General features: G+C 34.0%; 1 long non-coding RNA gene across 1 annotated transcript; it reads right to left on the reverse strand.

Moving 5' to 3' along the window:
* Positions 1-43,155: 43,155 nt before the first annotated feature.
* On the reverse strand, positions 43,156-116,219 carry LOC122223680. Its single transcript, XR_006204390.1, has 4 exons — positions 116,165-116,219; positions 92,360-92,525; positions 77,048-77,168; positions 43,156-43,266 (listed from the first exon to the last, which is right to left on the reverse strand). It is a non-coding gene; the product is annotated as an uncharacterized LOC122223680 (long non-coding RNA).
* Between the last annotated feature and the right edge of the window lie 27,960 nt (positions 116,220-144,179).

A 144,179-nucleotide genomic window follows, 5' to 3' on the forward strand; every position in this document is an offset into this window, starting at 1 on the left:
TATGACTTCATTCATATGAATACTTTAAGATACAAAACATGAACATAAGGGAAGGGAAACAAAAATAATATAAAAACAGGGAGGGAGACAAAACAGAAGAGACTCATAAATACGGAGAAGAAACAGAGGGTTACTGGAGGGGTTGTGGGAGGGGGGATGGGCTAAATGGGTAAGGGGCACTAAGGAATCTACTCCTGATATCATTGTTGCACTATATGCTAACAAATTTGGATGTAAATTCCAAAAAAAAATAATAATAAAATAAATAAAAAGTAAAATTAAAATAAATAAATAAAATAAAAATATATATATGCTACTTTACAATATCTATGTGTTGCATTAACTGCATTATCTTAAAATATTATATATATATATATATACACAATGTAAGAAATGATTTATATTTCAATATGTATAAATATATGTATATATATTTCCAGTTTAAATGGCATGTGTATTTTAAATTTTGTTTTGGGTACTGTGTTGCATGACAGAAATGGATATTATATGCACCAATTTTTATTATTATTCAGTTATTGAAAATTTTGCTTTGTTTCATCAGAAGAAATTTGCAATTGTCACAGTTCAAGTTACCATTCCTGATTTCCTCTATGGTTCCACATCTTACTCCCAAAGGGTCTACTTCTGATTGTATGTGCTGACATATTCAGACATACTTAATGTGAATATGTCGAGATTCACTTCATATCTTTCATGTATGTCTATAGCCCCTAAATACATGGTTTGACTTGAAAAATGAAAAACCTTAGCAGGGAAAATTTAAATTTTTTTTTTTAATTTTTTACATTTATTTATTTTTGAGAAACAGTGAGACGAAGCGTGAGCGGGGGAGCAGCAGAGAGAGAAGGAGACACAGAATCCAAAGCAGGCTCCATGCTCTTGACCAAGCCATCAGCACAGAGCCTGATGGCGGGGCTCAAACACACAAACTGTGAGATCATGACCTGAGCCAAAGTCGGATACTCAACCGACTGAGCCACCCAGGCGCCCCTAACTTAAGCAGGGATATTATTCGAAATTATCAAAGACCAGGGAACCTGAGTGGCTCAGTGGCTAAGTGTCTGACTTCTGCTCAGGTCATGATCTTACGGTTTATGAGGTCGAGCCCCGTATCAGGTTCTGTGCTGACAGCTCAGAGCCTGGAGCCTGCTTCACATTCTATCTCCCTCTCTCTGCCCCTCTCCTGCTCATGTTTTCTCTCTCTCTCTCTTTCTAAGAATAAATAAATATTTAAAAATTTTAAATTATCAAATACTATTTTCGTGCAATTTTATTATTATTACAAAAATGTAGTTAGTGAACATTTTAATCTATAGAAGCAGGGAAAACTAGAATTGTCAATAGATTCTTTAAGCAATACTAAGACTCAGACACATAATATTCAATGATTCTAAAGAAATCTCATGATAAAATATTATCACAGAAGCTATTAAAATACTTCAATTTCATCATATGTAACTCTATTACTTATGTCATACAATATATGAATTCATACAATACTCAAATTCTTTGAAATTATTTTTCATGGTATAGTATTACAAAGATATCAGAAAACAACTAAATTTTTTGTTTGATATATTTAAAAAAATTAACCAAAAATTTACTATTACTGATAATGGCTAGAAAATAGTCTCAGTAGAAATAATTTCTTACATTGTTTGGATATGACTCTTTTCATAGGCATGCCATTACTTATTTTTTATTTTAATTCCCTGGGCATATTGGAATGCTACTTTAGTTGTATATGTCACATGTACTGTATTTGATTTTTTAAAAATCTTCTTTAAATTCACCTTTTGCATAAATACATTTTTTAACAGATTTTCATGGGTTTTTATAGCTTTTTATAAAATTTTATTTTGCAAGGATGTTCATACAACTGAGAAAAATTTACCTAGTTCATTAAATTGCTTTTCTTCTTAAATAAAGTGTGTCTCTTTCCTATAATAGCAGTGGAACAGCCAACAAATAATATTGTAATTCAGATATGATGCCAAGAGATGAGAAGGATTTCCCTGGGGCCCTGTAGTGGTGGGAAACCTGACGTTTTGATTACCCTTGAGCTGTGCCATTGTTGAGCATTAGATCTTGTGTGGCAGAGGCACCCATATGTCCTCTCATATAGACACTTAAGTTAATTTTTTGCCCTGACCAGTGATAATATGTGGAATCCTCTAAAGCAGAGACTGAGACAGGGAAGTTTAAGAACAATGCCATGGATAATTTGCTTTCTCCATACCCACTCGAAATAGCCTCTAGAGTGGCTCTGATCATTTACTGGCTTGCATCTAGGCATTTTCCTCAGACTAGTCCTTGGGCTTGAATTTGGATGATCCTGTCAGTTTAGCCCATCATCACAGGTATATTACCATTATCACCAACTTCTCTGTGTGAAATAGGTTTGCTACCCTGATCATATATGCTGCCAGGCTGTCTCCTACAATGAAAACTATCCTATTTAACTCTTGTTACTCACATCTCTTTGCTAACAAAAACGGCAGCTAAAATCAGCCATACTTTCTTTTTAAACAATTTATTTAAGGGGTGCTAAATCAAAACTGTGACATAATTTTTAGTAACATGAGACATAATGTTTAGTAAACTATGAGAGTAAAACTTCTTTGATAAAAGAGCTGTTAGACCTTTTAAGAAAGGGGTAATAACAACTGTTTAAAAATATAACCCATGGTATATAGGACTCTGCCTATTGAAGGACTAAACTAATATTCAATTCATTACCCAGATACTTCTATGCCTCATTTCTCATTTTTCATTATGAAGGAAAATCAAAATATGCTCATTTAAATAGAGTTAGAATTATCTCACTTTGTAAAAAAAAAAAAAAAAAAAAAAAAAAAGAGAAGACACATCTTTAAACACAGATCCAACTTAATAAAACCCAAACAATGAAATAAAATGAGCTGAAGACTTTTGAGGACCGAACTTTCATTGCCAAGTATATAAAATGAACTTAGGCCTTTAAAAAAAATGCTGTCATTAAGGAAAATGGTTTTCTGTGGTTGCAGTGGAAGGAAGTTTCCCATCTGTATCTGGAATTAATAGCATCTGGAAGAAGAAACTGAATAAAAATGATTTTGCTTCTTGGCAATATGGACACAGATGTATTAGACACTTTGAGACACAAACCACCCAGGAGTAAAGTACATTAAATGAAACAATGGTGAGTTAGAAAACTATTGTGACCTACAGAAAGAAGATGGAAAGTTGTAATGCTTTATACGAAGCCAGATACCTCAGCAAATACTGCCGAGTGCTGCACAGAACAAATTTAAGAATGTTCTGAGCTAGCTTACATGCTAGTGACCTTAAGGAATTCCTTCAGAATAGACTGGTTTACAGACTTGATGATATTTGCAAGAAATAAATGAATGTAGAGAAGTATATAGGGACCCTGAAAATGCCAAGAAAGATGAAAATCTTTTAAGCTCTTTGACAAGTGCACGAATGTAGGAATTTAAAAAAAAATAATGAAAAAACAACAACAAAAAAAGAGGATAGATTCATGGAGTCTTATGAAGGAAATCTTTAAAATTCAGTTTATCTAAACTCATTAAACAAGGTTCTAGAGAAATGTGGCAACAATTTTTTCTGAAAAAAATAAATTTAAAAATGTCTGATAATAAAATTGACTCTAAGATATCTATAAATCTCATTAAACATAACCCATTTTTCCCTGTACTTTTTGGTAATAATTTTGAAGCTAAAATAATGTGATTTTAGGTAATTTTTTAATTTATTGTGTCTTTGATGCTGTTGTTAAAATGTTAATTGCCTCAGCTAAGTCAATTTTTTTTACCTAGAATAATTGCAAGAAAAGCTGAATTTAAGTAATTAACCTTGACAGTTAGACATTACATGTAATTTGGTACCAATGGATTTGATATATCAAATTCTCTATTCAGAGCAGGTGAGGAGAATATGCTTTAGCTGATAATATATATATTTTTTAGTGAATAGATGCAAACACCTGCAACAGAAGCACCATAAAATAATTTTTAGTGAATAGAGAAATGGAGTTTAGAACAATAGAAGTATAATAATTTTCAGGACCTTTACTCTTTACAAATATTTTTAACCTTATACTTAATCCACATATCATACTATGTAAGGAATATCACTATTTTTTCTGCCTTATAATTAAGAATGTTGATATGAAAAAAAATATAACAAATATACACCTATAATGGCAAAGTATCTTCTAATGCATTAATTTAGTGACCTCAGTCAAAAATTGCAAGTAATGTCACCAAGATGGCAGGATATGAAATCCTGTGATGATAACCCCCAAACCAGCACAGCAACAATTTGGTAGCCATCCATGGACAAATATAGCTTTGTGGAAGCTTTGGAATCCAGGTAGAAAGCTGCAAAATTCTGGTGGAGCCAAGACCTAGGAGGACTTGTTTTGAGAAGGTAGGCCTATGCCCTGGTGGCAAGTTCGCTAACCATGGTCTCAGCTACAGACCTATAAATAGCCCCATCCTCATGTAGATTTTGCTTGCTGGTACTCGTAATAGGTATTCTAATCACTTTGTATTTTAAATCATATAACCATTCAAGTTTTAGAAAGTGAGTAGATTTGTTACTCTCATTTTATAGATAAAGGAAACTGAAGCCAAAGTGAAAAAATATCTTGCCAATTTTCATATGATAAATACTCATAGGGGTTTGAACCTTGGCAATTTGGCTCAGAGCCTGTATTCTCAAACAAAACAAAACAAGACAAACAAAACATATTTTAATGTTTCTTTTCTGCATTAAGAGAATAAGCTACATTCCATTAATAAAATGTGATTTTTCTTGCATTTTTAAAGAGTGTTTCATTAATATCAAATTAGTGTCAAATGTAACTTTTCTAGGCATGTTTATGAAAAACAGTATGACATTTTTATTGTAATAATATGCATTGGATATTGCCCCCACAGCCTGCAAGCTGATGTTACTATCTTAGAAATAAAATTCATACAATGATTTGGTATTTTGCTTTATACAAATTGTATTTACCAGCATTAAGGTAAGAATGATGGAGTTTCCACTGAAGAATTTAAAACTACTTCAATTTAAGGCAAAAGCATTTATGGTAGAAAACAAACTAGAGGTAACTTCTTATTTCAGTACAAGATTGATTTCTATGATCAGAATATAAGGGCATAATATGTAATTGTATTATTGGTACTGGCTTCAGGCCTAGTTTAGAAATGTTGTTTTTGTAAGTTATTAAATCACCACTATATTGGTATTTCCATTATCTTCATAAAATTTTGCCTTAAGAAGTTATCTGTTGTTTCTTTCATTTGCTAAAGTAAAAAAAGTGTAGACAAAAACATGAGAAATTAATACTTTCAAGTTTTTGCTAGGAAAAAAGACAAAATGTAGCACCTACTGCAATTTTGTTAGTGGTCCAGTTATTTTTATTTATATTAAATTCAATTGTTAATGAAGTACATGTGGAAGAAATAGAACAAGACAGTATTTACTTACCTTCTTATTAATATTCTAAGTGTCCTTACAGAGGTAAAGAACACTTATTCTTTTCACATAACTAGACAGCCACAGGTTTTTTTAATTCCCAGGTTCAAAGAGTATGTGACTATTTCCAGATACAAAAATTGTTAAAAATTCATCCACTTAACTAATCTCTGAAACATTTTACTTTGTTAGACATGGTCCCAAGCAATGACCCTTAAGGGCTCATATGCACTATTATTATTTCCTCAGGTTAAAAAAAGACTTGGAAAATTTCCAAAGTAGAATCACAAAGTTTTAAAATTTGCAAAGACCTTTGAAACAACAAATCCAATCACTTCATCTTATTGAAGATCAATTGTGTATATAACCTGAGTGCAAGGGTGTCCAAAAAACGGGGGGGCCATGTCACTGGCACATGTGCCTTGAGCTTGATTGCTCTATCTGTGAATGTTACCTGCACTATGATGGTGATATCACACTTGGATATATCAGTCACTATAAGTGATATGGCTAATAATTAATGCATTAGAAGTTATTTTTTACATAAGTGAATGGGCTACTTGCAATTTTTTATACATAAACGTACATATTCTTTTCATTTTGTAAATGAAGTGGGTAGTTCAGATACCATTTAAAGTATTTTTCAGCTCCATGGGCACCTGGCTGGCTCAGTTGGTTGAATGTCCAACTTCTGCTCAGGTCATGATCCCAAGGTTCATGGGGTTTGGGCCCCACATTGGGCTTGCTGCTGTCAGTGCAGAGCCCGCTTTGGAACCTCTGTCCTCCCCCTCTCTCTGTCCCTTCCCTGCTTGTGCGCATGCTGTCTCTCTTTCTCTCTCTCAAGAATAAACACTAAAAATAAAGTGTTTTTCAGCTCCATAATTGTAAGTACAGTATATGTGTACTTCTTTCCTAATAATTTGCAAGTAGTCTAGTTACCTACATGTGGAATGTTCATATATATATATATATATATATATATATATATATATATATATATAAAACCTTATATACTGTATCCTCTATCTCAAGTACAGTCATATTTATATTTATATAGCCAATAATACAGGCTTTCCATTCACACAAATTAGACTTCACTGTTTCTTTGAGCATCTGTTTTGTTTTTTCTAAGTTTATTTATTTATTTTGAGAAAGAGAAACAGCACGAGCGAGCAGGGGAAGGGCAAAGAGAGAGGGAGAGAGAGAGAGAATCCCAAGCAGGCTTTGCCCTGTCAGCACAGAGCCTGATGTGGGGCTGGAACTCATGAACTGTAAAATCATGACCTGAGCCAAAACTAAGAATCAGATGCTTAACTGACTGAGCCACCCAAGTGCCCCTTGAGTACCTGTTTTACTTTAAATGATTAATCTTATATTTCCCAGTTTCTTCATCTATAAAATCCTTACAATGCAGATTATGCTACAGGGTTGTTGCAAGATTACCTACATTTTATTTATTAATTCATCAAGTACTTAGTGCCTCATTCTCTATGGTAGGCACATTACTGAGTATTGGGAATATAGTAATGAGGTAGACAGACAATAATCGCATGCACTCCAGTGCATGTGAAACTAATTTACAAACTGTAAAGAATAAATATTGCTATTATCAAGCTAATTTACTTTAGGATTATGCGAAATTGATCATATGGATAGCTGGGTTGTTATGTTTTGTTTTGTTTTGTTTTTTAAAGGCAAGACTCTTTTGCTACCTAGGAACTTGAAAAAAGGCCTTTAAGACTTATTGCCTACATTGTTATACATTCTCCAACAGGGGCAATGCTTATGACAGCATTCTTTGTCATCTGAAGTTGCCTACTGGCTTTTGTTTTTAGTTTATAGACTGTAGCTCTAGATGAAATGCTAAATAGACTCAATTTATTTCAGTGTGTTAGTTGCTCTTTGTACCTTATAGTAAAATATCACGAGAAAAAATCTGCTCAAGCAGAGCTGAAATATCTATAAGCTGAAATAAAAGGGATATTGAGAATCCATAAATTTTCAATGACAACTGTTTCTGGACTCATCAAAATAGTAAATATGACTGATAACAACTTTGAGACAAGGGCTTGATGAGATTTAGCCAAGACTAAATGGGTAATTAGGTGCCCACCCAAGACTATTGTTCTGTGTGGCTTAAGGTAGCCCACCAACAAAAAAGTGCCAATGATAGAACAAATAAAACAAATTAAAAAATAATGAAAACTTAAATACAGCTCAGAATGATGAGTATAGTTATAGGCCAAAGGAATTGGCTAGAAGCAAACACAAATTGGCCAGAAGCAAATACTAAATATTGTAAAGGGGTTTGTTTTCAAAGTAACCATGATTTGAAGACTAAGCTGTTTTTGAATGTACCAGGTTTAATAGCATAAGGCACTAAACTTCCATAATAGGAGATAAAATAAAAAACTTATAGTCTCATGGGAAGCTAATACCAACATTCATTTCAAACATGGCCATGGAGAACTGTTGAATTGTCTCCAGTTGAAGACAATTCAACAATGCTCCATGGATTGCTCCTCTTTTTGCAAAGTCTAGGCCTCAGGGGAAAGGATGTTTGAAAGCAAATAGACTTAAAAGGGAGAGGTTAAAAAAAAGAGAGGCAGCATATCCTTACAGGGAGAAGTAGTGATGTACCTCCCTGTAGACATTTTCAGCATAGTAAAGATTAAAGCACTCCTCTTCCCCTCCCAAAGATATACTTTATACTCTAGGGTAATGAGTAAGATCTCTCCTTCCAGGTAATGATGGGTGAATGTATTAGCAGCTCCTTAAGGGCCCAGTGCCTCTTATTTTTTTTTTAATGTTTATTTACTTTTGAGAGAGAGAGACCATAAGTGGAGGAGGGCAGAGAAAGAGAGAGAGGGAGACACAGAATCCTGAGCAGGCTCCAGGCTCCGATCTGCCAGCACAGAGCCTGATGTGGGGCTTGAACTCATGAACCACGAGATATGACCTGAGCTGACTGGACGCTCAACCAACTGAGCCACCCAGATGCCCCCAAAACAGCTCAGTGTCTCTTAAAAATTGATGTTTCTTTCCTGTATTGCTATGCATGCAGTTAACATCAGGCCCTCATTGTATTGTCCTGTTAGGTTTGGGCCACGAAGAACTGATACAAACTGCTATAACTGATTTTTGACTGACTGATCAAGGGTCTTGTGATATTCTATCAGAATGCCGTGTAAGGCTAACTAACCTAGCAAGTGGGATAAAATCTCAGACCCTCCATTCTTTCTGACATAACAAGGATAATGGACAAGTAGCTTCTTCTCAGAGGGAAGACTCAAGGTGTAAACAATGACTCTTTTCCATAGTATTGTAGGACGGTCTTCACAATGCCTGACAAGGAGAATGGCAAACTTGTTACAAACCATACTATTATTTATTTCCCTTTTTTTTTTTTTTGAACATAATTTTTATTGCAATTAGTGAAAATGTGCTTCATTATTATCCCTTGAATGTGATGAGTATGTATTATTTATTTTTCCTGGACCATGTATATCTTGGGCTGGCATCATTAACAAATAGACTTTGACCTGCATGTAGTTATTGGGTTGTATTTTGGGTTTTCCTCCTTGCATGGGATTTGAGGGCAGCCTATATGTTCAAAGAAATCTTCAAATGGATACAGAGATGAGAATTCTATATTGTAGTTATCAGTATTAGTTCATTTAAAAAATTATTCTCGTCAGTAAACACTATATAATACCTAGCATCCCTTACATTAAGTGGAAAACATGTAACTATATTCTACCAGAAAATATGAGCAGAAATTTTATGTATAAATTTCCAAGCCAAGACTTTTAAGATGCATGTGTGCCCCTACCACTATTCCATACACAGGTCCTACAAATAGGTGCAGATTAGCATGTAGTCCTAAGAGATGATAGAACTTCAAGGTGAAATGAGCTTAAGTATTTGGTTCATGACATAAAATGGAAGTTTCCTGTCCTATTTTGGACTATTGTGTACATAGAAAATAACATTCTATTATGTTTACGATTCCATCCATTTAAAGACAGTTTGTCATAGTAGCTAAGAGTTAGGAATGTTGCAACCTGACAACACAACAGATCAGTCTAATGAGTCTTCTCCCTTAAACTGTTTCATTGTAAGTGCTCTGTATCAACTCTCTAGGTGGTTTCATACAAAAATCCTCTTTTTGATTCTCAGAAAAGCCATTAATAGTAAAAACCGATATTATTTTACCAAAACCTACATTGGGAGAGATAGGACCATATATTATACACTCTAAATTGTTTTATTACAAGAATCTGTATATAATTTTTTGTGTTGTCAAATAATTCATTGTTGAATATAGAAATGGCTTTATGAATAAGTAATATATAAGAAGACAGGTTTACAGTTCTACATTTTCATCCTCCTTTCCCCATACACTTATTTTATATTTACTAAAATTTTCATTGAAGTACAATTCAGACTGAGAGAGGCACAAAATTTAGTTATTATAGATCAACGAATTTTTACAAAATGCAGCCATTTAAAGAGATTTATAAGTAATGCCAACATCCTTCAATTTATTTGTACCAATTTATCCTCCATATAGCAACAGATGAAAGTCTCAGTGGCTTTATATTCTTGCTAATTCTTGATATTTTCTTCCATTTTTGTCATTCTGGTGAAGTACCATAGCATTGAATTGTAGTTCTGATTTTTTAAATTTAAATCCAAGTTAGTCAACATATAGCGTAATAATGGTTTCAGGAGTAGAATTCAGTGATTTGCCACTTACATACAACACCCAGTGCTCATCCCAACAAGTGCCCTCCTTAATACTCATCACCCATTAGCCCATTCCCCCTACTCAATACCATTTTGTTGACTCTCAGTTTGTTTTCTGTAGTCTGAATATAATGTTTAAGAACACCTTGAATAACTGATATTTTCCCCTTTGTATAAGTTAGATCCATTTTTAAAACTTGTTTTGTATATTGTAATGAAGAGCATAGTTTTGTTCATTTTGATAAAAGTATAGATTTCTCTACCCAAGACAGCAGTTTCTCCTCAGAAGTGCACATATTTGAGAAATAAATATATGGAGTATTGAAGCAGAAAGTTATTCACCATGTGAACAGAGGAACTCTATCAACTCAGGTGATCAATATCACAGACATAATTGGTTTATATACAATATTAACTCCAGGAATTGATTGTGAAACATAATTATGTTATGTCTTACTTTCTAGGCAAAGCACAAGTGTACCAGAATCTTCTGAGCTAAATCATCTAAGATGTATGTTGTTGTCTTGCTTATTAAAATTTTCACCCCACATGGTCTTTAGTATGTCTTTCATGTTGGACTAGAGACACTAAAATGTAAGATGTAGTTACCCTGATATCACTGAGAATACAGTTCTTTCATATTTAGTACTTTGAGTGAAAAAACATAATGCTTCCAATGGACTTCATTCACAACATAATGACACAGGAGCTGTATTAATGAGTTTTCCCTATAATTATTTAATAAATCAAAAGTACAAAATCTTTTCTTCTTTGTCAAGACATGGATGGTGATGAAAGCAAAAGAAATACGTATATAGAATTTCAGGAAAGTTAGGCAATTCAAAGTTTAGAGAACACATACCCAAAGTTTTGACCATCACTAATCTCAAATAAGGTGTCAGAGCTGTGGAAGACCAACATTAACCACTCATATTTTCAAATAGAAAAGTATCCAGTCTATGGGTAGAGAGAAAAGGAAATTTCTTTCATGTGAGAAGTCATATATCAATGTCTCCTGGTCAGAAAGAAGAAATTGTGCAACATTTCTTAGAGTCTGATATTTTCTTTTGATTCATTCCAGTCACTCTCATGTTAGAAAAGTGAGTGACTCATAGTTAGACTCCATCAAATACAACAGAAATAATTTCTCACTGTCACCAATAAAGTTCAAGTCAATTAACACCATAAATTTGCATCTAATGAGTTAGATAATACAAAAAAAAAGTACAGTGATAATTTTGCATAAAAGCAAGCTATTTTTGTTATCTGAACTTAGAATATGTAACAATATCCTATTTAATGCATTGGAAAGAAAAAATAAGTATTAAACTATAATGTGATTCAATAATTTAGGAAACCAATATTATATTGATTGTGGTCTGAAATGATTATTTTATTTCATTTTTGATGGTTGGAAAGTCTACACTTATCAAGGGAATGGTCATTGTGATTCCTTTACAACAAAAAAGTCATAGTTGATAGAAGTATCTAGTCCATATCAATTGTTTAATGTAGATTATCAACATTCAGTAGACTATGGAGATTTATAATGGAAGAATAATTTATTGATTCTGAGTTTTTGCAGAAGTTTAAATATAAAGGAAGAGAAAGGTAAGCTATATATTTGTAAAATAATATTTTTAAAAATTTAAAGAAACAGATCAAAAGGTGCATAAATATACTTTGGTAGTTGATTGAAAAGTATTAATCTATTTTTTACAAGGCACTGCAATCTAGTAAGGGTGAAAATATATATAATCTCAAAAGGTAAAAAACAAAATGTAATATTCAGTTTTTATTGCAAAAGTAATGCATAGCAAATAGGCACAAAGAGTGGTTTACTCTAGCAAAATATTCACCTGCAGTTCTTCTGAGTTCTTTTAACTCTTTTGGACTCTCCAGAGTGAGTTTGGCTGAGCTAGTTGGCTCTGGCTCCTGGCTACAAGTCACAACCAAGTCAGTTTCACATATCTTTTCATTTGAGTACTTGGATTGAAGGATCAGTCACTGTTGAGACGTACTGTCTCCGGGCAGAGGGAAGGTGCTCAAAAAGGTGAAATGGAAACCTGTAATACCTTTGGAATTCTTAGTTCAGAACTGGTCCATTGTTACATAGGTCTAGCTTTTACTGGTCAAAGCATGACATATGAGTAATCCCAAAATTAGAGATGAAGGATGTACGATATACTTCCTTTGAGTTATGGGAGAATATATGACATTGGGCAGAGCCATAACATCCTACCTTAGGGAAGAAACAAAGAATAGGAACAATAATACCTTGTGTTACATAAAAGAAGAGGTGGGTTTCTTTTAATGTTTATTATTTATTTTTGAGAGACGGAGTGTGTGTGAGCAGGGGAGGGGCAGAGAGAGAGAGACATGGAATCTGAAGCAGGCTCTAGGCTGTCAGCTGTCAGCACAGAATCCAACGTGGAAGCCACAAGATCATGACCTGAGCTGAAGTCATATGCTCAACAGACTGAGCCACCCAGGCGCCCAAGTTCTTTTTTTTCTTTTTCAAATCCCAACAGTGCCTTGGGGCACCACATGATAAGTTGTTAAATGAATTCACTGATCATTCTGTATTTTAATCAGCCTTCTTTCTCAATCATTGTCCCCAACCTACCATGTAACTATGATCTTTTGAATGGAAGAAATTATATACTACTAAAATTTTGGGTCCCCAGTTTGGATGCCCAGAACTACAACAGAAATCCAATAAAGATGGTAAATGAATAGACTATTTCAACTGTCTTCTGTATGGAATTTTAATCTTCAGACATGTCACCTTTCAATCTATCCTATATTTTATTCCCAGAGTGATTTCACTAAAAATGTATATCTGATTGTCAGGCATTTATTTAAAATTCCCTTCTCCATTTCCTTTAAGACAAAATATATACTTGATAACTTCCAAAACAAAGCCAAGTTAAGACTTCTTATTTCCCACAACCATTCAGTGATCCCTCCTTTACCAAAGTGGTGTTCTAGTCCATATGATTTCTACTCATTTGGTACCAAGCTACATAGAGTGATTTGACAGATAATGTAATTATATATTTATATATATATATTTTTATTTTATACATGTTAGATAATAATTCTTTAAATATGTTGATATCCTCCGCTATATTTCAGACTTAACCCTACAGTTGGCTGTATGTTACTCTGGCCGGATAAAACAAGATATATTGCTCCTTGTTTCTCAAAGGATTACTGAAATTAAACCTCAGGCATTTCATCTTCTTATTTATCTGTCAGTATTAACCTTGAATTTCTACCTTACCTTCCTTGTTGTAACGTATAAATCTTCCTTGTCTCCTTCTGTATCACTCTTTTTATTTTTACTTGCTTTTCTTAACAGAAATCAGGCTTTACTCTGAGAATACCATTTCCCCTACAGAGTGCTCAACCATTGCCTATTTTTGCTATTGTTGTGTTGTGTTGTGTTGTCTTTTAATAACCCATGTGCTCTATATGCAGGAGACAGAGTTTGTGTTATTTTTACTCTCCATCAGAAATTCCAGACTATTAGTACTTCAACTTTGTTCAGAACAAAAAGAAAAAAGTGCAGATTCTTTAGAAATTGAGTTGTTGAGCTATACCAATCCTCCTTCTCTTTAAGACTATCATCTATGGACATTCCAGTTAGTCTCCATCACTCCTCAAAGACTTTGGTACCTGGTATATATATTCTCTTTACCCCAAGCCCTTCTATAGATTGACATTATTGTCCATATGAACACTATTTCCAGTTCTAGAGCTCCTCAGTTCTTAAAATTCCTGATACTCAATGAGCTCTTTATGTCTTCACTTAAGCCACTCACTCCCATGTTTACACCTTGAGTCTATTCTTGATATGAATCTAATCAATATTGAAAAATCATTAATCCAATAATCTTACTTGATGGCCAGTGTCTCTTTTCCTTATGGTGTGTTCAACTACTTCCATCATTTTTAGTTGATCAGGAATTCCAGTTACTTGAACTTGCTGCTGTCTACAAATTCGTGAGATACCCCCTTCATTTCTTTTCTTATTCATTATTGATTTCACGATGTCTTTTATTCAAGAATATGTTTGCTATATATACATCTCTCTTCTCTGCATTTTTGTCATGCATATATTGCAAAATTTTACCCTCTTTGAACCTAATAATCTTCTTTTTCCAAGATTGACCCTGAACATCCAATTGCTGCATAAATTTTCATACAACAGGGCAATTTTTTTTCCATTACAAATTTTTTACCACCAATTTTAACTGGGGTTTCCAACACTGTTCTGCAATCCTACTACAATACTGGTCTACTCACAACCCTATTCGATTCCCTACAAATATCTAAATTTCAATTCCTTCCCACTCACTTTAAAAAAGATGACTCTGGAAAAGATAAAATTTTGGGGGCCTCAGTATTTTTCACGTATACATTCTTAAATGGTAGCTGGTGTTATTAGTTATATTATGATTATTAGTGTCGTCCATTCACCTTCTCTCCTCCTTCCCGTGTTACAGTGAAATCCATGCTCCTTTTACGGATAATTCACATCTACTTTGGATACCATCTCATCTGCTTTTTTATTACAATACCTATTATCTATTATTACCTTTGATTTCCCATGTCTCTCTCACAATTGCTTCATTCAAGATGAATTTTAAGTCAACTCAAGTATATCCCATTAAAAACAGAAAAAGAAAAAGAAAAAGAAGAAAATCAGGATCTTACTTGGCCCTTACACCTCTTAGATTTAGTTTTCTTTCTTACACTTCACAAAGTTCCCCCAAAGCTTATTTATATGTTATACTTCACTGTTTTCTTTTTCTTTTTCTTTTTTAATCTCCCACTACAACACCAACCTGTCTTCCAGACCCTATTTCTCTTGATGGAATTTTTACCAAAATCACATATATTTCCTTGTCATTAAATCGATTTTTTTATTTGGGGGGAGGTGTCCCTAGATTATTGCTGTGTACTTCCTCCTTTCTTCAAACACTCTCTTTAGATTTTATTTAAAAAACTCTCCAGATTTTACTCTAACCTTTCATCTCTACAGTCCACAATAAAATATATTTTATCAAATCTCACAATTTCAATTTGTTACAAGTAAGACTTACTCCTAAGAAATTCCATTCATATATATGACTTCTATTATTAAAAAAAATTGGTTTCCAAAAAAAATGTATTTCTGATAAGAATTGCCTTTTAGCCCCAGAAACATATATCACATTACCTAACCAAAATTAATTCTGAGTATTTCAAAGGTCCTCTTACACAACAAAGGCAAAACTGAACTTATAATCTTTATCCACACACCTAATCCATTATCACGAATTTTCTTTACAAATGGCAGCATAACCCATCAGGTTAAGTAAGCTGGAAACCTAGGAATCATCTATGACATCTGCCTCTCCCTTATTCCAGATATCCAACCACTGCAAAAGTCTATTGATTGAACCTATTAAAAATCTCACAAGCTTGATCACTTTTCATAGTCGCTCCTAACCCAAGTTATCATCATTTCTTCTCTAGTCTAACAACATTCATGCTTACTTCTTCAATTTTCTTTATTCTATCCAGAGCAATCTTTTATGTGAACAAATAAGAACAAATCACTCCAATACATAAAACAGTTCAATGGCTTTTCATTGTTCTTAGAGTGAAGACAACGCATTTCAATGATGCTTAAAACCTCTGTATAATTCGAAAGATATATGTGCCCCTATGTTTATTACAGCATTATTTATAATAGCCAATATACAGAAGCCCCTCAAGTGTACATCAATAACTGAATGGATAAAAGAGATGTGATATATATACAATGGAATGTTACTCAACCATTAAAAGGAATGAGAACGTGCCATTTGTAACAACATGAATGACCTAGAGAATATTATGCTAAGTGAAATAAGTCAGAGAATGATAAATACCATATGAATTCACTTATATATGGAATCTAAAAAAGAAAAGAAAACAAATGAACAAACAAACAAAAAACCAGACTCTTAAATACAGAGAACAAACGGATAGTTGCTAGAGGGCAGGTGGGTGGGGGGATAGGCAAACAGATAAAAGGAATGAAGAGGTACAAACTTTCAGTTATAAAAGATGAAATGGAGATGAAATGTACAGGGAATATAGTCAGTTATATTGTAATAACAATGTATAGTGAAGGATGGTGACTACACTTGTGGTGAGCACTGAATAACACACAGAATTGCTGAAAAATAGGTTGTACACTTGAAACCAATATAACATTGTATGCTAATTATATTTCAATTTCTTTAATGTGGAAAAAAAAATGTAAACACTCTGCAAGTTTTGACACCCATCTAACTCTCCATACTCATCTGCACTATGCTTTCCCTAACTGCAGATACAGTGGGCTTCTTTTAGACCCTGACATTCACCATGACTACTTTCAATGTATGATTTTGCATGTTATTCCTTCTGCCTGATTATGCTTTCCTCCTTTCCCTCAGTTTCCTGATTCCTCTGGTTTCTATGGAATCATCACTTTGGAGGAGGCTCCTCACACATGTTTTACTAATAAAGTGATCTATTAACTTTTATCTTTCTTTTTCTTTTCTTCCATGGTATGTTTTTTTTAAAAATGTTTATTCTTGAGAGAGAGAGAGAGAGAGAGGCAGAGCACGAGTGGGGGAGGGGCAGAGTGAAAGGCAGACAAAGAATCCTAAGCAGGCTCCAGGCTCTGAGCTGCCAGCACAGAGCCTGATGGGGGCTCGAACTCCCGAGCCATGAGATCATCACCCGAGCCTAAGTCGGACACTTAACCAAATGAACCGCCCAGGCACCCCTTCCTTTATAGCATATTAATTTATGTGCTAATGATATATATGGCAGGGTCATGTCTAGGTTTTTGTGTTTTTTTTTTTGTAATTTAAAAAAAATTCCTTATTCCGTATCAGTGGTTGTCAGAGTGCCTGGCCAACACAATAAGTGTTTTATAAATAGTAGTTGGATGACTAAATGAAAAACTAGCCCAATGACTTGTTGAAGGATGTTTTTATTGAGACACTGAAATAGACTTATCTTGGTCCTAGGTTGGGGTTCAATAAATATCAGCCTGAAATGTGTAAAAACAATTTTGGGCCTTTTTTTTTTACATACATGGCCAAAGAAGTCCATTTATGCACATGGACTATGGCCATCAGTTGGAACAGTGATTTCAAAGTTCTAAAATACCTAAGAATAAACCTAACCAAAGATGTAAAAGAACTATATGTTGAAAACTATAGAAAGCTTATGGAGGAAGTTGAAGAAGATATAAAGAAATGGAAAAACATTCCATGCTCATGGATTGGAAGAATAAATATTGTTAAAATGTCAATACTACCCAAAGCTATCTACACATTCAATGCAATGCCAATCAAAAGTGCACCAGCATTCTTCTCAAAGCTAGAACAAGCAATCTTAAAATTTGCATGGAACCACAAAAGAACCCAAATAGCCAAAGTAATATTGAAGAAGAAGACCAAAGTGGGAGGCCGCATAATCCCAGAATTTAGCCTCTACTACAAAGCTGTAATCATCAAGACAGCATGGTATTGGCAAAAAAAAAAAAAAAAAACCAGACACATAGACCAATGGAATAGAATAGAGACTCCAGAATTGGACCCTCAAAAGTATGGCCAACTCATCTTTGACAAAGCAGGAAAGAATATACAATGGAAAAAAGACAGTCTCTTTAACAAATGGTGCTGGCAGAACTGGACAGCCACATGCAGAAGAATGAAACTAGACCACTTTCTTACACCATTCACAAAATAAAAAAAACTCAAAATGGATAAAGGACCTGAATGTGAGATAGGAAACCATCAAAACCCTAGAGGAGAAAGCAGGAAAAAAACCTCTCTGACCTCAGCCACAACAATTTCCCCAAAGGCAAGGGAATTCAAAGCAAAAATGAACTATTGGGACCTCATGAAGATAAAAAGCTTCTGCACTGCAAAGGAAACAATCAACAAAACTAAAAGGCAACCAATGGAATGGGAAAAGGTATTTGCAAATGACATATCAGACGAAGGGCTAGTATCCAAAATCTTTAAAGAACTCACCAAACTCCACACCTGAAAAACAAATAATCCAGTGAAGAAATGGGCAGAAAACATGAATAGACACTTCTCTAAAGAAGACATCCAGATGGCCAACAGGCACATGAAAAGATGCTCAACGTCACTTCTCATCAGGGAAATGCAAATCAAAACCACGCTGAGATACCACCTCACACCAGTCAGAGTGGCTAATATGAACAAATCAGGAGACTTAGATGTTGGAGAGGATGTGGAGAAACGGGAACCCTCTTGCACTGTTGCTGGGAATGCAAATTGGTGCAGCCACTCTGGGAAACAGTGTGGAGGTTCCTCAAAAAATTAAAAATAGATCTACCTAGTGACCCAGCAATAGCACTGCTAGGAATTTACCCAAGGGATACAGGAGTGCATAGGAGCACTTGTACCCCAATGTTTATAGCAGCACTTTCAACAATAGCCAAATTGTGGAAAGAGCCTAAATGTCCATCAATTGATGAATGGATAAAGAAATTGTGGTTTATATACAAAATGGAATACTACTTGGCAATCAGACTGAAATATGGCTTTTTGTAGCAACGTGGATGGAACTGAAGAGTGTTATGCTAAGTGAAATAAGTCATACAGAGAAAGACAGATACCATATATTTTCACTCTTATGTGGATCCTGAGAAACTTAACAGAAGACCATGGGGGAGGGGAATAAAAAAAAAGTTAGAGAGGGAGGGAGGCAAACTATAAGAGACTCTTAAAAACTGAGAACAAACTGAGGGTTGATGGGGGGTGGGAGGGCGGGGAGAGTGGGTGATGGGTATTGAGGAGGGCACCTGTTGGGATGACCACTGGGTATTGTATGGAAACCAATTTGACAATAAATTTCATATTAAAAAAAAGGAACTTCTATTCTTTGTAAAAAAAAAAAAAAGTGATCTGCCAGATTTCCAAATTTCATATTTCTGGAAATAGATCTTTAACAAACTTGAATCAATGGTAAGCATGGAATTTATGACTGTTTTCTAACTATATAATGCGCTATTTTCTTTTTCCTGATGTAGTTTTTCTCTCAAACCCTCAGTCCAGTTATGACTAACTTTGTTTCTTCTCTTCATTTCTACTTTTCTCTACAGCACTACCTTTTTTTACTCATTAGTTATATTTCTTACCAAACCACATTAAAGATAGTTTTTAATGGAATTACCTATTTCCTGTCCAGAAATTATCCTAAGGGTATTTATATCTATTTTCGAAGACAATCTACCTTTGAAATTGGATCGATAGAAAAACCTGATAATTATTTTTGAGTTAATGTACATGTGACTTCATTGACTTTGTGACACTGAAGAATTTGCTAGTAGGAGAGAACTATGATTGTGTAACAGGGAAAACCTAGGGCATGCTTCTGTTAGCTACAGTTGCTGCTTAAGGACACTGAATGTTAGTAAATGATTCCTCACTGTAGAGAAAACAAAAAATAAAGTGGGATCTGCAAAGAAATATGTTTTCATATATTTTTTTTCTTTTTTAAGTTTTTATTTAAATTCCAGTTAGTTAACATATAGTATAAATATTAGTTTCAGTAGTCCAATTTTATGCTTCATCTGTTCTAGTGGTCATGTCTGATAAAATTATGGGGAAAAGAAATATTTATCTTTTATTTATGTTTTAAAGAAAATTATGTCAATTAGGATGCACATTTATTTTTAGTTGTGTTCTTTATGAATATGTTCTATGTTCATATGTTCTAATGAAATTAACATTTCAGCAGCAAACTTCACTGACAATACATGAGCATTTAACTGAGGTTGAATAAATAAGAAGGGGGAATATAGATGGTATAAAGTTGACTTTATGTACTCAATCTTTTTATTTAGTTTAGAAATAAATTTTCATATACAAGAAGTTTTTAGCAATTTTTCAAAACCCCATTGTTTATGAGCCAATATAACAGGAAAAAAAAGATCATTTTTCAACATTTTCTTACAATATTCAGTCTCATTGGCATTTTAGGAGTTCCTTGAAAACCCTAAGATTTTCCCATTGCAGGTTGGATTCCTTAGCCAAGGTGTAGCTACATTCCATTCTCTGTGCCAGAAAGACATGTAGAGATGTCTTAGCAATTAGTGCCTGGAATTGGTTTACAGATCTATTTAAAAATGCCCAATTAGTGTGAAGCTCAAAACTCCTCTCTGATGGTTGTATCAAGGTTCTCCTTCATTGCCAATAGACATTTTGAGGAAGCCTCTATACCTGAGTTATTTTGGGCATGTATCTTATGCTTGCAGTAGCAGCCTTGGACAAAGATAAAATTGTGTGTGGTACAATGGAGAGTTAAAAAGAAGTAGGATCTTTGATTATCTTATTAATCTTCTAAGTCAAACCCTGATTCTGGGTTTTCTAGTTATAGAGCCAACAGGTTCCTTACAGTTTAATTCAGGTGTAGTTAAATATTCTGTTTCATAAAACCATCTTCTATTGTTATGAAAAAGTATTGTTATAGTGGTTAGTACCAGAAGGAGGCAGCAATACCATGACTCCGTAGTGGATCATTTAGGACTTCTCAATCTTCTGGGCCACCATGTTTCTAAGAACTGGTTGGATGCAACTAGCTATGTTAACCACCTAACTAGACTTATTTTCCCTGTATCTAAAACACAGAAAGTGTTACTATCTTATTAGATTCTTAGGAGGATTAGAAATAATGCATGTGACACACTTGCACAATGCCTGGCAGGTAGCAAACCACAATAATGTGTAGCTACTGGCTATCATAATTACAAAATGCTATTTTGTAGCCAGATTCAATGTTGGTTAAGAAATTTTATGAGTGACAAAAAGCATTTAGTTAATTATTCTTTTTCTCCATTATTTTCTAGTATCTACTTCATTTATCCCTTTGTTGTATCTAAAGATGTTTTGTCTCAAGTCAACCAACTTTGATAGAATAAGTAAGTGCACAGAAGTCCAAATACTGAAAATATACTCTTAAAATTGGTATTCTGCAACCACATAATTACAAGTGTCAATCTCGATTTCTCCAGTGTTAGGTGTAAGCTCACTGACAATGACCCCTACTGGTGAGGAATTAACTCCCTCTCATCTAGGTGTCTGAATTTCTTGATAGCATTTGCTAATGTGAAAGTCACTACTACAGAAGTTATAGCAAAAGCAACAACAAAAAGCAAACAGACTCTTCAGAGAACAAAATCTCAGCAGGTTCAAGTTTTTAAATAATCTACCTGCTGGCAGATCCAATAAACCTACTGATTATTGGCTACTCTTTCCAAATCCTGCTGTGTCTTACTTACTCAACTGAAGAGGCTGCTTATTCTGAGTGATTGCTAATAGTACATGGCAAAGAAATATATCTTGTGGCTTATTATTGTCATCAGTAAAAAGATACGAACAGTGACCACTAAACTCCAAACAGAATGAAGGATTAGAATATACTGGCAAATGTAGTTTCACTGTATAATGCTTTGAAAGAAGTCTAAAGTATGTAATTAAATGTTGAATCAATTCAAATGGTTACTGTGCAATAGAGGTTTTTCTCTATTATTAATATTTCAATTTAAAACATTATTTGCAAAATGACCTTTTAAAAATCTGTTTTGAAAGAAATCAGTGAAACTGATATAGACTGCATTATTGGTAGACAGACTGTTAACAGGTATTTATTTGGTGCTAACATCTTGTATATTCTTGTTAACAAAATATTTAAAGTGCCGAAACAGAGGTGGAGACGGATACATCTTATATGGACTGATGCTGTGATGGGGCATTCAGGTACTTTTTTTTTCTATCAGTAAAATAGAACCCCAAAATATATATTTATTTCTGTGACTTCTTATGCACTGTGCTGAAAGGTGGTATTGTGTTTCTGCATTTGTCTTTCTTGTTCTAAGAAGACCATCTTTCTACATTTCCTGTAAAAGTATTCAAAGTCTATGCCTTAATAGTGGTTTTATTTTTAAAAAGTTCATTTTTGGTTCCATGAAACTCAATCTTTAAACATTAAAAAGAGCACTGACAGTAAAATTCTGAAAGGTGATGTTGACACGCCCTCTAAAGCATAGGGTATGATTCAAAGTCATGCCACAATCACTTCAATTTCTCTTGCTCTCTGCATCACACAGCACAAGGTGGCATTCTCAGGTTGACTTGGATAAGTGGTTATGAATTTTACTAGTTTCCCAAAAGTCTCCTAGATTCACAGGACCAGTAGGATCACTTACATGACTTCTCCAGTTTCCCTGAGAGATAGTCAGTAGCATGAGAAGATCATAGGGAATATGTTGGGAATAACTGGCAATAATGCCCCAAAGGACCCAGGATCCAATTTTAGATGTGGTATAGTGTCCATCCTTAGAGTTAAAAAGTCCAGGTATGATTACAGCTCCAGTCTTTATATCAGTCCACATTTTAATCTCTTTAATCTTTAATCTCAGTCTCCAAGCTCAGGGTAGTGTTGTAGTGATAAAATAATACAAGTAAAGTTCTTTTTTTAATACTGTACAGTACAGTAAGTTGATGCTATGCTTACTATCAGCATCATTATTTAAATTACTGTTATTAGTTTTCCTGGCAAAATCTCCAACATAACAAAAGAATCATTTCATAAATTTTCCCCTTTATCTACTACCACAGTGTAGAATATACTAGTCGGTCTAAGGACTTATGAGCATGATTTCTCAGAAATATCTCAATAATTGGCCTTTGTTCTGGTTCTAAAAATTGAGATAGGGGATATATTTTCCTTGAGGTATATAAGAAGTAGGAGGAAGAACACTGGATTAGGAGATTCAGGTCAGGGCACCTGGGTGGCTCAGTCGGTTGAGCATCTGACTTTGGCTCAGGTCATGATCTGGCAGTTCGTGGGTTCCAGCCCCACGTCAGGCTCTGTGCTGACAGCTCAGAGCCTAGAGTTTACTTCAGATTCTGTATCTCCCTCTCTCTGCCCTTTCCCCATTCATGCTCTGTCTCTCTCTGTCTCTCCAAGATGAATAAACGTTAAAAAAAATTAAAAAACAAAAGAAGTAGATTCAGGTCTGTGTCTCTTATGAGGTATATCTGGTCCAGGTGATATAGTCTATAGCATGTCTCTAGCCAAGGCACAAAGCTAGACAGTAGAACCTTATATGTAAACCTGGGCTTGGAAGAAAAAGTTAATCATCCAGGTTGTCTTATGTGAGCCATCCTCATTCAAACTTATAATAGACAACTGTGCACTTCATGGCAAGGCTCTTGGGAATTTTAGAGGCCATGATGTATACACTTCCATTGGGCAAAGTTACTGTGTTGAGTACCCTGACTTCTTCAGATAAGAAACTATGATTAACTTATATGTGTCTATGCTTGGTTTTTGCAAAAATTTGTGTCTATTATTGATATATATCAAGACAGAGGTGCAATTACACACCATGTTTATTGATCATTTATCAATAACTGCTGAACACTGATTAACAAAAAGAAAAAAAAAAAAGCATGTTCCTGCTTTATAAGAGCACTAGGAATGGTCAGCATAATGCATTGTAAAATATCCTTTAATGCTATTGGATATCTCTGGTAGTTGAAAATTCCTTAAAATTGAAAATTCCTTGAAAATTGTACCAGAAGGCCAAACTAAAGTCATAAATCACTTAATGTTAATTAACTAATTACATTATTTCCTTTATCTCTAGATAAGGGACCCATATAGACCACAGACTGTCACTCCTAGAAGACAATAATATCGGCAGAAACTAAAGAGAATGGTAATAGGGATGAGAGGGAACCAAAGGTCAACTTTAGAAAATTTTGAGAATTTCAACAACAGTCTTACTTTTGCTATTACATAGTGACATCACACACTTGGTGATTTTTGATAGCTTTACACATGTATTCTTCTATCTCAAGAGTATACACTGGATTATGTTATATGCAAAATTTAATATTTATCTTTTTTCGGATGGAGGAAGAGGTGGATGTTATAAAGAGCTGAGAATGTTTCCTATAGTGCCTGCTACAAAATAAGATTCATAAAATTTCTTAAAGTAATGATAGTAATAATAGTGTAGACTGCATAATAACCATCATGTGCCAGGTACTATCCTAAGCAATGTATACACATTAACAAATTTATGAGTTGATTACTTCACAGCAACCTTATGAAATAGTTCATAATATTATGTCCATTTCACAAAGAGGTAACTGACACACAGAAGTTAAGTAAATTACCCAAAACCATGGGCCAATTGGATTTTAGAGCCATGATTCAATCCCAGGCAGTGGGGAACCAGAATTCAGGCTCTTAAGCAAAATTCTACTCTGTCTGGAAAGCAAGATGAAACAAACCAAAAACTCTAAATTATTAATTGCGTGAGGTTTACTAAATGCCTATAGATATTTTTCCATTTAGTTTTTAACTTATCATTTTCCATTTTCAACTTTCACCACATGAAAACTTGGTATAATTAAGAGAAAGGTTGAAGACTGACCTGGGGCTATTATGCTACAGTACTAGGTTTGCCTCACAAGCTGCTGATTCCTGATGTCCAGTATTGACTCTCAACTAATTAGCTCAGATTCCAAAATGTTGCCTGGTCTTCCACCTGAGAGCTTCTATGGTTTTTGTTGCATTTCTTACATTTTGCTAACGTTTATCTGTTGTACTCCCTTACTTACTGCCTCACTTCCAGTGTCTACTTTTTAATCACATACAGCCACTGCACACGATTCTGGATTTTATAAATTGTTGGCAAATAAGGCCAGGCAAAAATAGGCTTCTTGTCTCTCAAATGTCCCACAAATCAGAATCTCACACATCTGATATTTTCAAGTGCCTATAAAGGCTGAGTGATATAGCTTAATGTTTGTAGAAACCTCCATTTTCAGAGACTGTACTGATCCCGTACATTTTTTTTCTTTCTCTTTATCACTTGCTTTTATAATGTTTAGTTCATATTCTTTTTATTTCATACAAAGATTATAGAATACTAATTATATATCATAAAATTGTACTGGGAAACTCACTTTCTTTATTCCAACACTTACTAATCCCCATGTAGGAACTTCATCATAGAAGATACTACAAATATACTTCTTTTTCTGGTTTTATTGTAAACCATATAAACAAAGTACAGTATTTAATATTTATTTAAGCTTAACTATGGCCCCAGCTAGCCTCATATCCTCTGTTATGGAGACAATGATAGTGTGCCTGGTTTTAAATAATTCAGCCAGTACTGTTGTCCATCTGTTCCCTTTCCAACTACTCCTGTGTTTCCTGAAGCTGTGTTTCGTCCTGCCAGAGTTACTCCCAGCCAGGGTCAGTCTGAGCCAGGCTCAGGTTTTTCTGCTCCATTGGACTTACTCTAAACTAGTTAGAGGGCTTTAAGTAAATCTGATTCCCTTCTGTCCATCACAACATCTAATGCCCTTTGGAAAATAGCCTTAGTCTTCTGCATACCCACATAGTTCTGAGTCTCAGCTACAACATTTACCCCTGACTGTGAGCTGCCTATCTGCCTAACTGACCATTGTGCCCCTCTGGTGTCTATTTGCCCCTCTGGTACTATCTTACAAATTACTATAATTGCATATCCTCAGGGTCTCGAATATATTTCGGTAAAGTTTTCTTAACTTGTATTTGTTTAGCATGGTTGCATTGATTTAGCATTGTCTTTTCTATGTCACATAGGAAATGTGAAGGATCTTCACATTGGGATCTTTCTTTTTCTGCTCACGTTAGTTGGTGTGAGAGCCCTCAATGTCTGTGAAGATCAGGCTGTCAGAGTCTGTTGGGCAATGGAGAACTGATGAGAAATGAAAGATACGTCTGAGATTTTTTTTTTTTTTTAGTAGGCTAAAAGCAATTAGCTAAGGTAATTTTTATGGCTGAGTTACGCTGTCAAGGAGCTGGGAGAGCAAATAGTTCAGAAATAAGTACTGAGACTTCCATCCTCATATTCCTACTTCAGAAACAGAAAACAGATCCTAAACACTAGACAAAACCCTATGTAACATAACCGCTTCATCTAATTCCAAATGATTTTTCTCCAAGATGGAAGTTGCTTCTAGTACTTCTTATATCACAATTTGATTAATAGCCATTTCCCTTATTAACACAATTTTTTTAAAAATATGGACTTTGTATCATCTTTCTATATAGTTTCTTATAATATAAACGATCTTTATATACTATGGAAACTTGATTTAATTTATATGGTGTTTCCCACCTTAATCATTCAGATTGACTTTTCTTTATATACTATAATCAGATACAACAAGATTATATTAAGCAAATAAATTATTTGGTAACAACAGGTAAGTCAATAAATAGCTATTATAATATGATTACAGTGACTATTCTTGTTGAATATTCTGGTTTGGATTTCTAATTTCTAATTATTGTTATTTTAAGTCACAACAATCAAACTGTATACACAATATAAATTGAGTGCTAAATTTAAAATAACAAAAAGAAATTCTTCTGGTTTACTATGACTAAATAACACACATAGTTATGTCTTCTCTTTCAAGAATAATTATTATAATAGTGTAAATAAAGGAATAAAAAACAATGCTCACAAGAATAGGACAATGAGAGACAATCATAGAAGAAAAGTTGACTGGAAAGTTATAAAAAAAATAATAATTGACATAATAAACCACAGGAAAACTAACTTTACATTTGCAGGATTGGGGCACCTGGGTGGCTCAGTTGGTTGGGCGTCCGACTCTTGATTTCAGCTCAGGCCATGATCTTATGTTTCATGAGTTCAAGCCCTCTGCTGGGCTCTGTGCTGACAGAGCAAAGCCTGCTGGGGATTCTCCTCTCTCCCTCTCTCTCTGTCCCTCCCCTGCTCGCTCTCTCTCTCTCTCAAAATGGATAAATAAACTTAACAAAAATAAACTAGCAGGATAGAATGCTAGAAAAGCTCAGGAATTGAAGGCACCAGGTACATTTGAATACAGTAACGTGTAGTCCTGGAGCTAAAATCAGAAGTGTAGGTCAAATCCTATGGAAGGACCAGTAAGACACAGATCTAAACTGCTTTGTAGAGCTACGTGCTTGCCTGTACCTATCTATCCCCAACTCTGACAAAAGAATGTGTTTATATTTTGGCTATATTTGCTTTGCTGAGCCCAGAGATAAAATACTGCCTTGAAACATCAGCATTTTTTAAGTTAGTCACATGCTCAAAAGAAAATATTCACTGAATTTGGGAGGGCCTCCAATGCACAGATCAATTTATTGTTTTATCATCTCTTTGCAGAGCATGCCAATTCACATTCATCCTCTTCCAATCAACTGTCTCTCCATGTTAGTGATCAGCCAACCAGGATGAAAAAAAGAAGGAATCCAGGAGGAATATTTCCATTAAAAAAATAAATAAATAAACACATATGTTAGATTGACTATACCAAATATAGTAATAGGACTTCTTATTAACAATAGGAACAGAAAAAAAAAGAAAAACAAAATATGGTAATTGTTCTCCCCAATAATACCAAAGTATATACCAAAAGTCACCCCCCAAATTACATGATTATAGGACATTATAGGGATGAAATATAACCAAAATTTACATGTAACGATAATGTAAACTATAATATTAACAAGAAACTGTGATTAAACTGTATTGAGAAAATGAAGTGAGGAAAATATTTTTTTTGTTTGGTGTAGCATAGATTTAAAACACCTTTTATAGTAGGAGATTGATGGATAACATCTATCACTGAAGCAACAATATAGCGTAAATAAGCACTTAGAAATAGGATTGCAGATATCAAAGAAACATCTAAAATTATTGAAAATATTTTTTAAAAAAGAAAATGTCTCCACGTTTCATTATTAACTACTTAATTCTACTTAACTTGTTTTATTTTATTTTTTTTAAAGTTTATTTATTTATTTTTGTGAGATAGAGAGAGAGCGAGTGCAAACTGGGGAGGGGCAGAGAAGGAGGGAGACATAGAATCTGAAGCAGGCTCCAGGCTCTGAGCTGTCACCACAGAGCCCGACACAGGGCTCAAACCCACAAACTGAGATCGTGACCTGAGTCAAAGTCAGCCGCTTAACCAACTAAGCCACCCAGGAACCCCTTAATTTGTTTTATACATATATACACATATATGTGTATACATACAAATGTATGTGTGTATAGGTTATACATATGTGTGTGTATACACACACACACACATACATATATGGAAACAACTTATACAGAGTTATCAACATATAGCCTTCCCTCCTCATCCAACCCTTTTTTCCATTTCCTCAGCCTCATCTTTTCAGGTAGCCTACTAATAATGAAAGATGATTCAACAGATTGGAATAATTACTTCAACATTTTGTTAGTGTTAATGTTGATTCATGTTTTGGTATTTTTCAAACACATTTTCATAAGAATTGAAAAGATAACTGTCAGAGAGGTGACATCTACATTCTGAGGTCAATCTAAATTCAACTTCTGGTTCCATTATTTACTAGATTATTTCCTCAGGAAAATTATATAACTTCTTATGCCTTACTTTCTCCATATGTAAACTAGGATAAAATAGCACATATTATAAAAAATCATGACAACAAAATTAATGACTATAAAATAGTGTAGTTCCTGGCACAAGGCAAACACTCCACAAGTAGTTGTTACTATTGTGCCAACCAAAAAAGATATTTTAAAAAGTATAACAATATGCTAGTTATTCAAATTTGCTCTTTAGTCCTTTTCTAATGGCAGTCTGCTATGTGTTTTATTAAAGCAGAAATATTTATGGAATTTAGATTAAATCATTTTAAATTTGAACTCTAAAATAGCGTTATTTCTTAGTATACCATCTAATGGGTCACAGAGCTGTTAGATAATTTTTTTTCATTAAATTGGATGGTTTGAAGGAATTTTGATATGTTTAATTTGTTTTGAAAAGAGACCCTACAAAAATCTGTGCCCTGTTCTATTTCTGTTCTTTTTCTGGTCTATCTTGTTTTTGTTTTTTTAGTTGCATGCTTCTGTATTCAAATTGTGGATTTTACCTAAGATACATTCTTTCAGGTAGTGTACAATAATGCAGTATTGAAATGTCACTTTCTGGTATAGCTTCTTTTTTTATCAGTATTTTTTCATCTATCTGTTATCTATCTATCTATCTATCTATCTATCTATCATCTATCCATCCATCCATCCAACTAGCTTAGTCAGCATTCATTAAGTGAAATAGATATTTGATAGAGCTATCATAGGAATCAGACCTTATACAACTGTGAAACTGGTGGAGGAATGTGTGCATGGATGTTGTCTGTGTTATTTATTTATCCAAATTTGCTATAGGTCGGCCAGTCCAGCAATGGGGACAGAAGGCTGACATGGGCAAAACCACGAATAAACTAGAATCCATGAAGACAACTGGAATCTCCATGAGAGTAAACCACAATTTAAATCTGTCTCTCACCACTCCCAACTTCTGATGGGGAAGCTAGTGCTCTTCACCACGGAGTTGCAGATGCATTTGGCCAAACACTCAGAAAAGCTGAAGGAATGAAATTTGGCAAGATCTGGAGAAGTTGCAGCCCTGGTGCTGCTCCACACTAATAGAGTTTGCTAGAAGGCCAAAAACAATGTGCGTGAACTGCGATAGTGCCTGGTGCCCTGAACCAACTCTCAGAGGATAAAAATATGGCTGTTGTTTCGCTTACATTTTCCAAATCTCACACAAATACATTTTTATTGTGAACTATATAGGGAAAGAATACTGGAAAATATAGTTCCAGCTTAGCTAAACGGCCACAGTACAAAGTCACACACTGTATCTTGTCAGCTTAGCATCCATTCTCATCTCTCTTAAATAGAATAAATTCCAAATAAAGACAATAACAAATTCAGTCTTCTGTCTCAGGATACGTATACCTCTTGCACAATTAACAACATGCTAATTTTCTCATCAAAAGAGGAGACAAGTCTTTTCGTTCATCTTTTGTTAATGTTCATTCTTCTTTTAACTGTGTCAAACTCCTGCTTTCATATTTTATAATTTACTTACTGAAATTTGAGGCCCCAAACAGCAACCTATTATGTTAAAAGGTAGGGGCATGGGAGACAGGAAGGAAAAAAAATAGTTAATAGATACCTACACAGAACTTTATAAGCTAAAGGGAAAATACTCAAACTTTTACAGTCCTCAATTTGCAAATGATAACATGATTGTGACTGGTATTTGTATCACCTTTCTCACACTATCATTTCACATTCCCTTTGCTTTCAAAAAGTGTCTCAGTTGCCAGAGTTCCACATCTTTTGGAGATGGTCAAAATCTTTATACCTGAAAAGTTCTCTGGGGGCAGTTCCCACTGTCATTCTTGTCCTACAGTGAGTAGCTACGAAAGAACTCATTACGGATGCTAGCGCTCCCCTTATAAATTTATTTCTCATATAACTGCTTTACAATATCCACTAAAATCTCCCAGGAAACATAGTTGAGGGATAAGTAAGCATATATTACATGATAAATTCACTCAACCATTCCAGTATCTGTAAAACTTTGGACACTTACTTCTACAAAATAACAAATATTTTTTGGCGGGGGTGAGGGTGGATTTCAACTTCAATTAGTACAGGTCACAGGTATATCTGGTGTTTAGTCACCCAACTAAGCAAAGGTTCAAAGTCATGGCTAGCCACTCAAAATAATATAGCGAATCCATAATCCTCACAGGGTGAGCCATGTTAAAATTTTTTCTTGATCCAATATTGCATGGTTCCAATCTTGTCTCCCATTCTTTGAATGCATTCTCACACAGGTTCTGCAGGTTTCTATATTAATTAACAAAATTATGCATTATTTCCATGAGTATCAATACCTCCTCATAGCTCACACTTTGGGCTTTGTTTTGTTTGATTTGAGTATAGTTGACACACAGTATTACATTAGTTTCAGGTGTACAACATAATGATTCGACAAGTTTATACATTATGCTGTGTTCACTACAACTGTAGTCACCATCTATCCCCATACATTGCTATTATAATATCATTGACTATATTTCTTATGGTCTGCCTTTTATTCTCATGATTACTCATTCCATAACTGAGAACCTGTATCTTCCTCTCCCCTTCACTCATTTTATTCATTTTCCCACTCCTCTCCCCTCTGGCAACCATCAGTTTGTTTTCTGTATTTATAGGTCCGATTCTGCTTTTTGTTTGTTTATTTGTTATGTTTTTTAGATTCCACTTATGAGTGAAAATCATATGGTATTTGTCTTTCTCATTATGACTTACTTCACTTAGCATAGTACCCTCTAGGTCCACTCATTTTGACATAAAATGACATCATCTCATCATTTTTATGGCTGTGTAATATTCCTATGTGTGGTGTGTGTGTGTATGTACACCACATTTTCCTTATCCATTTGTCTACTGATGGATATTTACATTGCTTCCATACCTTCGCTATTGTAAATAATGTTGCAATAAATATACACATACATATATGTTTCCAAATTAGTGTTTTCATTTTTTTTGGGTAAATGTCAAAGAAACAGTGAAATTTTCGGATCATATGGTATTTCAATCTGAATTTTATATTCTGGGGGCTGCTGAGATCCAAGTATGTCATTCATCTATTAGCAAAGAGATGGGAGAGGTAGAATCTAGAGAAAGTCAGGAGTATTTTACAAAGCAACTTCCTCAAGGGGAGCTATGAAATTTCTGCAGACAAAAGGAGATTCACTTCCTGAAACAGAGAAGAGGGCTTCAAAGAAGGCTCAGTAGCAGTAAGAGCTCAAGTTCTCCAGCTTCGTAAGAACTCCACTGGTATGTCCCATATCTCAGTTAGCAGGGTCCCTTCATCTTCCCAATCAATGCCCTCATTTTAACAAAAGAGGTGCTGGAAGGCTGGAGATTAAATTTCGTTTTAAAATTCAGCCATGTGCAACACAAAGCTTTTAGTTTATTTCTCAGAAATCTCAGTCCTAGAGTTACACATATTACTTTTAGGGCAGTCATATAAATTTTCTGGTTTTGCTCACTTGGACTTTAAGCTGAGGACTTAAAGCCCTGAGCACAATCCTTTTCTTTCCTCAAGTTCTTCAGTGTACTTGGATGCAACCAACCAGGCCAGTTATTCTCCTGACTGTACTGTTTTACCTGGTACTCAAAACCTTGCCTTGTACAGGCACTTGATTGTAAGTAGCTATCGGTGATAATTTAAATAACTGTTTTGCTAATACTTGCCATGAATTAGCGGTCTTTATAAATGCAAGGATCATTAATGCCTTTAAATCTAATCAATCAGATATTTACTTGTAGATAAGTTAGTGTCATTTCAGTGAATTGCCTAAATGTTCCAAGTGGTAAGCCCTGGAATGATTTATTTTTTTAATATGATTCTTTAATTATATGATATATTTTGTAGTTCTGAGTGCAATATATTATAACAATTCCCATCACCATACATTTTTTGTTCTTTTTGTATTTTTTTAATGTTTATTTATTATTTTTGAGAGAGACAGAGTGCAAATGGTGAGGGGCAGAGAAAGAGGGAGACACAGAATCCAAAGCAGGCTCCAGGCTCTGAGCTGTCAGCACAGAGCCGGATGTGGGGCTTGAACCACAAACCATGAGATCATGACCTAAACCAAAGTCCAACGCTTAAGTGACTGAACTACCCAGGAGCCCCTACTTTTGTATTCTTTTATTATTATTATTAAATCTGTTTAATGTTTATTTTTGAGAGAGAGAGAGAGAGAGAGAGAGAGAGAGAGATGGAATGTGAGTGGGGGAGGGGCAGAGAGAGAAATAGAGACAGATTCCGAAGCAGGCTCCAGGCTCCAAGCTATCAGCACAGAGCCCAATGCCAGGCTCAAACTCACAAACCCATGACCTGAGCTGAAGTCAGACGCTTAGCTGACTGAACCACCAAGGAACCCCTCTATTTTTGTATTCTTAATTGGAGCTATTTGAGAAAAAAATCAAGGATAATTTTGACTACCGTTTATCCTATTGCACCTAATTCAGAATTTATAAGAGCTATGAGACTCATGTACTTATATATGTGATACAAAGATCCCATTATCTGATAAAAATAATGTTCATGAAATGTTTAGTAGAGTTTTAATTAGTAGGGTCTAATTATTAATCTACTAAATCTATGCCAAAACTCTGCTAAGCCACTCTCCTGCAGAAAGTTCTTTCTTTTTTTTTTAAAATTTTGTTTGCTTGTTTATTTATTTAATTTTGAGAGAGAATGAGAGTGCAAGCAGGTGAAGGACAGAGAGAGGGGGAGAGAGAATCCCGAGCAGGCTCTGCACTGTCAGTTGCAGAGCCCAATGCTGGGCTCAAACTCAAACCATGAGATTGTGACCTGAGCTGAAAACAAGAGTCAGACCCTTAACTGAATGAGCCACCTAGGCACTCCTACAACTTTCAGTAGCTTCCCAGATGATCCCCCAATTAAAACACACACACACACACACACACACACACACACACACACACACACGGATGAACTACTAAAATCTAGGTTGAAATGAACTGGAGGGAGAAAATCCATTTGAAGAGAAACAGCTTTAATGTCATTGTTGAAATGCTGTAGCTAATGGTTTGCTATAGATTTTTTTCATTCACCATCTTTCTTTGTTTTTTAGATTTAAACATATCTTTATGGTATTTTTAAAATAAGCAAATAATCATAGTAAAGGAGAAAAGATTAGAAACATGAATCAGATTTCTTTCAAATTGTCAGAAATTTGACAGAATTTCTCAGAATTCTTATACATAATGAACAGACAGACGGTAAATATAATTTGAGGCAAATAACATTTGAGGTTACTTTTTGTACATCTAGCATTTAACTTTTCCCTTTAGATTTTATTTAAATATTTGTTCAACACCTGGGCCACATTTTTCTCTTTGCTTTTGTGTTTAGTCTTTAGATTATAGCCACTACATAGGGTTCTTTCCTGAGCACATTCTTGTGCCTCATATAGGATGATTCTATTATTAACCCAGGATCTTGTAATACCATTTACATACTGATGACTATTGGCATCAACTTTCTCTATTGCCACCATATTTCTTCTGAGTTTCAGACTTGTACTTTCAACTGACCATTTAATATGTTCTTATTCAATATGTCCAAATTAAACTTATCAATTCACTTTTGCCTATAAACTTAAGAAATAATATAATTACGTGAATAGGAAACATTTTTTTTTAGTTACAAACGAATGTCTTCTACTTTGAGTAAATAGAAAATGTAACCTGCTGATCCATTGCAAAAGAATATTCACTGCAAGAAATTCTGTATTTTATCAAAGATACTTATAACTGCTAAATTTGAGGTAGCCATGTAATTTCAGTTGTGATAATAATATAGAAAACTGCTAGAATGCAAGGGCCTATCAATGAGAAAACCATATATCCATTATCAGTCAATATATCTTTGGAGGTATAATACGTTTTCTAAATAATTTATAACGTGTTTCACATTTGTGATTCAGTTTGAGTTCATTCTGTATATGTTCATTTTTAGAAGTTCATTTGTGTAGCTTTTCTTTTCTTTTTTTTTTTTTTTTGCCTATAGATGTCCATTCTCCAGGACCAGTTGTTGAAATTTCCTTTGATTGTTAGTAATCCATTGTTAGGTGAAAAATAATTCAAAGTCACCTTCTGAGTTAATGTTAATTTTGTTTATGTTTAAAAGAAAATGTAAATATTTAAAAGCTATTCTACTAATATCAATGTTAACTCATCCATATCTTTGAAAATACATGTACTAATCTGGAATATCCATTAGACACAATTTCTCTTTTTTTCATTTGAAACACATAATCACAAGAATTCTATTGCTTAGATAATACTACTTCTAGTTGATTAATTATGTTTAAATTTTCAAACAAAGGCTTCTACTATCATACTTTAACATTTACCTTATTTTTTTAACATTCCCTACAGTATTTCAATAGAACACCAGAAGCTTTGCATTTATGCCACTATTTTAAAAAATAATAATAATAATGAAGAACAGTAAGTAGAAAAATGAACAATTTCTGTAAATAATTTTTCTTCTATTTGTCACTTCCTTTTCAGTCATCTCGATAGTACTCAAATTGGGAGTTCATTTACTGTCAGCCAGAGCCTATGTCATACTTATACACAGATGTCTTTGCACCTCTCTCTCTCTCTCTCTTTTCCACATCTGTCCAAATTGCCATTGAGTCATCAGTACAGGACAAAGCCTTTCTTCATCTTTGCATCACTATGGCTTTTTCAGAAAAGTAGTCACTGTTTTAGAGAAGGGGGATTAAATGATTTTTTGAAAACTGAATTGAGAACTGCTTTCTCAATGTAATGGTAGATTGGCAATTTGAGCCAAATATTCTAATGAAAACAATGAGAATATGCATCACATTTTATTTCCAGTTGATCTAGGTGCACACAACGACTTTATTGGACTTTTATATGTTTTATATAAGATAATCTTAAATTATATTGGCATATAAGTACAAATTATCTCTAATTACCATGTCATCCTCTTCATATGTTCTTTTTCTTTTGCAAAGGAAGTGTTGATTTTATTTTATTTTATAATTTCATTTTATTGTTTTTATGGGATCCAATGTATCAATTTTTTCTTTTTTGTGGTTCATGCTTTTATTTTTTTTAACGTTTGTTTATTTTTGAGACAGAGAGAGACAGAGCATGAATGCGGGAAGATCAGAGAGAGAGAGAGGGAGACACAGAATCTGAAACAGGCTCCAGGCTCTGAGCTGTCAGCACAGAGCCCGATGTAGGGCTCGAACTCACAGACTGCCAGATCATGACCTGAGCCAAAGTCAGATGCTTAACCAACTGAGCCACCCAGGTGCCCCTGTGGTTCATGCTTTTAATATAAGGCCTAAGATGTTTCATAAATGGACTTTAAATGTGTATGAAGTTTATATCCTTTTATATATCTACAGTCAAACTAAAAATGCACTGTCATCGCAGCAAAGAACTTAATGATTTTCTGCCTTGTTATCACTTTCTGAATAAATGAAGCACTCTATAGAGTTGAGTTGCAATATTCCTGCCAGAAGCCTACAGTGTCTTATTGAGCCACTATAATACAGCATTCTGTACCTATTTAGGTTAATTATGATTAAATTTAAAAGCTGAGTTGGTTGAATTGCTTCATCATTTAATTACGATGGAGACAAATTAATTGTTTTTATATGCTTCTTTTTTGAAAGTGTGTGAGTTTCTGATTGTTGGCTAAGTTTAGTGGTACTTAAGATTTAGAATTTAAAGCTTCAAATGGAAAATTTAACTACTTCATGATTTCAGAAAATGTGTCCTTTGTGAGAAGATTCTTTACACATTCCAAAGATGATATCTCATCTCTCAGAGACAAAAATGATTAGTATAGAAGCATTCATACCCCCTTCTCCTTAACACAGCACACATGCACACACGTGCGTGCACACATACACACCCCTTCTATGGATGATCATTTGTTTGATCAGCTTCTCTGTTGGTCTTCTATTGAATCGATCTTGATAAAGTCTATATTGGAACGTTTAAAGAAGACAAAAAAATTCTGAATTTGTCTGCAATAAGTAAGTAAAAATACAGTGAAGAACAAAATGAGAGAAGATTTTGAAAAACACACTGGGGTTAGAAGGGGTGGATGGAGAGAGTTATCAGTCACAGAGGGGAGTGGCAGTGAGAAAAGCTTGCTAAGAAAGACTATGTAGATTGGGATAATAAAAATCCCATTTAGGATTGAAAGGGTACAATTTTTCTCTGAAAGATTGCACACTGATGGGTCTTGAAATAGAAGCAAGGAGGCCATTGTTTTTTGTTTTACAATTGAATTAATTATAACTTCATTGAGGAGACCGGGCACATTTTCATTACATCTCCTATAAACAAGAAGTGTCAATAAATACACCATTTTTATGTTATAAGACAATATTATTGGTCTCGGTTCTTCCCAGAATACAAGGTAGCTCTAACTGGCAATGGGGGAAGAAAGGTGAGTCTCTTTATGTCTTTTTTTTTTAAGGTTCTAAGCCCACCTTTTTGCTACTTTAGCTTCTATAAGTTTATGGGTTTTTTGCATTATAAAAGAGAAGTGTTCCACAAGGTCCCCAAATCTTCAGCTAGGCAAAGCCAATCTTTCTAATAGTTTAATGATCCTGTCTAGGCTGATGATGCCCAAAACTGCATGGTTGGCTGTATCTTCCTGGTAAACTTTCGTCTCCATTTTCAGTCTTCTGGGAACTCTACCACCAGCATCTCCAGCTCAATCTGTTCAAACTTAGGTCTACCCAGTCAGTTAAAGTTACCTTTTACACTTCCCTTTCATACAGTCCCACATTTCACCAGAGAAGTATGTGATTTATTTCCTCTTTGTATTTACTCTATCTAGCTCTTGTATTTTCTTTTTTTCTGCTAAGGTCACACTCCAGAAGACCATGGTCAGTCATCTGAATTACCTTAACAGCCCTCTAATAATGAGTCATTTAGCCGCTCTGGCCCATTCTGCATATATCAGCCCAGGTGATTTTGTGAAGCCTTTATTAAATCACCTCACTCCCTCACTTGACAGTTCTCTAAAGGCCTCCCTTGCCATTACAATGAAGTTGACACCCCCTGCTCTGGCACACAAGATCCTGTGTCATCTGTCTGGCTAACCAGACCATCTCTCCCACGGATTTCTCACTTCCTTACTGTGTTTCAAGCACACAGACCTTTTCTTTTTTGATTCTCAAATTCAGAATCATGCTTTATATTTGTTAAAGGCTTTTGCATTTGCTTTAATTCCTGTTTGGAAAGTTATTTCCTAAAATACCTGCATTACTACCTCTTTCTTTTCAGTTTGCTCTCAAGTAAAATATCATTCCCTCAGAGTTATCTCCTGATAAAGATAGTTCAAGGCATCTTTCCAGATCCCAACTCTCATAAGCAATTTATTCATTTGCATATTTATTGTGTCTTTCCAGTTCTCACCCCTAAGGTAGCATGTAATTTTGAATGAAAGGCTAGGCATTCACATAATCTGGGTTGGAAAGGATCTGCAAAGCTTGAAATTATTAAAGACTTCTTCCAATATCAAAAACATGTTTCTTATCTATACCTATATCCACAACTGTGGCTATATCTGTCTACTTGTCTAAATTCATTTATTTGTCTAAGTTCCAGCAAAATGAGACTAGTTTTCTAAACATATCTACTACTTTGATTCCATGTACGCATTTTCAAAGTAATTTTTCATAGAGAGTTGAAATGTAAACATCCATGTATGATTGCTAATCCCTAAATGTCATTTTATATGAATTTAGAAGCATTTTCTTTCTTCTGTTCAGTGACTGAAATAATTATCTGAATAATGCAAATATTCCTATACTACATGCTGTTCATTTTTCAGTCGTGTTGTCATTAAATTAAAAAGTTTACAAAATAATATATACTTTAAAGAATATTAAAGGAAAACTAATAGAAAAGTCTAACTTTAGTCTTTATTCTTTATATAGATGAATAGCTCTTTTTAGAGTAATGTAAGCTTTAGAATTATATATGCATATCTGTTTTACATGTCAGCTGGATAGGATATGCTGTTCCTTTTTTTCTGGTGACAAGATATGAGCAAAACAAAGTAAGATCTACATTTACTGTAGCCTTCTGTTACAAGAAGAAGTGTAAGTTACAAACTTCATATGTTCTTTTAGTAGGCTATAATATGTTTGATTTTATCACATGTTTTACAAGCAATAAATATATGCTGTACATTTACCAATAACTGTATTTCAGGCAGTACACAGGAGTAGGGAAAATAAGAAGGAATCTAACATGTATTTTTCACTTATAATGTGGTAGATGCTGTGCTATACAATTTATGTGAATAAATCACTTAATTCTTATAAAACCACATAAAATAAGAAGTAATTGATCATTTTCCAATCTCTTTGGACACTTGGGGAAACAGCAGAGTACAACAGAAGAGACAAGCAAGTCTGAATTTAAATCGTTTCTATCCCTTACAAACTGTGTGACTTTAGGCCATTTATGTATTCTATCAGTTTTGGTTTTTTGGTCAGAGCTGTAATGGTTAGGGCTCTTACCTTAAAAGATTACTCCCTTTTGCAGCGAAACTCCTAAGAAGGGTTGCATATATTAAATTTCTCCAAATTCTCTCTTTCCACTGTCGTCTTAGATCTGTAATCTGGCTTTTGCTTCCACACCTCCTATGTTGCTGCTTTTGTCCAGTTCACCAGTGACATCCATGTTGTCAAATTCAATGATTAATTCACAGTCTTCATTTCAGTGGATCTTTTAAGCAGCACTTCACACAGATGTTCACTCTCTTTCCTTGATACATTTCTTTACTTCTCCTCCAAGGTACCACTATCTGCTTCTCTTTTCTCCTACATCACAGGGGTCTCTTGTTCATTCTGGCTGTTTTATTCTAATTTCCCCAGTCTCTAACTGATAGAAAATCTCAAGGTTCTTAATTTGGTCCCTTTTTTCTTCTTGAACTTCCTTCTCTTGGTGAGTTCATGCAGTCTCATGACTTTAAATACCACACACATGCTAATGACTCTCAATTTATATCTTTAGCCTGATATTCCTTTGGAACTGCAAATTTGGTTATCAGCTTCTTACTAACATCTTTACATGGGTGTTTATTGAAATTCTCAAACTGCATATATGCAGTATTGACTCTTGTTCCCCTCCCTCCCAAATCTAATTACACCCAAGTGCATCTTTGCAGTTGTTTAACCCCAAAATTTCTTCAGTCATTCTTAACTCCCCTGTTACCAGCGCCTTACCCATCCCACTCCACAATGTTGGCTCTTAGAATCTGGCAACTTTTCACTTGTTCTGCTGGTACTTCCCTCCAACAAGTCTTCATCATCTCTTACAAGGATTACTGCAATAACCACCTAACTGGCCTTTCTACTTCTACTTTTAGCCCAATACAATTAATTCACATACAGAAGCTAGTGATATGGGTGTGGGTGGGGGGTCCCGATAAACCTAGGTCAAACTACATCACCCCTAACTCAAATCCTGTGATAATGCCCTTGTTCATTCAGAAGTAAAAGCCACAGCCCTTATACAGTCTATAAAGCCCTATATAATCTCACTCCCTCAAGTCCCCCTTAATGCTTTGATTTCATTTCCTATTCTTTCTATCCCTACCCCCAACAAGATATTTCAGCCACACTGGCTTCTTTGGTTCCACCATAAAGATTGTACATTTACTATTCAATTCTTCTGGAGTGAATCCAGAAATCCAAATGACTACACCACTCACCTTCTTAGATCTTTGCTCAAATCACATCATTTCAAAGATAATTGCCAGATTACTCTATTTAATATTACAACCTGCACCTCCCTGGATTACGAGTTCCTTGACACTCCTAATCCCAAGTATACTGATAAATTTATTTTTAGTCTTCATACTTGTAAATACTAGATAATTCATTCATTATATATATTTTCATTATCTATCTCTCCTTGCTAAAATAGAAGCCCTATGATGCATAGATATATCCAAATGCCTAGAAGGATTTCTGGCACTTTATATCCATTGAATAAATGTTTATTAAATGAATGATGTCACCTAAGAATTATAAGAACATGGCAAAGCTTCTGCCTGTATCTATTCTGATTTTTTGGTATGTTTAAAAACAGGTACTGATTCCATCCAAAAATTACATATATACAATAAGAATATGCACACACACACACACACACACACACAATGTTCAGATATTAATACTGTTGGCAGAGAGAATTTGACATTGAACTGTAGTGCATGAAATGGGAAGCTGCTAGTTTTTCTATTCTGATAAGTAGAAAAACAATAATGGAAGCAAGCTAGCTGTTCAGTTTTTAGTTTACTTGAAATTGGCATTTGCCAAAATAAATAAATAAATAAAAACCATAAGGTTCTCCCTGGGGTTGTCAAGAATATCAGTATTAGAACATGGCTTGATTGCAGTGTTAACCAAGAGGTTAAGTTAGTGGCCAAATACAGACAGAAGGCCTGAAAGGAATAGGTGGATGCCATAGGTCCTCATTGTCCTTAGAAGGCAGAAAAGGGCAGAAGGCAGTAGTGTTTTCAACAGATATCTTTACCCCTAGGAGAAAGAGCAGCTTAGGCATTTTACCTATAGTAGCTAAGGAGTTTTGTTATATAAGCCACACGCAGGCCAGGATTCAAGCAGTTTATAACCTTGAACCTTCAAATCAGTTCTTACTGGCTATGGATGGACATCAGTTAAAAAAATAATTCACAACACTATTTTCAAAAACTATTATGTAAGTATGTATGGTTAGGATTTATATGGGTATTGTTAATATAAAAGTTTAGGACATTTTTTAAAAAGCTACATCTAATTAAACAAAATATATTGTTTTGAGTCAAAAATTAAATTTACTCTTCCCGAAGAAACTTGGAAAAGTCCTAAATTACTTGTTCAACAGTCCCAGTAAAACAACTGCTACATGTTAAAGAAACTATCTAAACTTCACCATGAAAACTTTGCTAAGGGGCGCCCATGTGGCTCAGTTGGTTAAGGGACTGACTTCGGCTTAGGTCATGATCTCCTGGTTTGTGGGTTTGAGCCCCGCATCAGGATCTGTGCTGACAGCTCAGAGCATGGATCCTGCTTTGGATTCTGTGTCCCCCTCTCTCTCTGCCCCTCCTCCACTCGTGATCTGTCTCTCTGTCAAAATAATAAACATTAAAAAAAAATAGAAGAGGCTTTTCTGAGTCCCATCATATCTCTAAAAAAACCCAAAAACCAAAACAAAAAACCTTTGCTAAAAACATTCACACTTTTGTATACTGTATTTTCCTGAAGTGTAGAGAGCATGTCCCAATAATTTTATATCTTTACTGTCTGGCAAAACAACAAGCACTTTAAAAAATTGGTCTAATAAAATGAAGATTGAATATATCTTCCCTACTAAGTACTATATCGGTATATTTAAGAGAAAAAAAATCATCCCTTAGGCATATTTATGTCCACTCTCTGTATCTGAGGAAAGTTGACCTAATATCTGTCTGATTAGAGCAGGAAAGGTGACCGAGTATCTGACAGAACCAGTTGATTATCTTTTCGGATACACACACATACATGCACAGTCTGGACAGCTATGCAGCCACCTCTGAAGCAGTACAGGAGGATTTGAAAATAAAGGTCTTTCTAAATCCCAATCCCCTGGGCAGTTTCTAAAGGCAACCATTGTTAACAGATTTCAGATTTCCACTTTTTTTAAATGTTTATTTAGTTTTGAGAGGAAGAGAGAGAGAGAGAGAGAGAGAGAGAAAGCATGAGTGGGAGAAGGGCAGAGAGAGAGAAGGAGCACAGAATCTGAAACAGGCTCCAGGCTTTGAGCTGTCAGCCCAGAGCCCGACGCGGGGTTCGAACTCGCAAACCACAAGATCATGACCTGAGCCAAGTTGGAGTTTCACCAACTGAGCCACCCAGGTACCCCTTCAGTCTATGAATTTAAGTAATACAGTAGTCCCTCGTTTTCCATGGAGGATATGTTCTCAAGACCTCCAGTAGATGCCTGAAATCACAGATACTATGCGTACTATGTTTTTTTCCTCCATACATATCTATGATAAAGTGTCATTTATAAATTAGGCACAGTAAGAGATTAACAGCAATAGCTAATAATAAAATAATTATAACACACTGTAATAAAAGTTTCATCAATATGGTCTCTCACTCTCACTTGAAGTGTCTGATTGCACTGTATTCATCCTTCTCATGATGGTGTGAGATGATACAAGGCCTACGTAATGAGATGAAGCGAGGTGAATGACACAGACATTGTGATGTAGTGTTAAGACTGCTACTGACCTTTGGACGATCTGTCAGAAGGATGATCACCTACTTCAGGACCGTGGTTGATGCAAGTAACGGAAACTGCACCAGTGAGACTGCAGGTAAGGGACCTATGTATCTATGCTCTTTACTCTGTTAAAAAAAAAAAAAAAAAAAAAAAAAAAAAAAGATAAGAAATGTTAGTACACTTACACTTCTCTTTTCTTCTACTTTTCCTTCTCAGTCCCAACTTCTGCCCAGTGTATTAACATTTTTTTTATTGACAAGCTTTAAAATACAAGCAAGGCTTTAACTGGGAATTTCCATGTTATGTCTGAGGCACCAAACCTGAGATAATGGGTGGAATTATCTGCACATTTGTAAGAATAATTGCAGAGCTAGATGCCAACCTTGCAGGGCATAATGAGAGACAGAAACAACAGCCCAGCACACATAACTCCCAAAAACCTACAGAAGTTACAGATTTGTTAGCATAATGTTGACTAATTGAAGAGCCTCTGTAAGGATTCAGGGTGCTATAATGTTGCCAAACTTAAGGGTATTTCCTCCCTCACAGCCAAACTGGTAGGAGTCAGTGAGAGAAAAACAAAGACATTTCACATGTCCCCGAGAAGGAGAAGGCTGGACTCTCAGCCCCAACAGGACATATGCTAGAGTACAGAGAGTACAGAGATTAGAGGGCTGCTCCGTGCTACCATTAGAGCAGAGTGTGAGAGAGTGTTTGTGAGAAACTCCCAGGAGTTCCAGGAGTGCAGAGACATGTGAAAACAGGTACTTGTAGCCAAACTCTCATGCCCAGAATATTGACATCTGGAGTCCACCAGCTGGACCAATGCACGGCAGCACTGGAAGAAGAGGGAGGGAGCTGCTTGGTTTTACAGAGCAAGTATCTACGATATCAGTGATCAATCCATCCGCATCAATTTAGTGCAGAGTTTGCCATACAATGGTATTCTCACATAACACTCAGCCTTTGTTCAGCTACAGTAGTGAATAGCCCACCTACGAATGATGCTGTTTTCCTTATTTTTCTATTATGTCTAGTTCCTAAGCCCTGATCCTGGAAGGACCAGAGGCAGCATGGTGAGGGAAGATGGAGGGAAATAGAAAAGTGGCAACATGATGAAAGGACAGATCAGCTCCTCCTTTCTCCATTCTTGGTCCCTGGTTCAAAGTCACAGGCAAGACCTCAATCACAGGGAAAGGGACAGCATTAACCCAAAGGTGAGGATGTAGTTATGGAGTCATCTCTGGAGCACCTTCAGGAATGTGTGAATTTGGTGTACTCTGCTTTCATTCCTCTCTCAATAAAATTATATCAGATTTCTAATTAATGATGAATTGAAATTATGTGAATATTTTCCATCACTTTCTTTTTCTAAGAAATCAATGGACTGTAAGTAAAGCAATGGTCCCTGGTCCCCAATTTAAATATAAGTTCTTTTCTGAGACATTGGTGACACATCTGATTTGTTTTGATATATATTTTTCTAGTTCTTTCTACGATGCATTTATTTATTTGAACATATAGAAATGTATTTCATAAGAGCTCCTAAGAACTTCCGATTAAAAACAAACAAGCAAAAGTCCCCCTTCCTAGTTGATTTCTAGTGCTCTCAGTTTTCATAAGTTTTCTGCCACTGAAATGGATCTTCATAATAAGTAGAGAATCAATGTATAGATACCCTGAACAAGAACCTCATGAAGTCATTAAAATTTTTGTACACCTCTTCTTTTCAAGCGAACATCTTAAATTTTTAACTTTTAAATGATACGTTTCTGTGTACCTCACTCAGTAGCTTCCTATACTGTTCCCCTTTTAATCCTAGAACTAGGCATATTAAAAAATAATTTTGCATGCTCTCTCTCTCTCTCAAAATAAATATTAACAGAATCTAAAAAATATTTTTCCAGTGTCATATAATATAAAATGACAAAAAAAAGCTTTTAGATGATTCATAAGATGGAAATTGAAGCTTCGAGAAATTGACTAGTTTCATTTTCCTTTCTTTCCCATTCTTCCTTTCTTTTCTTTTCCTTTCTCTCTTCCTTCCTTCTTCTCTCTCTCTTTCTTTCTTCTTCCTCTTTGACCCACCCATCCACCCTTCCTCTCTCCCTTCCTTCCTTCCCTCCTTTGTTTCTTCTCCCTTACTCTACATCATTTACTCCATTACTCTTCCCAGGGGCATAGCATAGTTAAAGATAGGAATGACTGTCTTGAAGAATAAAATGCTAGTGGCTACCTTGAACATACTGGGAACTTTCCTGGGAGTGGATTTTTAAATGATGCAAAACATGTTGCTTTCGCAAGCACAGTTTTGGCTTAAAGTATTTAGTAGATTTCAATGTTGTTGTCGTTGTTGTTGTTGTTGTTGTTTTCCCTTTATGCCTTCTTTTGCATAACCTCTTTTTTCCTGCCCTATTTTTTAAAAATAAATCCACATGTTGAATCTTATAAGTCACGAACTCTTAAAGCTGGCTTAGACATTCAAATAAACATAGACATGCCCAATACTGTTTTACAAAAGTAAAATACAATTAAGGAAAACATATATCACACTGTAAATTCATATTGATATATCTAGGAAAAAAGATAGTAACCCAGCTATTACTAAATCCCACGTAATATCTAGATACATAAAAATGATTCATAAATATTTACCTTTGTAAATCCAGTTAATAAGTCTTTGTTTTTGACAGGGAATCAGAAAACTATCTGGCAAAATTTCATTTCACTAAGTAAAAAATTTAACAAAACAACTCAATCTATTAACAACATTAATAAGGCTTTATTTCTTTAGAAATAGGGGCAGCTGGGTGGCTCAGTGGGTTAAGCATAGGACTTCAGCTCAGGTCATGATCTCATGGTTCGTGAGTTTAAGCCCCATGTCAGGCTCCGAGCTGACAGCTCAAAGCCTGGATCTTGCTTTGTATTCTGTATCTCACTCTCTCTTTTCCCCTCCCCCTGCTCATGTTCTGTCTCTCTCTCCAAAATAAATAAACATTTTTAAGAAATTAAAAAAAGAAATATACTTTGTATCACACATCAGTAACATTATTTGAAGTCCCATTAGACTGAGTCTATTAACAGTACATTTTTGTAAAACAAGCTATTTTAGTTTATAATTCATCTTTATCTTGTTGATAGTAGCATAACATTGTAAGTAAAAATGTCTATTTCTTCCCCATTAGAGGCTTTATTTAGTTCTCTCTTTTTCGCTGATATAATGTCTTCATTATGTCAAATGCCACCAATATCATATTTTCTCTGGAATGCCGAAGCATGGATGTCCTTCATGATTGTTGCAACATGGAGAGAGAGGTCCAGTATCTAAGGATGTGGTGTCCAGAGAGGGTTTGTTTGAGAAGTTCTAATATAATTCAGGGTAAGATGCCAGCTGCTGTCCATCTTCCCTGTATTGTATTCTTAAATGTGATGAATGTGGTTGTCTAGCAAAACTAACTTGTGTTTTAAAATGGTAATTTCTGTTTCCAAAGTTAAGGATATAGATTTGTGGACACCAGTGTGTACATTTTTCCTTGGTATTACTAGTAGTACAAGTAGTACCTCTCATTCTAGAAAAAAAAAAAAGCTCAGCTTGAGTAGCAGGGACCAGGTGAAAGATGGGGGTAAAATAAAGGACCTGAAATATTATCATCTTAAATTTATCCATCAAAGAGGAATTGCTTCCCTTCCAAAGAAAGTTCTTGATCTTCATGTTAAAATTTCCAGGGCTAGTAGGGGCGCCTGTGTGGCTCAGTCAGTTGGGCATCTGACCTCTGCTCAGGTCATGATCCCATGGTTAACGGGTTCAAGCCCCACATCACGCTCTGTGCTGACAGCTCAGAGCCTGGAACCTGCTTTGTGGATTCTGTCTCCCTCTCTCTTTGCCCCTGCCCATCTCTCTATCTCTCTCTCTCTCTCTCTCTCTCTCTCTCTCTCTCTCTCTCTCTCTCTCAAAAATAAATAAAACATTAAAAAATTTTTTGAGGGCTAGTAAGAATAAACAACTCTTAAATAAAAAGAATCAACAACTCTTGGAAAATCTCTTGAAATTCATAACTCTTTGGTCTAACTGAAATGCAGTTCGTTGGTTGGAACTGTCAGAAAGTTAAGCATTATTAAGTTGCGTGGTTTGGCCAAACAGATTGTGCCTTCCTGGTGAAATCATCAGCTATTCAATTTATTTATTTCATGATTATCAAAAAATAGACAAAAAATGATTGCTTTTACTGTATGCAATGAGTAGCTAATATATTGGAACTGGAGGAAAGCAGGCTTGGCTAAATTTTGAACTTCTGATAGATTTGGGGTAGGCATCTATATCACTTAAGACAGTGCTACTGGCAGTGTGTGGTTCCCAGATCAGCTTCACCTGGGAGCTTGCTAGAAATGAACACTGTCTGGTCCCACTCCAGACCTGCTAAATAGGAATTTGTGGGAATGGGGCTGAGGAATTAGTGCTTTTAAAAGCTCTTTAAGTGATTCTTATGCATGTTACATTTGAGAACTCACCTAAGAATTAGGTAGGAGAAATATTTGAGAACAGGATTGATTTTTAGTTGGGCAGCTGGCATGAGTCAGAGACTAGCTGATGAACAAGTTAAAGAGGAAAACATTAGGACTCGGGTCAGAAATTAATGACTATGGGGAATGATAAAATGAAATAGAACCCAACCATGAAAAATATAGACCCTAAGGGAAATATTCCTTCATATGTTGATGTTACTATCATTCAAATATCTTCTAGAGACTCCATTATGAAGCTTAACTAGAGCAAAGTAGTCTTTACAGTAAGTTTTTTAGATGACAAAATGCCTTATCTATAGAAATTGCCCCAAACTTCTCTAAAATATATTTATTAAGATTTCTTATGCTTTAAAACTATGTCTGTCTTTTAACAACTTACGGTAAGGATGGCAGCATATATATTTATTATATTTTATAGGTATAACATATTTAATAATATATATGTTAATATTTATATATATCATAGTGTATTTTTATGTATTTTAAAAGCTTAGTATATTTTTTCAATTAACAGTTGGGTCACATAATCCTGCTTTTTTTAATTTGCAAAAATATTGAGACAATGTACTTGATAATGGAAATTATTCTGGAAAATTATCACGTATTGGCAATGAACCACTTGCGTGATATAAACTGACCAGTTTAATACAAGTGACTGAATATTGTAATAAATCACTTTATTTGCTAAAATAACTTGTATTACTTTTATTCTTTAGGTCTAGTATATTTTTAAAAAGTATATTTTTTAAAGCTAAAAAAATAAAATGGATTTAAGAAGAGAACACTTTTTTAAAGTCTTTATTACCTTCTAATTTCAAAGAAACAGCACATGATTTTAAAATTGGAGAGATATTAATCAATCTCTCCCATGATAAGTACCAGAGAATTGAAACGTAGATCACGTTTCAATTGATCCACGTAGATCAAATACTTTCAGGATTCATGGGTTTTCTTGTTATACTGAATGTCCTTAAATATATATCAAAACTGCTCATTAAAATTGTCACCAGTTCTATGGTTTATTACATGCATTTCAAGGTAAAAATCCATTTTATACTAATAGTCTTTCTTGATGTTCTCTACAGACAACATAATTAGCACATTCCTAGAAGTTACTCTCTATCCTTTGACATTATAACTTGAAAAGCACCACTGTAATCTTGATCATTATCAGTTTCGTAAGAAATTTTTTAAATCTCCGTTTCCAACAAATTTGAGGAAATCTTAGTTGTTTACATGCAAAAAAAATCAATAGGTGAATTAAATGAGCAATACAATTGTTCTAGTTATGTTTCAATATATATGTTCTTTAATTATGTAAATAGAATTATATAGTCCTTTTATTAAAATCAAAACTTATTTTTAGTTTAGGAATGATTTTAGGAAGATTTTGGGCTAATGGAAAAATGCTTTATCATTTAGAGCTGCCATAAAGTTGAGGCAATTTAGACAGGAGGGAAAAGACGTTTTTGCTTTAAAGATAATTACCCAGAATATTGGGTAATTATGATGAATGTAGAGGGAAAAGTCTGACATCTTTGTGATTTGCTCCACTTATTCTGAAATCCCTTCAGTGACAGAGTTCTCCATTTCCATTTGGCTGACACCAAAGGTCTCAGCCTCGGTTTTGTTTAAAAAATATTTGATCTTCAAAAAACAGCCAATAAATAGCCAAGTGGTAAGCATCAAACTTCGTTCCTGCCTTCAGTCTTATAATGATGGACAGGAGTCATTGGTGTAAGTAGATAAGTTGAGGGTCAGGATGATGAAAACAAAATTCTATTCTTCCCCTAGTTTTATCCCTCACCTCAATAAAATTATGTCATATACTGTTATATTCTTGGCTAAGAAATCTGGAAGTTTCCCATGGTTATTAGTTTTCATTATCACTTCCACCATTCTCTACCTCCAATCTTTCAGCCAGTTGTATTGGTGATTCCACCTCTAGCCTCTAATCTGATGTTCTTCATTTCAAGTCCGAGACAAAATCATATATTTTCAGGTCTTCTTTAGAATTTTCTCAATGTTTCTTCTCATTTCTATTTAAAAAATTTTTTAATGTTTATTTATTTTTGAGAGAGAGAGAGACACAGCATGATCAGGGCAGAGAGAGAGGAAGACACAGAATCTGAAGCAGGCTCTAGTCTCTGAAGCCCTATGTGGGGCTCAAACTCACAAACCACAAGATTATGACCTGAGCCGAAGTCCCATGCTTAGCTGACTGAGCCACCCAGACGTCCCCTCATTTCTATTTTTATTGAATTCTTATCCATGATCTACAAAGATCACCGCCAGTTAACTCTTTTTTTTTTTTTAAATTGAAGTGTAATTCACATAGAATGCTAAATTGGTCTCAGGTATACAACAGAGTGATTCGACAACTGTATACATTACTCAGTGCTCACCATAATAAGTGTAGGCACCATCTGTCACCATACAACATTTTTACAATATTATTGACTGAAATCCCTATGTTGTACTTTTCATCTTTGTGATTTATTTATTCCATAACTGGAAGTAGCCAGAAAAAAATTAAGAAAAAATCCCATTTACAATTGCACCATTTACAATTGCATCAAAATACCTAGGGATAAATTTGACCAAGGGGATGAAAGACCTATATTCTGAAAACTCTAAGACATTGAGGAAAGAAAACAAAGACACTGCCTCTAGTTAATTCTTGCCTAAGATTTTTCTGTGACTTCCCTTTGCAATCAAATTACAATCCAAACTTTTCTTAATGATTTACCAGGCCTGCATAAATTACCAGCCTGGTTTCCCAAATATATTTTACATCATTCTACTGTTTGTTTACTTGGATGACCACCTGCTCTACTCTTTGTCCTCCAACATGTCAAATTCTCTCACTCCTGAGTTGTGCAGACTTCCCCCTAGTCTCTCCCCTGTTCTTTATAAAGTTTTTTCCTGGAGTCCAGAGCTTAGTAAGTAAACCTCTTGAAAAATTTTGGTTTCCTGAACTTCTAATATATCAAAGCATAGCAAAAAAAAAAAAAAAAAGAGCTTAAAATGAAACTGGAGAGGCTTGCAGGGGTCAACCACAAAGCCAGTTTGGGGGGTGAACTCTGCTTGAATGTTGGGAGATCATTTCATATGATTCCCTGTCACATAAAAGTATACATTCCCATAGAGAAGAGTTAGAGTAATGTCTAATAAAGGGTAAGATAATTTTTTATATCAATTACCCAGAATAGAAAAAGAAGTAATTAGGCAGAAAACTGAGAGCATGCTTGTGAAGGGAGCTTATTATATGTATCTTTCTTGGCTTAGACAGCCAGAAGACCAAGATGGAGATGTTTCAAGCAGTCATGGTTGCATTTAGAGAGGTTATGGTTACATGTGGTTACCATGCAGAGGAAGATTAGGAAGTATAAGCAGGGACCCCCCCCACCCCTTATTCTTATGTCAAGGCAAGTGTCACCTAGAACATTTGAGGATCAAGACAATAAGAGTAACCTTTGGTTACCTTATCAAAATTATTTTTGATACATCACATGCAATATTGTATATTATATATTCTTAAGTGCCAGGCACTGCACTAATTCTCAGGCACTTACATAATTTCTGACAGCATCTTTGTGAAGATGGCAATTTTATGGTTGAGAAAATTGAGGCTCAAATCTATTGAAACATGACCAACATCACATAGTAATAAAAGATATAAATTTGGATTTGCCTGATTGCAAGTCCTTTATCTTTATAGTAACGTTTTCTCCCTTTTAAACATAATAAGCAGTATTTACTCTTGTTTATATGTTAATGAATCATTTTCCATACAGCCTTTTTAAAAATAACATTTTGAAACTCTACCCATTGTAATAGCTTTACTGGAAAGCAGTGAATAAAAAAGCAAGTTAATTGCTATGTTTCTGAAGCATTATGTGGAACACAGACCAATATATAATCAGGTACTTGCTTGTTTACTTCCTATCTTGATGTTCTTGTTATCTTCTCCTGCTCATTGCCAGTGCTAACTTAGCAATTCCACATCTCTGTTTCATACACTATGAAGGTCATTGTTTATTGGTGGGTTGATGTTGAGCTTGCATATTTTTCTGCATAACAATATCTGACTGCCTGTATCTGTTGATTTTTCAAGGTAACTTGCTATCTCTCATTTTTTTAGCTCATGGTCAATCCTTAACCGTATCTTATCTATAGAATCACATCTATATAGTCACTTGTAATAACTTTTATGCTGCAATGTAAAAGGGAGAGAAAATACACCTCTTCATTAGCCATAATTTCCATTTTCCTCAACACCTACCTAAACTTGGATAGCGACTTCATAAACACTGCTATATTTATATATTTCTTAACTTTATAAATTAAAATTTAGCATGTGTATCACAAAATATACATGAAAATAACTAAAACTCACTGTAAGATCAAAAATTGAATACCTGTGCAACCACCACCCAGGTCAAGACGGAGAATGTTATCAACACCCCAGAAATCACCTCTCAGCCCTGGGCAATTGTTACCCTCTCCTTCCTATCCAAGAAAATCAATAGCCTAAACTAATTATTAATTAGCTAAAATCCTAACTTATAATTCTAAACTAATACTGAGGCCACTTCTGCCTTTAATTAAGAATCACAGGAGCACCCGATTGCCTCAGTTGGTTAAGTGTCCACGGTTTGTGGGTTCAAGCTCTGCGTTATCTTAAATAAACCTCTTTATGTACACAGTTCTACTGAAGATAGTCCTAAGAATAGAATTATTGAGTCATATTCTATGGCTACATTGGTGGCTTATAAATTAATAGTTCTCTGACAGTGTTTGAGTGGACTTATTGCTCCTTCCTAATAATTGATGTTATACTTTTTTTTCTTTTTATCAGTCTAGTAGGTTTATAGTGGCATTTCATTGTGATTTCAACTGGAATTTCTCTGATTTCAGGTGAGTCTCAGAAATGTTTTCATGTGTTTATGAGCCATCTGGGTATTGTTTTGTAAAGTACCTATGTCTATTATTTTTTTTCTACTAGGTTGTTCATCATTTTCTTATTGCTGTTAATGAGTTATTTATAACTCATTCATATGCAGTGACTATGCTCCCTTTGTTGGTTACATGTGCTTGCTAAAAAAGTCTTTTCTCACTTATTTGTGTTTGCTTTTTCTTTACTTTAATGGTTTTTAATTTTCATGTAGTACAACTTGTCAATATTTTCCTTTATTTTCAGCTATCTGTGTGTCCCAGTTAAGCAGTTGCTCAGTGAGGTGCCTGGGTGGCTCAGTAGGTTAAGTGTCTGACTTCAGCTCAGGTCATGATCTCACAGTTTGTGGGTTTGAGCCCTGCATTGGGCTCTGTGCTGAAAGCTTGCTCAGAGCCTGGAGGCTGGTTCAGATTGTGTATCCTTCTCTGTCCGCCCCTCCTCTGCTCGCGCTCTGTCTCACTGTCTCTCAAAAATAAATAAATGTAAAAAAAAATAAAATAAGCAGGTAGCTCAATGCCATAAAATCATGAATGTATTTTTCTATAGTATGTTCTAGAAGCTTTATGTATATTTGCATCCTGTATTAATTTATTTTTATATTTATGACCAGATATATAGTATACTTGGTATTTATCTTTATATTTATCTGTGGCGTGAGGAAATATTCATTTCATATTTTTATAGAGATAAATTTTCTAAGCACCTTTTATTAAAAACATTGTCCTTTATCCCAGATCAAAATGTTTACCATTTTCATGAATGATTTGACTATTCTAAACCCTTTGCGTTTTCGTATAAATTTAAGAACCAAAATTTTAATTTAAGCCGTTGGAAGTTTTACTGTAATTGCATTAAATGTAAAAAAGAGGATTAAGAGAATTGGTATCTTCAAAATACCTTGCAAATAGAATATACTTTGATTTACTTAAAACTTATCAATGATTCTCAAAAATGTTTTTAAGTTTTCTTATGAGCCTGATGTTAGCTTTATTCCCAAGTATGCATGTATATGTGAGTTCACTATGGTGAACAGTATGATTTTAAATTTATTTCTCTGACTTTTGCATATAGAAATATAATTAAATTTCATATAGTGACTTGTGTCCAACAACCTTATTAACGTTCATTCTCTAATTATTTCTCATAATTAAATACTGGTGTTTTGGGGTTATCTTATTAGTTTTAGCTTAATTTCTCTCTAAATAGAAAATACACTCAGAATTTCCATTTTTAAACATTGCTTGAGACTTCCTTTATGTCTTATGTACAGTTGACTTTTAATGCCCTGACTTTTTAAAATAAAAATGTTCATTAAGTTTCATAATAAGGTTTTCTACATCTCTGTCCTCACTCTGCCACACTGTCCACTGTCGACTCTCCATTATCACCATTTTCTTCCCAGCCCCTTACGTGTCACAGATGGTGGGAACTACATTCCCCAGAATTCCCAATCAGAGGCACTTCAGTGAGCTGTGGTTCCTCAAAGATTTCAATGACACTGCCTTATATGCTCATTTATCTGCTCATGTCTTGCTGGGTTCTGGGAACCATACATGGTACATCATAGATATTACCTGAGGCCTGGATGCTACCACAACTATCAAAGATGGTAGCTGGTCAAGTTTCACAGCTCTAAATGGTCATGTTTCAAAACTGAGATTCATCCCTGTGAAGGTCAGTACTTGCCTCCTCTATCCTTAATCCTGTCATTATGCTCTACAAGGTCCCCCAAAATTGTGTGTACAATTCTCAGTTGTCTCTCCTCTTGACAGACCCTGTGCTCCAAAACGGGTATCCTTAGTTCTTCAAGGCTCTTGTTGTCCAGGTCATTACTTCCAGACATGTGATATACTCTTACTGCAAAAGCAGCTACCAACTGGACTCACTTACCAGCATTTCTTCTCTTCTCACGTCTTAGAACCACACTTTTTAGGAACTCGCTAGAACAACAACAACAATTCGTTGTTCCACTTAACAACTTTGTCCTAGTTATTCACAGTGAGACTGAGTCTAGATGTGCCTAGTCTGACATTACTGGGAAGGGGAGCCATTTACATTTTCTGTTCAATATGCTGTTGAACACATCAATGAAATACTTGTTCATCATTATGGAAAAAAGTTTAAAAAGAATATGTTTTATGGAGACACAGACTATATCATTATTAGTTACAGGTGTAGATACAATGCCTAGCAAAAATAAAAGAATGAGAATAATTCATTGTTTTATATAATTTTCATTATACAAATGCATTATGCAATTATATAGATTCATCTGAAATAATTAGTATTTATTAACAAGTTAGCAGCAAAAGGTATGGATTATTTATGATAACGATTGTATTACAATCATCTTCCTGGCTTATCTCAACTTTAATGCTAATAATTGGACACACATATACAAAACTCAACTGTCCTAGATTATTTCTGAGTGTATAAATTCTGCTAATGAAACTCTCCAAGGATATGCCAAATTACTTCAGTCTTACAGTTTAAAAATAAGGATAAATGATATCTTTCCTAAATTTTCTTGAAAAATAGATTTCATTTCTCAAAAATAGTCCTCATGCCTTGCCCTCTACACTGGTACTGATAAATTGCATATCTCCTACAGTCAGAAGAAATTGAAACATTTGGACTTACTTTATGAGAACATATTTTTATCCTAGCATTGTTATCTAACAATAAAACATCTTGCTGCATTAACCTACAAGGAGATTAGAAAGTCAAAATAAATTTGCCAGAGAAGAAAAGGAACTTATGAATTGACTTGTCCTATATTGAGACAAACACTTAGACTCTGTATTAGAAAAGAAACATGGCCATAAATTTCTTCAAACATTTTTTTTACATCTGTCAGTGTTCAAATAAATTGCTGAGTACTGCATTTCACAAAATATCAAGAAATGTGAGCAAAACGGTTGTCATTCACTCTAAGTTTGATAGTGAAGTGACTGCACTGAATGAAATATAGACATATAGGAAACAATCATTCCTTGTTTAAATCAGCCACACATTGTTTAAATTCTACCAACTTATTCATGTAGAAGTATGTTTTAAAAAAGGATATCAATCTATAATGGAATGTGCAAATGTTTATTTAAAAATATTTTGAACAACTTCATCTAGGCTATCCTCCCTTTCTCATTTTGTCCCAACCACCCTTACTGTCTGGGTATTCCTCCAACCAAGTATGTTCCCAAGTCTACATGAGGCATTTTTTTGTTTCCACTGACCGAAGGGTGCATTATTCAGAAATACTTCTGGCTCCCTCCATACTCCATACAGACCCTGCAATCATTTTTCACCTAATTTGAAAGTTCTTTACCATTCACCTTCTCTAATTTAGTGTTTCTCTTCCTTTATTGTTTTATTTAGCTTCTTGATTATCATTCCTTATGGCCTACATGTGTTTACTGTCTGTGACTCTACACTGGAGTGTAAGTTTTATGAGAGCAGGGTTTTTGCTTTGTTCTAATACCCAGAACCTGAGCAGTGTCAGGTTCAGAGCATGCTCTGAATATATATTTGCTCTTGTATGAAGTTTTATTGAGGCTCTTGGCTTAGCCAGCCAGCTCTCTAACGCGTGGTTCCTGCCTCATTACTGCCAACCTTGCTCTTATAGTTTCCTCTGTCATTATTATACGGAATGTCTTATAGATTATGTTTTGCCAAAAGCATTTTCTGTACCTCTTCTTTTCTTCCAAAACGGGGCTTTAACCTGTCTCCATAGATTATAATCTGCAAACAACTTTATGCCTAGGATTTAGATGCACTGATTACCAAGTTGGGTCTGACATTTCTTGGGCCTAAGTTTCTCCTTATGCATCATACCCTATGAATGAGCAACTAAGTGTCAGGGAGCTAATGTTTGCATATAGTGTCTACTATCAAATATCAAATTTATTTCCAAGCTAGCTCTTGAAGGGACAAAAAAATTACACAATTATCATGCTTATGACGAAGAAAAACAAAATAGTACATGTTCTACATTTTAAAAATGTGTATTACATTTTTTATTTAAGACACTTTGGACCACATGAAGAAAAATTTCTTTAACAAATATTTTTATGGAAAATGAAAAAAAATATTCTTTTGTGATTATGCTTTATTTCATCTGACATAAACAACACTTAAAGATTTGTCTCCAAATTTAGTTGTGAAGTGTGATTGGGGAATTAATGAGGTAAAGTCATGGAAGTGATTAGAAAAAATCAGGAGTGTAATATGTGAATTATGCCCTAAGACACATAATCTTTCATATGTACATGAATTTCATTCCTGGAAAAGGACAGCATGAAAAATGACACAGATGTGAAAAGTGATTTCAATTTGTTCAGCAAATAAGATCTAATCCAGTTTTTCTGGCAAGTTGAATGATGTGAGAGTTGGCCAGGGAGGATGGGTGAAAAGAAGGAAGGATAGTATTCTGTCTATATCATACTATAAACAGCCTTGAAAGCCAACTAAAATCCATGTATAAAGATTTGGAACGACATCAGAATCCCTCAAGCAAAGAAAGCTATGGTGCTTTCTAAGATGAAATCACAATGTCAGCTAAATTGTATGAAACAGCATTGAATGACAACTTCTTCCAAAATACATAGTTTAAAGAAATTGAGGAAGAATGACATAATTTTAAAAAGTTGTATAGTAGAAAGAACTTAAAGTAGAAGTTCTACTTTTAATCAGATTTACAGTGTGTATTTAACAAATCAAATATTTATAGTTGGAAATAAAATAGGTTTACATTTAATACCTTTTCAGTTGTTATTGTTATATCATTTTGGACTCATGCTATGTCTTTTCCTCTACCCAATGCTCAAAATCTTCTGTTGCATTATACTTTGAAAACATGGGTAAGATGAAGCAGAGTTGAAATAAATTTATCACTATATATATGGGAAATGGGTAGATGTGTTATATAATGAAGTAACTTTAACAGCAAAGAGAGCCTTCACAAGATATCTCATGATATGTTTACTAGTTACTAACCTCAAGTAAATTGTTTTATATTAAATTTTAAAATTTTTATGAGAAAAAAAAGCAGTCGTGGCAATTCTTTCTTTCAGTATAAATACTGTCCCCCCTAGATTTTGGGGATTCCTTTGGAAATTTTTACTTAGGTAGACATGAGCAAAAATTTTTTTTAAATTAAAATAATAATTAATAATAATAATAAATTAGATTCCAGTTTCATGAGAACAGGTACAGTGTCTATTGTATTCCCTTTCTAACACAATAGGCACCCCAAATAAATGTTCTTTGAATGTATACATGAGTGAATTGTTGATACTTGTTATAGACAGGATGTGTCTCCCCAAAATTCACATGTTAGAGCCCAACCCCCAATATGATGGTATTTGGAGATGGTATCTTTTGGAGATAGTTAGGGTTAGATAAGGTTATGAGGGTGGGCCCTGCTCTAATGGAATTTATGTCCTTATAAGAAGAGACACCAGAAGGCTTGCTCTGTCTCTATCTGTGCATGCACAAAGAAGGGGTCATGTGAGCACACAGAGGTGGTTGTTGCTTATAAGCCAAGAGAAGAGGCCTCCGAATGAAAACCATGTTATCAGCACCTTGATCTTCACGTTCCCAGTTTCTGGCACTATAAGACATAAACTTCTGTCATTTAAGCCACTCCATCTATTTTGTTACGGCAGTCCAAGCTGACCAATACCACATTCTCAGATAGTTTTGAATTATAACATTGCCTTGTATACTCAATACAACTGAATACTGAAATACAAATTAAAATTATATAAATATAATACATATATACATATTTTATATATAATATAAATATAAATATATATATATATATATTTCAACAAACTGAAAAAATACATCTGTATGTATCTTTCAACAAACTGAAATGGTGAACCAAGTACATAAACTCAGAATTTAGAGAACTGGTTATTTCCTAGTGTCTCATGATAGTATTTAAGTTTCCTGGCAGAATTTGCAAAGCCTATTGTTTGGACTACCCACAGTTTCCACATAAAAAAATAAGCTATATTCTTATTACACAACTAAGTGCTTTATGGAAAAATTAAATGTACATATGGGAAACACTTTATGAAAATATGTTTCCAACCTCAGTGATAGAATTGGAAAACATAATTAGAGTGATTGTTAGATGTTAAAATAATGTATCACCTTTATGCTGTGTTTTTAAGGGTGTTATTCCTAATAGAGCTGCATTTTTGCTACATGTTATGTAAATAAGTTGTTTCTTGTATTCTTTAGGAGCTAAGTATGTTCCTAATTCCAGATGCATTCATTACACTTAATAAAAACAATTCAGGTATTTCAAAAATGAGATTTGGATACTGTTTGGGAGGAAAAGTGCTATATTGGGAGTAGGAAGGGATCTTTCTATTCTCAGTTATGAAAGTGAAGAATATTCTGTGTGAATGTGTTTACTGCAAAGCACAATGGCTTTGTTTTTCGTCTTCTATAAGGTATTTATGCAAAGTAAGGCCTCTATCACTTTGGTATGAACGGGTTTCCTGGAACAAGCTATTTGTTTCTTACCTTTGGGCATATATCACTCCTACTCCTGGTTATATTTCTGAATCTATTTGGTCACGACTTCTGCTTCTATAAGATTATAACGTAAGTATTATTAATTCATAAACTAGTCGTGATGATAAAATGAGATAATTAGGAAAAATCCTTTGACACTGCAAGACATGATGCAGGATTTCCAGCAATGATAGATGGAAGATGTAGGTAAAACTTCCAACAAAGGCAAGAATAAAACTGTGTGATATTGTTCAAAACAACCATGTCAGGACTCTAAACATTGATCAAAGGCAAAAACAAACTGAGAAGCATTTATTCATTAAAAACAAAACAAAACAAAACCCCAAAACTAAAACAGCAAACCTACAGAAACCTCTGTTGAAAAACAACTGGACTCTGGCCTCCTTGCTCAGGGCTGCTCCTGTTGTGGCTCTTCCCCTCCCCACTGCGGTCACTGCCATTTTTTTTAAGCAGGGTGTGGCTAACCAACAAAACTAGCAACTTTGCTGTAAAGGTAGTGATTGGATTTGGAGCAGAGTGAAAAATTGTGCTGCAGAGCCAGGAAGATAAGTAGCACACTAAGGAAGGAAGCATGGGTGGAAACCTGAACAGGGCTCTGCTAGCCTGACTGAGGTTGTGGACTGGACTGGGGAAAAGTGGCAGACAGCCAGACTTTTAAAAGGAAGAATCTAGAAATAAAAGAACCCTGGAAGCAAGCAATGGGTGAGCTCTCAGCACATCCTTGGCTGACTTGAAAACCATGTGCATGCGCAGAGGAGACTGAAGTGGACCAGAAGTAAAAGCTAAGAAAGCTTTGAAAATTGTTCAAACCCTATCCCCAGCTCCAGATCCATCAGCTGAGAGTGGAAGCCTTAGAAACAAAGAGAGCACAGTTTCTGTCCAATCATTGCCTGACCGGTAAGCCACACAGACAGGGGAAATCTGGCCTTATGATAAAAGGAAAAGAGAAAGTAAGAGAAATACTTAGTAACACTTTTGTTGGTTTTAAGATACATATTTTTTGTTGATACAGTTTTGTTTCTAAGATGGGAGATCTGTTTTTGTTTTTTTTTTTAATTATTTAACAGGATTCTGAGGTTGTTCAGATGAACTATGAGGTAGTTTAGTCACTGCCTTTAAAATAATTTAATTTCTAATGCCCCAAACAAATATATAGGGATCAGCAAACCAAATGACAGAAAGAAGTTAATCTTACTCATTTTATGATGACTGACTTTTTTTCTGAATTCGAGATAGTTAACTAGTTAGAACTACTATCTAAATGTGTGAACTGTACCCTGCTTTGTACTTTATTAAAAGTCATGGTGTTCTGTGACTGAGTAAAACAGCTGGTGAGAGCATCAAAATCATCATTATTCATTATGTGGATCAGTTTAGTTTTGCTGTCATGGTCATAGATTTGACTCCAGCCCAACAATAGCCTTTGTTCTAAGGATAATATAACTAATGTCAAAACAATCAAAATTCTCCCAGGAGACCAGCATTATCCACATTCATAAATAAGCATAAACATTTTTATATAGAGTCAAGAAATCCTCATATTCAGTATTTTATGCTTAATTGTCTATGCAGTCTTACTTTAAGCAAGTACTTTTTTTTTTCTTTTCTTTTTTCTTTTTCTTTCTTTTTTTTTTTTTTTTTTTCATATAACCTTACATGAAATGTTCATATAGTATGAAAGCCTGGGGTGAATTCTGGGAAGAATCTTCCCACTACACAGCATAAGACTGGCATCAACTTTCTAATTTTCCACCATGCCTCCCCCAAAAGTTTTATATTCATAAAAAACAAAACAAAACAACAACAAAACAGCTATCTAGAAAAAAATCAGCTACCTAGAAACAAACTGCATTACACACATTGCTATCTAAAATCACCTAATAACTGTGGCACCTGGGTGGCTCAGTTGGTTAAGCGTCCAACTTCGGTTCAGGTCACAGACTTGCTGTCTGTGAGTTTGAGCCCTGTGTCAGGCTCTGTGCTGATAGCTCAGAGCCTGGAGCCTGATTTGGATTCTGTGTCTCCCAGTCTGCGACACCGCACCACGCCCCCCCCCCCCCCCCCGCCCCAACTCATGTTCTTTCTCTCCAAAATAAAAAAAATAGATATTAAAAAAATCAAAAGTAAAATAACATCACTATAATAACTAATACTTGTGAATAAGCCAATGTTGCATTCTCAGGTCAATGTATTTTCTTTCAGGTATCTTTCATTGATAAAAGCCACTCCTAACATTCTGTGGTACTTCTAATGCAGGGGAGACACTTTTGAAATGTTGGCCTCTGCTTCAATCTCAGAGAATTTGATCTATATATCACAACTCCAAGGGAAGAATTTGGCAGGGTACTCAACAAAATTGGCTCCCACTTTCCAGAAGTTTACAATCTTAGAATTTAGAGACTTTCCCAAGGAGGTAAAAGAAACGGAAACAAACAGGGCTTCAGACGGAAGCAGATGACTTGAAAACATGACGGCAAGAAGGATTTTCTCCATATTATATGGAGACTATGTAGACTATGACTAAACTACCTCATAGTTCATCTGAACAACCTCAGAATCCTATTATATGGAGACTCCATATTATATGGAGGAAAGATTTTCAGCTCCAAAACAATAGGAAAGCAGAATCTGCTTCACAGCAGTGCTGTGGGCAGTCTGCTGGGCATACAGGAACTAAGGTTTTACAGAGAAATGATTACAAGTTACTTCGGGCTCTAGGTATAGAAGTTCAGAACTCAATGAAGATTTTTCTATCTTTACCAAAACGACAAGTCCGTCACCAGACCTAAAAAGAACTTACATGCAGGATATTTGGTGACCAGTGTAGATAACTAACAACCAGAGCCATCTCTGATAATGCACAGTGTCTCAGAATCAGGATAAAAGAGAGGAGAGGACATAACATAACAATTATGAGCTCAATTGTAAGGCCCGTCCAAGAAATGGAGGCTCAACTGAAACAAGCAAACAATAAAGTTATAAAAATAAGTATGTTTCTTTTATAACAGAGCTTATAGACTGATATTTATACCTGTTATGTATTTTTTTTAGTTTCGATTTGATCATGGACTATATATTAATTTATTAAATTACAAACTATCAACCATATAAATTCCATGTAAATACTGAATAATAAAGCCCCAAGACTAAGCATATATTTGTTCCTCTTTCTATCTATAACATTGGAGTCAATTAATTCTTTGCTTTTTAAAAATAATACTTAATAGCATTTTAAAGGCACTATAACGAAAGAGATTGATTCTCGTATCTTAACCCGTATAGTTATGATATTTCCCACACAGATTAAAATTTGATAAAATGGCAAATGTCTTTTCTTTGAGGAGTACATTTGGCAAAACAAAAAGGGAAAAGGACAATTTGGATATGATGAAATATAGTCTTCGCATCCTGAATATTCGGACAGATGGAGGAAAAATTAACATGAAAAGAGTGAATATTCCTAGGAAAAAATGCTTTCAATCGAGCATAAATTCATAAGCCTCTAAAAATTTGAAGATGAATTCACTTCATTACTCTCATCAAATAATTAGAAATGGTACAGTGCTCTCTAGGAGAGAGCTCATTTAAAAAAAAAAAAAAAAGAAAGACACTCAGGTACAATAGTATCAATTCATACAATTAACTACTTTACAGGAGCAAAATTTTGTACTAAGCAACCAAAGTTACGTTCCCATATGGCATTTTACTGTTATGCAGATGTCCTTTGGAGGTAACAATAAAATTCAGAAGCCACACTGCCACTATTATATTGGTGAAGACCTTGTTACCTCTCACAGAGACTATTTTAACAGCCTTCTGAGTGCTTACTTCTAGACTCTTCTGAAAAGAAAACCCCTTTCCATCTTACTGCCAAAGAATGTGTTAAGAGGCTTATCGCTCTGGAGATGGTCCTGCACTGCATGAAGACTCCCATTAGATGTTAAATAAAAATCACATTTCCAAGTTTGACATTTAAGGACCACTAATTTAATCAATCTAAACATGATTTACTGTACAGCGCCATAAAATATGTTTTAAGATTTATTGACCTTACTAATGTTATACTAATGCATAATAAAAAATTCCTGAAGAGTGAAAGTTCTACATGAAAAGCATACTACTCAGGGATCAATCTTTAACAAAATACAAGAGAATATAAATCCTAATTCTGTAGAAATGAGCTGAATGACATTCAGTTGTGTGCTGGGAAAGCAGCTCCCTAAAGAGAAAGCTCTGACTTGTATGTAGCATTTGCCAATTTCTGTGGTGTCAATAATCCCACCATGACCATGAAGAAGCTACCAACCTTGTCACAAAATTTAACAACTGGCTCTCACAAGCTGGCACAAGCTCACTCAAGCACATCACCAATCTGGTGGATATTCCTAGGAAAAAATTGCCCTAAATTTATTTTTCTTCTTAACACTTTTTTTTTTTAATTTATAAAATCATCCTCACAATCTCTATATTGTAGTGTTGTTCTACAATTTAAATAAGATAATATATTATGGAGTATTTCTATCCATGACTATATAAAAATAAAGACTAAAAAGGTATTTATATTATATCACCAAAAGTATACTAAGTGCACTGAATGGTAGGGAAAGAGAAATTAATAATATATGGTGGCTGCATTTTTTTTTTAAAAGTAGGCTTCATACCCAGCATGGAGCTCAGTGCAGGGCCCAAACCCATGACCCTGAGATTAAGAGCTGAGCTGATACCAAGAATTGGGAACTAAACCAACTGAGCCACCCAGGTGCTCCTGGTCTAGCAAAACTCTAAAATGTAATATAAATATGGAGATTGAATATAACTTGATCAAGGCAGAGAAATCACAACATAGTGGCTAGCAAATTGAATTTCTACCCTATAAGTTAAGAGTATGAAATTTCCAGTTCATTTCAATACCCACAACTCTATACAAGCAAGACACTAAACCTCTTCAGATATATACATGGTTACTTTGTCTCCTGAAATTATTTGAATTTATTGCAATTGGTAGAATTAGATTATGTGAAAAGAGTTTTGTTTTGAAGGAAGAGTAGAGATGAAAGAACAGAAACTAGCAAATAGTAGTGCTTAAATTTTTGCCTATTTTTACTAGAAAATTATGGGTTATTTATGTATTTTTCATTACTTCCAGCTACAGGCATCCTGAGTTGTAACTGTAGGGAAGAGAACTTTATTTTAAAGACTGTAATCCAGGAATGGCTTCAGATTTGCATTTCTAACTTTGACTTAAAAATGAATAGCTTTCTCTTTGTCCCTTAACTGTTAGAATTCCAGTAACAGCTTCATTTCTAAGAGAAAAACTGTGTTTTCCAAGATGTCCTGTCTTTTTTTTTTTTTTTTTTTTTTTTTTTTGCTGTTTGTATTAGTTCTCAAGTAAGACTCAACACCATATGCTGCAATCAATAGCCAAAGTACAGAGTGAACTCACTGGCCTGCAAGGTTTAGAACTTGTGACCTCATTAACATTAAACTGCCATATGGAAGTTATTGGGTCAATACAAATGGATGCTTAGTAAAGTAAAATGATAGGTGTTATGCTGATATTATTTTGTTTATATGAAGTTCTGGACAATACCTGATGTCATTAATTTTGGACATTTTTCTAAGTGTGTTTACAATTGTATCGATGATGTTTACTAGACTGAAGACTACTATGGAGATACCAGGGAAGCTTGATTCAAAACATTTTTGAGGGTAACAGTATGATAGCATTCTTCTGATTTCATTTATGTTTCAATTTTATCAGTATTGTTAATAGAAAATTTGTTATTAAAATATGTTTTAAGGATGAGTAACTCCTGTTTAACAAAATGGCACATATTTTTTTAAGAATTAGAATAACTGCTAAAACTAAATTTTTATATAAAGAGTCGATATTTTTGTTTTTTAAGTTTGAAGTGTTTCATACTTAATCATACAGAGACTAATATAATTAAAATGTTGGTAATTCTACAGATTAAGAAAGAAACTGAAAATATTATTCATTCATTCATTCATTCATTCAACAAACATTTTTGAAAATTTCCGTTGTGCCAAGTTCCGTTTAAGGAACTGGGGCTGACACAGGGACCAAAAATTTTTGAAAAATTACCTGTCATTGAGCCATTTTCTTAATGGCTCCAATAGGAATCCATTGTTCTGTTATGGGGCTTATCATTCTGATGCATAGTTTATGCACATCCACATCTATTTTAAATTATTATTTTGTAGGAATTTAATAGCTTGTTTTTTACCCTCAATATTATATCTTTGTGGTGTGTCTATGTTGAAAAAGACACCTCAGTTTATTCGATTTTACTGCTAAAAGAATATTTAATTATGTATCTCTACTACAATTTAGGTATCAATTCTCTTATAAACAAAAGTGAATTCAATATATTGCTATTACGGGGTGCCTGGGGGTACTCAGCAAGTTGAGGGTCTGACTCTTGATTTCACCTAGGTTATGATCTCGTGGTTCATGGGTTCAAGCCCCTATCAGGCTCTGCGCTGACAGCTCTCTCCCCTCCCCTGCTCTTTCTCTCTTGCTCTCTCCCTCTCAAAAAATATATTGCTGTTACAGACAATATCACAATTAATATTCCTTTCTGTTTTGTTATTAATATGTTCAGAAATATTACAATTCTTGGAGGAAGTAGAAAGTAGGTGGGTGAGAAGTTATACACATTTTTAATTTTTCTAGCTAGTGTCAAATTGTTTTACAAAATTACATTGCCAAAGTCCATTCCTGACAGCAATGTCCCAGAGTTTCTGTTTCTCCATATCCTCCCCAACTTGTGGGAATGTCAATCTTCTTTAATTCCTTTCCTTTTCTCCTTTTAGTTTTCCTTTCCCGGTGTTTCCTTATGCATTTCCTTCCTTCTTTCCTCCTTCTCACCCTCCCTCCTTCTCTCTTTCCTTCCCTCCTTTCTTTCTTAATATTATTTTTTTGTTCAAGTATAATTAACATACAGGTATACAATATAATGATTCAACAATTCTATACATTGCTCACTGCTCATCAAGGTAAGTATACTCTTAATTCCCTTTATTTATTTCATCCATCCCCCAGGCATTTTTCTTTCACCGTCTGATGAAATTGAATCAAATATGAATTAATATTTTCAATATGATACCTAAGGCCGAGCAAATGTTCTTGGGTCCCTTTTTTCCCTCTGAATAGACTGTAAATATGTATTGATGATTTTTCTACTGGATTCATTCTTTTCTATCTGTAGAACTTTTTAGTTTTTTAATATTCTAAATACTGATAGATTCACATCTATCAGGAAAATGGGTATAAAAATAAGCTAAGATCACAGAATCATATGCCAAATGAGGACAGTACGCATTATGAGAATATTCCCCTTTGCTTAGTAGCAATATATTTATATGTCTATTAGGAAATTTTATTTTGTTTCTCTCCCCCATTACCCTAACATTTAGCATCATATGTGTTAATAATAATGAACCCTATATTTTACTATGTATGTTACAAAATATCAAAGAAAGAGAAAGCATGCACAAGGGATTTAATTTTTCTGAGGAAGCAGACCTAGGAAATAAGATGAATTTAACCTAGGTTCTATGGCCTCAGGGTATGTGTGCTTACCTATTTTGGCATCCATCTTTGAAATTCTCATGGAAAACCCCTGAAAACACCTCAGCCCTGCAAGTCAGCTTCCAATCATCTTAACCAGAATCGAAAACACCCATAAGAGTAAAAGGTGTCAAATTTCATGCCTGACTCTTTTAGCCTTACCATTTCTCCATACAGCATTGCAAAAATTACTCACATTCTTATAGGCAGCCTAATGCATTATATTTGTCTAGCCCTCCTAATTATTCTCAGTGGGAAAGCTGTCTGAATTACTTGATATTCATTACAAGAAGTGGAGACCAGAGTCAATTTTTGAACATCTACATCTTCATATCAATTTATTTTTAATAGTATTGACTTCCTTACACACTTTAAAAATATAAATCTGGATTTACACGTATTTACATATATGCTGATGAATATACATATATGTACATATATATAGTCTTATACTTTCATGTGGTATGTATGTTCATGGGTGTGTATGAATTTAGTTATTATGTGCTGTCTACTAGAAAGTTGACATTAATCACTTACCAATCTAAAAGTGAAAATTAAGTAAAATGATGTATTATTTTGGATAACATATGCTGGACTACCTCAATCAAGATAATGCAACATCATTATTATCATGTCTAAGCTAATTTGTAACTCTAAGGTATAAAATATGCACATTAACTACTTAAATAAGAATAATAAGGTTCTGAAAGTTATTTATGAAATAGGTGGCATTGAATTTGCTTTTGCAAAACAAGTGTTCATATTGCTCATTAGTCATAATGTAGAAAAATCCTCATCACGCCTGATGAATAAATTAATAAGTGAATTTAAAGCAGAAAATGTTTTTAAATATAACTGTTTGAATTACTCAAAGATGATGCATCATTTATTAATGCATTACAAATAGTACATAGCTTTAAATATTTTACCTAAATCCAACATCTATCAAAATCTCAAAATACTGTTTATATAACAACAAAAAGCCATTTGACAAAATAGAAATTTCAATCAACTAATTATTCTGTCAATGATCTAAATCTATTTTAGTGAATATTTGATTAAAAAGCTAGATTAGCTTTACCAATAACCTCAGGTTATTTGGTAATTACGTTAAAGTTCTACGATAGTTTATTCTATGCCTGATTTACTAGTCATACATTATGTATACAACTTCTGTAGACATTTAGTTCCTTTTACTAAGATTGTCTTCTCTGTGGTCTGCACATTAGTTTTGATGAGCAAATTTATAATTTAACATTCAGATTAGAGTCTTCGTTCTGGAACAAGTATATTGGTTAGAAAATCACAAATCTGTACTTGAGTTTCGGTAGACTTAAAATCATTAAAATAATCAAACTTTAGGCAGTTAGTATATATCTCTAAGTCAGTTAAGCAGAATACCATGAAATTGCATTTCTGCTACTCTGAAATGCGAGAGTCCTTTAGATTTGATGTAAACAATATAAAAAGTAAAAAGTCTAATTAACTCATTCTGACATTAGCTTACTCAGTATTCAGAGATACTGCTTATTCTGATGAAAAGAGAACTTTTGACTTAAAATGAAACATTTTACCACCATAATACAAATGCAATTCCCAGAGTTGTGCCATTTACAGCCAAGGCAATTGATTTCTGTTTTATGATTATGATATGATATACCACTAATATCTGAATTTGTTGATCAAACTATATTCAGTTGATGTATAATATTAGATTCTCAGAGTTGACCTAGGCCTTTCTAATGAGAAAAATAAGATTACAGGGACAAACATTCTTAGATCCCTATTCAATATCCACTGTTTCTTTATTAATATAACACCGATTCTATTTGGATGCCATATGCCTCATTAAAAATGTTCATGTACACACATAACCTTATTGATGGAGTATCTCAATTATTGCTAATGATACATAACAGATATCTACTAGATATAGCTTCCTGTATTATTTTCCTAGTAAAGAGCATAGACTCAACTAACTAACCTTGTGTCCTTGCCTTCTTCATAACTAAAGGACATATAGGATATCAGGAGTTGTAGCTGCTGTCTTGCAACTGGGATGATAAAACAGACACTCAAAGGAAGCTGGATTATGAAGATATGCAGTAGTGTTTTGAGTAGTTAATTGCAGCTTGGACTGCTCATCTCTGAACTTAAAAAAAAATATACATATATATATATACATACATATATATATATATATGTATGTATATATATATATATCTCCATCCCTATGTGGAAAACCATTGTAGTCCGCTTTCTCTTTAATGTGATCAAATTTATTTTTAACGTAGTCATAACAAGTAGAGCATAATTGGCAGAACTTGAACTCAGTGTTCATAAGTCTTAATAGAATAGTTTTCACTAAACTGTACTATGTATAAGCATTCCTTTCAGTGGTCACACTTTTACGTAACATTGATGGTAAAAACTAAAAGTCAAAGCAAAAGTCTTATAAAGCAAAATTAAATTATAATAATGAAACCACGGCTTCTATATACTTTTTGAAGAAGACAATAGAATAGAAAGATAATTTTTTAAAAGCTCTCATGTGAAAGATCTAATTACTCTGAGTGAATATGTAATCATTATTTTCTAGTGTTTTCTTCCTTATTTTCAGTTTTTCTTTCCCCTAGATTGATAAAAACAGACCCCTCCCTGACTTCTAACTATTCTTTTTAAGTTTATTTACTTATTTTTGAGAGAGAGACAGAGAGAGACAGACAGAGACAGAGAGAGAGAGAGAGAGAGAGAGAAAACCAATGGGGGAGGGGTAGAGAGAATCCCAAGCAGGTTTTGTTTTGTTAGTAGAGAGCCTGATGTGGGGCTTGACCTGTGAGATCATGACCTGAGAAAAAATCAAGAGTTGGACACTTAACCAACTGAGCCACCCAGGTGCCCCGACTTTTAGCTTTCTTAACTTATGCAATGATTTAGTTACATTCCAATCCTTTTATTTATTTCTCAGTATTTTTTAAAAAAATTAATGTTTATTTTTATTTGAGAGAGACAGAGAGAGAGAGAGAGAGAGAGAGAGGGAGGGAAAGCAGGGTGCAAAGAGAGAAGGGGACACAGAATCTGAAGCAGGCTCCAGGCTCTGAGCTATCTGTGCAGAGCCTTACACTAGGCTTAAACCCATGGACCACAAGATCATGACCTGAGCCAAATTCTGACTCGCCACCCAGGCACCACTCTCAGTGTTTTTTTTTAAATAGGTGCTATCCCCCTTTATCATGTTCAGTCAGGTCTTCATTATTAAACTAGATCATTGTCTTGCTTCTGAGCTCCCTGCATTCCATATTTTCCTGATCTAATCAATTCTGCACAATGCTGGCAACTAAAATCTCTTCTAAAGGCTTTTATTATGTCAGTATGTGCACTGACTGCACCCCACACTCAAACACACTCAAATAAACACAATTAATTTAAAATTAAAATCTAATCTTCTAATGTCATGGAACATACACTTTGCCCACTTTAGAGATAGTTACAAATTTTTCCACTTACTATCACTGATTTATCTACCATTATTCCACTTAATCCACTCTATAATCCAACCAAAGTAGACTCCTCTTCAATCTGAGTATATTTTTGGAGTTTTTACCTCTTTTTCTAGGCTTATTCAATTCCTCTGCCTGAGAGGCGCTTTCCTTCATTTGCATATGTTCAAATTGCCCATATATATCAAAGATGGAACACAAATGATATCTCCCTCATAAATCATCTCAATTTTTATATTCTGATGATGAATTATACATTCCATCAATAAATTTTATTAGCTTTTCACACTCTATTATTATAGTTTATTTTGTCTGTTCATTTTATTCATTTATAAAAGTAGCATTTTGCAACCTGTTTAAGGAGCAGTCGGAAACCCATAGTGTATTTAGTATTTTACAAGAAGCTTCAGAAATCTCAATAACTATCTTAAACAAATATTGTCTAAACTTCTTAACATTTTATACAAGATGTATTGACATCAACAACAAAAGGTGCTTATCAGATACTAAAGAATATTTGGGTGTTAGGTAACTTTTTATAGCTCTAAGTCGATGAAAGAATTAGATGGACTCTGCCAGATATAAACTGTTTTTCTGTTTTCTGTTTAAATAAATGGTGACCATAGATGATGAATGTAGCAATAGCATAGTAATGGAAGGATTCAACTCTAACCGGAGTGCTGCTGTTAAGGGCAAAAGAAAGACTTTCTCTAACCACCCTCTTTCCATCCCCAGTCACATGGGACTGACTGCTTTTTGTTTATTTATCTTCAAAACATGAAGAAAATAATATTGAGAAAAACGTTTTCAGAAATTGTGGAAGAAATTTTCATCAAAAGCATTGGTACCCTTCCTCTGTGCTTGATAATACTTTGTGTTTACAATTGCTTTTGTGTTGTCCATTGCTTTATAAGGATCATAGTTCATCAGTTATGCTTTTATTCACATTTTAACCTATCTCTAATTGAATTACTGAACTATGTCCTATAATAATAATTAGAAAAAAATAGCTTCATCATACCAGGCGAGGGGTACTCTTTAGTACATTGATGGTGTTGTCATTGACGTCACCTGTTTTAACTTGGTAAAAATTGTCACATCACATCACTTAAATTTGAATTCCTATTTGTATGTTAAAATATTTTTTAAGAGATTATTACTGAAACATTAATTGGTACTGTATGCCTAGAACATTATCCAGTTGTTGGAAATGCAATTGGTGCAAATAAAATTACACATCTCTTTAAAGAAATCATACAATTTCCAGAGTTAGAAGAGTTAGATATCACCATTCATGAATCAATAAGGGACATCCTTCAAGCACTAATGTAAAATACAGTAAAATACTTCTGAGATTCCCTATTTAGCTCCTATACATATGTGAACACTACAATTTTAGCCAAACAGGAAATGCAATAAAAAAGTCACATATGATATTATCAATCCCAAGCATTTAAAAGAAGTAAAATAATATAACAATGATGCCATAAATTCCCACCAATAACTGAAGAAATGGAAAAAATAGATTATAAATGTGCAAAAATCTTAGATTTGAATTTTGATCTGGATATAGTAGTATCCAAAAGTAGTATAATGCATGATTGAATATATGCTGCTTTCATTTAGATAAAAAAAAATATATATATATGGTATATATATATACCAGTTATGTCTTCTCTGTTCCTAATATGAATTAAATCAATGCTGAATCTTAAAATAGACACGTGCTATTAAAGTGGATTTAATGCACTTGGGGAAGGGATGTGTCATAGTCTTCTATGTATATTCAAGGCCTACAATCACATGAAACACACCCCAAAAATGTCTTTTGAATGAAGACTAAATGTTGGAGAAAAGTGTAGTAATTTTATTGGAAAAAGTGTTATTGATTCATCTCAACATTATTTTTATTTATTCTTTTGTGTATGTGTGTGTGTAATTTACATTAAAATATTTAATATAGTTATCCCCTCCCACATTTTCTGTGTCCTTTGTCAGGTATTTTCATTTTTAACAAGTCGTTCTTCTTCTTATTTTACATTTTTATTTTATTTGAATTTACCACATTTTTATTCTTTCCAGTGTTGTTTATTCATTCCTTCATCGCTATAAATCCAATTGAGATACTTTTTTTTTCCTGTCTCGAGAACTTCCTTCAGTATTTCTTTTTTTTTTAATTTTAATGTTTATTTATTTTGAGAGACAGAAAGAGTGGGGGGGGGGTGCACAGAGAGAGAGAGAAGGAGACAGAGAATCCCAAGCAGACTCCATGCTGTGTCAGTGCAGAAACAGACATGGGGCTCAATCTCATGAACCATGAGATCATGACTTGAGCCAAAATCAAAAGTCAGACTCTTAACCAACTGAGCCACCCAGGTGCCCTAATCCTTCAGTATTTCTATTAGTACAAGTTGACTACCTATAAATTTCTTTTTAGGGAGATGGGGGATCTTAAGTATAATTCACTTTAAGTTTGAAATATATTTTAGGTGGATATCAAATCATAGCTTAACATTTATTTCTTTTAAAGAATTTTAAATATGTCATACGCTGTCCTCTGGTTTTCATCATTTCTGCTTCAGAACTAGGTGCCATTATTATTGCTGCTTATTTGAAGATAATGCCCTATTCTCTGATTGCTTCTAACATTTTTCTATTGCTGACTGAATTTTAGTGATTTTGCTATAGTTGAAGTTTTATTCTTTCATATTTATCCTTCCTGTCTCTATAGCTTTGTCTTCTTGTCTGTCAAGTTTAGAAAATTTACAGTATCTCTTCAAACAAAACTCACTGCATCCTTTTATCTCTTCTCCTGGTAGGACTTCAATTCCATGACTATGATTCTTCATTTTGTTCCATACATATTTTACATTATTTTCTATATGGTTATTCATGTTCATTTCATTATCAGTCTGTATTCTCTATTGACTTATCTTTAATTCCATTAATACTTTGTTCAGCTCTATCTTGGAGTGACCCTGCATAAATTCAACTGAAAACCTAAAGTACTTTCCTGGTCTTTTCCTCCTGGTCAGGATTTGAACAGCATTTTTTTTTTTCCTTTGGCTATATAAGGCTGCTCTGCTGTCTGTTTAGCCTGTTAGCTCTTACTTTCAGCTTGCCTGTTCAGCTTCTCACACTCTTCAGATTAGGAGCTAAGAAGTACTATACCAGCCTAGTCACATAATCTCAGGCTCACCTCTCTACTGCTGCCTTTGCTCTGAAGTTTCGTGTTTTAGTTCCAAGCTATTGTGGTAGTGCTGAATTCTAATTTTTGTCTCCACAGTTGTGTGCTACTTGACAATGCTCTGAGGCTACATTTTCACTTGGCCTATGGCCCATGCTGCAGATAAGTTTGCAAACGCCTCAAGAAAAGTGACAGATGAACGTTGGAGTCCTTTTGCTGTCTTTTCTCTTGGGAATTTTGAACCCAACGGTCTGAGTTGATTTCCAATATCTTAAAACAGTAGTTTTCATCTTTATATTTATTCTTTCTGAGAGTTTTTTTTTTCTGATATAAGCTATCCCACTATAACCAGAAAAATGAAATTCTCTGAAGCTAGTTTTTAATCTGGTTTTAAAGAGTTGGTGGAGTGGAATATTCGACAATCAATTTAAGAAAAATGTTCTTAATATTATATATATAACTAAAGACTTCTGAAAAATGAAAGCATAATCTTTTGTGACACATGAAGCTTTTGTAATTAGCAAAAAGGTTCATGTTTTGCTGTGCAGGTAAAATCATAATGGTGTTTAATGAGGAAAAGATACACATCACCTGAATAAATCAATAGCTTTTAAAATTTCTAAATCTATTTAATAGTTCAATAGTTTCAGTGATCTAAGTTTATTATTAAGCTAATGACCATCTTGATGTGATCAAGTGAAATATCTTTTCAATGGCATCAAACACTGATATTTTCATTTTATCTTCCCTCAGTTATATTATGGTACCTCTAACTTTTTCATAATATTTAACTAGGTCATTCTATTTCAGGATCATTCTCCATCCTGCTACACTTATGCTTACTTCAACTAAAATCAGATATATGGTGGCATGACTTGCTCACTCGGAATAAATATAGAGAAGTTTCTGCTTTTGCATTTTATCCACTGGTTTGCATTTTGCTCATGGCCCTCACACTGCTTCAGTTTTTGTATTTCTTTATTATGCAAAAAGATACACTATATGAAAGTGGATAAAGTTCAAGTACCAAGTCTTGTTTTGTTATTCTTATCCTGGCAAAATCTCTCGTCAACTCCTGGGATAAAATGCCATTTTGGGGCTACATGATGAGGCTCATTTCGCTTTGATATGGCATACTCCAAAACAATGATGTTTGTTGGGTTCTTTGAGCAAATGCAAATTGAGTGCTGAATATATATTTCTTTAATTAATGAAAATAGAAATTACATTCTTTAGCATCTATTACTTGAAATATGTGACCCATGTAAAACAGTTTTCTACAAAAATAATACTTATGTGAAAGCTTTTATTTATTTTCTAAGTTTATCAGCAGGGAAGTTTTAAACCTATTTAAACTTAAACTAAAACCAAATATTTTATTTTACGTTTTAAAGTTTATTTACGTTGAGAGAGAGAGAGCAAGAAAGATTAAGCGCCAGTGGGGGAGAGGCAGAGAGAGAGGGAGAGAGAGAGAGCCCCAAGCAGGTTCTGCACTGTCAGCACGCTGTTTACGGTGGGGCTCAAACTTGTTAACAATGAGATTATGACCTGAGCTGAAATCATGAGTCAGATGCATAACTGACTGAGCCATCCAGATGCCCCCAAAATAAGTATCTTAAGACAGATAGTAAATTCACATGGTTTAAAATGTAAAATGTGTCAGGAGGTTAAGAACTATAAATTTTAAAAAGTTAAGAATAAATTTGTAATGTTACTTGAATGAGTAGACCTATAAAAAAGGAAAAGTGGATGCAGATGTCACTTAATAGTGTCAAAAATATTTTGAAGCGTATTTATTTAAAAAACATAAAAATTAGAGTAATTATGAGATCAGATATGGAACATGCATGATATTGTGAAATATCTATTAACAACCTCAATTGTGACACTACGTTCTTTGCTCAGGTCAGAGGAGGAAAACAGACTACTTCCTGGATATCCATGAAGAAGATATCCTTAATAAAAGATATCTTGGATAAATTTTAAACATTGAATCTTTAAGAGATGTCTTTGTTATTTAGAATACTAGCATCCTGCAACACAGTTAAATTAGAATAAATGCCTTGTATTCATACAATGCTTTCCAATTACTAAAAATGTTTCACCTACATTGTTTAATTTTTATCTCTATGGCAGTCATGTGCTACTTTAACATTTCCATTTTAAAGGTCACTTTTATTACCTAACATTACATGAATAATAGCACAGTCTAAACCTGAATTCATATCTTTTGACTCTATATTCAATCTACTGTGCACTGTATTGAGTTTAAAATGTCATCATGATTAACTTAAAGCTAATAGAGAATATTGAATATCCAAAATTTTTGGAATTGAGTAATGAGCATATATTTAAAAATATGCATAAGGTTACAGAGTGGTCAAGGATAATTTTCTTCTTTTGTATAGTACCATGTGACCTCTCTTACAATGATCATTCCTGTGTATTGTATAACTATGGCTGATTCTGCTCTCAAGTAATAGGGCAAAGTAAGGGCTACTAGGTTACAGGCTGATTTCGAGGATCAACATATTTCCCAACACTAGTTTACATATTTACTCTCTCCTTCCCTTGGCTTTTGTGTGCATAATTTTATTTTGATAGAAATAAACCTATTTCATGGTAAGAGATAAGGTCCAAGTACATTGCTTTATCTGTCTTGCTCATTACTTATTTCTAGAAAACATTTTAAACTCCTTAGGTTTTACTTAAAAACTTTTATTGTACCAATTGTCTATTAAGTAAAATCTATTTCCTCTATAGTTTATTGATCATGCTCTTTTTATTATACATCTAACTGCTATTTATGTCATGTATCTTCCACAAACCATTTCTCTCTTCCCATATTACCTTCTCTGACCTACTTGTAGCTAGTTTTCTGGTAGTGCTTATCACCAAATGTGATGAATGTCACATTTTCACACCTAACTGTCTTGGGATCATAGATAATTGCCCTTTTATGCATTTATGTCATTCTGCCAGTTACCGATTTATTGACTCTTACCTCCAAATTCAAAAGCTTGCTTGCTTTGTAAAAATGGATCTGTGCCCTTTAAATAATTTTGTTTTACCAGCTGGCATGATGATCAGCTTTATCAATAGAGAGTACTGGAGAAACATTGCAGGAGATAAGGGTTTTGCTTCTGATTCCCATGAACCCTCCTAGTGGGCTCCTCCATGGAATAAACCTTGTACAGCACTTGGCTATGGGAAATCAGATGGCTATGTCCTATGTTAGGAGATTTTAGGGAACATATTGCAAAGCAGAACACTGCTTTCTGGCCTTGCTGAAAAAAGTGGGCCATGCTTCACTTATCTAGTTAAAGTATATCTATAGGTTGGGTCTTGCTGATGCTCATGAATTCCTTAGACCATGTTATCTATGGAATATCTTATCTTGTTTTCCACCCTGCTTTCTACATCTGCTCTTTTTTAGTGTTGGGAATGCCTTAACTTGTTTTTCTGCATGCCATGCATACATTCTTACTGGCATGTGGCTCACTGACATATTGCACAATGTTTCCCTAAATGTATGCTTCATAAATACGGGAGGCTGCGAGCAGTTTAAGGAGTCTTCCCTTAGCCTCCCTCTCACCTCTCTTGACTTGCAGAGTCTTGAGTAATCCTTTCTGCTGTCCTCGGCTTTGCTGGACAAAGCTGAAAGCTGAACCCACACCTGGCTCCTGCAGTACTCATGGCTTCTCAGTTCCTGACTCCTGCAGTACACACAAAAAAACAGCAGTATTCACTGGCCAGAAGCTTCCACCATACACCCTCTTTGAGTGGTTTTAAGCAGAGTGTCTCCAATGAGATACCTCCCAGTGAAGACCTTTCTTTAGTACCTTAGTGAATGAATATCCAGCAAGTGCTAGAAGGTAGATTCCCAGCAAATTTTGTCTGTGTTACACCAAATTGACTTCTCTGCCACCCAGTTGGCCATGGCTGTATCCTCCCATATGGGCTGTACCTTAGCCCTGTAGGAGCCTTTCTCTTGAGCGTTGTATCTCAACCACAGAGAGAGTGGTTGTTCTTTATATCTCCTGTACCTTTATTCTTTTTTTTTTAAGAGTTATCTTTTAAGTAATCTCTACACCCAATGTGGGACTCAAACCCACAACCCCAAGAGCAAGAATCACATACTTCACTGACTGAGCCAGCCAGACACCCCCCAATATTCTTTAAAACTTATTTACTTTTTACAAGCTTATGCCACATTACTCCAATTTCTCCTTATAGCCAATATTTCTTCACATTGAACTTGTTCAAATTACTGTGTGGATTCTCTCTCCTGAGTGGACTCAGACTTCTAATAAATACTTGCTAATGGAATAGAATAGAGTTCACTTAATTCATACCACAATTTAAATTACTTATCTCAAGGTTCTTCTTGTAGGATTCACTTAGGTGAAAGTAAGAAAAGTAAAATTATTGGACATTATCCATTGGTGACAAGGATTGAAGAGCCCGCACATAAATCACAGAGCATATATGACATGAGGGTCTCTCAAAGTTAACATTACAAATTTAACAATATTCACTGGGTAATTATTTTAAAGATGGTCATTCTTGTTTGTGAACACAACTGGGCAACTCCTGTTTCTTATGTGAATATTTATTTCTCATTAAGTACTTTATTGAGGATATTTATAAGGTAGTTTCTGATCAGCTGAAAAGTAATTATACTTTCTGTTTAATTTTTTTGAAATTTAAAATCTCAAATCAAATTTAACTCTTCAGTGAAGATTTTACTAATTTTTCACACATGCTTTTGGTGCATTATTAATTCTGGCTGAATATGCCATAATTCATCATGAAAGAATTACTTGGAGACATAAAAAATGCATAAAAGTACAGCTGTTGTATTGCTGAAAGCAATGCATTGGGGCATGCACATGGTGTTATGAAACACAGAACTGATTAATTGTACATCCTTGTTACAGTAATTTCTTAACTTTATGATAATTGTCATCTATTTGAGAGCAGATTGTAGGATTTCCTTTATGCAATAAACTTACCAAAACAAACAAGAAATAATTAAGTTATTAACAAATATGTTGATCACTGTAGGTTGGAGAATCTCAAATTGTAAATAGTGCATTAAAGCTACAATACCAATAAAAAGTCTAAGTCTAAACTCTCATGAGTTAGGTAAATTGCATAAAAATTATTGAAGCACCAAAATTTTTGATATTTTGAATATCTTAACTTTTGAATCATTCTAAAGTTGTATTATACCTATATAATCATTTTATTATATATAACGAGTTCTCATCATGCAAGTTGTATTACCTCACATGTTATTGCCTAAACACTGTCACTAATGCTAAAAGCATGAGTTATGTGAATCATTGAAGAAACTAGAGGCAATTCTATTGAATATTCTTGGCCATTATATATTTATTCAATGATAGAAAATGTTAAAAGTTTATAACACTTTTATAATTAAAAGTTGAATAACATGTGAAAGAACTTATAAATATAAAGGAAAGCTGTATAAACTTTCTTTTTTTTAATATGAAATTTATTGTCAAATTGGTTTCCATACAACACCCAGTGCTCATCCCAAAAGGTGCCCTCCTCAATACCCATCACCCACCCTCCCTTCCCTCCCACTCCCCATCGACCCTCAGTTTGTCCTCAGTTTTTAAGAGTCTCTTATGCTTTGGCTTTTTCCCTCTCTAACCTCTTTTTTTTTTCTTCCCCTCCCCCATGGACTTCTGTTAAGTTTCTCAGGATCCACATAAGAGTGAAAACATACAGTATCTGTCTTTCTCTGTATGACTTATTTCACTTAGCATAACACTCTCCACTTCCATCCACATTGCTACAAAAAGCCATATTTCATTCTTTCTCATTGCCACGTAGTATTCCATTGTGTATATAAACCACAATTTCTTTATCCATTCGTCATAAACTTTCTTATTATTACTCAAGATTCAACAAATATGTTTGTTTTCTACTTTATTTCAGGCTCCAAGCTAGGATTTTGTGGCAATAAACATCTATTGTTTTTAAATTCAAAGAACTTTAAGCCAAATAGGTAAGATATAAAAACATATGTTACCCATGAGTTTATTGGAGATTCTGCTCATTAAAAACCTTCAATTTGCTTACGAAATTATCTGTAGATTAATATCCACTTAACATTCAGGGTTTTTAAAAAAAATGTTTTATTTATTTTTTGAGAGAGAGAGAATGCAAGCAGGGGAGGGGTAGAGAGAGAGGCGGGGAGGGACAGAGGATGTGAAGCAGGCTGTGTGCTGACAGGCTGACAGCAGGTAGCCTGATGTGGGGCTCAAATTCACAAACACAAGATCGTGACCAGAGCTGAAGTCAGACACTCAACCAACTGAGCCACCCAGGAGCCTCAACATTTAGTTTAACTATGTTGAGTAATTTTGAAATATAATTCTACTTAACTAGCCGAACTACAATGTACAGAGAAATTCATTATTATGTTTATCTGTTAAAAAAAAGATGCTTATGTTTGTCAAAGTAAATAATACTTGAAGATAGCTCACAAGTTAAATTTCAGAGCTAGGATTTATATTTAGTTCTTATGACTCCAAGCTATTAGTTCTTTTACCATATTACAACTGTTTATTTTAGAACTTTAACAAATTTTTCTTAAAGTTGAATTCCTAGGTAGTAATTGAAAGTAGTTTTAGTTTGTTTCACATAGCTTTCCACTTTTGTAAATAATCTCTAATTTTTAAACATACCCTTTACTACTAATCTTCTTTACACCTTACAGATGACGCTTTATTTTTTAGAGCAGTTTAAGTTTCATAGCAAAGCTGAGCAGAAGGTACAGAGATTTCCTATATACCTCTGATCCCACATATATATACCCCACCAGAGTAGTAAATTTGTTACAACCGATTAACTTCATTGACAAATCATTATTACTCAGAGTCCATGGTTTACACTGAGGTTCATTCATGGTATTACACATTATATGGGTTTGGACAAATTTATAATGACATGTCACTACCATTATAGACTTTTACAGAGTAGATTCACTGCCCTAAAAATCCTTTGTACTTTGTTTATTCATCCTTCTCTCCCTCCAACCACTGATCTCTTTGCTATCTTCATAGTTATTCCTTTTCTAGATTATCATATAGTAAGAATCATAGAGTATGTAGCCATTTCAGTTTATATATTCACCTACTGAAGGACATCTTGTTTCCTTCCAAATTTTGGCAATTATGAATAAAGCTGCTAAAAACACCCATGTGGATATTATGTGGACATAAATTTTCTACTCATTTGATAAATACCAAGGAGTGTATTTTCTGAATAGTATGGCAAGAGAATGTTTAGTTTTGTAAGAAACCACCCAAACTGCTGTCCAAAGTGGCTGTACCATATTGCATTCAAACCAACAATGAAAGAGAGTTCCTATTGCCCTACATGTTTGCCAGCATTTCATGTTAGTGTTCTCGATTCTGGACATTCTAATACGTGTGCAGTAGCATCTCATTGTTATTTTAAAATGCATTTTCCTGATGACATATGATGTAGAGCATCTTTTCATACACATATTATGCCATCTGTATATATTCTTTGGTGAGGTGTCTGTTAGCATCTTTGACCCATTTTTTTAATTGGGTTGCTTGTTTTCTTATTGTTGAGTTTTAAGAGTTCTCTGTGTATATATATTTAATACTCCTTTACAGATATGTCCTTTTTAAAATATTTATTTATTTATTTATTTAGAGAGAGAGAGAGAGAGAGAGAGTAGGGGAAGGGCAGAGATAGAGGGAGACAGAATCTAAAGCAGACTCCATGCTGTCATGGCAGAGCCCAATGTGGGGTTCAAACTCACGAACTGTGAGGTCATGACCTAAACTGAAGTTGGACGGTTAACCAACTGAGCCACCGAGGCACCCCACAGATAAGTTTTTTGCAAATATTTTCTCCCAGTTTGTGGATGGTATTTTCATTTTCTTAATACTGTATTTTAATAGTTTTATAAGAAGATGTGGTATATATATGTGCACGCGCACGTGTGTGTGTGTGTGTGTGTATATACACACGTGTGTGTGTGTGTGTGTGTCTGCGTCTGCGTGTGCAATGGAATATTAGCCATAAAAAGGATGAAATCTTGCCATTTGCATTGACATGGATGGAGCTAGAGAGTATAATGCTACACTAATGTTAGAAAGAAAGACAAGTACCATATGATTTCACTCATGTGAAATTTAAGAAACAAAACAAATAAAGGAAAAAGAGAGAGAAAGAGAGAGGAAGAGAAACTAAGAAACAGACTCTTAAATATAGAGAACGAACTGATGGTACCAGAGGGGAAGTGGGTCAGGGGTGAGTGAAATAGGTGATAAGGTGATAAGCACTTGTGATGAGTACTGGATGTTGTATAGAAGTGCTGCATCACTATATTGTATAGCTGAAACTCATACAACATGTATGTTAACTACACTGGAATTAAAATAACACAACATAAAATTTAACAAATGAATAAATTAAAACAAAACAACAACAACAAAGGAAATCTTAACAGTGTCTTACCAAGGTGTAAGGTCTGTGGTCTGTGTCTAGATTCCTTTTTTTCTTTTTATTCGGATGGATGTCCACTGCTTTAGTACCATTTGTTGAAAAGACCACCTTTTCTCCATGTATTGCCTGTGCTCCTTTGCCAAACATCAGTTGATCTTATTTACTGAGGTCTTTCTGAGCTTTCTAACTGTTCTATTGATCTATTTGTTCTCTTGCTAATATCACATGATTTTGATTCCTATGACTTTATAATAAGCCTTGAAGTCAAGCAATGTCAGTCTTCCAACTTTATTCTTTTCCCTCAAATTTGTGTTGGCTATTCTGGGTCTTTTGCTCTTCTGTGTAAACTTTAGAACCTGTTGGTAACCATCAAGTAGCTTGCTCTAATTTTGATAAGGATGTGATGAAACTCTAGATCAAGTGAGGAAAAACTGACATCTTGACAATACTGAATCTTCTTATCCATGAACATGGAATAGCTCTCAATTTACTTAGTTCTTTGTTATTGATCATCACAGTTTTGTAGTATTCCTCATACAGATCTTATAAATATTTTGTTAGCTTTATACTTAAGTGTTTAATTTTGGGGATGCTAATCTAAATTGTATTGTGCTTTTAATTTCAAATTCCACTTCATTGTGGTACATAGGAAAGTAATCAACTTTTATATCCTTCAACTTTGCAATAACTGCTTATTACTTGCAGGAGTTTGTTGTTGTTGTTGATGATTTTTTCCCAAGTTTCTACATAGACAATTATTTTACTTGTGAACAAAGACAATTTTACTTCTTCCCCAATTTGTATGCCACTTATTTCCTTTTTTTTGTCTTATCATATTAGCTAGAATTTCCTGTGTGTACAATTCTTTTTATACATTGTTGGATTAGATTTGATATTTTGTTGAGAATTTTTGAATATGTGTTCATGAGAGATATTGCTTTTCTTTTCTTCTTTTTTACAACAATTTTTTTAATGTTTATTTTTGAGACAGAGAGAGAGCATGAGCGGGGAGGGGCAGAGAGAGAGGGAGACACAGAGTTCGAAGCAGGCTCCAGGCTCTGAGTTATCAGCACAGAGCCCGACGAGGGGCTCAAACCCACGAGCTGTGAGATCATGACCTGAGCTGAAGTTGGACACCCAACCGACTGAGCAACCCAGAGGCCCCATGGTTTTCTTTTCTTCTAATGAAAAGATAAAATTTTCTCTCTGATTTGGTATTAGGGTAATGCTGGCCTCATAGAATTAAAAAGATTATAGATAATTGGTATAATTTCTTCTAAAATGTTTGGCAGATTTCACTAGTGAACCCATCAGGGTTGGGTGCTTTCTATTTTGGAAGATTATTAATTATTAATTTGATTTATTTGATATAGGCCTATTCAGATTGTTTCTTTTTGGGTGAGATTGCAGATTTTGTCTTTCAAGGAATTGGTCATTTAATCTTGGTTATCATATTTGTGGGACATATCATGTCCCTGAGATCTGTAGTAATGTTCTCCATTTCATTTCTGATATGAATAATTTGTGCCCTCTATCTTTTTCTTTTCCTCTCCTCTCCTTTTCTTTCTTGCTTTTTTTTTTTTTTTTCCTTTTCTTTTTGGTTAGCCTGGTTAAAGGCTTATTGATCTTATTAATCTTTTCAAAGAACCAGTTTTTTTTTTTTTCATTTATCTCTTGATTTCCCATTTTCAGTTTCATTGATTCTCCTCCAAAACCATTATTTCTTTTCTTCTGCTTACTTTGGATTTAACTTTCTTTGTTTTGTTTTGGTTTGTTTTTTATTTATTTATTTTTTTTTGTTTTCTTGTTTCTTTAGGTGAAGCTTAGATAATTTGTTTTCTGTCTACACTTTCAGGCATCATTTGTGTGATTTCTCTTGGTGTCATATATTTGTAAATAGGGTATGAAGTGATACATAAAATGCTGAGTTTTTATTAAAACATGTGTCCAAGAGTGTAAGTTTATTCTTGCTGATAAATGACAAATAGAAAAGAAAATTTGAAGTAACTTTGTTTAGGAAAAACATCTGAAGTGCACTTTATTTTGTTGTGGCATCTAGTAAAAATATTTTAACTATTTACTATTCAGAGAAAAACAAATTTGCAAGGAAAGTGAGAAAATATAAAACAAAAATGCTCATGATTGATTTTCAAGAGGAACTTCAACTCCAGTTAAGTGGTTCCTGAATTTTTTTTTCTCTTCCTCTCTGATACCTATCTTCAGATGCATCATATTCTAATAAGCAGACACGAATTTTGATTGTAATTCTCTGCCATTGTTTCTCAAACCATTTATTCCATGTCTATTCTTAATAAACATAAAAGAAAATCCTCTTTATTTTGATAAAGAGTATCTACAAAAACCTGAAACTAACATCATACTTACTTATGAGAAATTCAAAACTTCTCCACTAAGATTAAGGACAAGACAAGGATACTCTTGCTCATCATTCCTTTTCAAAATCATATTAGGTAGTCTAACTGATGTAATAAGACCTCCCCCCCAAAATAAAAGGAAATGAAAGGTATATAGATTAGGAAAGAAATAGTAAAACTGTCATTATTCACAGGTAAAATAATTGTCAATGTAGAAAATTTGAAAAAAAAAAAAAATCAACAAAAAAACTCCTGCATATAAGAAGCACTTATAGCAGGGTTGAATAAATATTTATGGAAGAGAAAATAAAAAAAAGAAGGGAAAGAATAAATAAGAAGGAAGAAAAATAAGACAGTTCTAAGATAAATGATTACACTGTGAACTACATAATATATGATAAATAGGATAAATATGTTCATTGGACATTTAAATTTGTATACAAACAAATTTTTATTTACTATTAATATCCAGTTTTGGAAAAAATTATACTCTTATTTTCTAAGAAAAAATAAAGACAAGAATGATTTTGGAAGTATAATGAGTAATTAAGATTCAAGTAGATTTATTTTTATTTTTTTAAATGCCTTGAATAATAAAAGAAAAAAATATTTGAAAATATTCATCTCAAATACTCTTGACTTTGTGTCAAGTATAAATAACATCTTTTGTAGTTAGAAAAAAAAATTCCAGTTGAGGACTTTGTAACAAATGTGAAAGTTGAATTCATTTGCCTTTTAATTAAAAATATAGCACATTATTAAATACTGAAATATATTTTACTCAGAGACCTGAATGCTAATTCATTTTCTGTGAAAACAAATGTATAATTTTAAAGGGTATTGAAAGATAATCTACTTTGAAGTTTTGTTTTAATTAAATGAGAAAATAGCATATCAGGAAAAATCAAGAAATATGCCAGTTGGCAATTGGAAGATTAGATAAAAAGAAGAAATAAGGAAAATCAGAAGACAACATTATTTTACTATTTACTTTTCATATAGTATTTGGAAGAGGTAAAATAATTTTGAGGGAAATTTCAACCACTTATAGATTCTTTTTGAGAATAAGAATATTTCTAAATATAACTATTAGCTTCTAAAGTTTGAAAAGATATAAAATAAGAATATAATGATTTATCTTTTACATTTATGATCTTCAGAGCATTAGGTGTGTATATGAAAGTACAGATCAGGCATAGATATTCATGCTTATATACTAGTATATATATTATACATTTTAGATAAGAACAAAATTTGCAACTTAGTGCTTATATTATCTTATTTTTGAGAGTTCCTTTTTCAGAAATAGTAAGAATTCCTAAAAAAAAAAAAAAAAAAAAAAAAACAGAGAGAGAGAAAGAAATAAAGAAAAGAAAAGCTAAAGACTTAAATAGTTTAATGAAGAAGAAGGACTAATTGGATCCATTTGCTTATATTTATGTTCATTGTTCTTCTTTTAATTCATATATTTTCATGTTTCCTTGGTCTGCTTTTTAGCACTAAAACAATAAAACTCTATTTTCTTTAAAGTAGTAGAAATTTGAAAAGCTTTCAAACCATGAATCAGGTATGTGCTAAACAAAATATAAAAATAATGTAATAGAAAATTTTTTTTCAAGTCCCGACATTGTGTGTGAAAATTCTACATTAAGAGAACAATAATGTATATAAATTGACAATATTGCATGCTTAAAGACCCTAACATAACCTTTTTTTCATTAAAACATAAGAACTTTTGGTCTAGTGGCCAGGGAACAAAAGAACTTTATGCACTCTAATTTATAGGTAGTATTGAAAAAAAAATTAACTACAATGTTTAAAAATGAAAGAAAGAAAAGATTCTAAGAGTGAAAATAGAGAAATACTAAAGAATCAAGGATGACTGACTTAACCCACTAGGAACTTGGAACTGTAGAAAATTCTACATCTAGCAGGTGAGATGGAGTGAGGAGACCAGGCTCCCTGCATAATCCATAGAATCCAAACAAGAGTGTCCAATAATTACCTTGGCTAAATTACCTTTGTTCTTCAATTTGGGTTGAAGCCATTGTGTGCCAGTTTGAATATACAGAGAGCCCAAGTAAATGCACTCACAAATAAGTATTTGGTCTGTGTCACATATGGGTACAGGGTCAAGACTGCTGATCTGCAGAGGGTAATGTTCTGGAAACAAACCGATAGCATGATATCTGCTTCTTATATAATAAAGAGCTTTTATTGAGGCTGATAAGAAACTACTACTTTAGTAAAGGGTGCACGATGAAGAACCTACAGGTTATTTTAAATATTTGAGCAATCCAACAGGTAGGAAACTTTATGTCTATAGAAATAGAAATCAAATAATTATAAGTACAATATTTTGTAAGAAGTAAGCTTAAATCCTCAAAATACAGAGGTGTTATTAGTATTCAAAAAAACAAGTAGGAGGTTTAATGTACAGAGAGCTTAAAATTTGATCATTTGAAAATCTTGGAATTGAAAACTATAATTACTGAAATTATATTTTTAAAACTTTCAGTAGGAGTGCTAAAGAGTGAACTTAATCTTGCTAAGGCAGAATAAATGAACTGAAACTAGAAGTAAATGAAACAGGTCCTATGGTCAAACTGATTTGGTCTGAATATTTAACCTCCTGTTACACTCAGGTTCTTCATCTGTAAAACACTAATTGTAATAGTCTTTGCACCTTAGGCTGTTGTGATTGCAAATGTGTACTGAGCGGGTACTCAACATCCCTAAGTAATCTATCACTATATTCTCATAAGGCATGATAATGACAAAGAGACTGGCAAGTAAAAGCAATTGAGGCATAGAGGATCAAATGCAAGTCGCTAGCATATATCAAGTAGGAATTCTAGAAGGATAAAAGAGGAAAGGGAAGGAATGAGGTGGCAGAGTTTGGTGATGGTTGCTTTGCAGCAGATTCAGATACCCTGATCTTTGTGAAGACATGACAGACAAGTCCAGTCCAATGACATCACTGAGAATATCAAAGTGAAATTCAAGACAAAGAGGGCACCCTATCTGACCAGCAGCGTCTGGTATCTGTGGAGCAAACAGCAGGAGGATGGCCACACTCCCTCAGACTATAGTACCCAGAGAGAGCCCACCATGTGCTTGGTGTTTCACCTCCAGGGCAGCATCACCAAGCCTTCTCCAACTCACCCGTAAATACAACCGTGACAAGATGCTCTGCTGCAAGTTTTAATGCTCACCTGCATCCCTGCACAGTCAACTGATATGAGAAGAAATGTGGCCACACTAAACACCTGTGCCCCAAGAAGGTTAAGGAAGGACTTGCCACCAGCTCTTCCTTTGCCCACAGGGTGGCCTCCTGCCCAGGCCCTTGGACCTGGGATCTCAATAATGTTTCCCTGCTAAAACATTTGGAAAAATAGAAAAAAAAAAAAAAAGGAAAAAAGAAAAAGAAAAGAGGAAAAGAGGGAAGGAGGAAGAGGCAAAACTCAGGGAAATTACATGAAATGTATTTTTGGTGTTAACTTGTTTATCATGTATCAAGGCAGTGAAATTAAGTCAAGGGATTGTCAAAATAGGTATTATGTTTTAAAAGTTAAGTTGATGTTTTCATTAACTCTGATTGGTCCCTCTAGCTTTTGATCAACAATTTAGAGTGAAATTTGAATTTTTGACCTGAACCTTTCATACTTTTTCCATGAATTGGAAGTTTGGCACAAAAGCCCTTGTGATCTATGACAAGTTCAAATTCTAGCTCTGATACTTCATGATTTTGAGATGTGCAAGGTATTTAAACTCACTGTGACTCAGTTTCTTCATCTCACAAAGCTATCTATTAGGCAATTTTGATAAGTTGAATAATATTACACATATAAAACATTTAAGAAAGTGTCTTACTAATAAGTACAATTATACTGCATAAACACCAATTTAATGGCTCATCTGAGGAGTATTTCAACAAAGTTAAAAATTTTCTCGTGAAAATTCTAGAATACTCCTAGGTTAAATACACTCACACACACACACACACACACACACACACACAGAACTCATGATGTAAATAATGTAATATGAAATAATTTTGACCACTGAATTGAAAATAATTAAATTATAAATTGAAAATATTTCTATTTTTTCTAAATACTTGCTTTAGTCTTTGAAATCTCCCCACTGTGTAGCTGATTACTATAATTGCTTCCATTTAAGCCCATCAGTTTGCAATAAATTTTTTAACTCCAATCATATTTGTTCAAAGTCCTCCTTCCACCTGCTTGGTGTGGGTGGAGACAATATCTGCTCTATCCAAAGACCCCTTCTTGCACTTATTTCTCTAGTTGGAAAGATGCAGAAGAGGTGAAAATGAAAACTCCACAATAGTGGCACAGAAACTCTTTTCCTCATTGTGTAGGATGCTACTAATTCTCCAGCTAATATTAACTAATTTTCATTTACTTTTCTGTGGCAGGTATTCAAATGCTGGCTCCCTTAAGAAAAAGATGTATGATTATATAGAGGGTATTACAGGACTTTGATCCCGCACAGAAGTTCCACCTTAAGCTATCCCTCCTGACTCTCCTCACCTACACCTATTAAAATTATTACAAGATTTTTTTTTTAGGGGAGCCTGGGTGGCTCAGTCGGTTAAGCGTCCGACTTCGGCTCAGGTCATGATCTAACGGTCCGTGAGTTCGAGCCCCGCGTCAGGCTCTGTGCTGAGCGCTCAGAGCCTGGAGCCTGTTTCAGATTCTGTGTCTCCCTCTCTCTCTGCCCCTCCCCTGTTCATGCTCTGTCTCTCTCTGTCTCAAAAATAAATAAACGTTAAAAAAATTTAAAAAAAAAAAAGAAGATTTTTTTTAAAGTTTAAATGCTCCTCAGATGAGCCACTGACAAGTGACTGTATAGAATCATGTTTAATATTTGTTGAGCAAGGGTGGTCTACTTAACAGGTTGTAGGTGGTCCACTTAACAGGTTGGTTTTGTTTTGATTCGTTATGTTTTTTATTTGTTTCTTTGTTTTTGTCACAGGGACATTTTGCTAAGGAGGCACCTCACTTTGAAATTATAATAAGACCAATTAAGTTTTATACCAAACAAGATGTTCCTTTAATCAATGGAAAACCCATGTACTCTTATGACAAATAGTGGCATGCAGGCTGCCCCTTGGTATTCCTGCACTTGGCCAAGTTATCTTCTAGTTTTTTTCTAAGCCCTGGTCACCTCAGGCTACTTTTTCAGTTTCACTAATTTTACATATTTAATTCCTCTAAGGTTTGCTCCATTTTTCAGTCAATTTCATCTCATTGACATTAGGCAGACCACTTACATTTTCTAAGCCTGTTTCTTTATATGTAATACACATGGAGGACACTTAATTCATGGAGTTTTAATGAGGCTCCAATTGAAAGAATATTGAAAGAATATTGGATTGACTATATGAAGTTCAATTATTATTTTCATATATGGACATATTAAGACATGAATCCAACCTGTCTTTCTCTCTCATACACACACACGCACACACATATGCACAATTTTAGAACCTACTCTGTATGTAATGTCTGTCAACAGGTTTATAATTTAATTATAGAGCCATCACATCCATATAAAGTTAAAAAGTATAAAGGGAATAACATTTAGTCTCCCACCAATTTGTCTTTCCTTTCCTATAGAAGCTTCCTGCATTGCTTCTATAACTTTCCCTAAAGGACAGGAAGGCAAATGCACCTTACAGCAGGAGGGGGATGTGAATGTATTTGTTTTCTACTGTTGCCACAACAAGTTACCACAGATTTAGCAGCTTAAAAAAACACAAATTTATTACCTCACAGTGTCTGTGGGTCAGATCTGTCATGGTTCTTGCAGGACTAAAATCAAGATGTTGGCAAGGTTACTGGGGACTCTGGATAGAATCCAATTCCAGGCTTATTCAGGCAAAATTCAGTTCCAAGTAGTTGTAAAGCTGAAACTCCCATTTCTTTGCTGGCTGTCAACAAGAAATCTTTGCTCCTAGATAGGCCCCATCTCTCCTTGTGTTTTCCAAGTGGCCTCCTTCCAGCAATAGAGAGTCTAGTTTGTCTCAAGCTTCAAACTTTGCCTCCTATCCATGCTTCTACATCTCTCTGACTCACTCTTGTTCCTTCTTCTTCTGCTTTTCAGGGCTCATGAGATCATATTGGGCCCACCTGGATAATCCAGAACAATCTTCCTTTTTTACAGTCAGCTGGTTAGCAACCTTAATTCTACTGGCAATGTCCCTTTACAGCAGTATGTAAATTACTGTTTGATTGAATAATCAAGGGACAGGAATCTGGTGGGGAGGGATGCATCTTTAGAATTCTGCCTACCATAATGACAGTCATGTTATATACAAAAGGGGTTGGTGTACATTAAAAAGGAAGAGGGCATTTTGTTTCTGAGAGGAAGTACCAGAGAGGGAGACCAGGGACCAGTAAGACCAGTTATTTTCAGGTATCTAAAAATAGTTTAAATGGCTCAGAGAGATGGGCAGGAAGTCAGAAGCACAAGAAGCTTTTCGGCCTTTTTCATCCTCAGATTTACTACTGAATCTGAATAGTGCATATGGAGCTAGTACACTGAGGAAGGCCTGGGAAATCTGAGAACACCTGCAACATGACTTAAGCAATGTGAGAAAGCAATGGTGGGGGAATGTGCCTGGCCTAGCATTTACAGAGTTCTTCACAGTGCTGTCTAGTAGAGGAAAAGCAGCCCAGAACCTACATCCTCTCCAAAAAAAAAAAAAAAAAAAAAAAAGAGATTTGAGAGGAATAAGGAATGGTTTCTCTTCCAGTATATTGTATCTTCCCAGGACTCTTTTCTTCTGAGATGGGTAAATTTGCATGTTTTTTTCATCCTTGGTGCCCCTCAGCTTGGAAGAAAGAGCTGGAGGTTCTCTTAACTTGAAATGTAAGTAGAGTTCTCCATACTTCCATATCCTTAGATAAAGTTCTTAATGCTAATTCTGAGAAATCAGGAACATTTCATTAAGCACTTCCATTTACTTTGATACTGTTGATAGGGAGAGCAAGTAATTGTTCACAGATGAGAACACTCAAGCAGAAAGAAGTTGGCCAGCACATGGCATCCTAATCAATCATAACACCTGGGACATCACCTTAATTTCCTCAGTAATCTCAGTGAGGTTAGGGACATTGTTGATTTTGCTCAATATTTTATTTCCGTGCCTTTTTCATACTGGATAGGGAGTAAACATTCATTAAAGCCCATTCCTATCACCATTCTGGGGGTGGACATTTTATTTGGATTTTTCTTTCTCTATTTTGAGAACTGTTACATTTCAGATGAGCTTGTTTATATTTACTGTGACTGAAATGTAGATTTGCAAAGAACCTCATATTAATTATTGCAGGCCCACTTTTTAGGCAGGTAGACGTTATCATTCCCCTTTACTGGAAAAGCAGCTGAGGCCCAGAGCGAGAGGAAGAGGATGAGCACTCAGCCAGGGAGATATGGGTAGAGGAACAGAGTGCAAGTTTTCTGACTCCCGAGACAGCTCTTCCTTCACTACACCACGTTCCTCAAGCATAAACAAACTGAAATGGTTCCTTTCACTTCTTCTGCTCTCTAGAGTACTTAGTCAAAAAGGCAGATGAAAAATTAAACCGGGGTATCACTTCCAGGATACAGACTGGCCTGTCCTTTGCTGAGATAGAGGAATACTGAACACAGGACAACCTCCTGATCTATAAAGAGTCCCACCAGGCCATTCATGGGAATTATCAAGACACTATCCATCTGATACTTATGTGGGAGGTGGTTGGATACCCAGTACAGATTAAAAACACAGCAGATGTCATTGTACTAATAAAGCTATGTACCTTGAACTAGAATAAAAAATGAGACCTACAAAACCCAGTATAGGGACACTTTGGTTGAGAGAACAAAGCATTAACGAGTAAAAGGGAGAAACGAAAACAAAACAAAAACCTTCTTGAAGTCTGTTCTTCAATAGGGAAACTGAAATGTGGCCAGTTCTAAAGGACAATCTGTTCACTTACCTCCTCTCCATTAAAGCTCCCCAGCATCCTGCGGTAGCCTTTCCAATTTCTCAGAGAAAGAACCAGCACTCAGACTGTGAGGCATATACTAATCAGCAGCTGGACGTGCGTCAAGGCTTCCCCTGGGCAGGCTGGCGCTCTCCTGAAGATGAGAAGAATCCGAGTGCTGCCAAATTGGAGAAGCAAATCAAAGTGATGTCAGTGGATTTTTTGTTGTTGTTGTAAATACCAAGTGTTTAGTCATAGCAAAAGTGATGTGAAATTATAGAATACTTAGATCTGTGGTCTTGAATTATATTGTCTTTAAATTTGATTGTACACATAGTAGATTCTTTTTCCTCAAAGCCAAGTTTCTAACCAAAATGTAATGTAGAAGATTAATGTCATTATTTGGAAAATCAAAATCAAGAAAAACAATCCAGTTTCCATCTAAATATTCTGGGAGAAAGACAACTCAGAGTCCCACTTTTGCGAATTTAGGTATGCAGTAGCTCTACCTGATTTTGTAAAGTAGACGATGAAACTTAATCACGTATGCACGTTAAGAGAAAAGTAATTCCTATTCACTTCTGTGAATCCAAAATATATTAAGGTACGGGGTTTTTGCTTCATTCAAGATGATAAATAAGCTGCATTTCTTTACCTTGCTATTCCACTCTCATCATGGGGTTGGATTTTTTTTTTTTTTTACAAGTAACCATATTAGTTTATTTTGTATCCCTAAGAATATATTTATGTACAAATATATTTTATATTACAAATTTATTATATCTGAAATTATACCTGAAATTTGAATACATTGCTATTTTCTCCTTATTGATCAAATAAATGCTTATATACAAATAAACAATGGATCCTGAATATCTTTCCATCTCAGAAGGCAGAGAACTTCGTTCTTCTTCCTACAGCTACATTTTATTTTATTTTGAAGATAAAATCATGGTAAATTTAACTCTTCCCTCCCCTATTAATGGGCACGTGGGTTATTTCCAATTTATTACTATTACAAAAAGTGCTGTAGGTGTCATCAATGTACACATGTTATTTCCCTTTCTTCCTTTTTCTCTCTCTTCTTTCGCTTTCTTTCTTTTCCTCTTCCTTTGTTCATTCTTTCCTTTAGCAATCTTAGCTGTATTTCTTTTTAAGTTTCTTTATTTTATTTTGAAAGAGAGCAAGAGAGAGCACATGTGCACATGCAAGCAGGGGAGGACAGAGAGAGAAGGAGAGAGAGAATCCCAAGCAGGCTCCAAGCTCAGCACCGAGCCCAACACGGGGCTCCATATCATGAGCCGTGAGCACATGACCTGAACCGAAATCAAAAGTTGGTCACTTAACTCACTGAACCACCCAGACACCCCTCAGCTGAATTTTTTTTTAATGAATTGAAAGCAACTAGTGTAAAAACATTTTCTTTTCAGTAATTACTCAGTGCCAGGCAACATAATGCCTAAGTGAAAATGACCTATTCTTTAAAAGATTTATCTATATATCTGGGATGACAGAAACAAAAATAAATACTTGTAATATAATAAGACCGATGTTAGAACTGTATTAATAAAGTACAATGAGAAGACAGATAAAAAAAACAGTTCAAGGTGAGGAATTATGTTTACGTGGGTCAGGAAAAACATAGATAGGTGTAATCTATTCAGCTAGCTCTTTTAAGAAAAGTAAACTCAGTATTTTATATGTAAAAGATAAAAAGAAACTTTTCTTCAGTAGCCTTATTAGACAATAGTATTATAAAGATTACAATGAAGTAATGTGTAGTATGAAGTGGACAGTGAAGAGAATTATAATAAAGAATGAATTAGGTAGGTATTGTGAAACTCGGAGAAGTATGAATAAGGAGAAAAAGATCAGGTGGCTGTACGGAAAGAAAAAAAAAATAGCTTGTGAATAGTGTAGGTTTTCTAGGTAGTGGGTCAGCTTGCCAGATTGGTAAGAAGGCATCAGTAAATGCAGAGGATTCAGCAAATTAGGTAAACTAGAAAAAAAGGGAAACAAGAAAAACTGATTCTGCTCTATTGGAGACAATGATAAAACAGAAGTAACTGAATGCATCTCTTGTAGCTTCTCCTTTGTCCCTTAACCACACTAAGCCATTCTCCTGCTGTGATCTATTTCAGTATTCTTGTTTAGAAAACAACAATCCCCCAAAAACACTACTCATCGTTTTGAAAGCTGAAGCTACTTAGATTTGAGCAGAAACTTGTTTTTTTTTTTAATTAAACAAAAGTTTTTCTCTAAACAAACATTTAGTTTACATAATTTACATGAAAAAATTTGACTACAGTGACAAAACCAGTGCTATAATACAATGGGTCACATTAACTGAGACAAGAAATGTCAGGGCATCAGATTTAGTCTGTTTTAAATTAATTCAACAAATTTTATTTAATGATTCATTTATTCTTTCAATTCACTAAATAATTTTTGAATGTTGATGATGTGCCAGAGAATCTTCTAAAAATAATGGATATATATACACACACACACATATACACACTGAAAGATATATATATATATATATATATATATATATATATATCTTATACAAATGTTTATATTATAAATATAAATATACTTAAATATAAATATATTTACATTTAATAATAATTATATTTATAAATATATATACCTAATCAACCTATATATATACCTATATATCTATATAATAATATACATTATTATATGTGTGCATATACACACATATAATATGAATTATTTTGGAAAATGATAAAGCTGAAAGAAATTTTAAGAAATAAGAAAATTGCAGTTTTATAGAGGATTTACCAGAAAGCATTCACTGAATAGATGATATTTGAGGGAAGAAATGAAGCTGATGAATCAGCAAGCCATAATATATCTGAGGAGGAACAATCCACTTAGAAGAGCAAAGGATATAGTGTTTTCTAGGAGACTGACTAGTAGGGTCTAGAGGTACTCAAGAGTCCAAACAGCTGAAGCAAAGTGAGTAGAATAGAGAGCCAGAAATTCGCAAAGAAGGATTACATTGTCCAGATCAGAAAGACTTTGCAAATCATTATACAGACTTTGATTTTTATTTTGATTTAGATGAACAGCCACTAAAATCAACATTTTAACATCTTACATTTTAACAATGTTATTGTAACCTCTATTGAGAACAAACTGAATGTATGCAAACAAGAAGCAGTTAAACTATTTATAGGAGTACTGCAAAAATCAAGGTGTCTGTAATATAGCTTGGCCTGGAGGCATAGCAATGAAGGTAGTAGTAGAGGCACAGAGGATAAACAGACTCTGAATAAATGTCGATTAGTATTCTGCTCTAAACTATACTGTTACTAAACTGACAGAATTTGTTAATGGGTTGCATATGAAATGTCACAAAAAGCAGAATCAACAAAGGCTACAAATTTTGAATTGAGCAATTAGAAGACTAGACTTACCATTTAGTGAGATGGCAAACACTACTGGAAGACGGAGTTGGGAGGGAGTATCAATGGCTCAGTCTCTAAATGTTAAGTTTTAGATGTCTATTTAACATCAAATAGAGTTAGTTGTTAAGTAAGTAATTAAAAATATGAGTCTGTAGTTTAGGGCAAAAGTCCAGTCCAAGCTAGAGATTCAAATTTAGAATTCATTAGCTATTACATACTTGTTCCAGTTATGTCCTTTACATGTAACAGACAATGTTGGAAAAACAGAAATGGTCTTGTCTTCAATGAATTACGGCCAAATTGAAAGGACATAATGTATATTAGTAAAATACTAAGCAATCAGTTCCAAACTGTCATGTGTAATAGATATCTAAAATAGCAATTGTTCAAAACATAACACTTTTGAACTGTCTCTACAAAAATATCTTATCCACCCCACCCCCATCTTCCCCAGGTGTCAAGTCTGCTTATCTAGCAACTCAGGTCAAAACAAATTGGTGCCATTTTTCTTGCACTGCCTTATCTGATTCTTGAGCAAATTACTTTGCCTCTCTTTTCAGAAATACATCCAACGTCTGACCACTTCTTACTCACTCCAATTCCATTATACTCTAGCTACCACTCTCAGCTATCACCTTGAATATTTCAGTCATGCGAATTTGGTCCCCTTGTCTCCACTCTTGTTTCACTGCACTCTGTAACCCACATGACAGTCAATGTATTTCTTTAAATATTTAAATCAGATCATCTATTTGCTGTTAATCCTGATTGCTTCCTTTCTCATGAAGAGATACATCTAGATACTTTCCAGTAGTGTGCAAAACCTCACATAGCCTAACAATCAGCTACCTCATGGAGTTTGTCAAGGTAGAGTTTCCTCTGGCACAAATTCACAATGTTCTAATCATATCAGTCTCATTACCCCAGGAACTGGCAAGGCTAGTTCCTATTTTACAAATCTTTGTTAATTTTCCTGTGATCCTCTTCAAAATCTTCACAAGAATTACTTCTCATAATTTGAATTCTTTCTTAAATATCATTTTTTTTTAGAAATTTCCTCCTGATCACTTTATCTAAAACACTATAGTCCAATCACTGTCCATATAATTAACCTGCTTCATTTATAATTAACCTGCTTATGGTATTTGTATTACCTGAATTAAATCATTTACTATAAATTACTTTATCTAGTAGTTTTTTCCTGTCGTATCCCACAAGAATAATTAATGCCATGAAGCAGAGTCCTTCTCTGTCTTACCACTATAGCTCCAGGTTTTAGATAAGTTTGGTTTGTAGTAGCCACTTAATAAATGTTTGTACATGAAGGAATTTATAGGTATATATATATATGGAATTTATATATAGGAATATAGGATGAAATATAACTTCTAGAATTTAACTTCTGTATCTTTTCTTCCCTGACCACTGCTTACAGAATTTGACATTTTCCTTACTTCTATACTCTGTTCTAAGAGGGTGTGTGTGTGTGTGTGTGTGTGTGTGTGTGTGTGTGTGTGTGTGTGTTTACACCAGCAAATGAGCTATTTTTAAAACTTTGTATTTTAGTATTTGTATGTTTCTGATAGCAAGAATCATGTATCCTATACTGCTCCATTATTTCCTCATCTGATGAAGTTATGGACAATGAAGTTTGTTAAAGATTTACTTTCTCTTCATTAATAGAGACAGTATGTTATTTATTAGTTAGAAATACAGTTATTACATGTATCTTCCATTTTGGAAGGATACAGTCTTTATCCAGTTATTTCCCCCTTTTTAAAACACCCTCAGGGCAATGAAAATATCTCCAACAAAATATCCTAAAGGCAAGCCAATTAATTTAGGCTTACATCTCCTGAGAGAATGTATAGGTCAACAACTTCCCCACAATATTTTTTTCTTTTTCTTCCCAACTTGCATTTCAGACTGTTATTAAAAAATTAAAATAAAAATGAAATATAAGTTGTAATGTAATAAGATATATTTTACTAAACACATTCATTTTTTATAATATACCTTACATTTTTGAACAGTTTTAGATTTACAGAAAAACTTAGGATATATAGAGTTCCATATACCACCTCCCCCTCCCCCAAACACAGTTTACCCTATTATTAATATCTTATCTTACTATGGTATGTTTTTAAAATTAGTGAAACAATATTGAAATCATATTTTGTTAATTCACAGTCCACAGCTAATTCAGATTTTCTTACTTTTTACTTAATGTCTTTTTCTGTTCCAGGATGCCATCCAGGATTTCAAAGAATATTGAGTTGTCATGTCAACTTAGGTTTGCTTCTCTGACTATGACAGTTTCTCACACTTTATTTTTTATGATCTTGACAGTTTTAAGGAATACTGAAAATATATATTGAAGACTGTCCCTCTATTAAAATTTGCCTGATGTTTTTTCTAATGGTTAGATTGGGGTTATGGATTTTTGGGACAATTACACAGAGGTAATTGTCATTTTCATCACGTAATATGTCAACATGATTTGACTTTTGACTTTGATAGGTCTGTTAATCAAGACAGTTGACTTATAATGTCAAGTGTTTCTCAAGTTTCTGATAGGGATTTTTCTCTCCCCTCTCCCATTTCCATGCTTTATATAGTCTTTGGATGGAAGTCACTGTGCAGGCAACACTTGAGTGAAAGTTATATTTCTCTTCCTTTACGGTAGGATACTACATAAATTATTTTGAATTCTATACAGATTTGTCTCTTTTCACCTATTGTTTAATTTATTTATATTGGTGTGGAATCAGGAACATTTAATATCTCTACAGTTTTGCCTTTTCTGGAATATCATAAAATTGTAATTATGGAGTATGCAGCCTTTTCAGATTGGGTTCTTTTAGTTAACAATATACATTTGATGTTTCTCTCATCTTTTTACAGCTTGCTAGCTCATTTCTTTTACTGCTGAATGAGATTGCATTGTATATATGTAACACAGTTTATCCATTCAAATATTGAAGGACATCTTGGATGCCAACAGTTTTAGTCAATTATGAATAACACTATTATAAACATTCATGTGCAGGTTTTTCTGTGGACATAAGCTTTCAACTCAATTACATAAATACCTAGGAGTGTGATTGCTAGATCATATGGTAAGACTAAAGCTTTGTGAGCATTAAATGGATGATCCTAAGATGGTCTCTGTATATTGGCCCCCAGGTTTTTTTTTTTCTTCACCATGGTATGAGACCTATTATATCACAAGTCCACCAGCTACAACCTCAATTTAAACAAGCAAATGTTTAGCCGTTTAGACCTTGCCTGCTTTGCATACTCAATGTGTCTTAGTAAGCTCAGGCTTGCCCTAACAGAATACATAAATGGGGTGGCTTAAGTAACAAATTTATTTTCTCAAAATTCTGAGACTGAAAAGTCCAACATCAAGGTGGGAAGTCAACTCAATTGAGGTCTCTTCCTGACTTGCAGTCTTCTTTCTGTGTCCTCAAATGGCTAAGAGAGATGGAAAACAATTTCTCTGGTACCTTTTCTTATAAGGGTAGTAATTCCAACATGAGGGTCCTATCCTCATGACTTATCTATATGTAATTATCTTCTAAAGACCCCATTTCCAAATATCATCATACTGGGGACTAGGGTTTCAACATATGAATGGGGCTGGGCACCATTCGGGTCTTAGTATTGTGAAAGCTGATTCAGTGTTTATTGGTCAGTGATGAGATAGAGCCTAGTAACCGTAAGACCTCAAGTCACTAATGTCCTTCAGAGCTCTCTGACCCACATATGGCCTACCATGTACTGAAGAACATCACCTAGATACACCTAGACATCACCTAGACACCTTGATAGGAGAAATCCTATCTCCCCCTGTAGCTCCCCTGGCCTGCTCATCTCTGGATGATAACTTCCTCACATGTAAAATTTGTTGTGTTACTGCTTCTCATGGTCACATCATTTTCTTTGTGTCACAAAGAAACTGTGTCACAAAACTCCCTGAATCTCTACACTAATTAACAGCCAAATAATCTCCCAAATGGCTGTACCACTTTGCATTCTCACCAGTAATGAATGGCACACTTATTGTTCCACATTCTGATCAGCATTTGGTGTTTTTAGTGTCTTGGATTTTAGCCATTTTTATAGGTTTGTAGTGGTATGTTGTTGTTTTAATTAGCAACTCGCTAATGAAAACTTATGTTGACCATCTCTTCACTTGCCTATTTGCCACCCATACATCATCTTTGGCAAGATGTCCACATTTTGCCCATTTTTATTGGATTATTTTATTTTACTAATTTTTTAAAGTGTTTATTTTTGAGAGAGAGAGTGTGAGCAGGGGGAGAGGCGGGGGGGGGGGGGGAGGGCGGAGAATCCAAAGAGAGTTCTGTACTGACAGCAGAGAGTCTAACGTGGGGCTCAAACTCACAAACTATGAGATCATTACCTGATCTCATAATCAGATGCTTAACCCACTGAGACATCCAGGTGCCCCTTTAGTTGTTTTCTTATTTAGTTTTAAGAGATAAAAAAATTTAGATACTAGTTTTTGTCAAATAGGGGTATTGAAAATATTTTCTCCCAGCCTCTAGGTTTCATTTTCATTTTCCTAATAGTGTCTTTTGCAGAGTAGATGTTTTTAATTTTAACAAAGTCCCAGTTATCAGTTTTTTTCATAGATTGTGATTTTTGTTTGTGTATTTCTATATCAAAAAATTCATTGCCAAACCCAACATCATCTAGATTTTTTTCCTATGTTCTTTTAACTTTTTAAATAGTGTTTGTTTGTTTATATGTTTACACCTACGTCTATGACACATCTTGAAATAATTTTTGTGAAAAGTGTAATGTCTGCATTTAGACTCAACTTTAAAAAAATTTAAATTTATTTTTATTTTTTGCCTGTAGAAGTCCAATTCTTCTATCACCGTTTGTTGAAAAACTGTCTTTTTTCCATGGAATTGTCTTTGTTTTTTTAATCAGACTCGTTGGTTATATTTGTTTGTATTTACTTGTGGGCTCTTTTGCAGTTCTACTGATCTCCATGTGTCTATTCTTTCACCAATACTGGCTTGATCGCTGCAGCTTTTTGTTTTCTTTTGTTTAGATTCTTGGAGTCTTTTTTTTTCTAGTTTTTTGTTTGAATTCCAGTTAGTTAAAATATAGTGTAATATTAGTTTCAGGTGTACAATTTAGTGATTCAACACTTTCATACAATACTCAGATGCTCATCACAAGTGCATGCCTTAATCCATCACCTATTTGACCCATTCCCCACCCACCTCCCATCCAGAAACCCTCAGTTTGTTCTCTATTGTTAAGAGTCTATTTCTTGGTTTGCCTTTTCTCCCTCTTTTTTTTTTTTTTTTTTCATATTGGCTTGTTTTGTTTCTTAAATTCCACGTGTGAGTGAAATCATTGGTATTTATCTCTCTCTTTGCTTAGCATAATATATTCTACTTCTGTCCACGTCATTGCAAATGGCAAGATTTCAATTTTTTGATGGCTAATATTCCATTCCACATCTTCATTGTCCATCAACCAGTCAATTGACATTTTGGCTCTCTCCATACTTTGGCTATTGTTGATAATGCTGCTATAAACATTGGGATGCATGCATCCTTTCAAATCTGTATTTTTATATCCTTTGGGTAAGTACCTACAAGTGCAATTGCTGGATCATAGGGTAGTTTTGTTTTTAGTTTTTGAGGAAGCTCCATACTGTTTTCCAGAGTGGCTGCACCAGTTTGTATTCCCACCAACAGTGTACGAGGGTTCCCCTTTCTTTGCATCTTTGTCAACACCTGTTGTTTCCCGTGTTGTTAATTTAAGTCATTCTGACAGGGGTGAGGTGGTATATCAACATGGTTTTGATTTGTATTTCCTTGATGATAAGTGATGTTGAGCGTTTTTTGTCTGTTAGCCACCAGATGTCCTCTTTGGAAAAGTGTCTATTCATGTCTTCTGCCCATTTGTTTGTTTTTTTGGATGTTGAGTTCAAGAAGTTCTTCGTAGATTTTGAATACTAACCCTTTATCAGAAATGTCATTTGCAAATATCTTCTCCCATTCTGTAAGCTACCTTTTAGTTATGTTGATTGTTTCCTTTGCTATGCATTAGTTTTCATCTTGATGAAGTCCCAGTAGTTTGCGTTTGCTTTCATTTACCTTGCCTTTGGTGATATGTTTAGTAAGAATTTGCTCTGGCCAAAGTCAAGGCCAGAGGTTGCTGCCTGTGTTCTCCTGTAGGATTTTGATGGTTTTTTGTCTCACATTTAGGCCTTTCATGCATTTTGAATTTATTTTTATGTATGGTGTGAGAAAGTTCCAGTTTCATTCTTTTGCCTGTTGCTGTCCAGTTTTCCCACTACCATTTGTTGAAGAGACTTTTTCCCATTGAATATTCTTTCCTGCTTTGTCGGAGATTAATTGGCCATATATTTGTGCATTTATTTCTGGGTTTTCTATTCTGTTCTATTGATCTCTTTGTCTATTTTTGTGCCAGTACCATAGTGTTTTGATTTCTACAGCTTTTAATATAACTTGAAGTCAGAAGTTGTGATGCCTCCAGGTTTTCTTTTCTTTTTCAAGGTTGCTTTGGCTATTTGGGGGTCTTTGTGGTTCCATCCAAATTTTAGGATTGTTTGTTCCAGCTCTGTGAAAATTGCTGTTGGTAGTTTTATAAGGATTGCATTAAATGTGTAGATTGATTTGGGTAGTATAGATATCTTAACAATATTTGTTCTTCCAATCTATGAGATGGAATATCTTTCCATTTCTTTGTGTCATCTTCAAATATTTTTCATCAGTGTTTTACAGTTTTCAGAGTATAGTACTTTTACCTCTTTGGGTAGGTTTACTCCTAGGTATCTTATTGTTTTTGGTGTAATTATAATGGGATTGATTCCTTAACTTCTCCTTCTGCTACTTCATTTTGGTGTAGATTTCTATACACTGATTTTGTAACCTGAAATTTTTTTGAGTTTGTTTATCAGTTCTAGCATTTTTTTGGTGGAGTCTTTTGGGTTTTCTATATAGAGTATCGTTCATCTGCAAATAGTGAAAGTTTTACTTCTTCCTGCTGATTTGGATGCCTTTTTTTGTTATTGTTGTTTGACTGCTGTGGCTAGGATTCCTAGTATTATGTTAAACAAAAGTGGTGAGAGTGGACATCCTTGTCTTCTTTCTGACTACAGAAGAAAATCTTTCAGTTTTTCCCGACTTAGGATATATTAGCTGTGGATTTTTCATGTATGGCCTTTATTATGTTTAGGTATGTTCCTTCTAAATATACTTTGTTGAAAGGTTTTATCATTAATCAATGTTGTACTTTATCAAGTACTTTTTCTGTCTGTTCAAATAAACCCATGGTTCTTCTACTTTATCTTATTAATGTGCTGTATCACACTGATTGATTTGTGAATACTGAACAATGCTTACCACCCAGTGATAAATCTCACTTGATTGCAGTGAATAATTTTTTTAATGTTATTCTGTTTGCTAGTATTTTATTGATAATTTTTGCGACCATGTTCATGAAGGATATTGGCCTGTAATTCTCCTTTTTAGAGGTGTCATTTTTCTGGTTTTGGTATCAGGTTAATGCTGGCCTCATAGAATGGATTTCAAAGTTTTCCCTCCTTTTCTATTTTTTGGAACAGTTTGAGAAAAATATGTATTAATTCTTTAAATGTTTGGTAGAATTCACCTGTGAAGCTATCTGGTCCTGAACTATTGTTTGCTAGGAGTTTTTTTGATTACTGATTCAATTTCTTTGCTGCTTATTTGTCTGTTCAAATATTCTATTTCTTCCTGTGTAAGTTTTGGTAATTTATATGTTTCTAGAAATTTATTCCTTTCTTCCAGGTTTCCCAATTTGTTGGCACATATTGTTTTTATTTCTATGGTGTTCATTGTTATTTCTACTCTCACATTTCAGATTTTATTTATTTGGGTCCTTTCTCTTTTCTTTTTGGTAAGTCTGGCTAGAGGTTTATCAACTTTATTAATTGTTTCAAGGAAGCAGTTTCTGGTTTCATTGATCTGTTCTATTGTTTTTTGTATTTTTGCTTCTTTATCTTTTATTTCTGCTGCAACCTTTATTATTTCCTTTCTTATACTGGCTATAGGCTTCTGTCCTTTGTTTAGATGTAAAGTTAGGTTGTTTCAGATTTTTTTGCTTCTTGAAGGTAGACATGTATTGCTATATACTTCCCTCTTAAGACTGCTTTTACAACATCCCAAAGGTTTTGGACAATTATGTTTCCATCTTCATCTGTTTCCATGTATTTTTTTTTCAAATTTATTCTTTGATTTACTGATTGACCCATTCATTGTTCAGTAGCATGTTGTTTAACCTCCATGTATTTAGGTATATGATATGACTTTAAGCTTTGTTTGTTGTTTTTGTTGTTGTTGTTGAGGCCTGTTCTGTGACCTAATATGTACTCTATTCTGGAGAATGTCCCATGTGCACCTTAAAATAATTTATATTCTGCTGTTTTAGGAAGGAATATTCTGAATATATCTGTTAAGTCCATCTGGTCCAATGTGTCATTCAAAGCAATTGTTTTCTTCTTGATTTTCTGTTTAGATGATCTATTGATGTAAGTGGAGTGTTATAGTCCCCTACTATTGTATTATTGTCAATTAGTTTCTTTATGTTTGTTATTAATTGTTTTATATATTTGTGTGCTTCATGTTGGGTGCATAAATATTCACAATTGTTATATCTTGTTCTTTTTTAATGTTCATGTATTTTTGAGACAGAGAGAGAGAGAGAGAGAGGGAATAAACAGGGAAGGGAGAGAGAGGGAGACAGAAAATTCCAAGCAAGCTTCACGCTGTCAGCACAGAGCCTGATGTAGGGCTTGAACTCACAAACTGTGAGCTCATGACCTGAGCTGAAACCAAGAGTCAGACACTTAACCGACTGAGACACCCAAGTGCCCCTATGTCTTCTTGTTAGATTGTCTCCTTTATTATTATATAGTGTCCTGCATTGTCTCTTGTTACAGCCTCTGTTTTAAAGTGTAGTTTGTCTGATATATAAGTATTCCTACTCTGGCTTCCTTTTGGCATCCATTTGCATGATAAATGTTTCTCCATCTCTCACTTTCAATCTGCAGGTGTGTCTAGGTCTAAATGAGTCTCTTGTAGGCAGCATATAAACAGGTCTTGCTGTTTTTATCCACTCAGACACCCTATGTCTTTTCATTGGGGCATTTATTCCATTTACATTCAGAGTAATTATTGATAGATATGTATTAGCATTGTATTATTTGTTTTGTCATTGTTTCTAGTGATTTTCTCCTATCCCTTTTTGTCATTGTCATTTTTGGTCTCTTCTTTACACTCAAAGAATCCTCTTAAATATTTCTTGCAGAGCTGGTTTAGTGGTCATGAACTCCTTTAGTTTTTGTTTGTCTGGGAAAATCTTGATCTCTTCTATTCTGAATGATAGCCTTGCTGGATAGAGTATTTTTGGCTGCAGATTTTTCCAATTCAGCTCTTTAAATATATTATGCCACTCCTTTCTGACTTGCCAAGTTAAGGACTTCTTTTGTCTTGCTGATTTTAAGATTTATTTCTATTTATCACTATATTTTGCAAAATTAATTACAACATGCCTTGGGGCTGGCCTCCTTTTGTTGATTTTGATGAGAGTTCTTTGTGCCTCCTGGATCTGGATGTCTGTTTCCTTTACTAGATAAGGAAAATTTTCATCTTTTTCCTTCAAATAAAATTTCTGCTTCCCTTTTTCTCTGTTCTACTTCTGAGACTACTATAATATGAATATTATTACATTCAATGGAATCACTGAATTCCCTAATTCTACTCTCATGTTGCATAATTCTTTTTCTCTTTCGTTTAGCTTCATTACTTTCCATTACTTTGCCTTCTAGGTCACTAGTTTGTTCCTCTGCCTCTTCTAGTCAGCTGTTCATTACATCAAGCTTGTTTTTAATCTCATTCATTGCTCTCTTTATCTCTGATTGTTTTTTAACTATTTTATCTCTGTGGTAAGTTCTCACTGATGTCTTCTATTCTTTTCTAAAGCCTAGTTAAGTATCCTTCTGGTGATTGCTTTAAAGTCTCCATCAGGCATGTTACTTACATTGGTTTCACTTAGATATGTCTGGCCATGGCCTTATCTTGTTCTTCATTTGGAATAAATTCCTCCATTTCATCATTTTTTCTAAGTCTCTGACATTTTCTCTGTTTTAGATGAACCAGTTAGGTCTTCTGTTCCTTCTTCAATGTGACCTCCTCTCTTCCTTTAATTGTGGAGTTTATTCCCTCTGTCTTCTAGTCAATTTCTGGGGTATTTAAGATGACACAATAATTATCTAGTTGTATTCATGGGCCAAAGCAAGCCCACCTTGCCACCACCTTCCTCTCTTGCAGATCCACTGTAGTTTTATAGTAAGTCTTAAGAGTCAGATAATGTCAATCTTCACTTTTAAAAAAGTTCCTCAATGTTGTGTTGAATATGTGGGTCCTTGATTTTCCATATAAAATTTAAAATCAGTTTGCAAAATTGAAACTTCATTTGATTGAAACTGCTCTGGTCAAGTTAGAATAATTGGCATCTTTTTTTTTTTTTCAAATGTTCATTTTTGAGCGAGAGAAAGAGAGAGACAGAGCATGAGCAGGAGAGGGAGAGAGAGAGAGAGAGAATGAATTTGAAGCAGGCTCCAGGCTCCAAGGTGTCAGCACAGGGCCCAATGCAGGGCTTGAACTCTTGAATAACAGATCATGATCTAAGCCAAAGTTGGATGCTTAACTGACTGAGCCACTTGGGAACATCTTAACAATGTTGACATCTTAACAATGTTGAATCTTCCAATCTATGAGCACTAAATATATCTCTATTTAATTATTCTTTGAGTTCCTTTATCAGAGTTTTGTATTTTTCTAAATATAGTATCTGTATGTCCTGTGTTTGTTTTATATTTAAGTATTTGATTTATATTTAAATATTTATAAATGGTACTGTTTTTAATTTCAAATTCTAATGCCTCATTGCTGGTGCTATATTATGTATATTATGTATGACTTATGTATATTATGTATATTATGACTTACATATATTAACTTGTATCTTGTGACCTTCCAATAATTGCACATCAATTCCAGAAGTTGTTTGTTTGTTTTTTGATCATTTCTTTATGATATTGTACATAGACCATTATGCCATTAATGAACAAAGATGCTTTTATTTTTTCTTTCTCAAATTGTACACATTATTTTACCTTTCTTGCCTTACTGCACTAGTTAAAACTTTCAATATGATGTTGAATAGAAGTGGTAAAAGAGAACACCATTACCATGTTCACTGTCTTATGGGGAAAATATTCAGCTTTTCATTTTTAAATATTATGTTAACTGCAGGGTTTTTGTATATGTTCTCTATCAAGTTGAGGAAGTTCTTCTCTATTCCCTGTTTGGTGAGTCTTTTTAATTGGCTGAGCATTGTATTTTGTCAAATACTTTTTCTGCATCAGTCGATATGTTTATATGATTTGTTACCTTTACCCTGCATATTAATTGGTAAGTTATATTAATTGGTTTTTGTATGGGCAACCAGGTTTGCATGTTTGTAATAAATCCCCCTTAGTTTTAGTGTATTATTTGTTGAATTCTACTTCCTAACATTTTGTTGAGAATTTTTGCATCTATGTTCCTAAGAGTTACACATCTATAGTTTTCCTTTCTTTCTTACAATATCTTCATCTGCTTTTGTTATTAAGGTAGTGCTGGCCTCATGGAACAAGTTAAAGTGTCCCTTCTGATTCTGGAAGAGATTGAGATTCTTTTTCCCCCCTAACATACTTGCTAGAAATTACAAGTGAAAACATTTGTGCCCTAGTGCTTCCTTTTTGGAGAAGAATCTTAAGTGTTAATTCAATTTCTCTAATAGTTATAGTCCTACTCAAATTATTTAGTTCTCTTTCTGAGAGTTTTAGTATTATGTGTCTTTCAAAGAAATGGTCCATTTTCCCAAATTATCATATGTGTACACACAGAGTTGCTAGTAATATACTTTAAAAAAAAATTATTTTCGTGCCCAGTAGTGATTGCCTCCTATTTCTGGCATTAGCAATTTGTGTCTTCTCTCTTTTTCTCTTTTGTTATCTAGGCTATAAACTTACCAATTCTAATAAACTTTTCCATGAAACAGCTTTTGTTTTCATTGATTTTTTTCAATGTATTTTTGTTTGTTTTCAGTGTCGAAGTTTCTACTCTATTTTTTTTCTTCTTCTGCTTCGTTTAGGCATAAATTTGTCTTCTTTCTGTTTTCCTAAGGTAGAAGCTTAAATTATGACTTCAGCTCTTTTTCATTTTCTTTTATAATATATATGCATTCATATTATAAAGTTCCTCACTAATCATTGCTTTTGCTGCATCACATAAATTTTAATAGGTTACATTTTCATTTAGATTTAGTTTAAAATATTTCAAACATATATTTTCCTTTAAAAATGTTTTTAATTTGTTAATGTTTATTTATTTTTGAGAGAGAGAGAGAGAGAGAGAGAGAGAGAGAGAGAGAGAATGAGAGAGTGTGAATAGGGGAGGGGTAGAGAAAGACAGAGACACAGAATCCAGAGCAGACTCCAGACTCCAAGCTGTCAGCACAGAGCCCAATGTGGGACTCAAACTCATGAACCATGAGATCATGACCTGAGCCTAAGTCAGATACTTAACTGACTGAGCCACCCAGGCGCCCCAATTTTTTTCTTAATATTTTTCTCTGATCCACATGTGTTGTTAAATTTGTGTTGCTTACTCTAATATATATAATGTATATTGTTATATAATATAAATATATATTAATATATAATATATCATTGTCTAGCTTTCTGTTACAGATTTCTATTTAACTACATTTTAGTGTAAGAGTATATTTTGTATTATCTCTCATCTTTTAAGTTTGTTAAGGTGTGATTTATGAGCCAGAATGTAGTCTATCTTGATAAATGAGCCATGTGATCTTATGCTGCTGTTGTTGGATAATGCATTTTATAAATGTCAATTAGATACAGTTGTTTAGTGGTGTTTCCCAAGTCACACCCTTATGGGTTTTCTGTCTACTGAATGTGAGTTGAAAAAGGAATAGGTGTTAAAATCTTCAACTAAAATCATGGATTTGCCCATTTCTCCTTGCATTTCTGTCAGTTTTTGACTTTGTAATTTTTTTTTAAGGTTTATTTATTTTTGAGAGAGACAGACAGAGTGCAAGAGGAGGAGGGGCAGAGAGAGAGGAAGACACAGAATCCAAAGCAGGCTCCAGGATCTGAGCTGTCAGCACAGAGCCCAGTGCAGGGCTAGAACCCACAAAATGTGAGATCATGACCTGAGCCAAAGTTGGATGCTTAACTGACTGAATGACCCAGGCACCCTTGATTTCTGTAATTCTTATTCGATGTTCTAATGTTGGGTGCCTACAGATTAAGGATTATGATATTTTCTTGTAGAATTGACCATTTTATCATTATGTAATGCCCCAAGTTAGCTGATAATTTTCCTTGTTTTGAAGTCTGCTTTGTCTGAAATTAATATGGTTATTCTCACTTTTTTAAAATTTTTTTAATGTTTATTTATTTTTGACAGAAAGAGCATGAGCAGGGGATGGGCAGAGAGAGAGGGAGACACAGAATCTGAAGAAGGCTCCAGCCTCTGAGCTGTCAGCACAGAGCCTGATGTGGGGCTTGAACTCAGGAAAGGTGAGATCATGACCTGAGCTAAAGTCAGGAGCTTAACTGACTGGGCCACCAGGTGCCCCCTCACTCTCTTTTGATTACTATCAGCATATTATATCTTTTCATAACTTTACTTTTAACTGATCTTGGTTTTTAAATTAAAAGTATGTATCTTATAGACAACATACAGTTGAGTCTTGTTTTTGCTTTTGTCTTACATCCATTCTGATAGTCTCTGTCTTTTAATTACTGTATTTAGGACACTTACCTTTAAGGTGATATTTTTTCTGCCCTCTCTGGTTATAAATGAACATTTTATATGATTCCATTTTCTCTCTATCCTTAGCATATCAATTAAACTCCTTTTATTTTATCTTTTACTGATTGTCCTAGTGATTGCAATATACCTAATATACATTTTCAGCTAATATAAATCTGCTTTCAAATAATACATCATGGGAAGTGTAAGTAATTTTTAAACTTCTGTCTCTAACATTGTCTCCCTATCTTTATGTTTATCTGAGGCTCTGACCCATATCCTTTCTTTCTCTCTGAGGAATTTTCGATATTTCTTTCAAGGCAGGTATACTGGTGGCAAATTTCCTCAATTATTTCCCAAGAATGTCTTTGACTCCTTTACTTTTGAGGAATACTTTTGCTGTATACAGAATAGTAGATTGGTGGGGTTTTTTTCCCCCTGAAGTTTAAATATTTCACTCCATTCTGTTCTTTTTTGTATGATTCATGAGGAAAAGTCAGATGTAATACTTACCCTTGTTCTTCAGTAGATAAGGCATTTTTGTTTTGTTTTTACCATGACTTCTTTCACAATTTTCTTTTTCTTTTTCCAAAATTTGGGTATGACATGCCCAGATGTAGATTGTTTGGTATTTATCCTATGTGCTGTTTTCTGAGCTTCCTGTGTTTCCAGTTTGGTGTCTGTCATTAACTTTGGGAAATTCTCAGTCATTATTTATTCAAATATTTCTTCTTTCTCTTTTCTTTCTGGTATTCTAACTACAAATATGTGTCTGTGTCACACTCTTTGTTATTGCTACATAAGTCTTGAATTTTTTTTCTTTTTAATTCATTCTATTTTCTCTTTGATTTTAGTTTGGAAAATCCCATTCACCTAGCTTCAAGATCTCAGATTCTTTCTCTATCCTGTCCAGCCTACTGATGAGACTACTAAAGGCATTTTTCATTTTGTTACAGTGTTGTTGATTTCTAATGATTTCTTTTAATTTTATCCTAGAATTCCCCTTTCTCTGTTTACATTACTCTTCTGTATTTGCATGTTTTTTTTTTCCATTATAGCTCTTAACATATCAATTATATTTAATTTAAAATCCCTATTTATTGGTGATTCTAAAATCTGTGTCATAACTGAGTCTGGTTCTGATCCTTGGTTTGTCTCTTCAAACTTTGTTTTTGATTATTTTTTCTCATGCCTTGTATTTTTTATTTATTTTATATTTTTTGTCAAAAACCACACATAATGTATTGGGTAGGAAAAAGAAAGGTAAATGGGGTTTTAGCTAAGTTTTAATGGTAATCTACACAGGCGCTTGGTTGTGTTTAATATTTGCTATAGCTACAGGTATCAGAGGCCTGTTTTCTATACTGTCCTTGGACATTTTTTTTTCCCTTGTTGTTTGTGGGTGTCTCTAAAAACCTTTTCTTCACTCTTGCAGCTCATTATAATCTTCTATTATTATACTGGATCCCTGTTGATGTAAGGTGTGGGGTAGAGAAAGTGTTCTGCAAGCTTATAATTAAATCTCAGTCTCTTAGTGAGTCTAAGTATATGCCCGTTATAATCAGAAGTGTTTCTTAGGACTGTGCTTTTCTTAGGTGAGATGGGAAAGCTAGAAAGGCTGAAGTTGGCTAATATTCTTTTTCCAAGTTAATAAGACTCTAGTAAATTAGTTTTCCTTTTAGAACAAGCATTTGTTGTATAGAATTCTTTGGCTATATTTTTAAATGTTTATATCCCATCTATCCAAAACAGGAAACATGAGGGGATTTTTCTAGGATAATCATATTGAGAACCCAATGATTTTCCTGTAGGTAAACCCACAAAATTAAAGGGGGCCCCGAAAACTGGGCCTTTTAGGGATTCTTACTCTGTCTCCAGAAGTTTGTCAAAATTGCCTTGTTAATTGTTCCTATCAGTATATAGTAAGCTGCCCTGAACTATGAATCTCACTACACTTCTGTATTTCAGATTTCTGGGTGGGAGTTTGCTTCATGATCTCAGTTCTTTGATGGATTTGAGATAAGTCATTGATTTCCAGTGTGTTTATCTTTTTTTCTTGTAGAATGCAAAATTACTATAATTTTTTTTTAGAAATTTTAAGATATTAATGTAACTTCACCCTTGCAGTAGGCTGATTCATACTGCAATACAATCTTTATGCTATGGATTAAATCTTTTTTTAAAAAACGTTTCCCATGTGTCACATTGCATATACTCTAACAAATTCCAATCCTCTCTCTTCCTTTTCCACTATTCCTTTGTACCTTTCTTCCATTCATTCTTATCCTCTCTTCCCTTTCCTTTCTCAAAAAACTCCTACTGCCCTCTTCAATAACCTCCTTTTCCTCTCTCTCCCATTCTGAAGTCCTTTTCTCTTCCAATATCAGAAGAATAGTTTCTCTATATTCACTTTCTTTTTTCCTCATAATTATCTCTTCATTGTATTTGAAATGGAAAAAAGAAAGATAAAAGAAAACAAAATGAAGTCAGATTAGTTTTAATGAGTAGTGTAATCATTCCCTAAAGCCTCTGAAAGTGCCATAAAGTGACCTTTAGAATTTCTACAGAATCTTGGGTGATAAATCCTTCATCTTTTAATTAAATGTTTTTCAGTCAGCCCAATAATTCAATAAAGAATTAATTTGTATTCTTTTTTTTCTGTTTTGTTTAATTGGTAGTATTGCAACAGTATTATTTCCTTACTATTTTCCATTGCAATTACACATTATTTCAACTACATGATGGCCTAAATAGACTTCTGTGGGTTTTTCTGAGGACCTAGCTACCATTTATAGCTTTGTTTCCATGGAAAATTACTCCCCAGGTCTAAACAACTAATTCCACAAAACTTTTTGTATAAATGCTGTAAATGTGATAAAGTAGGTCTTTTCTTCCCCACTTTGATCTACCCTTTCCCATTAACCAAAGAAAAGACTAAATGCTAATTTGTCTCAGGAGACCAAATAAAATTTCTTTTCTAATAATAAAAATCACACTCTTTTAATGAATACCAGTCTCTGGGTAATGGATAACCTTATTAAGTACAATATAATTGTTAGCCATTTTAATTTTCAAAATAATCATAACAAGTAGGTATTACTATCACCCTTTATGTGTAAAGAAATTGAAGGTCCAGGTGGTTAAGGAAATTCCTCAAAGCCATAATGTTTCTAAGTGGCATAACTAAAATTACAACTTGGAATCATTTGAACTCTTGTAAGGGAAGAATAAATATAGAACTTTATTATTCTTACTAATTTGCTTTTTGGTACTTGAAATAATTTGTATTTATTCTTATTTTTATAACTGTAAAAGAAGAATTACCACAAAGAGTTGTAGTTTGACATGCTATTTATAAAAATATCATCTTAATAAAATGTTTTTAGTATCACACATATCCACAATTATTTCCTGTAAGAAAACACAAATGGTACTCTAGTTTGAAAAATTCTGGTACTGTAAAGAGGTAAATAAATGAAGAAATTACTGCAGCACCTACTACACAATAGAACTAAACAATTTCCAATTTTATCATTAGTTAAGATGGGTAAGCTGAAAAACCCTCAAGAACATTTAGATTTTTATTCCATACTATATGGAAGGAAGGAAAGACTCACTAGAAATAGTAATAATAATAATATGCCATATTAGAAGAAAAATCGGCATGTCTTTTTACAAATCAATAAAGACTCAAATATAATCAATGCAACATAATAGAGAACCCAGAAATGGACCTACAACCATATGGTCAACTCATCTTCAACAAAGCAGGAAAAAATATTCAAGGGACAAAAGACAGTCTCTTCAACAAATGGTGTTGGGAAACTGAATGGCAACATGCAGAAGAATGAAATTGGACCCCTTTCTCACACCATACACAAAAATAAATTCAAAATGCATGAAAGGCCTAAACGTGAGACAAGAAACCATCAAAATCCTAGAGAAGAACATAGGCAGCAACCTCTTGACCTCAGCCAGAGCAACTCTTCATCAGCAAAGGCAAGGTAAATAAAAGTGAACATGAGCTACTGGGACTTCATCAAGATGAAAACTTCTGCTCAGCGAGGCAAACAATCAACAAAACTAAAAGGTAGCCTATAGAATGGGAGAAGATATTTACAAATGACATTTCTGATAAAGGGTTAGTATCTAAAATCTATAAAGTACTTCTCTAACTCAACACCCCAAAACCAAATAATCCAGTAAAGAAATGGGCAGAAGACATGAATAGACACTTTTCCGAAGAAGATATCCAGGTGGCTAACAACACATAAAAAGATGCTCAACATCACTTATCATCATGGAAATAGAAATCAAAACCATGATGAGATACCACCTCACACCTGTCAGAATGACTATAATTAACAACACAGGAAACAATAGGTGTTGGCAAAGATACAGAGAAAGGAGAATCTTTGTACACTGTTGGTGGGAATGCAAAGTGGTGCAGCCATTCTGGAAAACAGTATGGAGCTTCCTCAAAAACTAAAAATAGAACTACTATGATCCAGCAATTGCACTACTAGGTATTTACCCAAAGGATACAAAAATACAGATTCGAAGGGGTACATGCACTCCAATGTCTATAGTGGCATTATGAACAATAGCCAAAGTATGCAGAGATCCCAAATGTCCATCTACTGATGAATGGATAAAGAAGATGTGGTGTGTTTATAGATACACACACACACACACACACACACACACACACAATGGAATATCACTCAGCCATCAAAAAATGAAATCTTGCCATTTGCAATGACATGGATGGGGCTAGAATGTATTATGCTAAGTGAAATAAGTCAATCAGAGATAGACAGATATAATATGATTTCACTCATATGTGGAATTTAAGAAACAAAACAGATTAATATATGAGGTGGGGGTCAGAGAAGAAAGAGAAACAAATCACAAAAGACTCTTAATGATAGAGAACAAATTGAGAGTTGATGAAGGGAGGTGGGAGGAGATGGGCCATATGGATGATGGGTATTAAGAAGAGAACTTGTGATGAGCACTGGGTGTCATGATGAATCACTAGATTCTACTTCTGAAACCAGTATTGCACTGTATATTAACTAAAATATAAATTTAAAACAGGGGAAAAAACTTGGAGGCAAAAAACCAAAAAAGTAACTGAATTATATCACAAAAATATATTTCTCCATCAAGAGAATACACCACTCTTTTGTGTATTATCTTTACTCTTACCTGTAGTAAAAGCTAATTTTATAATAAAATGAAAATCATGGCATAAATTGATATAATTATGAAGATTATCATCAAGATACTATAATTTTATAGTATCAAGATTATCATCAATGATACTATAATCTTACTTTCCTGGGAGTGAAACATACTACTTACATCAAATTTTAGTAGACATAGTAGTATTCATCAAATTTATTTCACAGTTAAGCTAAAAAGATACATTAGAATTTAGAGCATGTCATGGGGTGCCTGGGTGGCTCAGTCCGTTAAGCATCTGACTTTGGCTCAGGTCATGATCTCACAGTTCGTGAGTTTGAGCCACATGTTGGCTCTGTACTGACAGCTCAGAGCCTGGAACCTGCTTTGGATTCTGTGTCTCCCTCTCTCTCTGCCCATTCTCTTCTCATGCTCTCTCTCTCTCTCTCTCTCTCTCTCTCTCTCTCTCTCAAAAATAAACATTAAAAATTTTTAAAAAAATTTTAGAACATGTCCTTTTAAGGTAAACAGAAAAGAAGTTAACAAAACTATTGTATCTTATAGTGTTCCTTAACTGCTCAGCTGTATGGTTGCTAAGGTCAAAAGACAAATAATTATCACAGAAAGACTGAATTTCACAGATGTTATAGGTATATATATAAAAGATGTTATATAAAACAGAAATGCTACATATTTCCCTTTAGTTGGTTATGTTAAAAGAAAAACAAGACCTCAATTACTACTATAGATGAGAATGATAAAATTGGGAAAAGTAATATTAAAATCCTTGGCAAATTTCAAACAGATCTGATTGATTGACTCCTCCAACACAAATTTCTGGGATTTAAAGATGAAAAGCAGTTCCCTCCCTCCCTTCCTTCCTTCCTTCCTTCCTTCCTTCCTTCCTTCCTTCCTTTTGGCTTATAAGGAGAGAGGAAATTCCTTCCACATGACTTTTCTCTTTAATAATGTTCTTAGCATACCATGTACTCCAGTTAAAGCAGTCAAACTGTCAATATCTTTGCTTATCATCAACATAATTTTTTCATTATGCTCTGGTTGACTACCAGAGCCATGTGTATTTATTATTTTTTTCTGTGTTTTAATTTTTTTCTTCAGCTGTTTTCATTTATTTTTTTAGGTTGCCTATCTATTTATTTTTATTTTCTAAATGAAAGATAGAGAGTAGTAAGAGGGTTATTAGTAAGTTAGATTTATTATAAACTTAAAGCTAGATGCTTTTTTACCTTCAAGTTAGCAAACTCTACAATAGATTATTCCATGATGGGGTCTTTTCAAGTTTGATGATTTGATTACCAAATGAACCTGGGGGGAAGGAATGAAAGCAGCTGATCAGCACCTCATTTACTCCCTTCCTGGGACACACACCTAAGAATAGAAGAGAAAGTATTGGCTACATATTCTGTATATCTTTGCCAAGTGGAACTCTGGATGATTCAACTAATATTTGCAAAAGTTCTAACCTACAGAATGTTATTAGCAAGATACACCTGGCCAAATATTCCTATGGTTGATGGCCAGGATCTATGGATTTAGGAGACAGGGTAAGTTTTAGAACTCTCTGAGGTACGAAATGGAGATATTTCAAAACTTAAACCCTCTCTGCTGTGTGACATGACCCTACAGACTCTCACTTGGGGATCTCATGCATCATTCTGGGCAAGAAGTACATAGCTAGTATGAAAAGAAAAGGAGCTACTCTCAATATGCTGACCTTTTTCTATTTCTTCTGTGCCTCATGACTGTCTTTAATCTTCCAATTATTACAACCCTTGATTTTGATGATATTAAGGTATTTATTTTGTATGAATTTTATTTAACAATCCATTCTGAATGTTAGCTAAGAATTTTACCTAAAATAATAGATTCTGTTTCTTGGGCATCCCATAAGACTTATTAAGGAAAATACTTTTCTTTTCCAGATAATACCAGAGCTTAAAATAATTTAAAAAGAAATTTGAAAAAAAATGAAGAAAAAGTGTTGTTCCATAATTTTGAATTATTTGAATTGACATTTAATATATTTTAAAATATTGTATCGAAGCATAATTAACAAATAAAATGGCATGTATTAAAGTATATAATGTGATGATTAGATATACATATACATCGTGAAATAATTATCATCACCAAGTTAATTAACACATTAATTGCTTCACATAGTTGCCTTTCTCTTCTGTTGGCTGAGAATGCTTAACATTTACTCTTAGCAAACTTTGAGTATACAATAAAGTATTATTAACTATAGCCACCATTTTGTACTTTAGATCCTCAGAATTTCTTCATCTTATAACTGAAAATTTGTGCTCTTTGACCAATCTCTCCCCATTTCCTCCACTCCTCCAGCCTCTGGCAACCACCATTTCACTTTCTGTTTTTACTAATTTAATTTTTTTTATTCCACATACAAGTGATATTATACAATATTTGCATTTCTCTGTCCTTCTTTTTCTTATGTCTGAATAATAGTTTGTTATATACATATGAAATATTATATATAATAATTTAATATATATAGTCTCTATCCATTCAACCACAGATGGACACTTAGACAATTTCTGTATCTTGGCTATTGTTAAGAAGCTACAATGAACATGGGAGTGCAGATACCTATACAAGTTACTGATTTTGCCTCCTTCAGATATATATCCAAAAGCAGGATTGCTGGATCACATGATAGTTTTATTTTTTATTGTTAGAGGAAACTCCATACTGTTTTGAACAATGGCTGTACTAACTTACATATCCACCAACAATGTACAAGTGTTCTGTCTTCTCCACATCCTTACCAAAATAGATCCCTTGTCTTTTGGTAATAGCCACCCTAATTGGTAAGCCCAAATCACACTGTGGTTTCCATTTGCATTTTTGATGATTAGTGGTAGTGAACATCTTTTTGTGTCGGTTTTGGCCGTTTTTATATCTTCTTTGGAAAAATGTCTATTCAAGTCCTTTACCCATTTTTGATTTTCTTTTTCCTATTGAGTTGTAGGAATTCCTTCTATATTGTGGATATCAATCCCATATTAGATATATGGTTTGCAAATAACTTCTCCCATTCCATAGAATGTCTTTTCATTCTGTTGATAGTTTTCTTTACTACATAGCTTTTTTAATTTGATGTAATCTCAAATTTATTTTTGCTTTTGTTGCCTTCGCTTTTGGTATGATATCCAAAAAATCATTGAGAAGACCAATGTCAAGTATCCTTTCCCTACTTCCTCTAGGAGTTTTAGGGTTTCATGTCTTAAATTGAAGTCTTTAATTCATTTCAAGTTAATTTTTAAGTGGTATGAGACAGAGATCCAATTTCATTCTTCTGCATATGGCTATCCAGTTTTCCTATCTCCTTTTATTGAAGACAATATCCTATCCCCATTGTGTATGGTCTAGTCACCTTTGTCAGAGACTGGTTGACTCTACATGTGTGGGTTTATTTCTAGGGTCTCTATTATGTTCCTTATAGATCATCTTAGACTTGAGGAAGAATTCATTGTTTATTTTTATATGTGTTGATTATACAGTTCAGAACTCAAATACTGGATCTTAGATAATTTGTTTTAAAAGAAGTATTGCTGTTCTTCTAAATCAAAAGTTTATGAACTCTGTAAATAGAAAATACCTAGACTAAAAAGTGAGCTAATATATAGACTTAGTAAATTCTGTTGAAATATAATCTAAAAATCTTTGATCTCTAAGTAAAGTGTAACATACTATATATACATTGCAGATTGCAAAATAGAAAATATGACTTGTGTTTTGTTTACTTTATGGATCTCACAATCAAGTTGCGAGGAGAAAATCCTCAGTGGTAAATTTCATGACATTTCTAGATTTACAGAAAAGCAGTATGTGGTAACATAAGACATAGGATGAAAAAGTAGTTAATCATCCAGATAAATGATCAAAGATAAAGTACAATTTTTGGAGACATCTTGATTTTATATTAAATTAGTGAACAAATTAAGTGAAACATGGTGTGAATTAAAGTTGATTATAACATAACAAGAGGCTTAATAATTTGAAATATATGAATAATTTACATTTTGTCGCAATAATTTTGATACAAGTGAGAAGAATAATGACATAATAAACATATATTCCATTATAAACGCATACATTATAAAGATGGACAAAAATGAGCACAAAGCCATAACTACATGTTGAATAAATTTTGGAAATTAAAACAATTTCTGAATTTGGTTAAGACTAGAGTTAAAATCAAAGCACATAAAAAGTTTAAAAATGTTAAGGAAATAACAAATGTTAGCAAAATAAAGTTCAACAAATCCATTAGTATGAAAGAAAAGTCCAGAGATGAGGAAATTAAAAAATTTAACATCACAATAAAGCTGCATTTGTGTTGAAATCACCCCCATAAGATCAGGATGTCATCATCTTGCCTGTAAGCAGCCCTGATATATACAAGAACTATAGAAATTATTTTTTTTTCTAGAGAAAACTTTTGTGCATGGTATCTTAAACCATAATAATTCATATATTCTATACATTCCATTTATTAAAAACTATTCTTATTGAGATTTTCCTTTGCAGGAGTTAGTTTGGTCTGTTTGCCTGGATACAAATTGCTAAGACCACTTTAATTTGATTTTATTTACTAAGAACTCTTCCCTGCATTGTATCCCAGGCAAGTGGAAATGGATGAATATATGGAGAGAAGGCATTTTAGGGGGAAGTTCTAATAGTGTAATATGGAGTACTGAGAAGCACTGGTGATTAAGCTAGAATTGCATTTTAGTTATAAATGAGGAATTTGTCTTGTGGTAAAGAAAATGTTTCCAAACATTTTAATCCAGAGGATAACATGATACATTTTTAACTTAGAAAGATTACTCCGGGATTTATATACAGAATAGATTGATAAGAATTTGAATATATTCATGGACATGAGTTATGAGGTTCTTATGATACATAATAGAAAATGAGGTCCAGAAATAAATAAATAAATAATAAATAAATAAATAAATAAATAAACAAACAAACAGTTATAAAATAGAGACAATAAACTCTAAGAAGGAATTATACACACACACACATACATACACACACACAGACTTGGCTTTGTTATATAACATTAAGTAGGGAAATTAACATATTACCATTTTGCTAATCAAGTCTCAATATGACCCATCAATTATATACTAGACTCTGAGAAATAGAAGTCTCTTTCCTAACATCTTAATTTCTGGATATCCCAGCTTGCAAATTTGGGGGGCTTCCACCTAATATTTTCTCAAAAGTGTAATTTATTTCATTCTCCATAGTCATTGTCTAAAATAGGAGGATAATCTAAAAATAAGAATGAAGATATAAATAAGAACCCCTCCCTCAGGTTTATATATATTTGAATTCAAATTCAATATTAACATCTCAAAATGTAATCAATTTTTGAAACAATGTGAGGTATTTTACATACTTTTTTCTTTTTTCCTAAGTCTAGGAAATCTGGTATAGAGACAAATAACAAGTAATTAGACATGAACTAGTTTTCCCTGGTTATCTGAACCGGAGGCTTTTAATATTTGTTATAACTGAAAATTTATAGCACAAATAGTCTGTTAACGAGCAGTAATGGACTTTTCATCTGTCAGCAGATTAAAGGTGCAAAAAAAAAAAAATGATGTCTTCTCATTGCAATGCCTCACTGTGTGCCTCACAAGTGCCACAGTGCCACCCTGAACAAGCTCAAGAGTCCTTTATCTCCAGCTAGGTGTTTTTCAGACAACAGTATTTGGACATTTATTCTTTTTCCCACTCAGCCATATCCTGAACTAAACTTTTCACCCCTCTTGACCCTATTCCTACTCCATGTCCAGTCCAGCTCATTTTCTGATTTGTGGCTCTACCGTTGAACTCATGTTTCCATAGAAGCTTATTTCATTTTGTCATTAAATTGGGAAGACTGTACTCCATCAGTACACCATGATTGTTAGGTGGGCCTTCCCAGAAGTCTACTCTTAAAATATGCAGGTCTCTTAGGAGTAGCAACTCCATCATTTCACCCAAAGAAACTGATGTCTGTATAATTACTGTGAAAACAGAGATTCCTACTTCAGGTTTTAGCATTTTTTACTGACCTGGACTGTGTTGCCCACTACTCACTGCTTTTCTTGCTGAATCAAAAAAAAAAAAAAAAAAAAAAATGAGAGCTAATAAATGGTAGAGAGCATATACACCAAGAAGTTTTGCCTGATGTTTTTGTTGCTGCAGTATCTAACAAATTACCACACGCCTAGTAACTTAAAGCAACATGTTCATTACCTTACATTTCTATAGGTCAGAATTTAAATACAGGGACTAAAATCTTAAACACAGTGACTAAAATCAAGGTGTTAGCAAGACCTTAGTCCTTAGAGGCTCTAGGGGAAAATCCCTTTCCTTGCAGTTTTCAGCTTCTAGAGACTTCTCAAATTCCTTGGCTCATGGGTCTCCTCCGCTCATCTTCAAAACAAAGTTATGTACCTCTCTGACCATTCACCAATAGTTACATATCCGTCCATGCTGACCTCAACGTGGAAAGGTTAAAGACTCGTGTGATCAAGTTGGGTTCACTCAGGTAACCCAGGATTACCTTCATATTTCAAGGTCTCAATTTTACTCACATTTACAAAGTCCTTTTTTCCATGTAAGGTAACATTTTCACAAATTCTGGGAATCAGGACTCAGGTATCTTTGGAGGGCTGTTATTCTGCCTACCACAGAATTGTTTAAAAAAGTATTGAATAAAAATATTTTAAAAATAATCCTCTTCAAACACTAGAGAAATTCTACCAGATGGAATTCACTGGGTGGGGTCTCATCTTTTGAGGGTAATGGAGTACAGTGGTTGAGAGTGCACGGTATAACCCAGACAGCCATCTCACAGGTCATAATTGTCACCCCTAATGAACCAATATTGATATGTTACTATTAATTAAAGCCCATACTTAATTAAGTTTTCTTAAATTTTCACTTAATGTCCTTTTACTATTCCAGGGTTCCATCCATGTTTCCACAGAATATTAATTTTCATATCTTCTCAGACTGTGACATTTTCTCAGATTTTCTTTTTCTTTTTTTTTTATGACCTTGGTAGTTTTGAGAAATAATGGTCAAACATTTTATAGGATGCCTTTGGGTGGAATTGGTTTAATTTAGTTCTCATGAGTAGATTATGACAGTATATTTTTGGAAGCAAGACCATGAAAGTAAAATGTCATTCTCATTACCTCGTATCAAGTGTGTATACTATCAACAGGGCTTTCTCCCAAGTGGGATGGATAAAGCTCTGTTAAAGTCCTTTCCTTGAATTACAGATCTTTTTTTTTTTTTTTTTTTTTTTTTTTTATGGAGAATGCTGTCAGTACATTACACAATTGGTGTTTTTCCTTTTCCCTGCCTGAAACAAAAAGAGGTCTTTAGTATTTTCATTATGAGAAAATGCTGAGGTTCCTGGAGGCACAGTCATGTAGGTATAGGACCCCCCAAGTCTATGGAATCAGGAATTTCTCAATCTCATGCTATACTACTCTGTTTTCAGCAATTCATCAAAATTACCATAGAAATGGTCCTGCCAGTTTATGACTCCTTATGAGTAGATCTCAGCTACGTTTCCATATTTCAGGTTGGATGTCTATGTTGTGATCTCAGTTCTCTGCGAGGTCTGAGAACAACTGTAGATTTTCAATTTTCTCAGAATTTTTCTTGTTGTAAAGCAGAAATGATGACTTCCAAGCTCTTTATATGTTGGAGCTACTATTTAATCTCCAACCAACTGCACTCTGTGTTCATTCTTCACCCTCAAAAACCACTTGGAAAAAAAACAAAAGAAAACAAATAAACAAAAAAGCTCTAGAAAGGGCACCAAGGTCTCCTAATTGTCCGGTCTTTAATAGTATCTTAATATGGCAACTCTCAGCATTTTGACACTGTTCTCCATTTTTAAAAATTGTGTTGGTTACTTTGTTATTATGAAGTTTTGAGGTTTATATATTCTAGGTATAATTCCTTTATCCTATATGTGATTTGAAAATTATCCAACCATTCTCTTAGCGAGTTTCAAAGAGAAGAATCCTTCATTTTGATGAAGTTCGATTTGTCCATTATTATCTTTTATACATTATGTATTTGGGACATATCTAAGAAAATTTTAACCCAATGTCACAAAATTTTATTCTATGCTTTCTTCTTAAAGTTTTAAAATTTAGGTTAAATACTCAGGACTATTATCTAATTTCAGCATGTTTTTTTCTTTTTCTTTTTCTAATGTTTATTTATTTATTTGGAGAGAAAGAGACAGAGAGAGCATGAGCAGGGGAGGGGCAGAGGGAGAGAGAGAATCTCAAGCAGACTCCATGCTCAGTTCAGAGCCCGACTTGAGGCTCAATCCCACGACCATGAGAGCAAGACCTGATCTGAAAACAAGAGTCAGAAGCTTAACAGAGTAAGCCACCCAGGCGCCTCTCTTTTTCTTTTAATTGTGGTTATGTTGTTAGTTAAGATCAAAGTTCATGTTTTTATATATGGCTATCAATTATTTTCCAGCATCATTTGTTAAAAATAATATCTACTTTCCACTAAATTGCTTTTACTTCATTGTCAAATTTAATTAGCTGTATGGGTAAGTCATTTGTGGACTTTCTGTTGTGCACCATTGGTCAATCTGTCGTCTTTACACCAAGGCTTCCATGTCCTAATTCCTAGAGACACATAATAAGCTTTGCAATCAGTAGAGTATGTTCTCCAATAGTTCATTTTCAGAGATGTTTTTTATATTCTAACCCTTTGAATTCATATGAAATTTAGAAGTAACTTGTCAATTTCCACAAAAAAAATCATGCTAGAATTTTATCATTGCACTGAAACTATAAATATTTGGATAAAATTAACATAATAATACTGAATCTTCCAATCCACAAATAATGTATCTTGTTTCATTTATTTAACTCTTATCTGAGCACATGTTCTCAACACAGTTACAATAGCTGTTTTAAAATGCTTGCCTGCTATTTCCAACATCTGAGTCATCCTGAGCCCATACTGATATGACAGGCTTTTCTTTTAAATCTTGATCATATTTTTCCATTTCTTCCTATACCCAGTACTTGGGGAATGTATCCTAGATATTATGGCTGTACATAGTAGAGGCTCTAAATTTTATTATATTTCTCTGAAATATGTTGATTTATCTTTTTAAGAAAGTTGTTTAAATTGGCTAGACTCAAACTACAAATCTGTCTTCCCTATAGTGGCTGTAGCAGAATTTCTCTGCTTATTTCTTTTGTTCTTTGATGGGCTTTTTGAAGTCTTCCCCACACAAATATAGTTTAAGAGTCAGTCTGAGATTTTGGCAGAGATTTTCTTTCATAAAATTTGGGACTCCAATTTATGACTCTATTTTTCTGTGTTTTGTTTTTTTTTTTTTTTTCTCTTCCTTTCCTGCTGCTATTTTGCTCTAATTCTGGTCCTCTTGTTCTTGAAGCCAGTAAGACTGGATCTACTCTTTAGAAAGAACTGGGGAAAAAATCAAGATTATCAGATACCATTGCTGTTCCATTATCCCAAGTGTAGACTGCCATCCAGTGTCTGCTTACTTTTGATTGTTTTCAAGTACTTTCAAGTAGTTATTTATATTTGTCCAGAGATTATAGTTATCTGAATGAGAGTTGGTGCAAAAGAGGTTATATCTGTATTAGTGAACCTGGTGCACTTTTTCTTGAAACTGATAATGAAGTGAACTGCTTTGGCAAACTTGTAATATCAAAGTATCTTTGAATAGCTAAGCAAACACTTCTTGGATAGTGATATTTGAATTAGTGTCAGTATGATTTGTCAGTGTATATTTTGGGATATTTGTGATATTAGTCTATGAATGTTCTGAAGAGATATTGGTCTCTAGCATTGTTTTTTGCTATTCTCTCCTTTATTCATTTGAGTTCCAGGATCATGTTCAATTCATTATGTGTAATTTTCCAACATTTTTTTTCTGTGCTTTGCAACTCTGCTTATGAGATCTAAGTGTCTGTTTCCTGAAGACTGGCTAAAACCAAACTTTATAGCCATCAAAGCTCAGTGCCTGTTTGTGTAGGCATTTAATAATTGGTTTTTTTGGTAACTGTTCATGTTTCAACTTTTCTATTTATCCTTCAGTTACATTTTTTGCTATTTAAATCTACCTACAAGACTTTTCTTCATAGATTTTAAAACTAATTTTTATAAAGTAACATGTGTTTTTATAAATTATAAATGCTTTCATATCTATAGTTATATCATTCTTTCTAGATATCATTAATATTTACCTTCTATCCATTTATAAAAATAATTGCTAAAGTGTTATTTGGCTTTTTAAAAAAATATTGTAATTACTTAACTATGGCATTATTATAATTTCTAGTTAATTTTCACATATTGTTATTTCAGTATCACTGCTTCCTTTCATTTTATTTAGCTATTTTTCAACCCTTTTTATATGAAAGTGTATTCATTTTTTTCTATCTTGTTTTGTAGATTATTGGCTTTCAATCTATAAATCTTCTTTTGACTTCTACTTTGTTCATATCCTATATGTTTTATATATGGAGGGTTAATTGCTATTTACTAGAAGCTAACATAATTTTTGATATTTTTAATAATCAATAATATTTGGGATTATGATTTATTAACCTGATAATAAGTATTTGGACTTTTTATTGTCATTGATATTTTACTTATATATATATTTATATATTTTTTAGTTTTTGTGTTTGTGCTATGTGCTACTCTCTACTGGTCTCTGGGATATTTTTTCTAGAAGTCTCGGCATTTTTCAAAATAGGAAGAAATGCCTTGTGAGGACACAGCAAGGAGGTGGCCATCTATACAACACAAAGAGAAATCTCACCAGAAACCATCCCTGGTGGTAATCTGGTTCAGGAATTCTAGCTTTCAGGATCATTAAAAAATAAATTTCTGTTGTTTAAGCTATGTAATCTGTGGTAATTTGTTAGAACAACCTTAACAGTCTGATATAGGGGGAAAGCTTTTAGTCTTTCATCATTGAGTATGATGTTCACTATAGGTTTGTTATAAATGCCCTTATCTTTCAGAAGTCCCATTCTTTTCCTACTTTTATAAGTGTTGTTTTTATCATGAAAAGGTGTTGTTGGATTTGATCAATGGCTTCTCTGCATTCATTGATATTATGTGGCATTTTTTTCATTCTATTTCTATTAATATGGTATATTATATTGATTGATTACCTTATGTTGAAACCTCCTTGCATTCCTTAGATAAATTCCACCTGGTCATGGTATATAATCCTTTAATATGCTGTTAGATTTAGTTTGTTAGTGTTATGTTTAGGGTTTTTGCATCAGTATTCATAAAGCATGATAGTCTGTAGTCTTCTATTCTGGTGATGTTTTTATCTGGCTTTGGTATGAAAATAATGTTGGCCTCATATAGTAAATTAGGAAGTGTTCCTTCCTCTTTTATTACTATTATTGTTATTTTTGAAAACGTTTGAAAAAAATTATGTTAATTCCTCTATGATAGAATTCAAGACTGAAGCCATCTGCTCCTGGACTTTGTTGAGAGGTTTTTGATTACTGATTTAGTATCTTGTTATTGATATGTTGAGATGTTGTACTTAATTTTAAGTCAGTTTAAGTATTTTGTGCATTTCTAGGAATTTTTCCATTTCACCTAGGAAAAATATTTTGGCATAAAGACAATTTTCTATGCCACAAAATTCTCCTTAGGATTATTTTATAATCTCTTCTCTTAAAAAAAAATCTGTAAGGTTGATAGTAATGTCCTCAATCTCATTTCTCATTTTAGTTATTTGTGTCTTTCTTTTTATTTTTTTATAAGTCTAGGTAAGTATTTGTCAATTTTGCTCCTTTTTTCAAAATCCAAATTTGGTCTTAGTGGTTCTCTCCACTGTTTTTTCTATTCTCTATTTTATTTGTTTTTGCTATCATCTTTATCATTATCTTCCTTCTCCTAGTTCTGGGTTTAGTTTGCTTTTTTTTTTTTTTTTTTCCTGCTTGAGGTGTAAAGTTAGGTTATTGACTTGAAATCTTTCTTCTTCTTTAATTTAGTAATTTATAGCTATAAATTTCCCTCTGAACATTGTCTTTGTTGCATCTATGTTGGTATGTGCTGTTTGGTTTTTCTTTATCTTTACGTACTTTCTGATTTCTTTTATGATTTCTTTTTTGACCTATTGATTGACAGTTTGTTTTTTACTTTCCATACATTTTTGGATTTTCCAGTTTTCCTTTTGTTACTGATTTTTTGCTTCCAAGCACTGACACCTATTTTGTAGCCTAATATAATCTCTATCCTGGAAAATTTTCATGTGTACTTGAGAAGGATATGTATTTTGCTGCTTGCTGTTGGGTAGAGTGTTCTCTATATGTCTGTTAGATCTTGATTGTTTATTTTCAAGTCCTCCATTTCCAGAATAATTTTTCGTCTAGATATTCTACCAATTTTTGAAAGTAGTATACTGGAATCTCCAACTATTATTGTTCAACTGTCTCTTTTCCCTTCAATTCTTTCAATGTTTCCTTCATATATTTTGGGGCTCTGATATTTGGTGCTATATTTATAACACATATTTTTTCTTGATGGTTTCACACACTTATCAATATATAATATCCTAATTTGTCTTTTTTAACAAAGACAAATGTGGAATTAAATTCTATTTTGTCTGATAATGAAAGAGCCAACCCAGCTCTCTTTTGTTTACACCTTTCATGGAATATTTTTTTCTTATCCTTTTGCTTTCAACACATAGGTATCCTTGTAACAAAGTTAGTCTCTTATAAACATCATATAGTTGAATCTTGTGTTTTTCCCAGAGAAACTTATTTCTTCATATGGCTTGGAATTACTGTCTAGAATCCTTTCCTTTCAACCTGAAGGAAACCCTTAAATATATATATATAGTAGGGTAGAAACTATCTTATCTTTTATTTATCTGGGACAATATTAATTACTTAAAGGAAGTAAATCAAGATAATTAGAAAAAAATAGAAGTTACCAAAAAACAAACAAAAAAAACATATGAACTCATAATGATAAAATATGTAATATCTGAAATGAAAAAAAAGTACTGTAAAGATTAAAGCAGATTAGGAACTCTGGGGAAAATCAGTGAAATTTAAGACATGGCAATAACCTCTCTTAAAAGAATCCCAGAAAGGGAAAATATTGAAAAAGAAAACAAACCTTTGTGACTTGTAGGAAAATATTAAATTTCTCACGTGTATTAGGAGTTCATAAAGAGAGGGAGGATGAGGAGGAAGAGAATAAAATATTTGAAGAAATAATTTCCAAATATTTTCCGAATTTGATGAAAACTATGAATCCACAGATCCAAGAAACTCAATGAACCCAAAGCAGGATAAAAATGAAGAAAACCATACCAAGACATAGAATAATTAAATTGCTTAAAACCAGTGAGAAAGAAAATTTTATGAGCCAATGAAAACAAGCACATTCAAAGAAACAAAGATAGTAATGACAGCAGACATTTTTAAGAAAATGGTAGCGTGAAGTCAATAGAACACCATCAATACTCAAAAAAAATCTTTCAAAAATGTGTAAAATACAGGCATTTTCACACAAATAATAGGTGAGAGTAGATCATCATTGTAAGAAATATTAAATTAATTCTTCAAGGAACAGAAAAATGATCCCAGATGGGAAAGTGGATCTATGTAAAGAAATAAGTAACAGAGTAAATGATAAATTTGGGAGTAAATATAAAATATTTTTCTCACATCAATTTTTTAAAAATATAATTAATTATGAAAAATAATAACTCTTGAGAGGGTTATCTGAAATCCACACTCTAGAGATCCACAAGGAGTTAACAACTGTGCATTTCCAAGTAAAAGTACTATATATTTCCCTCGATCTCTATTGCTCTACAGATATATGGCTATTAGTTTAAAATATGTATATATGAACCATCTGAAAGACAGGATAAAACAATAATCTTCCAAGATACATAGTTATCTACAGAAATAGACTCAGATGTGACATAAATGTTGAATTTATCTGACAAGGAATTCAAAATATGATACATTTAAATTGGTTATCAGTGTTCAGATTAAAATAGGCATGGTTTGAAGGTATCAGTTAAAAGAAAGATTTTCTGTCTTTTAAAGCAAGATCCAACTAAATATTGTATACAAGCAATTGATTATAAACGTAAAGACATATTTAGCTTAAAAAGTAAAAGGATGGAAAGAATATATATGAAAATGCACAGACAAAACAAAATTAAAAAAACATTCAGTATCATTGACCAGTACTCTTCAAAGTATTGAAGACAAGAACAACTAGGAAACATTATGGAACATTCTGCATTGGAGAACACCAAGGGTCACAAAATCTAAATGACATGTGTGATCTCAGTTTGATTCCAGGACAGGTAAACACCATCAATTAAGAAACTGCTGAAGTCCAAATAAGTTGTAGTTCGGTTATAATATTGGACTGGCAGTATTATTATTATTATTATTATTATTATTATTATTAATAATATAGTTTTGGTAATTGTACTTTGGTGATGTAAATTATTTAAATCGAGGAAAGGTTGGTGAAGGATATATGGGTACTCTCTGTCCTATTGCTGCAACATTGCAGTAAATCTGAAATTATTTCAAGGGAACAATAAAAAATGTTTTCAAGAATGCAGGCAAATCCATAAAAACAAAAAGTAATTAATTTATTTTTCATGGGTGAAAACATAATCCTGGCTTAGATTTTTACTATATATTTCTTCATATGAGTAGTTGTTATTCATGTATAGTACATATAGTCTTTGTAATAGCATAATAATATTGACAGTATGATGATGTTCAAAAATAAAATAAAATAACTGATCATTTGAACTTTTGCCTAATGAAAACTCCAGTAATGCTGCTTAAGATCACAGTATTTTTCTGAATAGCATGAAACTTTGTTGATAAAAACCAGAAACAAGTTCCTTCCTATTTTTGGAGTTCCTTCCTACCCATTATCAACATACAATCTTGAGTAAACAAAATATATATTCTGTGATCATTGCTCCAATTTTTATTTCCTTACTAACTTAGGAATTTTGTGTTTCTTTCTTTTCTTTTTATGTATCTTTGGAATTTGCTTTACTTTTTTTTTTCTTCTTCCAATTTTTTACCTAAATTATAATTAGTTAACATTAGTGTAATATTAGTTTTAGCAGTAGAATTTGGTGATTCATCACTTACATACAACAGCCAGTTGTATCATAACAAGTGCCCTCCTCAATACCCATCACCCATTTAACCTATCCCTCTGCCCACCTCCCTCCCTCAACCCTCTTTGTTTCCTATCATTAAGTCTCATGGTTTGCTTCCCTCTCTCTCTCTCTCTTTTCCCTTCCAATGTGCAACAATATGGATGGAGCTAGAGTGTACTGTGCTAAGTGAAAAAAAGTCAGTCATAGAAAGACAAATACCACAGAAATTTTGCATTTTTACATGGAAGAAGAAATTTTTACTTTGTGACTATATGCATGCATACTGAGGTGTCAAAGTATGGGTAGAATGGGAATATTTGATTTTGAAAGAGTTAAGGTCGAGCAGATTTCAAACGTATCTGTATATCACAGTAACCTGAGGAGAATTTTAAAATTGTGTATTCCATGATCCCCACCCAGAGATTCTTATTCATTAAAACTGAATTGATATAAGAGAATATGTATATTTAATAGCTCCTCAGGTGATTTTGATAAAGACCTATCACCGTCTGAGTACCAATGTCATAAACCGAACTTCAAAAAGTGACTCTTAATAAAATAGCACAGAATAATAAAAATCAGATAGCTTTGAAGTCAGGAAGCAATACACATATTTCTGTAAGTAGTGGCTGGGGGATTTTCTAAGCTTCTTAAAACCCATTTTTGTTATCCCCCCAAAAATCTGGATAGCAATATATACCATTTAATGTTATAACTATTAGGACAATGTAAGTATACCATGTTCCTGACACATAGCCAATACTCTATAAGTCATGAAACCCCAGTTTTTCATTCAAACACAGCTACTTATGAGTCAGTATAACCAGATTCATAAGACTGTCATGCACCACCACACTTTAAAACAAGGTAAATGCAGGATAACTCTCTATATATGAGATGCTTCAAAACTCTTAGTTAATGACCATTTAAGGAAGATGACTTTTCACTGACAGAGAATAACAGAATAGTATAGTACAGAAGAAAGAGAGACATGAGCTTCTATGACTTCATCTCCTATGGGAAGATATTAATAATTTATAAAGGGTGGGTGTATGCTCTTAAAAACATAAATATTATCATTAATTTAATGGGAAATATTGCTTTGTTATTTCTAACACTAGAAATTAAGCCATAATGTACATAATCTAGACTGTAGAGATGTTGAGAAGAAACTACCTTCCCAAAAGAGAAGAAAATTGGGGTATTGTGGTGGAAAGGGAGACATCAAAATTTTTAGGACAAGGGCAAGACTTTTGTATTTATGAAAAAAAAAATATAACTTCAAAAATTTAAGAAATACTGATGGCTAGATATTTTATAGTTTAGGGATGGTCACTAATCATATGCTTTTGAAAGAGTTTTTTAAATATCCTTATTAAAATTTGAATGTTAGATGTACTTCATAATAGTTTCCAGATATTAATGATTATTATATGCTAAAATATATTGATATAACTTAAAACTTAAATATTTTATCTATTTTAACCCTAAACATAATTAAGTATATAATACATATAAAATAACTATATATGTATATATATAAATATATAAAAATATATGTATATACTTTCTATATATATGTATATATAGATCTTGATATATGTGTTTGCTTTAGCAGTTAATAAAACATGCACCAAGCTGAAATATTTTTGAGGACACAGGTGACTCCTTTCTTTCTGTACCTCTGTTAACTGTAGTTGGATGAATAGATAAATAGATAAACATGGGTTATCAAAATCATCTTATAATTATTTATACTTGTGTATTAACTTTTTACTTTTTCAGGTTCTACCTCACTCATTTGATTACTTAATTGGTTTCTATGTTTGATAGTACCTTTGGTACTAAACTAAAAGCACAACTGACAAAATTCTAATTGCCCTCAACAAATACATATGTGAAGGATACAAGAAATCCCAAGAATAATAACAAAGATGTGTGTGTGTACAGAGATGAAATTTGTCTAAGGAGATTTTATTGAGAAGAAATTAAAATCCTTGCAAATTTTTTTTAACGTTTTAAGTTTTGAGAAAGAGAGAGAGAGAGACAGAGAGACAGAGGGTGAGCAGGGAGAGAGGGAGACACAGAATCCAAAGCAGGCTCCAAGCTCTGAGCTGTTAGCACAGAGCCCGATGCGGGGCTTGAACCCACAACTGCAAAATCATGACCTGAGCGAAGTCAGATGCTCAACCAACTGAGCCACCCAGGTGGCCCCAAATGAGAATCCTTTAAAACTTGAAAGCTTTACAAGGATTAAAGGAATAAAAGTTTTCTTCCCTTGAAAACCACTTTTCCCTTCCCTTGAAAACCTTCATTCATATGACAATTTTTCCTTTAGTGGCAATTAAGAATAATATACAATGGATAATATACCTAGAGAAAATATACCATTTTTTAAATGGTGAAAACACTAATTAATATACACTTTTAGTACAGGGACAGCAAAAAGCTGGAAATTTCTAAAGATCAGAAAAAGAAGGGAACAAGCTTTTCTATTTTATTAATAAGGAGTAAAACTATAATAATGTAACAACTTAAACTATGTACCACAGGAAATTTTTGTTTTGCTCTGTTTTGTTTTGCATTTTTCTATGTGGTCTTTCTTTCATTGTTAGTTCAAATTCATTATTGTACTAAGACTATCGTAATCTATTTTCAAAATAAAATTCTATATATTTCCTGGAAGTGAGACACTGGATATAAGAAAATACCTTGTTTATTGGAATACAAATATGATATAACTGCACTGTTACCCATAGTGAAAGAGTAAAGGTTAGTGATGGTTTGAAGACTCAGGAGATGATGTCATTATAAGAAGAGAATTGTACATAGGGAGATAAACCTTTTCAAGTAGCAAAATCACTTATTAAATCTTTAAAATTTCACTTTCTTCTGAACCTATCTGTAAGCAAAACAAAATATAAAGTAATTTGAATACATTCTTCTCTGTCCTGCAAATTTCATGAAACTTATTTGTATTTGATCTTTATTTTTATCCCTAAAACAATAATTTTCAACCTTAGATTAAGAAAAGCTCGGGGCGCCTGGGTGGCGCAGTCGGTTAAGCGTCCGACTTCAGCCAGGTCACGATCTCGCGGTCTGTGAGTTCGAGCCCCGCGTCAGGCTCTGGGCTGATGGCTCGGAGCCTGGAGCCTGTTTCCGATTCTGTGTCTCCCTCTCTCTCTGCCCCTCCCCCGTTCATGCTCTGTCTCTCTCTGTCCCAAAAATAAATTAAAAAAAAAAAAAAAAAAGAAAAGCTCTTATAAATTTCAAAATATTGTTCTTGTGCTTACCTTTGAAGACCTTTTCATGTTTCAAATCAACTGCTTTCTTCTGTGTAAAATAATCTTCTTTTTAGAAACGTGTGAACAATTTTATTGTTTTCACAATTAAGAGAAAACAATAAAGAGAAAAAGAATTGATTTTACTTATAATCTGTGATAGTCAATATTCTTTTTCTAAAAAATGATTAAACCCTATCTTATATTTCGTGTCAATTATTTAGGTTAAACACGTATCTAATGTTCACATATTTCATGGCTCCAGTGTCCACTCAAGGTTTGTTGGTATGCATTTTCTTCAACTAAAAATAATTATGTTGTTATGTGCAGATATGGCTCACTTAGAAAAGACAGCTCTGTTCTCAAATAGTTGAAATCCAAGCTCTAACCTCCTGACTTCCATTAAATTTACCACATTTATAAGTACACTGGTATAGGGGTGCCTATTTGGCTCAGTCAGTTAAGCATCTGACTTCAGCTCAGGTCATGATATCATGGCTCGTGAGTTCGAGCCCCGTGTCAGGCTCTGTGCTGACAGCTCAGAGCCTAGAGCCTGCTTCGGATTCTGTCTCCCTCTCTCCCTGCCCCAGCCCCCACTTGCACTCTGTCTCTCTCTCTCTGTGTCAAAAATAAATAAACGTTAAAAAAAATTATAAATATGTTGGGATAACAGACAAAAGTGGCTTAGGTACATTAAAAGATTGCTCATTAGTACCCAATGGTGAGACACTATTATTGACCTGTCCCATAGGACTAGTTTTGGATTTTAAAATAATCATAGTTCTAGCAAATATTTATTGAGGAGTTAGTATGTTTCAAGTACTGTACTCAGTACTTTATCTGTATTATCATACTTAAGCACAAAAAACTCTATAATGTAGGAAATATTCTGTTTTATAAAAAAGGATAATTATTCTGTTCACAGTGTCATAACCAGTAAGCAATGGAGCTGGTTTCCAAACTACATGATTGGATTCTAAGGTGGGTTTCATAAGTCTGTATAGTGAAAAGAGCCCTAGAAGAACAGTGTGCTGGGGAGATAATTGTTTATGATGACTGCACTCTAAAGTGGTTCTAAATATCCCACCATTGAGAAACTCTTTTCCCCTTTATATATGCCCACAAGGGATATAAAACTATAAACTTCACTTTGCTTTTCAAATGATTGCCCAGCAAGTGGAAAGTCTTTTTAAGTCATGAGAAGGAAATGAACTAGCTCAAAATCCCCCATCAGCTTCACACAGAAGGCAAATTCTTTTGTACAAATGCATTTTGCTGTAAACAGCTCCATTATTAGCTGCTATCCTTTCCCAGCAGGTAAAATGTGACACAACAATAAATTACTATTCACCATATAACTTCTGATGAAACAATAAACATTGTTCAAAAGGCAGAAAGGCCAATTATTTTCGACTTCTTAACTGTTTGAGTAGCAACTAGACAGAAATAGGTGACATAATGTCTATTATGTCTGAGGACAAAGTACAAGTAATTTAAATCTAGATGGGAAAGATTCTATTCCAGAATTTTAGACCTAGAAGGAACCACAGAGATTAAATTGCCCATATTCCTTAACTTGCAGGTAAAGAGATTCAGGCTCAGAAAAGTTACGTGGCTTATTAAGGATCGCACAGCTAATTACTAACAATTCTGGGAACAGAATGCAGGTGTCTTGAGTACTTTTCTGATGCACTTGGTTCTTTATCAAGGCGGGCTGAGGCACTAGTTTAGGCTTTTAATTAAAATTGAATTATCATTCATTTCTTTTCTGAATCTCTGCATAAAATAACTGCTTTTTAGAAAAGTGTGAACAATTTTCTTGTTTTTGCAATTAAAAGAATTACACATATTTCATGGCTCCAGTGTCCACTTAATGTTTGTTGGTATGCAGACAGTTACACTTGCTGTTTGTATCACCAAAATCTTGAGTCATCCTGAATTTCATTCTTTTTCACTTCATAAATCATTTATCTATACTTGGAAGAATGCGTCTTGTGTATTTACTTATACTTTATTGTTTATTTTTGAAAACTTAAATGTAAGGTCTTTAAAGGCAGGAGCTTTATCTATGTCATTAACCATTCTTTCCAGGCAGGTGACCAATCATCCTGATTTGCCTGGGGCTGAGCTCCCCCCCCACCCACCCACCCCAGATGTGGGTTTTTTAATAACACTGGGAATATCCTGGGAAAGCTGGGATGAGTCAGTCACCCTATCAGGGTTTCTGCATAGTTTTATAGGTTATGCATTCCACTCTTCCAAGGAGTACCATCAACATCAGAATTATCATAGGTTTAATTATTACTAACATATTCTGAAAGATGGTGGCAAACCTGGCAGAATTTGCAGAGTTACTGTTTGAACTGTGATAGTACTGCTTCTATCCTCATTTAGGGACAGTGCATGGTATACTGTAGGCACTCAGTTAGCATTTGTTGCCTGACACACCTGCTAAAAGTATATCAAGAAAGAAATATGTTCAGTTATGATTTCTTATGAGAAGTGGTTTATCCATACAGTTAATCTCAAATTTGGGGCTAAATCCTTTTTGGGAGTGAATCTGCCTTATCCTTTGTAAGATCATACATATATACACAGATAAATACATATATAACCTACAAATTGTGCATACATATTCATATGCATATATAATGAAACTAGTAAGTTATAGCCATATTAGCACTGCATATATCTATATATATCTAGATCTAGATACATATATATATATATATATATATATATATATATATATATATGCATGCACATTGTCTTAAAATGCTATTATTTTATTTGATTGTTTGACTCAGGATTGTCAAATGACACCAGTTAGAAAAAGCACACAGAAAAAAAAAAGAGAATCAACAAAAATGTTCTTGGTTTCAGGAAAGACAGCAAATCCCTTCACTGTAAGAATACGATTCTTTAAAAATGGCTTTTAGATTAATCTCAACAGAGTGACCATCACTATAATGAGTAAGGCTTGGCAGAACTATCTTCAACTCCATTCCCTGCTGTGACAAACAGCAAACCCTATACTTAGTACCTGCTTGCATTGTTGAGATGAAATTTGTCATGTCACTTCCTATGCAGCCCCTGATTGTGTTTGTGGTATGGAATGACTCTACAAAGTCTTCATAGAATTGCAGTTATCAGCTATTCACTGCTATCACAAACCACAAAATTACTGGTTTTTTCGCAATCATCCACTTCCAATAGTTCTTCCCACACCCTTCAATGACTAGTTAGGCATTTGGTAATTTTCTTTGGACCCCAACATCCACTTTGTCCACAGCCAGACTTCTTTTTTATTATTATGAGAAATGTCTTTACAAAAGCCTCTTTAATGTGTTTTTTATAGAGACTATTTTGTGGCTTTGTTAGCCCTTCCTCTTGATCTCTTGATCAAAATAACTCCAACAAACTTGTGATGGCATATTCTGCTTCAATTTCTCCTGCCTTACATTTTACCTGCTGCTCTATATACTCAGCCTATTTAATTGCTACAATATTCTTAACCCAACTCAACTGCAAAAGTCTAAAATATCTTTGCCTCACCTTTCAAAAAATCCATCAAAGTGCATTTGGGGAAGGTACATTGTTTTATATTTTTATGACTATTTTATGTATAACTTAGAATTTGTTATAAGCCTCCATTTTTAAAGGAAGCAAATATTTTCTTTTTATTTTAATGTTTATTTTTATTTTTGAGAGAGAGAGAGAAAGAGGGAGAGAGAGAGAGCATGAGCAGGGGAGGGGCTGAGAGGGATAGAGACACAGAATTCGAAGCAGGCTCCAGGCTCTATAAGCTGTTAGCACAGAGGCTGATGCAGGGCTCAGACTCATGAACCGCGATATTATGACCTGAGCCAAAGTCGGATGCTCAATCCACCTAGCGTCCCAACTCAGGCGCCACGTGAAGGCAAATATTTTCTAAAAGAACCAAAAGGTTTTCCTGCACAAATGAAAAACTGGTGAAATTCATTTTGTTTTGCCTTCTTTTTTGCTATTTGCTTCAGATTTCAGGCACTTACTAATGAGGTCAACTCTATATGGTATTACCAACTCTGCTTGTAGCCAAACAGCATTCAAGAAGCAAAAGTAAACCCTCTATAGAGAAAGGGAAACTAGTACAAAATGTAATATTATCTCTACAGTTTTTCATACTTGATATGAAGCATTTACTCACAAATCATCATAAAAGACTAAAAAGCAAGCAAAAGTAAAAAGACAATAGAAACAGATCCTCAAAAAAATTTTAGAAATCAATTACTTCTGCGAAATAAAATGACAAAACCGATGCCTCATTGGATCACAGTAGCTATCAAAATAAATAAGTCCAATGGCCTTGGTGTCCCCAAATTACAAATAAATGTTGATGCTCCTCAGTCAAAGAGAACAGAACATAGTAGGGTTGAAAAAGGTGAATTTATTGTCTTCCTAAAACAAGACAGCAAACAGAACATGGGGTAGAAGCAAGTATGGGAAGTCTCATTATGAGCGTTACGACAGGTTTCTTACAGGGTTTGGGTTTTGTTTAGTGATTTGGAGAGGGTTCAAGAAAGCATAGTTTTGTTCTGAATTGGATGTTGTCAGGAAAAAAGGGGGTTATTATAGAACTGGGTACGTTAATAATTTGGGAAAGTTGGGAAGAAGCTAAAATTGTAATTCCTAGAAAAAGACCAGTCACATTATCTGGGAGAGGGAGATGTTTGTTCCTTTTTGTTGCCTGGCAATGTTCTTGTTTCTGTCTTTGCTGAAACACGATTATGGACTGCTGTTGTTTTGGTTTGGACTCATCCAGGTCTCAGAGTAGCCTTGTCTAATAATAATTTATTGTTCCACAAGAAAACATCATGCCCTAACAGACATCAGGGGCTCAAAGCAAAAATCTGAAACATACAGCTATGATCTGGCTGAATGTGAAGGAAATCCATATCCTCCTGAATAGTACTAATATGCTGGGGAAAATTTTTGTTTTTTATTCCCCTCCCCTATGCCTGACTAAGTAATTTGAAAGAATTTTGACCTCTATACCAATAGATATTAGGTACATGATAGGCACGTCTTTTAAATGCCTGTGCTTACGGAAAATAAGAGGAAACAGCAGCACCAGTAACTACAACAAACATACTTGGCTTACACCAATCATAAGTGTGGCAAAGTGGGCTTGGGCTTACTCCTAACATCCATTTTCTCATTCTGTAGTAATAGGAGCCCAAAATGTTTATTTAGTTGGGCACAGGTCAAAGTGACTATTACTGGTGTCTGTACTGTAGTTTATTTTGAGGTAAATATAGCCATATGACTAAGTTTGGTCAATGATTATAACAAGAAGTGCCATGTGGTCAAATCTAGGGACTTTTGAGAGATATTGCCCTCTTGTACTGTTTCTCTTCTTCCATATGCTATTATTTGCAGAGGAAAACACTGGAGACTTAAGATTAAAGACCACATATGGCAGATCACAAGGATTAAAGGACCCAGGTCTCTGAGATACTTGAGACAATGGCAGTCTTAGACTCTTTACCTGGACACTTAAATGATAAAAAATAAATTTCAATCTCACTGATGTCACTGCTATTTTAATTTTTCTTTTCTGTAGCAGAACATAATACTAATTGATACAATAAACAATAAGCTTTATAAAAGCCACAATTTACTGATACAAATGATGACACTAACGCTAGTAACTAGAAACTCAGCCTGGGGCTTTTTCTAATTTTAGGAGGATGAACCTGAGATTCGGTATTAAGTCAAGACTATAAGGAAAAAAACTAGACTGGTAGTGTTGCTTGGATCCTATAACAAATAAATGCTATATTCAATCAAAGGTAGCAGCCTCTGGTTAGACCCTCTGAGTTATTATTATTATATATTCTTTATGAAGAGGAAGAGAAACTTAAAATCCACTTTTTTGGGGGGGCACTATTATTTATTTCATTGAAAGGTTACTATAAATTATTTATTTTCCATTCTGCTCTATATGTTAGACTTAGAAACTGAAGGATCTGAAAACCTAAACTTGTAAATATGAAAACCTGAATTTATAATTTGGTGACTTCTTGTAGCTTTTTGGATGTGGTGAGAGGTGATGAGGAATGTGATATACAGAAGAAGGGAGAGAAAATAAAAGTTTATATTTATTGAGCACCTATACTGCCTAGCACTCACACAACTTATCTACTGTAACTAATGGAACATGACATGAGGAATACTAGAAAAACAGAAGTAGTAATAAATCCATATTTGGGACTGAAATTCAGGGGTCATATATGCCTGGCCACTAAGAAATATTTTTGCCAATACCATTCTCCAATATTCCATTCTCTCTTTCTCCCAATTTACTTATCCTTATCCTGTTTTCAAGATATAGACATCATTCTATGTTTATTGTGGAAAGATCTCTTATCCTAGAAAATAAACTTTAAATGTTAATATCTATCCAGACTAATGTGGTATCTAAACAAGGCTGACCCTATAGTATCTAGTTCAAAGACAGCATATGTCAACATTTTTATTAAATAATTATTTAATGAGTCACAAATGAATATTAAAAAGCATATTTATGATTTTATGCCAAGTAAATATTCCACTATTTCATTTATGAAACCAAATTATAGAAAAATATTTTACATCACTTAGAGATGAAATATGATAAAAATAGTTTAATAATAAATGTTGTAAGTTTTATTATATCCCATTAATCTAGCCCACTGACTTTTCTATATGTACCAAAAATTTAATCACTGTACCTTTATAACATGTTTTAATATTGGGTGGTGCATTTTTTAAAATTTGTCTTGTTTATTTTCTTCTGTTCGTTCTTTCATATGAATTTAACATTATTTTGGCCAGTTGAAAACATCTTTTTTTTATTTACTTTTATTGGTATATACTGTATATGTATGAGAGGGAATTATTTTCACATCATTAATGAACCATATTTATGTGTCTTTATTTACCTTTCTATACTTTTCATAGCTTGTAGCTTATACCAATATGTCATAACAATTTCTGGATACATCTACTTTTAAGTTTGTGTGGTGAATGTGAGTACCCATTTCTAGACTCTACCCTGAATACCACTTCTACAAAGTTACTTTCAGTATTTCACAGCAGATGAGTATTTGAGATACTCTATCCCTCTGTTTCATCTGGATAATGCTTATATTTCAGTGTTCTTTAATATTTTAAGTTTTCTTCATCCTAGCTAGATCATATATTTGGATTACTCTTGTCTCTACTGAATATCAACTTAGGTAATATTTTATTCTGTTTCTCTGATCTACAGCTAAAAAGTGGTAACTGTGTTTTGCTTTTAGTATAGTTCTCATTTATGACTTATTCATCTAGTGACCATTCTGTACTCCAGTGGGCTATTCTAACCCAAAGCTTCATTTTCAGACATGCTTACCTATTAAGTAATTTAGGATTTAAGCCCCCTATACTGATACTAGGAGTGAGATCATTTTAGACCCAACCTACCTTGAATTACTTATGGTAAGAACACTTTTAAGGTACAAAGTGTAATTGACATCTTTTCCCTCACATTTGTTTTCTCTCTGAATGGACAAAGATGGGAAAAGGCTGTTTTAGATGAATTTTTAAATGAGACAATCAGAAATAACTTTCCAGTTGAAAACATCTAAAAATCTTGGGGTATGAGGGTGTAAAACAGAGGAAGAAATATTTTTCTTCTTCTTCTTCTTCTTTTTTTTTTTTACATTTGGCTGGCTTTTCAGGAAATTAACAGAAATTCTCAGAGGATACATTCTGTGACATAAAGGAAATTCATATAGGTCAGTGAGCACTAAGGCCAGCTTTTGCCCTTGGGCCAGGCAGTTTTGGTTACAAGGGAGACAGGAAAACCTATTGGGGAGCTCGGCAGGCAAGAAGTTAGATTATAGATTTCTCAGAAAATTTCAGTTTCCTGAGCAGGTGTATTAGGAAAAAAACCCACCAAGTAAAGACAGTGTTATAGTGGGGATTTGTATCTAGCTCAGCCTTAGCTGGAGTGAGAAGTAAAAGAAAGATCTAGTGGGAATAAACCCTAATAACACACCCTCAATTCATACCACCTATCTGGCTTAAAAACCCTGCGAAAAACATATGTTAAGGTAGTCTCAGATTGGTAGTAGGCAACACTTCTAAGAGAGGAGAAGGAAAAATCTTTCTGGAGGAATGCATGCTATAACTGGGATTCAAAGAGTTAACTATAGGTACAGGGCAAAGTGTCATGAAATTAAAATCGCCAAACACAGAGATAACCAACTCAAGAACAAAGGATATAGTTGTTATTATGGAATATATATTATAAGAATATATGAGATGGGGACTAGAATAAATGATACATTTAGGTTTCATAATTCTATAAATACATGGTTTTTATGGTAAATTGCATACAAAAATAATATTCAATCATTTTCATTCCCTTTTTCTCACTTAACATTTATCCCACTGACAAAAATCTATCTAGAGAGCTCCCACCAAGTCTTCTTGAGCTGTGCTAAATTTGGAGGATATCCATCCATTTATGATACACAAATATTTTATTAATATCTACCAAATGTTGCACATCTGCCAGTAAAAACAGAAGGTCTTGAGAGGGGTGAGATACATGATCTCTAGCACCTGTTACTGCCTTACACAATAAAATAAATTATGGGAACATGTTTGAAACCATAAAAAAATCAGCATAATTTTGTGGTAAGTTTAATCTTCCATACTTTTATAGAATGAATTGCTCATGGACATCATTTTTAAGGAGACATTGATAGATATATTTCTCTAGAAACTTTGTCAGTTGAAACATAATAGACAAAATATTTACAGATGGTGATTACCTATCAGAACTGTAGAAGAAAGAGACAATGATACCAATTAACTGTTTTATATAAAATTCCATGGTGTTATTTCCAAAATATGTGCATTCTATGTATGGTTTTCTCAAATGTACATTATCAGCTACATCTAAAATAACCTAAATTGGGAGAAGTTAAAATGGCAGAATAGTAGGAGGACCCTAGACTTGCCTGGTCACTCGAACTTAGCTAAAGAAATATCAAATAATTCTGAATACCCATGAAATCAATCCAAGGACTGACGGAACAAAGTACACAACTAGAGGGAAAGAAGAGGCCACACTGTGGAAGGTAGGAGGTGCAGAGATGTGATTTGCGGGAGGAATGAATCACGGGTGCCTTGGAGGGGAGGAAGCCCTGGTCACAAAGGAGAGAGAGAGAGAGAGACAGGAGAGAGGAGAGCACAGGAGATCACACAAGGAAAACACGTTCCCAAATCTATTGTTTGGGAAAATGAGAGGTGTGGAATCATTTCTAGAGACTGTATTCTAAGCCCTGGGAAAGTGAATGGGATAATTGCTGAAACATCAGTGATGTTCTGGTCTCAAGGCTGTTGAACGCAATAGCACTATGAGAACAGAGCCCCATGATCTCCCAGGAGTCAATTAGGGAACAGACCCACTGTAATTGCTTAGCAGTCCTTGAAACTACACATCACCCCTACATGCTTTCACGTAAACACCAGATGTGTGTTTCGTCTATATCTGGAAGTTCCTTGTGTTTTCCACCCATGCTTTAACATTCTTTGATATTTATACCTGGTGCACATGAAATAAACACTATGTGCAGCTTGCTGCTGCTGTTTCACTGGCAGAGGCAGCCCTGCACGTCTGCTCATTCTAAGTGTCTGAGAACCTTTTCTTCAGTGCGTGCCTACAAAAAGGGGCTGATTTTCCTGAGTTTTTACAAACAGTGGAACTCAAAGCCTGGGGTTTTAGAGGTCCACAGTGTGGTGCTCTGTAGGTGCTGCTTTTCTTGGGCAGTGTGCCTGAGAATCACATCAGTGGCCTCTCCCACAGAAGACCAGCACAAAACCCCTGCATGCATCATATCTGCTGACCATAGTTATCAAAGCTTCATTCAGCTCCAGTGGAAATACCACTAGGTCTTTTTAAACAAGCAGACCAGAGCACACCTGGTTAAAACTTACCACACTCTAGCCAAGGTCCAAACACTGTCCACTGCAGGAAAGGAGAAACTCTGCAGAGGACTGACCTGAGGGAAAGAGCAGCCAAAACACAGCAGCAGAGTGCACACAGCATACATTAGAGACACTTTCTAAAGTGCCAGGCCCTGGACAGTATATGACTTCTTCTTTGTAAAGCCAATACTCTCAGGAGCAGGAACCATAACAGGCTTTCCTAGTACACAGAAGACAGAGACCTAGGCAAAATGCCAAGATGGAGGAATTCATCCCAAAAGAAAGAACAAGAAAAGAACAGTTATCTAATTGAAGCAGATATAAGTAATATGCCTGACCCAGAATTTAAAGGAACAACCATAAGAATACTAGCTTGGCTTAAGAAAAGCATAGCAGACACCACAGAGTCTCTTACCACAGAGATAAAAGACCTAAAAACTAGTCAGTCTGATGTAAAAAATGCTATAACTAGGTTGCAAAACTGACTGTGATAATGACCACAGGATGGAAGAAGCAGAGGAAAGAATAAACGATATATAAGATAACATATAGAAAACAATGAAGCTGAAAAAAAGAAGGAAAGAAAAATTTTGGATCAAAATGTCGACTTAAGGAACTCAGAAACTCCATAAAGCATAACATTTGTATCATAGGAATCCTAGAAGAGAGAGATAAAGGGGGAAAAGGTTTACTTGAAGACATCAT

The sequence above is a fragment of the Panthera leo genome, chromosome B4 (assembly GCF_018350215.1).
Source record: "Panthera leo isolate Ple1 chromosome B4, P.leo_Ple1_pat1.1, whole genome shotgun sequence".
In the NCBI taxonomy this organism is placed as follows: domain Eukaryota; kingdom Metazoa; phylum Chordata; class Mammalia; order Carnivora; family Felidae; genus Panthera; species Panthera leo.